Genomic DNA, 133,193 nt, shown 5'->3' with positions numbered 1-133,193 from the left:
CTCAATTTCCTCATTTTGTAAATGGGGGTGATAGAACTTGCTGCAAAAGTTTGGGGAGGCAAAAGTGGGTTCAGTGAATCCGAAGGGTTAAATAAGCACTGGTGTTTATTCATGTGACAGATAATGAGTACCTACAATGTACAGTTCAAAGTGCTGAAGATGGTCCTCACTCTGGGGGATCTTCCATTACAGGGTTGGAGGGACAGACAGCGAACAGATCAACTGTATAAAAGAGCATAGGTAGAGACACTGAGGAGAAAAAAGTAAAGAAGGTCAAGTAGAGACATTTACCTTGAATAAGACACAAGACTTGAGAAGCTTCAGGAGGTGAGGGACTGAGCCCTTTAGTCACCTGGGGAGAGTGTTCTGTCCAGGCAGAGGGAAGAACTAGGGCAAAGGCAGGAAGGAGCTCTGCTGTGCTGGGGTGAGAGGGGACCTGGATTGCCGAATGGAGTGGGAGGAGAGAGGGGTAGATGACGTCAGAGACTTAAAGAGAGGGGCGAGGGATCATGAGAATGGCCCTCCAAAAAAACCCCAAAAAACCAAAAGGGCACCTTCAAACCCCCAAGTCTCTTTTCCGTGTTGGACTCCAGGGTGCCCCCGGTTTGGACTCCAGGGTGCCCTTCCAGTATATTATTTGTAGCCCTACCCTGAACTCCGCCCCCATGTCCACTTGGGTCCCTCCATGGTGACCTGCAGGCCTGGATATCAGGGACCTCAGGGCCAGGTCACTTGGATGATCCAGCCACAATCCACTCGAACTCATGAGGATGACCTCCATCCATATTTTGGAGAGCCCGTCCGTTCCCCAAACTGCCCGCTAAGTCCTCTTGTGTGTCCGGAGGTGACCTTTCTCAGACTCGGAAGATGAGGGATCCCCAGAGTCGGGCGGGGTGGCAGACACACAGACCACCGTCCCCGCGCCCAGAAGCTTCGGTCCCTGCGCCACCAGAGAGGCCAGCGCAGCGGGCGCCTCCCGGGCCGCTGCGGCAAAGGCTGGGCGGCCGCGCCCTCCCCCCGCGGTGATTCATCCCGCCCCCTCCCTCTCCCTCCTCCCTCCCCGGGCCGCCGCCGCCGCCGCCGCCGCCGCCGTCGCCGCCGCTGCAGTGCGCAGGAGACCGCTGTCCGCGCCCCAGCGCGCCCGAGTCGGAGCCGGGCCGGGGTCGGTGCACCTGGCGGATGCGCCCGGCTGTGCGCGCCAGCGCAGCAGCCCGAGCAGCGGCCGCCGCTCGCGCGGCGGGGATGCCCGGACGCCGGGCTCCGGGGCTGGGCCCCCGGCGGTAACCGGAGCGGGGGGGCCGCGCCCCCCCTCCTCCCCCTCGCCGGTCCCAGAGCCGCAGCTGCTGCGCCCGCGCGCTCCCGGGGACATTCGAACCTCCGCCCGGGCCCGCCGCCGCTCGCCACGCTATTAATACCGGCGGCCCGGGAGGGGGGCGCAGCGTGCGCAGCGCAGCGATGGGGACGCTGCTGGCCTTCGTGGTCGGCGCGGCACTGGGTGAGTGCGCTGGGGGCGGGCGCGGCTAGGGGCGCTGCCGGGGCACTGGCGGGATTGCGGGATTCGCGCTCCGGACGCCGGGCGGACGCTCCAGGGCCGCCCCCTGCCCATCCCCCGGCCCCGCGAAGTCCGCTTCAGAAGTTGTGCGCGCGGGGAGCCGGGCCCCGGAGGGCGGTGGAAGCGCGGTGGGCGAGAGCCGGCGGGGACCCGGTTGGCACGGCCTCGCCGCTGCGGGCGCCCAGCCGGGGGCGAGGAAACGCGGAGTCAGCTGCTCCCAGAGCCCCGCAGGCTGCAATGTGACACCCACAGCCGCGGGAGGGAGGGGGGAAGGCGGTGCCCCGAGACTGGGACTAGAGACTGAGAGACTGGGAGAGATGGAGACGGGAGGGAGGAGGCCAGAGACATGGAAGGACATCGAGTGCTCCTCTGGGAGACTGGGGATGTGGGGCTAGAGTGGGAGACCGAAGGATGAGAGAGAGAGAGAGAGAGAGAGAGAGAGAGAGAGAGAGAGTGAGTTAAGTGTGTAAGCAAGGTAGAGAGAGAAACTTGAGAGAGGCAGAAGATGGGGAGATGAGGGAGGGAGATGGAGACAGACCAGGGAGAGAATGCGGGGTGGAATTTAAAAAGGGAGAAATATCCAAAGGTGGCCACAGAGACCTAACAGAGTGACTCTGAGCCTGCAAAGAGGAGAGGAAGTCACGAAGTCAGGACCTTCAGAGAGGCCCCAAAGAGGAGCTTGGGAAACAGAGACATCAGGGGAGCAGACGAGAATCCCTGAAGATACAGAGAGGAGGAGACTCAGGGACCAGGAAAAGACCCAGACCTGAAGCTGGAGACACAGCTTTAGCTGGAGAGCACTGGGAGGCAGGGAGGGGGTGGCAGGTAAGAGGGGAAGGAGGGACCCAAACGGCCTGGATACAGTGGAGGTGCAAGGCCCTAAGGGAGGAAAGAGCTTTTGAGAAACGAATTGATGGGGTGGAGGTCTGCAGGGGAGGAAGCCTGGGGCAGAGGGGACAGAGGGGGTGGCTCACACAGGGGCTTGTGGGAAGAGGGAGCAGAGCTGGAGTGCGGGTTCACCTCCTGAAGCCATCCCTTGTCTTAAACCATGGTTGGTTTTGCACAGCAGTCGAGTGGTGGAAATGGCTCTGCCGTCTTGAACTTGAAAAGCAGCCGGAATTCTAGTCCAGCCACCTGGATGCATTGGTGCTTTGGGCAAGGGACCTTCTGAGCGAGGGGTAGTTGGGTGGCACAGGCTGAGTTACTGACCACATTGACAGAACTGTTTTCTGGACCTCCTTAGGATTCTGCACAACTACTAGAAACAAAGATGATCAGTTCTTTTACTAAACAGAGAGGTGAACTGAGGCTCAGAGCTGAGTGATTGGCCAAGGTCACACAGAGAGGGAGAGGCAGAACCTGCTTGGCACATGGGTCCGTCGATCTGTAATCACTACTGAGGGGAACCAGATGGTTTCTGAAGGCCCTGGGAGTCAGCAGCCAGTGAGCCGGGCATCGCCTAGGGTGACCGGTGCCCCTGCTCGACTTGAGCCTGCTGTCCCCACAGTGTCCTCGGCCTGGGGGGGCTGTGTGGAGGTGGATTCAGAGACTGAGGCTGTGTATGGGATGACCTTCAAAATACTGTGCATCTCGTGCAAGCGTCGAAGTGAGACCACCGCAGAGACCTTCACCGAGTGGACCTTCCGCCAGAAGGGCACTGAGGAGTTTGTCAAGGTGTGTGGGTGCCTGGGGTGGGCACGGGAGGGCAAGTGACTGTGTGAGGAGTTGGTGGGGCTGGCTCTGGAGGCAGGGGTTGTCTTAATAATAACAATGTGGCTAGGAATTATGACCTGGATTCAAATACTGGCTCCACCACTGACCAGCTGGTGCCTTTGGGCAAGTCCCTGGGCCTCTCTGAGCCTCAGTTTCCCCCTCTGTAATGATGGGGTGGCAGGGGTCTCCTGCCCATAGAGCTGTGTGAGGAATAAATTGCACTTGGCATATGACTGGCATGAAATGAAGGTCCCTGGAATTATTTGGCATCAGCAAAAATGTTGTGAATAGTCATCAGTGAGAAAAAACAGAACTTTTTTTCTTTTTCTTCTTCTTTTTTTAACATCCTTTATCCTCTGTGTTTGGAATTGCCTGTGGTGGGGGCATGTGATACCACTAGAGAACTGGGGTCCACAGCAGCTGGGCTCAGGCTGCCCTGTCCCTGCCTGAAGCGTGTGTCCAGAGGCTGGGGAAGGATGGCAGACCGCGAGGGGCTTGGGAGGGTGACGGAGGGTGCATGTACCTCAGGACTAGAGGCAGAGTCAAGGTCTCAGTCAGGTGCAATCCCAGACCCTCTGCCTCCATCCGGCCCGAGATTAAGGTGACTGAGTCCATGTGTGTGCCGTCTGTGTCATGGCAGGGGACAGAATCAGGGGACGGGGCTGGGGGAGACGGGCCCAGGCAGTGACCCCCACCTCCCACCACCCCCAGATCCTGCGCTATGAGAACGAGGTGCTGCAGCTGGAGGAAGACGAGCGCTTTGAGGGCCGAGTGGTGTGGAATGGCAGCCGGGGTACCAAGGACCTGCAGGACCTGTCCATCTTCATCACCAATGTCACCTACAACCACTCAGGTGACTACGAATGCCATGTCTACCGCCTGCTGTTCTTTGAGAACTACGAGCACAACACCAGCGTTGTCAAAAAGATCCACCTTGAGGTGGTGGACAAAGGTGAGTGGGCCCTGCCTGCCCCTTCGCCCCGTTGCCCACCGTGAACCAGATGGAGGGACAGATGGCAGATAGGGGCCGGGCTGGCTCCATGCCTGGGCCAGCCAACCGCCCACAGCAATAGCGGGAGCGTCGTGTCCATGTCCGTGTCTGTCCCCCCCCCCCCGTCCCCCTGTGCGGGCCCCCCAGCTCTGGACTCCACTTCCCCTCACCCCACCGGAGAGGTCCCAGCAGGCTCCTCCCCACAGACATTGTAGGTACCAAACCCAGCTTGGTGGCCTGTGCTGTGTGACCTCCTGCAGGTACCTTCTTGTCTCTGGGCCACAGGGTTGTCTCTGAGATGATAGGAGTACCCTTGGGGGGTGTCCTTTGAGTCATTCCGATGTCTCGGGAGTTATGAGGGTTGAGCACGGGGCTGGAGACCGGCTGCTGTCCTGCGCCTGGCTCGCAGCGGGGCCTGGTGCTGGAGGACAAGGGTCGTGTTCTGATGGCCCCATAGCCTTGGTCCTGCCTGCGTCTGACCTGGCAGAGGACGTCACCCAGAGGAGAGCGCCTCACATGCCACCAGCGGCTTGTTCAGGTGTCTGGTCTGACCCAGCAGATCTGGGTGGGCCCACAGTCGTCTCTAGTGCGTTTTCGAAGGTGGGGGGTGGGTGCCATAGGGCCAGGGGCCCCAGTGTGGGCAGCAGGGTCTCTGGGGTTTGTCCACCGACTCAAGGGTTCCTCTTCAGCTGCCTGAGACCCCCGCTCTGCAGGAGCTCCACCCCTTCTCTGGCCCGTGCTCTGATTGGCATGAGTTGGAATTTTCCAGGGCCCTGTGGCTCACTGGCTTAGTCAGGAAGCTACTTTAGGCCTGGAGCCAGCAAAGAGCCATGGCAAGTCTGTCCCCTGGGACCGCAGCACACACAGCATCACGGACTGCACGCATTACGCTCCCTCTCCAGGAGACAGTGCTGGCCTGAGTGCCATCCAGGAAGTCCCTCCCTGAGCCCTCCCGCCCTCCCTCGGGGCCAGGGGTTCTTATGCCCCCATTTTGCAGATGAGAAAGCAGAGGCTCAGGGAGGGAAGATCTCAGGGCCAAGGTGACAGAGTCAGGACCTGGATCTGAACCCAGCCGCTCCTGGGTGACGGTCGTTTCCGTTCCTGGCATGAATCACCGCCCTCCCTCGTCAGCCGGAGCCTGCGGGACTCTTTATATAATTAGCGTTTTTACGTTTCCTATCCAAGTGGATCAGCAGAAGGCAATTCAGAAGATGTACGGGAGCCACTCGGTGGCCCACGTCACCGTGTTGGGTGGGTGGTCAGCCCTGGACACGGAAGATGGAGTCACCAGTGACATAGGGGATAGAGCTGAGTGACTCTAATAAAGACGCCCGGCCTCCCGGCCTCTACAAAACCTGGCTTATTCCACTACCAGGAATCAGTGCCCAGGAGAGGGGGAGGCAGGTGGGGAGGCTCCAGGAAATGTTGTCCCCTGGTTTTTCCCATCTTGGCCATGGAGCCTTGCTCAGAGAGCTGTCCTTACCTGCTTAGCACAGGCCCACCCGTGCCCTGGGAACAGTGCTCTTCCTCTCATAATCTACCCTATCATGCCGCCTCCCAGAGCCTACATTTTTAACAATATTTAACACAACACAGAGTCCTTTGTGCTGCCTTCTGGAAGTCCATGTTTTCAGCATTAACACCGTATTCTAGTGCTTCCTATCCACCCTATTAGAGTATGGCTTTTTACATCCACCACCCCCAGTATTTTATTTTGTACTCTCTATGATACTGTTTTTTGGGGGGATTTGTTTGCTTCTTTTTTTTCTTTTGGTACTGGGGGTCCAACCCAGGGGTGCTTTACTGCTGATCTACATCCCCAGTCCTTTTTTAAATTTTTATTTTATTTTTATTTCTTTATTTTGAGACAGCATCTCACTAAATTGCAGAAGGTCTTGCTCAGTTGCTGACTCTGACCTTGAACTTGCCATCTTCTTGCCTCAGCCTCTGAGTTGCTGAAACTGTAGGCACGCACCACCAGGCCCGGCTGGACCGCACATTTCTTGTCATTCTCGATCATGCCAGAGTCTGTGGGACATTTCCCACCGTGATCTCGTGTTGTCATCTTTGCCCACCATGCTGTGCTCCCGTGTTTAAAGGCATTTTTGGTGACCCTGTAGTACTGTTCAGTATCACCTGTGGTGCTGCCCTGCGCTCAGCACTACCCATGGCGCTACAGTCAACATGACTACCCCGCTGTAGTGTTTTTCCATTACTGATAATATCTCTGTATTGTTGGCATTCCCGGCCGTCCCATGTCTTAAAAATCATTCCTACTTTCTGTCTTGCTGCACTTTCAGGGTTAGCGATCAACCTGAATTGCCTCCTGGTAGTGGCCCCTGAGGAATGAACTGAGTCAGGTCCAAAGGAGGGGGCTGCGGGCTGGGCCTGTGATCCCAGCAGCTCAGGAGGCTGAGGCAGGAGGATCGCAAGTTCAAAGCCAGCCTCAGCAACTTAGCAAGGTGCTAAGCAACTCAGTGAGACCCTGTCTCTAAATAAAATATAAAAAGGGCTGGGGATGTGGCTCAGTGGTTAGGCACCCCTGGGTTCAATCCCTGGTACCAAATACAAAAGCAAACTGGGGACCCTCTGGCCTGCAGAATTGCACCAGGGTTTCAGATCTGGGACCCCCTGTGTAGGCAGGGCCAGCAAAGCTCTCGAGAAGTTTGGGGTGTTTTAAGAGATCAAAGGCCTCCCCAGAGAAGGTGCCTCTGGCCCTGTGTGTGACTCTTCTCCCTTGGCTCCTCATCTGTAAAGTGGGCCAGTGGCAGTCCCACCCCTTTCCTGAGATGTCCGCAGGGTTTCATGGAGACCGTGTTTGTGCACAGCAGCTGTGACCTCCTCTTTGGTCGCGGAAGGGTTACAGAGTGGAGCTCTAGCCCTGCGTTTGGTTGCATTTGAGGCTGGCTCCTGGCTTCGAGTCCCAGCTTAGCTGTGTGCCCTTGGCCTAGCACCTGTCCTTCTCTGGGCCTCAGTAGCCTGGTCTGGAAGCGGGCTACAGATTCATGCCTTTCCCCGACCCAGTCTGACTGGGAGAGGGAAGACTGGTTCCTTGTTAACCTAGATCTTTGTGGGCACAGAGCTCCAGGAACAGGGGGGAGATTCCAGGGACTGAGATGTATTCAGACAGTGAGGGGCTCAGGGTGGTTCCTGGCCATGGGGAGCCTGGGCAACCCCAGCCTGGGGGCCTTTCCCGGGGGCCAGGGAGACGCTCAGATGAAATCAATGCAGAGCCTGGCCAGGAGCGGGCCATCCTGCTGGACCTGGGTGAGTCCTGGAAGCTCCTCCAGGCTCCTCTGCAGGGGGTGGGGGAGGGGAGCGTCCAGCCCCACCCCCTCCCTCCTTCTGGCCCAGAAAGCTTTAGTGCCATCTGCACGGGGTGGAGCGGCAGCAGGGGCCGCGCTCTCAGGGAGGAAGACCCCATGAGGACAGCAGCCAGGGGAAGAGATCCCGGCCACCCAGGAGGGGACCAGGGATGTGCATGGCCACCTGTGATATCCGGCTGAGGACACCAAAGTGGCCTGTGACTCTGGTCCCCTGGCTGAATGTGTTCCCTTTGCAGTTTAAATTTAGGCTCAATGAAAGGAAGCTGGCAGAGGCAGGGCCAGCACTGCAGCAAGGATGTAGGGCTTCCGGAAAGTAGCCAACACTTCGCGGGGGTTTTGCAAGTCCTCCAAGCATGGCAAGGAGGGGTGTTAACTCATTTCCTCTTCCTGGCAACCCCCGGAGAGGGTATTAGTATCATCCTCATTCTACAGAGGGGGCATCAAGACTCAGAGAGGTGGAGTCATTGGCCTAAGGTTGCACAGCCAGGCAGGATTTGCACTCTAGCTGTCTGTGTCTGGACTCTCTGCTCCTAAGCATTACGCAGTACTGCCCCAATTGTAACAGTAATAATAATAATAATGGATTTTTTTGAGTGTTTTCGATAGGCCGAGGACTAGTCTAAACATCTCTAAAGCTTATTTAATTCTCACAGCACTTCCCTGGAGGTATTGTGGTTATGGACATTGTGCACACGGGGAAATGGAGGTCCGGGGAGGCTGAGTCACTTACCCAAGGTCACACAGCGGACAAGTGGCCAAACCAGGGTTTGAACCCAAGCCTTTCGAGTGGCGGACGCTCCCTGAAGTTCCACAGGGAGGCAGTTGAGGGTGATCCCCAGGCCCATCTGAGCCTGGTTGTTAGTCAGAGTGACAGCCAGGACACTGGGGAAGCAACATGATGGTCCTGTGTGTGGCCCAGGGAGGTCAAGCCACTTGCTCAAGCTCACACAGCAAGTGCGCCACACACTTGGGGGGTGTCCTGCCTCCTAAGGTGGAGACAGGTGCCTCAGCTGCCGCCTGAACCCCACCTGGTCCCCGCAGCCAACAGAGACATGGCGTCCATCGTGTCCGAGATCATGATGTACGTGCTCATCGTGGTACTGACCATATGGCTCGTGGCCGAGATGGTTTACTGCTATAAGAAGATCGCGGCTGCCACGGAGGCCGCTGCGCAAGAGAATGCGTGAGTGGGGTGGGAGGGGATGGCCAAGGCCACCGAGGCACCTCCAGACTTCCTGGAGTGGGTGTGAGCTGCATGGGAGGGGTGGGGGCAAGAGAGCCAGCGGGTGCCACCTGTCTGTGCTCCCCAGAGCCGGGGCAGGTGGTCAGGTTCCAGATCCTGCTTCCCTTAAACTCGGGAGTCCGGCCCACAGCCCCCTCCCCTCTAACTCTGGGGCAAAGGCCTCAACCTTCCTCATTCTCCTGGGAGGGGGGTCAACTGGTGATCGGGTCACGGTATACCTGGCCTTTCCCCCACAGCTCGGAATACCTGGCCATCACCTCTGAAAGCAAAGAGAACTGTACGGGCGTCCAGGTGGCCGAATAGCCCTGGTAAGGCGGGTGGACAGGGACTCGGGGGTCCCCCAGAGTTTTGGTCTGCTGGGTCCCTAATTCCCTATCTCTCCCTCCCCTCTAGGTCCTGGGCTCTGCCTCAAGGAAGAGCCAGCCCTGATGGGGGACAGCCTGCCCCCAGAGGGGGCTGGCCATTCCTGGGCCTCCAGGAGCCTCAGAGTCCTGCCAACAGAGCCGCCAGGGAGGGAGGGGGCAGGGGCACTGGCTCGGCTCACACCCCAACTCGGCCTTCTTTCTCCTGCCCCTTGCCCACCCACCGCCATGCATGATGGGTAAAGCAATACTGCCGCTGCCCCTCCCCCTGCTTCTGCTGCCTGTTTGGGGAGGGGTCGTCGGTGAGGCGGGGGCAGCAGCTCCGCACCCCTTCTTCTTGCTGATTTGCACACATCGGCCGCTTTGGACGTGCACTGCTGGGCTCAGCCTGTCCCTGCCCCGTCCCTGCCCGGCCCCGGGGGGGAGGGGTCGTGATGGGCTGGAACAGTTTGGGGCAGGTGGTTCTGGTACCCACTGCGACCCCAGCATCATTTCCCCTCCTGCTTCCTCCGGCTGGACCTGGGGTCCCCTGTCCCTGTGATGCACTCTTGCCCCGGCCCCACCCGCCCTCTCTCACCAGCCTTGGATCGTGGCCACTTAGAAAGGGGCCCATTCTGCCTCGTCTCTCTTTACAGAAGTAGTTTTGTTCATGAAATAAAGATTCTTGGACTTGATTCCCCGTCTGTCTCGTGAGTGAGCCCAGGCACCCGCTCTGCCGGGCCCCCAAGTCCGAAAGCCTTGGATTTTCCCGGGATCCTCCCTCCCAGGAGGCAGCGGGACCTCAGGGAGTTAGGGACTCGGTGGGGAGCCTATGGAGCCACTTAGAACTTGATTGAAGCCTGGTTGAGGGGAGTCATTAGCTCAGTGGGGGCCGGAGCCTCTGAGCCCTGGGGGTGCAGGTGTCCTGTGGGGTCTGCAGGAGGAGAGCCAGAGTCACACGGAGAGAGATTGGGGGCCGGCTCCAGGCAGGCGAAACCAGTGTCCGCTGGGCAGGTCCGAGGCTGGGGTCTGTGGGCTGGACTGGACAGGGGGCCTGTGAGGGTGAGCAGGTGGACCTAATTGTGCGGTGACGACCCATCTGGGGTCAGCCGTCCTGGTCTGACGGCAGGCAAGTGGCTGCAGGCGACCTGGCCCGTCGGGGTGTTGATCTGGCCTGGGGTCTGACGTGGATGGCTCTTGGTTGCTGGCGGGACAGCGTGTATCTGCTCTGGCCACTTCCGGCCACTTGGCCTGGGCCTCAGCACTCTGTGTAGCCTTTTCCGGGCCAAGCCCCCATCCCCCTACCTAGGACTTTCCCGGCTCCAGAGGTCACCACGGCAGGCGGCAGGGAGGCTGCCAAAGCAAACGAGCCCCCGTGACTTGTAGGAAAGCAGCTGGGGGAGGGGGCTGGCGGGAGGAGCAGGACCCTGCGGCAGAGGCCAGAGGCCGCGCTGGGCCGGGCCGGGGACAGGGTAGAGGCGACAGGTGTTAGGGGACGGAAAGGGGCTCTGAAAAGGGAGGGGGCTGAGGCTGGAACCCGGTGAGGGACAGGGGATGGGCCGGGCAGGAGAAGTGGCAATGGCAAAGTGGCTTGGGACAGCCAGGCCCTTCCACCTGGTTCCCTCGGATCGGGGTCCGTCACCCCCGGCCACCTCGCTCCCGCGCCCCTGCGCCCCTCTGCGGCTCCAGTCCGGGCGGGTTTGCTGGGGCTGCCGGGTCCAGCCCCTGTCCGCCCGGCCCCACCAGCCAGGTGGCCTCTGAGGCTGCCAATCCCCGGGCCCGGCCCCTCCCCGCCCCTTCCCCCGCCTCCCGCCCAGCCCCCTGCTCCTCAGGTGAGGCCGCCTGGCCTAGCAGGCCCCACGCCACCGCCGCCACCGCCTCTGCCTCCCGGCCGCCGCTGCGGGGCCACCATGCCGCTGCCCCGGCCTGGAGACTGACCCTCAACCGCACCATCTCGAGGCTCTTCCCCCACCTGCTGGACCCCAGGGTAAGGACCAGGGACCCCAGACTCAGTTCCAATCCTGAGGACAGGGGTCCCCTCGCCTCTACCCAATTCGATGCCCACGCCCAATCCAGGGGCTCCCAGGGACCCCAGACATGACTGTCCGACTTCTTCCCAAGGACCCAGGACTCCAGCACACTCTCCCATCAGACTTGGAGACGGGGCCCCCAGGTTTCTCCATGTTCAGACTCGGGAGTCCAGTCCCCAAATTCCTGCTTCCCCTATGCACTCTCCCCCCTCAGACCCCATGGGTTCCAATCCCGGTTCCCTCACACCCGGCCGCCTGGCTCCCGCACCCCTGAGCCTGGGGGTCCTCAGCCCTTCAATTCCAGGAGTCCCCGTGGCACTGGTCAGACACTGACCCCATCCTTGAACCCAGCCCAATCTGCCTCCGTGATCACGGCATGCTCTGGCCAGAGCCCAGTCCCTCCAGCTTCCCTGGATGGACGCCTGGGACTGGGGGCGCCAGTGCTGGGCTGGGCTGGGCTCCCCCAGGCCCTGCCTCCCTGTTCATCTCCCCACAGGTCCCACCCTGGCCCAGGAGGTCAGCCGGGGAATCATTAACAAGAGGCTGTGACATGGCCGAGAAGGAGGGTGAGTCTCCCCCTTTCCTGAGCCCCCCCTTGGGCTCTGCCTGGTGCCCTTCTGCTGTGCTCTCTCTTCAACCTTCCACTCCCATGGAGCCCCCATCTCTGGTCCCCCCTCCCAAGCCCATCCCCACCCCCTTCTGCAGCCTCGTCCACCTGATTAACCATTAACTCTGTGTTCTGTGCACTTGTGCCACCCCCTGGCTCCCTGCTACCCCGGATGACCTTCCTGGCACCTTGCCTCAGTTTCCCCTCACCCCCAGTGATTTCTCAGCTCACCCTGAGCCTGTCCTCTACTGGGGGGATGGTGACATGGGGACAGGACGCTGCTCTGCTGCCGTGGTTAAGGGCCCAGATGTTAAGGCCAAACACAGGGGCCTTGCACTTGAATTTGCTCCGGCCACTTTTTTGCTGTGTGGTCTTGTGCAACTGACAGCATTTCTCTGCACTTCAGTCCCTCTTTCCCCTGCCCCCGGGGTCAAGTGTGGGTCCAGTACTCCGTCCCTAAGGTAACAGGGAGCATGGAACACACAAGGCACCCGCATGGGTGCTCAGGATGTGAGACGGGTGCCATAAACAGCAGCTGTCAGGACAGAGGTTGGAAGACTCGGAGTCCCAGGGACTCAGGACCCCCAGTGCGTCCTCACGTTCCTCCTGCTGCCTGGCTCTGTGGGCAAAAGAGCAGAGGGAGGACTTTGGACTCAGCCCAGATGGATGGAGAGAGAAGAGGAGCTGAGAAGTCACCCTGGGGGTGCTGGAGAGAAGCCACCCGTGCAGTGGACGGCATTCAAGGGCTCCAGGCAGCCCGCCTCCCTCTCAGCCTCTTCCACACTTGGGGACCCAGCTGAAAGGGCAGTCTTTTCTTCCAGCCCTACCCCAGTTGGGATTGACTCCTCCTCTTCTTCCTGGGGCCAGGCTACCTGCATTCAGTCCCAGACAGCAGCGCTTTCTAGCTGTGTGGCCCTGGGCAAATAGCTTACCCTCTCTGGGTCTCAGTTTCCTCTGTAAAATGGAGATGGCATTCGCATACCTCACAGCATGGCGTGAGGGCACTGGCTGACATGACTAGCCCAGACTCCGGCCTCCTCAGGTCTCGGTCTCAGTGTAGATAGCCACTCAGACACTTAGACCGCAAACCATTCAGCTGCCGTTCAGAGTGAACCCAGGTTCTCTGTCACTCAGGAGGAAGTGCCGGGCACCCCGGCTGAGCAGGTGGGTGACAGAGCCTGGCTCCTTTGAGACAATTTCTTCTTTCTGGATCTGAAGGGTTCTGAGGCTGCACCTGCTTGCTGGGTCACTGGGGTGGGTGTCTGTGCCTCTCTGGGACTCCTCTCCTGGTCTGTAAACAGGATGACAGTAACGTGTGCCCAAGGCTCTCAGGCTTCTGGGGACTGGGGAATCTGAGGAGGTGACTCCTGAGTTCAGACTCAAAGGATGAAGAGGGGTAGGTAGCGTGTGCCAGGAGGGGGAGAACGCGGCTGAAGCCCGGGTGGCAGACCGCCCCGCGGCACAGCGAGTGCAGCTAGTGCTGGGGTTTCTGGAGGTGATGCAGGAAAGGAAGCTGTGGGGGAGATGAGTGCTGCCGCTGGACCAGGCTCTGTCCCCCTTGGGTCAGGAGCAGGGGATTCCTTGGCAGTGCTGGGTCTCTCCACAAGGTGGCGCTGGCGGCAACGCTTCGTGCCTCTAGTTGGTGGTTTAAGTTCTGTGCTCCCCTGGCTCTAGGAAGCTCTGGGAGGTGTCTGATAGGGAGCTGAGCGCTGTTTGGAATTTGGGGAAACACATCCAACCCTCGACTCTCAAAAAGCCACACTTATATCCTACAGGGCTGGACATGTCCGGCTGAGGGACTTAGCCTCCATTCTGGGGGGCACTAGGGAGTCATGGATGGTTCTAGGTTAAGAAGGGACAGGTTGGATTTGGCATTTTAGGAAGGTTCCCCAGGCTTCCTTGTGGAGGGAGACCGGAAGGGGAGACAGAGCTCGGTGGTTGGATGGGGCTGAACTGAGGCAGGACCAGGGGAAGGGAAGGAAGCGTGGACAGGAGGGTCACTTGGGAGGACTGGCCAGGCTGGAGGAACTGGCAGGCTTTAGGGAGAAGGAAGTGTCCTCCAGTTGAGGGCCAGGCCTGGGGAGGAGGGCCTCGGGACCTGGGAGGAAGAAGAGATCTGGGGAGACCTTGGGGCCAGATGGGACCTGGGGGGTGAGAAGAAACTAGGGGGTTTCAGGGGAAGGTGTCCAAGAGGCTGCAGGACCCCGACCCGGGGCTCAGAACACAGTCCAGGGCTGAGGACAGAGAGTGCAAACCGAGGCCACAGAGGCAGGTGAGACAGACGTCAGACCCAGGAGGAGAGAGAGGGAGGAGCTCACGGCCATCTTAGGAATCTGGATTCCGGGGAGTGGACAGAGAGCCTGGAGGCAGAGCCTTGGAGGGGGCATCTCAGGCAGGAAGTCCACGTCATGTAAGGGAAGGGTTTCGACAGATTCAGATTCAAAGATGTCACCTTTGGTGGAGGCAGAACCGTCCCGAGAGAAGCTGGGGGACACCCCGAGAAACAGAGCAGAGAGTCTCAGGGAACAGTGGGTCCAGGAGAGACCTGACCCGCGGAACTCAAAGCCCCATAGCTTCCAGAGATTGTGATGTTGAGGATGTCACCTCTCAATGGCAGGAGCAGAGAGCATCTTGTCCCAGCAAAGATACCCAGGAAGGGCGTCTCTTACACCAGGGGACCCCGGTGAGGACGCAGCCTGTCCCACCAGGGGGACCTATTTTGGAGGTGCTCAAAGTCCTAGCAGGGAAGGAGGTGCTCTCTTGACACCCTGGGAGACACGGGTGGCATTGCTTGCTGTCCCCCCAGTTACATCAGAGCCTCTAGGGTCTTGCGCAGACTGCACCCCTGGCAGGCACACCCCGAGACAGAGGGCCCGGAGCCTGTGGATGCAGGAAGCCAAGACACTCCCCTGGAACCAGGAAGATGTCCGAGGCCGAGCTGGGCGTGGGGACAGGCCTGAGAGCCCTCCCCGCCCGTCACCGGACAGGCAGGGGCTGAGCTGGGTCGCCCCTGCCCAGGGCCTCCTGGAGGGGTGCAGCGTTTCCTGATCTGGGTGGAGCCCCTGGGATCTCAGATTCTCTAGCCACCCAAACAGTGACTCTCCCCGGAGGGTCCTGGACCACTCCCGGCTCTGTTCCGGGTACCGGCCTGGCACTCTGCCCACCAAACATGCCACCCAGACACGGACGAGGGAGCTGGGAGCTCCTGAAGCCCTGAGGGAACCTTCTGGCAGCGGAGCCCAAGACAGGGCCAGGGCAAGGCCATTAGCGGTCTTTTTCCTTTGGTCCTCCCAGAATCCCTAGCGGGCGAGCTGGCGTTGGATCTCCAGGACCTCTGTGCACTGGAAATACAGTTCTTCCCTCCTCTGGGCCACCAGGCCTCCCTAGCTGGCCCAGGCCTTGGTTCCCACTGCCCTCCCTAAGCCTGTGCCCTTCTGGCCTCCTCCAGGGCCTCTCTAGCCCTCTAACACAGTGAGCTTGTTCTTGCCTCCTGGCTTTGCCCATGCTGTTCCCTCTGCCCACCATGCTGTTCCTTGATGTCCTTGCATGGCTGCCTTTGCATTCTGGTCTAGCTCCAAAGTCTTCTTTTCTTCTTCTACTTTTTTTTTTTTTTTTTTTTTTTGGTACTGGGGATTGAACTCAGGGGCACTCGGTCACCGAGCCACATCCCCAGCCCTATTTTGTATTTTATGTAGAGACAGGGTCTCACTGAGATGCTTAGGGCCTTGCTAAGTTGCTGAGGCTGGCTTTGAACTCATGATCCTCCTTTCTCAGCTTCCTGAGCCACTGGGATTACAGGCGTGTGCCACTGCGCCTGTCTCAAAGTCTCTTTTTCGGGAGCCTCATCCCCCTTGAGAAGCCCCCCACCTCCATTATTTTCCTCATAGCCTTTGCCACAATCTGGAAATTATCAGGTTCATGTTTAGTTGTGGGCATCCCCGCTCCCAACTCACACCCTGAGAGAGCCATCCTCTTGCCTGTCTGTCTTAACCTCTGCTCCCAGAGCCTAGAGTGGTGCTAGGGACACAGAGGATGCTCAGTAAGACAGAGAAAGGCTCAAGCTCCATTTTACCCACGCAAACAGAGGCTCAGAGGGGTGAAGGGCATGGCATGGACCACAAAACTCTAAGGAGGTCTCAAGCAAGTACTGAGCACTTGCTGTATGCCAGTGGCACAGTGAGAGGCTTCGTGATTATGTACTTTGGACCTGGCACCCAGTCTGCCCAGGATTCAGATCTCAGCTCTGCCTCTTGCAGGCTGAGTCACGGTGGGCATGTGATTCGACTTCTCTGAGCTGTAGGAAAAGTGGGCATCGCAATGCAGGGCTGATACGCAGACTGAATAGTTGATGTGTTGAGAACAGTGCACGGGGCACAGCATAAAATGAGTTGGGTCAGTATTATTTAAAAGGACTTTAAAGTGTCATTTTTAGAAGTGGGTGCTGGGTGGATGCCCACTGAACAGATGAGGAAACCGAGTCTCAAAGAAATGGTGCCGTTGCCCAAGATTCCAGCCAGAAGAGTGAGGCTGGCAACTTTCCAAACTTCGGTTCTCAACTTCCAGGGACCACATTGGGTTTGGGGGCTGGGGGTCTCCCAAGCAACAGGGGGAGGGGGAAATCAGCGCCATGAGCCCTGATGCTGCAGGAACCCCTGGAAAAGCCAGCCAAAGAGAGAGGTCAGGGGGCACAAAGTGATGACAGAAATGCTAAGGCTCAGTGTCACCTGTGCCAGAGGAGTGCCAGGGTAGTGGCAGGGGGCCCAGCCGTGGCCCCTCCCCAGCTGGAGCCCTTGGGGAGCTGCACACCTGGTTGTCCACCTGGCCGGGGAGGGACCGCCCTGCCCATTGCTCGGCCCCAGGAACCGGGCCCAGGGCCCAGCAGGCTCAGTGGTGACAAGTTAGCCCTGGGGGGCAGGGCAGCTGGCCCGGTGCCTGGACCCTGCAGCAACGGGGACAGGCCTGGCAGTGGCCCAGCATGGTGTCTGTTGCAGGTGGCCGGACTGTGCCATGCTGCTCCGGACCCAAGGTAGCAGCTCTCATTGTGGGGACCCTCCTCCTCCTGACGGGCATCGGCGCGGCGTCCTGGGCCATCGGTGAGAGTGCTCCCTGTGCCTCTGACCTCCCCTGGCCCTGCGGCCCCCGATGCCTGCCCTCACCTCCGCCTTCTCTGCAGTGACTCTTCTACTCAGGAGTGACCAGGAGCCGCTGTATCCGGGTGAGTCCAGCAGCCGGGACCCTCTGGGGGGCCCTGGAAGAACCTGCGGGGTCGGTGGCTCAATAAAAGTATTTTTGAGTGAACGTATCGGTGCACGCGGAAACGCTAATGGTAATAGTGCATTTGTATCGAGTGCCAGCTGTGGTCCCAGGCATGTTTTAATAAGTCCGTCCCTTGTCCAACCCAGTGTTTTTCAGGCTCCAAATGGCTTACCCCTGAGTGCACGAGGGATTTAAATTAGGGAGCTGGAAACTCCCACTTTTTAAAAGTGATTAGAAAATACCAGGGAGCATCTCTCCCAGTAGGAAAAAGTGTGGTTCCTTTTTTGTTTGGGTTTCGTGTATTCATCGACATGCCATCCCGTGGCCTCTTCCAGCAGCCCTGTGAGGGTGGGACTGTGACTCCCCCACTTTACAGATGGGGAAACTGAGGCTCCGTCATGTAGTTAGCCTCAGACCGAAGCGCTCCCGTGGGCCACGGTGCACCCCCGGGCCTGGTCAGCACATGTTCTGGAGGCGCAGTGGGAATTCAGGGATCCTCTAGCTCCCCTAGGAGGCAGGAGAGCGAGGTTTGCTCACGCTACTCTTTGCCCATTTTCCAGACGTGGGAAATGAGTACCGAGAGGACACAGCTGGTACTGATGGGCCCGGAGTGGCTCACCTTGGCCGGATGTAGCCATGGCTGCAGGCCCGCGGGGTGCCCGCCACAGCACTCAGGAGATGCAGAAACGAACTGTGGAATGAGGGAGTGAACCTGCCCTAGTGCCAACTTCAGGCCACCCTTGTGTGACCCCAGGGCAGCCGAAAGAAAGGGGGGCTTGCTTGGGAGGTGTGTTTTCACATCTTCAGGCCTCCTCAGGTTTCTTTAGGATTCAGTTCACACCAAGAGCCATAATGAAGTTCCAGACCCAAAAAGCCAGCATCAGTGTCCCCCCTGCTGGCGGGCAGTTAGGTGACGTTTGCCTGGGTCAGGCGAGCACCTTGGGATTTGACAGATCAGTTTTTCTTTTTTCTCTTTTGGTACCAGGGATTGAACTCGAGGGCACTCAACCCCTGAGCCAGGTCCCAGCCCTGTTTTGTATTTTATTTAGAGACAGGGTCTCGCTGAGTTGCTTAGCGCTTTAATAAGTTGCCGAGGCTGGCTTTGAACTCGTGATCCTCCTGCTTCAGCCTCCCAAGCTGGGATCACAGGCGTGCACTGCTGCACCCAGCTCGAATCTGTTCTTTCAGTCCTCCCAAGCGCCCCTGTTTGATGGGGGAACCAAGGCACATTTTGGCCAAGGGACTTACCCCAGGTCACAGAGCTAGTAGGTGGCAGGGCTGTGACTTGCACCCAGGCAGCCTGGGTGGCCACTGTGGGTGACTCCCACCCTCTATTGTGTATCAAGGAACTGCTGAATTCGTTGCCATGGTAAAGGGTAACCTATGCCAGGTCCCAACCACAACCTTTACCCAACAGGCCTACGGGCTGGGAGTTGTCATAGGTCCAGAGTTTTGGGTGGGGTGTGGGAACCTGGCACCCAGTGAGGTGAACCGACTTACCCGAGACCACTCCCTGGCAGAGACATGAGATCAGGCCCTTGCAGAAAGCCCCGGGGGTCTCAGGATAAAGTACCCACCTCACGGGCTCCTGGGCTCCCAGGATGTGGGACTCAGTCCACCCCACCTCCCCCTGACCTCCCGCACTCTCTGGGCTCCGGTCTGTGGGGGCTCCCCTGCTCCCCCCGATGTCCCATTCCCGCTGTCCTCGGGGACCCACCTCGTGCTCCCACTCCTGGTGTGTTTCAAGTGGGCAGGGGCATTTTGGTTACTGGTCAGGCAGTGCTTGGCGCACGGTAGGCACTCGGGACATCTTGGCTTGATAAATAGCACAAGGATAGATCACCGAGGTGAGCTAGGCTGTCCTGCGCCTTCAAACCTGGATCTGGACAGTTTCCAGAACCCTGGGGAATCGTGAATCAAAACGACCCCCCCCCCCAATCCCTGCCTTGTTTTGTGGATTTCCCACCTCTGTCAGTCGATGTAGGAGGCCCCCAGGTGACCCAGAACGCACTTTTGGCATTGCCTAAAATAATATAAACAAGAAGAAAACATTTCAAAGTGAGACGCGGCGCATAGACTGCGGTTTTAAAAATAACCGGAGGAGGCATTTGCTGTCCCCCTCCCCTCCCCCGCTCCCCACACCTCCCGCAACACCCATCCACGGACTCATTCCTTTTTCTCAAACCCCACACTTGCTGGAAATTTCTGGAACAGTTAGGCGTCATTTAAAACTAAGACTCCACCTCCACCCCACCGCCCCTGCCTTGCTGTCCCAAACTCTCTTCTGGTCTCAGAGCTCAGGGAGCACCCCCAGGAGAGGGCCACCACCCCCCGGCAAGAGGCCATCATTGCACCAGACCAGCCAGACAGCTTTTCAGTCAAGTGCAGCCAGGGAAGGGTCAGGCCCCGTCCACGTGGAGCAGGGACTGAAGGTCGGCACGTCTGGGGTTCAGATCCTGGTTCCCCCAGTTCTTCGCTGTGTATCCTTCCTAGGCTCAGCTCCCCCACCTGGGGGACGGGCATGGACGTGGTCACTCGGTGGGCCTGGTTTCCACCCTGTCCTTGCCTCTCTCGGGCTTGGTGGTGTTGGGTGCGCCAGCCCATCTCTCTGAGCCTCTCCGTCCGGAAAATGGCAGTGATTTGGTGGCTACGAGGCCTGGGTTGATGGCGGGGCAGGGAGAGTGTGGGCATAATGCCAGGCACACAGTAGGTCCTCAGCAGGGCAGGTGCTTGTTGGAAGTCCTCCTTCCCTGGCTCAGACCTGTGGGTACCCAAGAAGGCCCCGCCTGGGTGTGGCCTCACCAGGCTCCTCTTAGAAGAAGGCAAAGGCCAGTTATCACCAGACTCGTGTCCGGAAGGTGCCATCAGGCCACGCTGGAGGCTCCTGAGAGCACACAGAGGCTCACAGCTTTCACAAACCCGTCCCCTCCGCCCGCCCGTCCCCACCTCTGCTTACTGCAGCTCCATCCTCCTGGTGGCTCTGAGGCTTGTCCTTGACCCCTCTCCTGCCTTCACATTCACAAGTGGATCCCAAGCAGACTGTCAGTTCCACCTGAAAAGTGTATCCAGAATCGCACTCTTCTCCAGCCCCCTGCTCCCGCCTGGGCCCAGCCCCTGCCCCCTGCCTGGACTTCACCGCAGGCTCCTGCTCCCGCCTGGGCTCCCCCCTGCAGTCAGAGGAGCCTGCACCGGACCCTCCAGCTCTGAGCCCCCTGCTGCACCTGGCTCAAAGCCCAGTCTGGCTCCATCCGTCTCCCATTGTCCCCACCCCCACGCCCCCACCCTGCACCGGCCCTGGGCTTTCTGGCTTGCGATTCCCTTGGCCTAATTTGCTGTCCCCTCACGTATCTTTGCTGTCTTTCTCACCTCCCTCAGATCCTTAGATGCCACCTTCTCTGCAAAGCTGTCCCTGCCCACCTACTGAGATGTGCCACCTCACGCCCAGCTTCCTTTGTCTCCGTAACCCCTTCTTCTGTTGTGACATGTGACATATTTTACTGCTTTATCCTGTTTATTATCTCTCTCCCCGACTGACTGGGCTCTGGGCTGCACCAGGGCAAGGGTTTGTCTGATGTGTTCATTGCCTAAAATAGCTCCTGGCACCTCGGAGTGTTTGGTAAACAGAGGAAATGCACCTGAGGGCTGTGACCCGGCTCAGGTGCTATCAGGGATCCCCTGATGCATGGGCTGGATCGATGGGCCCCTGGGGACATCAGTGCTCCACCAGACTGCCCCCCCTCCCCCAGCCCAGAACGGAACCACCTCCCAAGAGCTTGCTCTGCTCCGGCCCTCCTGGGGAGCTCAGCCCTGCTTCATGTCACGGGCCACTTTTTCATTCCTGTCTCTCCAGACTTGGTGGCTTGGGGATGGCAGAGCCCAGAGCCGTCTCTTGGGTCATCCTTGTGTCCTAGCACCACTGGGCTTGGAGCATGGTCAATGTCTGATTCGTGAAAGAATGAATATTGCATCGCCTAAATGGGAAATGAGCATTCGAGGCTCTGACGAGTTCCCCAGAAAAGCCAGCCTTCTCCCTCCTCCGCCTCCTCCTCCTCCTCTTCTTAACCCTAGAATATTTATTTAAATGTTTCGGGAACCTGGTGTATTAGTCAAGGGTCTTCAGACTGCAAAAGACAAAACGAAGTAATCAATTGGCTAAGCAAATGGGAAATTATTAGCTCACCCAACTCTGGGCTTTCTTTGGGGACTTTAAAAATGTCCCCAGAATCCTCTCCGCTCTCCCCGACATGAGCTGCCCCTTTTACTCACGGGGGCAAAGAAGGCCCTTAACATCTGAGTGATGGGTGCAGCCATTTTGGAAAACTGGGGACCTTGGTGGAAAGGACTCCCTCTCCCGAATGCTCCAGTTTCAGTGGCCAGCTTCGGAGTCCGGGGCCCAGCGGCTGGTGTCCCCAGCTCCTTGCCCTTCAGCCTGCGCTTGCTCCTGGGCCCTGTGAGGCCTGGGGCTGGAGCCACCTGACCTAACAGGCCAGGGGGGCTGTGGCCAGGGAGGTGGGTCAGGAGCATGACCCCCAGGCGGCCGGCTCTGTCACCCTGCAGTGCAGGCCAGCCCTGTGGACGCCCGGCTCACGGTGTTTGACCAGACGGAGGGGACCTGGCGGCTGCTGTGCTCCTCGCGTTCCAACGCCAGGGTGGCAGGGCTCGGCTGCGAGGAGATGGGCTTCCTCAGGTACCAGGGAGCCCCAGGGGGTGGGGCTGGGGGCGGGAGGAGCAGGTCTGACCCCCGCCCTGCCCAGGGCCCTGGCCCACTCGGAGCTGGACGTGCGGACGGCAGGCGCCAACGGCACGTCGGGCTTCTTCTGCGTGGACGAGGGCAGGCTGCCCCACGCCCGGAGGCTGCTGGACGTCATCTCCGTGTGGTGAGGAGGGCAGCGGCGGGGTGGGGACAGTCCCTGGCCCTGGCTCCTCATTTTCCTCTTGTCTGGGCTAATTGGTGTTCTGTTTCTGTGTCCTCATCCCTCTCTCCATCACAGTGACTGTCCCCGGGGCCGGTTTTTGGCTACCATGTGCCAAGGTGAGACCCCAAAACTCAAGACTGTTTCCTTTAGCTTCTCCCCGGGGAACATGGCCCCTCAGACTCTCCCCAGGGCAGGGCTGTGGCCCTGCAGGTCCCCCAAGGGGCTGTGTCGAGTTCAGACCGCAGGGTGGGGCAGGGCCGGGCTCTGTCCCCTCAGCCCCCCAGGGCCGGTCTTCCTGTCCTCAGGGCTCTCAGAACCCAGGGCCAGACCTCTGTTGGGCTCCCACCTCACCCTGCCACCCCGATGCCTTCGCCCACAGACTGTGGCCGCAGGAAGCTGCCCGTGGACCGCATTGTGGGAGGCCAGGACACCAGCCTGGGCAGGTGGCCCTGGCAAGTCAGTCTGCGCTATGACGGTGCACACCTCTGCGGTGGGTCCCTGCTCTCCGGGGACTGGGTGTTGACAGCTGCCCACTGCTTCCCAGAGTGAGTGCCCCCACAGCACCCACCAGGGGGAGAGGCGGTGAGGCCGTGCCTGGCCGGCCACCACCCTTCCCTCGTGTCCCTTGGCAGGCGGAACCGGGTCCTGTCTCGATGGCGGGTCTTTGCCGGTGCAGTGGCCCAGGCCTCGCCCCAGGGCATGCAGCTGGGGGTGCAGGCCGTGGTCTACCACGGGGGCTACCTTCCTTTTCGAGACCCCAACAGTGAGGAGAACAGCAATGATATCGCCCTGGTCCACCTGTCCAGCCCCCTGCCCCTCACAGGTACATCTCGGGGGCAGGGCTGAGCCTTGACTCGGGGACTCCAGAGACAGACAGGACAAAGGAGGGGGACAAGAGCAGACTAGAATGCATTGATGATCCAGGTGTTCATGGTAATCAGAATGAGTGATCATTAGGTCTGGGCAGTGGGTACAGCCACTTGGGAATGTTCTGGCAGTTGACCATGTGACAGTTCCATACCTGGGATGCACAACCAGGAGGGACACCGTGTGTCTACACAACTGTGCACAAATGTTTACAACAGCATTACTTATAAAAGCCCAAAGATGAAAACAACCCACGTGCGTATCATCTGACAGATGGATAAAAACAACAGAGTGCGTCCCTACAGCGGACTCCTATACGGCCATGAAAAGGAAAAAAGATAGGGGTTCACCCGGCACCACGGGTGAACTGGGGAGTCCTTTTGCCCTGCCTGTCTTGCGTGATTCCATTCCTAAAAATGCCCCAGAACAGGCAAATCCATAGAGATCAAAAGTGGGTTCATGGTTGCCAGGGGCGGCGGCCGTGCTGTGGAGACTGGGAGGGTTGGTAAAGGATACAGGGTTTCTTTTGGGGGTGGTGACATGTTCTAAAGTCCAGAGTGGTCACCGTGTGTGTCTGGGAATACCCTGAAGCCGTGGACTTGCACGTTCCAAGCTGGTGAGGAGGACGGCCTGGGAGGTGTAGCTCACAAGCGCAGCTGCCCAAAATAATTAAATGAAATATAAAATCTAAACAGGGAGGGGACAGATCCGTGGAGAGGTCACCAGGAGTCCCTCCTTTCACAGTTCGCTGCATGGACCTTGGGTTCCAGCTCTCGCAGGCCCCAGTGTGATAATAATGAAAATCATGATACAGTGATGATGTAGTTATGGGCCACAGGAGATCCTTTTGGCCAATGATGGACTGTACAGGGGACAGTGGGCCCGTGAGCTTATGTGGCCTCAAGCATCTCAGGTCGCATCAGCTACGTTCTGGGTTATTTGCACAAAGTCACATCACAATCCATTTCTCAGATACGGACCCCACCCTTAAGTAATGCCTGGCTGTAAAACAATGAGGTGACACAGTAGTGGCTTTGCTGATGAGCCTCCACGCTGGCGCGGTGCCTGCCCCGTGCCAGGCTCTGTCCTCATCCCTTGCTCACTGTGGCCCCGAGGAGCATCTCACAGAGCCCGTGGCCCACCTGCACACGGTCCCCGCACAGGGAAGGGAGATGGCTCCAGGCTCCATGGCTGGCAAACGGCAGAGCGGAGCTGGGGCTGCCTGGCGCTGCCCGTGGTGCCAGGCCGGGGACCGGGGAGTTCGGTACTCCGCCGCGGTCCGCAGCCTGTTTATTGTGGTCATTTTCTCTTTTGTGATCTGAGATCCTAGTCTTTCACTTAAGGAAGGGATGTACGTCTTTTTCTTCCCTTCTCCTTAGCGAAGAGTGGAGGGTTACAATGTTGAAATGAGGACTGTCGGGGGCGGGGGGGAGCAGCCGGGTTTGAGACACATGACTGAGGGCTCTGGGGACAGATCCGGGTATTTGTCGACGGTGGGATCTGGGGCATGTGGTTTCACCGTGCTGTGCCTGTTCCTCAACTGTAAAACAACTTCCTGGGGTTGTTGAGGCGATCAAAAGGGTTCAAACGAGTAAGGACCCTTGAGATTTAGCAGCCCAGAGCAAATGCTCCATAACTGTTAGCAGTTACTGCTGTGACTGTCACTTATTACTGTGACTAGTCACCAAGTACTTGCTGTTTGATTCCAGGCATATGCTGCCTCACCAAATTTTCAGGGTGCTTCCGGTGGGACATGATCATTATTTTGATTTTACAGCTGAGGCCTCTGAGTCTCAGGCAGGAAAAATCAACTGTCAGGGCTGCCAGGACCGCTTGGGAAGGTTGTGCACTGCACAAGGGCGCCACATCTCAGAGGGGCATTCTTGGTGTAGAGCTTCGTATTTATCGTTATGACAGGTGGAAGTCAAGCATCTCAACATGGGATTCTTCACAAAGGTGCCCTTTGGGCTGGGGGTAGTGCCACAGCTGTGGTTAACAAAACAGGCTTAGAAATTGGGCCAACCTAGGTTCAGATTCTGACTTCACCATTGATGCGTTATGAAACTTTGGTCAAGTGACTTGGCCTGGTTTCCCTCCTCTGGGGTCATGGCTGCCCCTACCTCCCGGGGCTGATGGGAGATGAGATGAACAGGAGAGCACTCAGCACACGGTGGGTCACTGTGGGCATCACAGACGGTCAGAGGACAGGGTCTGGTGGGGGGACGTGGAGGCACCTGAACGGGCTTGTGCTGGGCGGGGCTGGGCAGGCCAGCAGAGGCTGGACCGACGGGGTCTCTGTCACAGAATACATCCAGCCCGTGTGTCTCCCGGCCGCTGACCAGGCCCTGGTGGACGGCAAGATCTGCACTGTGACGGGCTGGGGCAACACGCAGTACTATGGTGAGCCCCGTGCCCTGCCTGGACACCCTCATTAGGGAGACTGACCCGGGCAGGGGAGGGGCAGTCCGGTGGGCTGGACAGCCACAGGCCCTGGTGTGTCGAGACCCTGGGGGTCATGGGGTGGGCGCCTGGAGGGAGGGGGGTCGTGCATGCCCCTCGGCTCCGGCCAGCCTTGCCCCCGCACCCCCAGGCCAGCAGGCCCGGGTGCTCCAGGAGGCCCGAGTGCCCATCATCAGCACGGACGTCTGCAACGGCCCCGACTTCTACGGGAACCAGATCAAGCCCAAGATGTTCTGTGCCGGCTACCCCGAGGGTGGCATCGACGCCTGCCAGGTGAGGGCTGTGGGGGACAGCCGGGCCCCTGCCGCCCAGGGACGGAGACCAGGGCAGTGGGCGGTGGGGCTCCCTGCCTGAGCACAGAGGGCCCCCGGCCTCCAGCCGCCTTGCCCTTCCCTCACCAGGGTGACAGTGGTGGTCCCTTTGTGTGTGAGGACAGCATCTCTCGGACGCCACGTTGGCGGCTCTGTGGCATCGTGAGCTGGGGCACTGGCTGTGCCTTGGCCCAGAAGCCAGGTGTCTACACCAAAGTCAGTGACTTCCGGGAGTGGATCTTCCAGGCCATAAAGGTGGGGTGTCCCCTCCCCCCCGGGGGGGACTCTGGGGTGCTAAGGGGAGGCTGAAATTTTGGGCACCCTAGAAGAAGGCGCCGGGGGGACCGATGGGTCTCCATCTTCTGGGAAGGGAGATGGCGCGTGGGACTTTGGGGGAAGCCCCTCAGACCTCAGAAGCCCTAGCTGTCTGTCCCCAGACTCACTCCGGAGCCAGCGGCATGGTGACCCAGCTCTGACCTGAGGCGGCTCCTCGCAGCGCACCTGTCCAGGGCCCGAGGTTGGGTGGCTTCAGCTCCACGCGACAGGATCCACGCTGAGCCCAGGAGGGAACACTATTCCTCTTGGACCAGTCCACAGGCCCAGGGACGCCCTCCTCCAAGGTCCTGTCTTCCACAGTGGGGGGCCCACTCTGCCTCACCCTCCGACCCTTGTAAATATTGTTCTGCCCTCTGGGGGCTCCTGTCTGGAGGCCCCTGAGGACAGGATGCTGTTTAAATAATAAAGATGGTTTTGATTAATGCGGCCTCCGAGTTTGCAAGTGTGAGCAGCAACGAGGAAGGACATTTTGCGGGGAGGGAAGAGAGGAATTAGGGCCTGGGGTTTATCGGGTAGAACGTGTGATCCCCGACTCTCCACAAAATTAAGATTTTTTTTTTCAAACACAGCGACACCCACCTATAATCCCAGTGACTTGGGAGGCTGAGGCAGGAGGATTACAAATTCAAGGCCAGCCTCAACAATTTAGGAACACCCTGTGTCAAAATAAAATAAAACTAGGTCCTGGGATATAGCTCAGTGGTAGAGCACTTGCTGAGCATGCTTAGGACCCCCAATTCAAATCCCTAATAAAGCAAAAAAGAGAGAAGATTTTGACCAGTTTGCTTAAATGGAAATACCCTGGGGGCATACTGGCTTCAGGTACTGCTAGATCCAATTGCTCTCAAATCTACTTTAATTGTGTCAGCTTCATTTCCAAGCAGCCGCTCCTACCCACAGAGACAGAGACCTCCAACTAAACTCCAGGCTTAGACCCCTCACCCAGCTTTGCAGCTCTAGCTACAAATGTTTCTTCCCTAATAGCAAAACAAGTCCCAATGAGACCCAGGCCTCTTGAACAGATTTGATGGTATGTTCTCATTGGATCACTGAGCGCCTGATGCACGTGGGGGTGGGGGGTAGCGGGGATGCACAGGGGCTTGTCCTTCAAGAACCACATAAGCTGAAATGAAGACTTGTTTCCAGAAAAAGTGGACATCAATGCTCAGTGAGCAAAAAGCACATCTTCTTTGGACCAACACAGAAATCAGGGCCTTTTGATGGAGGTGGGGTATAGGCCTTGTGATTGCGGGCTGAAGCCCCCACCCCTACATCCATGTGGGCTGGGGTCAGGTCTCACCTTTTCTTGGAATGGGGCTCCCATTCTCTCTCTCTCTCTCTCTCTCTCTCTCTCTCTGTCACACACACACACACACACACACACACACACACACACACACACCCTCTGGAGCATCTGCAGATCTTTGTGATGGCCAAGAGGGCCACCAGAGGGCGCTGTTGCCCAGACACAGCGAGAACACGTTTCCAGCCTAGTGTTGTTAAAAACCAGCAGAAAGAATGTGTCCACTGGGTGTCCGTTTCTCAATATTTTAAAGGATAAAAATTATAAGGCATCAACCTCAAGCTCCCAAGAAATGTCCTAGAGTATAAATAGACCCCCTCCCCCCAAAAAGTCTCCTTTGAAGGACTAACAGAACATCCATTTGGGAAATGCTCCAGCTATGTGCCTGTCCCTGATCCCCAAGCCTTAGTGAGGCTGGGCTCCACCATTGTCGACCAGTGGAATCTCCCAACCCTGTTTCTCAACTTGCAGAACCTGTACACAGACTTTCCAAATGACTGCATGTGGCTGCACTGTCCTAACCACGGTATTTGGAGTGTGATTTACGACTTGACTTGCACATTAGTTTGTTAGAAATGCACAGAGTTAGAGGAGATGACTGAAAATTTTCAGCTGAACATGGTGCTGTACATGTGCTTTGTGCAGTTTGGGGACTCTGGGGGAATGTGACTCACCCTGGGGTGATGGTCTAGACAGATAGGTCTGTGCCCTGGTTGGGGGGTGGGTCTGAGCAGCAGGGGCACTTAAGAGGTCATGGACCTGCCCTGGTGGATCTGCGGGAATGTGGCCCTATTCTAGGGGATTTGAAGAAAGTTTGACATGTATTAGTCTGTTTTCCCTTGCTGTAACAAAATACCCAAAACTAGGTGCTTTATAAAGAAAAGAAGGTTATTTAGCTCACAGTTTCAGAGCTGGAAGTCCAAGATTGGGCAGCCGCATCCACGTAGGCTCTGGTGAGGGCCTCACAATGGATGTTTCACGATGACAGGGAAAGATCACACAGGAGATAGTGAGACCAGGTGGGGGCCAGTCTTGTTCTTGGGGTCTGCCAGCACCCTTGCTTTCTTGGAGTGGAGCAGGAAGGGGGGTGGGACTCCCTCAAACCCATTCACTAGTTTTCTTTGGATGCCAGGAGTCAGTGGGCTTCAGGTTTTCCTCTGACTCCCACCTACCTCGCCCCCCATCCCAAGGAGCCAAGGAAACCTAAAGGTCATTATAATGACAATCTCATCATTGCTTTAGGGTTCTGCTGGGATCTTGGGCTTCAGAAGGCTGGACGTTAAAAACCCTTTCTTCTATGTCATGCTGTGCCTCCCGAGTCAGATATCGATCCATCTACAGAACAAGTGTAGCCACATCAGGACCACAAGCAAGGCCTGGCAATCACATTTAGCATTTATATCTGACTATCCCCCTTTCAAATATAGAGAAGCCCTTCTGGGTGTTGCTTGGGGTAGAACGCTCTGTAGGGGGTTGGTTCAGTTGGTATTTTTGCAGTCAAGTCGAAGGAGAAATGTATAGTTACTCTTTCATAACAGTTATTTAACAGTGGAAACACTAAAAGATTAACAGTGGTTGTCAAGGCCGGTAATTTTATATTCAGAAATAACCGCTGTGAATGTTCAAATAGTGGTGTAAGTAGGGCAATGGATCTTGGTTTCTGCATGAGAGGTAATGCTATTTCAATTATTCAGTGATTAAGTGAGCTGTTGCTCTGGCTCTATTTCAGCAAAACAAACCACCCTAAACCTAGTGGTGCAAAGTAGCAACCATTGTATTAGACTCATGGACTCCACGGCTCAATGCTGGATAGACGTTGGAAGGGACAGCTTACCTCTGCTCCATGATGCTCAGGTCCTTAGTAGGAAACCTAAAGATAGTGACTTGGGGAACAGGGACTGGACCATGGAGGCTTCTTTACTCATAAATCTGGTGCCTGGGCTAGAATGGCTAAGAGGCAGGGATCCATTGAGACTTCCAGTTCATTGTCTGTCCAAGTGATTTGGGCTTCCTGCTATGATGGCTGCCTCTGGACCTTTGGACTTTTCACGAGGCAGCCCCGGGCTTCAGAGCAAACCTCGGCGTTTTACACCACGGCCTCACTGTCACAAAACTTCCCAGACTCTATGGTAGGGTCGAAGACCCCACTTTTCAGTGGAAGACACATCAAAAAATTCAGGGCCATTTCTTAGAACTGCCATTGGGACTTATAGACCAGAGGAGCAAGTTGATAGCTGACAAAACAGAAATGATCCCTCACTAAAAATTCGGCCTGAAAGGTTTGCCTGCTAAAGTTGCAGATAACAAAAATTATATTCTTTATAAAGTAAGCCATCTCAGGTATTTTGTTATAGCAAAGGAAAATAGACTAATACATGCCCAACTTAGCAATACACAGTCCCATTTGTTTGTTCGGTTCAGAGGTTCATTCTATGATGGGAATGTTCGGGCAAAGCTTGATTTTAGTACTTAGCATTTGGCCACAGTATCTATTTGTTGTACCATATATAATTTTTTTTTATATTAATAAACACTCTTATGAATATTTTTGAGCACTTCTTCTGTGCCAGGCACTGTACCAGGAGCTCTCTGTATGTTCCTTCAGTATTTCCTCAAATTCAGATGTTTGAAGGTGCTGATTTTAATTTTGCTATTCATTCATTCATCCATTCAATTAATATTTATGAAGCACCTATTATGCGCCAGGCACAGTTCTGAGTGATGTTGTTTTATTTATATTTCTCTTCCTTTTCATATTTCTTTTTCTTTTAACCTCGACTCTGACAGTAACAGGTGCAAAAGTGTGGATTTCGTGTGGTAATGGCAGATACATGTGTTTTCAATATAAATCAGAACAGAAAATGTAAGTGAAGGAACACTGAGAAGATAATAACAAACGTCTCCTGTACTCTCCGGGGTTCCTGCACCCAGGGTGCCACACCGCGGGGATCACTTGGTTCATCCCCTTACCATCCGGGAGGAAGGGGCGGTGGGGCTCAGCCTCCTTCAGGGGGCTTCGTCATCTGCCCCAGGTGCCAAGCTGAGCCTGGGACCCTGAGGAGAGCAACTCTGCAGGGGGCCACCCGGTCCCACCGGCTCTCAGCCACCGGGAAGGCTGACGTCCCGCACGTCTCCAGATGCAAAACTGTCACCCAAACGTACCCCTGGATGGGCAGGAAGCGAGGGCCCTGCTCAGTTACGATGGGGCCAGAGGGACCCTACAAATAACCTGGCCTAGGCGTGCCTCTGTCCCCCCTGGCGTGGCCATGAGAAAGGCCAGCTTAGGTTGGGGGAGCCAGATCCGTGCCCTTGGGACATCTGCTTTGAAGGTGGGTCCCCACTGCCTACCTGTGAGCCCCTTCTGGGGGGAGAACCTCTGCGAACCTCCGCAGGTGCGCAGTCCTGAGCCCCTTCCTGTTCACCCTCCAGGTGAATGTCCTTCTGCCACTGTGTCCCCTGCAATCGTCCTAAAGGCCCAAGATGAGGCTCAGCCCCCATCCTTCTCTGTGGAAGCCCAGCCCCGAGGCCCCAGGGGGCCTGGTCTTGGCTTCCCACAGGCTCCCCCTGTTCCCAGGAGTCTGGGAATTAATCCTGAACCTGCAGGAGAGGGAACTGGCAGGGCCCTGGGGAGCACAGGCGCTGGGCGACCTCAGCCTCCCGTCAACCCTTTCGCCAAGAGATGCCTCGATTCTTCCTTCTGCAGGTGGCTTGACTGGCCTTGGCCGCCGAGGAGTGTGGAGGCCGCTGGGGCCCCTGGGAACCTGTGGCAACCCTGCGGCTGGGGAGGCCCTGGACACCATCGGTCCCTCTTCCTGGCGGCACCTCTCACCCCCAGGCCTGCCCAGCCCCAGCCAGACAGGGTGGGCCCAGCATGGCCAGGAGCCTCCCAGGCCCCCGGAGGCACGAGCAGTGGACCACGGGGCAGAGCTCCCTTCCCACCCCAGTCTCCACCTGGGCCCCTCCTGGGCCCCACCTCAGCCCTGGGATATGCCAGTCTGGCCACCCAGTCCTGGGTCCACCCTGAGGCTGTGCTGTTGGGTATGCGGGAGTGCAGGCCCAAGGAGCGCACTGTGGTGGGTGGGCTTGGCTCTTAGCCGATCCCCTGGTCCCCCTGGAGTCCCTCAGGGGACTTGACCCTGTGCTGAGAACTAAGGGAACACAATTGACCCCTGAGGTCTGAAAGGACTGGAGGAGCCTCCATATCGCTGGTGACCCCAGCCTCACTCCTGATCCCTGTGGGGTGCAGCACGGGGGGAGGCCCTCTCTCCAGAGAATAGTGGCTTCTCTGAGCTGCTGCTGCCGGATCCCTTTGCTCTGAGGTCACACACAGAGCAGTCTATGTGAGTCCCTGGCCACGGTGCCCCTGGGCTCTCTTGTCCCCAGCCCCACTCCTGACCCTGTACCTATCCATGTCTTACTCCCTCCTGGGCTTCATCCTGGGCCCTCCTGGGTGGGACCTGTCCCTCCTCTGCCCCAACCTGAGGACACTCCCTGCCAGTCTCCCCCCTCCCCCAGGCCTGCACCAATGGGCTGGTGTCCCCTGGGGGGCCTGTGGCCCTGTTCACGCTGAGGCACTTCCCCTGGAGACAGGCCAGGCCTCTGCGGCCCTGATCAGGGCTGTGGGTCCACTCTGAGAGGGGGCCATATGTGGTCCCACAGAGCCTCCAGCCAGGGCAGCTGAAGACCTGGCCGTCCCTTCCTCAGCCCCTCAACCCCCCCCCCGCCCTCGAGCCTCGCTCGTGGCCACCTGGGACCAAATTCCTTTTTTAAGAAATTTTATCCTAATTAGTTACACGCGGCGGCAGAAGGCATTTCAGTTCATCGTACACAACTGCAGCACGACTCTTCGTTTCTCTGGTTGTTCACGATGTCCGTCCCACCATATGTGCAGTCACACATGTCCCTAGGGTACTGATGTCCATCCCACTCCACCCCCTTTCCTGCCCCCATGCCCCTCCCTTTCCCCAAGTGAAGTAAGACAAAGGCCCAAGCTTCCCTCTGAGAAGTGAATGCTGACCTGTGTGTGGGGGGGGGCGGGGGACGTGGGGAGAATGGAGGAACCAAATTCGTTTTTTTAACATTTTTTTAACTTTTGTTTTTTAGTTGTAGGTGGACACAATACCTTTATGTGGTGCTGAGGATGGAACCCAGGGCCTCACACATGCGAGGCCAGCACTCTACCGCGGAGCTCCAGCCCCAGCCCCCCACCCCCCAATTCCTTTTGATGGGTCCCTTGTCCCCAGGTGAGGAAGGAGGTGTCCGTGAAGGGCCAGGCTGAAGACTCAGGCCCAACCACGGAGGAAGAAGGCTCTGGGCTCTAGACTAGTGGGAGACATTGTGGAGGAGAGAAGTGGAGACCGAGGGAGTGAGGGAAAGAGAGAGAGAGAGGGAGAGAGAGAGAGAGAGAGAGGGAAGGAGGGAGGGAGGGAGAACGGGAGAGGGAACAGGCGAGGAGGAGGACTGGAGAGGGAACAGGCGTGGAGGAGTGGAGGAGGGCTGGAGAGCCAGGCACAGGGAGGCAGACAGGAGAAGTGCCACCCAGGAGACAGAGGCCAGTGGAGAGGGAGAGAAGAAGGGGCAGAGAAAGGGAAATAGAAAGATAGAGACAGGGACGGTGGTGGGAGGCCACCATGGTCTCTGGTGGAGGTGACCACAGAAGCAGTCAGCCCCAGGGCAGATGGGACCAGCTAAGAAACGGGGTGTCGTAGGTGCTCCTGGGCCAGCCCATAGTGCCCCAGCTCCCTGCACTGGGCCCCACAGATGAACACCTTCCGGGTGGTGCTGGCCACGGGCAACGGCGTCCCGGGGAACTGTCCTTCCACAGTGACATCCAGTGGATCCCTGGGGTGGCCAGTGGCAGGAGCCCCCACAATGGCTCAGGGCATGGCAGCCCAGGTAAGTGGCAAGGGGAACCCACAAAGGCTGCCGTCGAGTCTTGGAAGGGTGACCAGATGGCCTGGTTGGCTCCATCCTGAACCGTCTCCCCAGGTGGCCTCAACAGCGGCCAGCAGAGGGGCCACTGTGCCAGCCACGGCTCCAGGGCCTGGGACACAGGCAGGTGCAGCCAGCAGCAACGTGGGCACCTTTGTGGTCCCAGTGACTGTGCCTACGGTGGAAAGGAGGTGGGGACCTGCCCCAGGGCCACCCGCTCCCAGGCCCAGGTCCACAGAGACCCCAGCCTCTCCTCTGGGACCAGAGAGCTCCCCCCCAGCCTCAGACCATCCTCAGACCCACGTGATGGACCCCAGCCCTCTCCTTCCTCAAACCCTGGGCCTGGACACCCCACCCAGCCCCACTCTGCTGCCCAGTTCCTGCCCCTGGGAGCCTCTTTCTGGAACAGCAGTGCCGCAGTCTCAGGCACCGCTGTGGGCAGGAAGGCCGGGTCCGGTGCTGGCCAGAGGCTGCCCAGTGGGCCAGCAGGGTACATCTGCAGGCCCCTTCCCACGCTGCCCCTCCCAGAGCCTCCTGTCATCTGGGCCCCCAGGGCCATCTGCACAGGCTCTCAGCAGCAGCCCCAGCCCCGCCATTTCATCCTGGCCCTGCTTCCTGGGGTCCACCTGGAGGAGAGCCCTGGTGCCTGAGGCCCTGGGGCCAAGGGTGGTCACGGCAGGACGTGCTGGAGAGGTCCAAGGCCCAAGAAGGCATGGCTGGCGGGTGAGGCTGGGAGCAGGGCTAGAGGATGTACCTGTGGCAGGAGAGTGGACAGAGGGTCCAGTGACAGGTGGACAGACAACAGGCAGAGAGAGGGACATGGTGAGAGACTGTCAGGCAGGTGGACAGGAAGGTAGGCCGTGCAAATGGACAGAGAGAGAGTCAGGCTGCAGAAGCACCTGGGTGACCAGGATAGCTGCCGAGGCAGAAGGAAGGGAGGAGACAGAGGGACAGGTGGACAAATGGCGGGCAGACGGCAAGCCACTCGGAGGACTGGCCACACCAACAGATGGCCACAGGCAGGTGAAGCCACCCAGGGTCACATAAACGCAGCCCCCCAGGGCCTCTGCGTCACCTCTCCTTGTCCTTGCCCTCGTCATACACCCCTGCGCTGGTTCCTGCTCAAGTACCCAGACGCCGGTCATCGGGTGACCCGCGGGCTGAGGCCATTGCTCCCTCCCCATCCCGTGTCCCTCTGCAGTCCCTCCTTGCTCTCTCCTTCCAATGCGCAGCTGAGGACGCCGTTTGAGTAGCCCCAGCTTGTCCACTTAGGCGGCTGAACACCTGGCCAGCATCCCGCCCATGACCATGAACTTGACGAGCCATCTCGACCGCTCCTTGGTACCTTCATTGCCATCTCCTGGTGACCTGTTCACCCTCCCCGTCCTGTTCTCTGATGGAACGGTGCTCCTCCCTGGCCGTGGCCCGCCCCGGGATGGTCCCCAGGTCTCCGGGCAGTTCTTCCTGCTCCACCTTCCTCTACATCAGTGGTTCTCCACGTGGCCCGACCAGCAGCCCCAGCCAGGAGCCTGGTGAAGGTGCCTTCCAGGGTCCCGTCCCAGGCCAGAGAGGGTGGCCCCCACTGTGAGTTGAGGGGCCCTCCCGGGGTTCGGTGAGCTCTCGAGTTGGAGCATGTGGATCTGATGAGTCTCCACCACCTCTTGGCCCCTTTCTGTGGATTCTTCCCACCCATCCCACAGCTGAGTGTCCCATACCCTCAACCCCTCGGGCCATTATCGCCCATTTCTCAGACACCCAGTACCCCAAGAACCTACAAGAGAGTCATTATCTGCTCCCTCCCCCAACTTCTCTTTTCTCTCTTTCAAACCCTTTTCAGTCAAGGTGACGTCCTCCTTCAACCTCACGCCACCAAAACCTTTCTTCCTTTCTTCTTTTTATTGGGGGGTACTGGGGATTTGTGAGGATGGCCTAGGCCTGAGCCTAAGCAACTCCATTTTAAAAACTCCAGTTTGAAACCCGCAGTCTCCCCAGGCAACACCCACAGAGCCCTCCAGTGTGGCCTCTGACAGTCACTTCCCCCCACCCCGATACACAGTGAAGGCCCTGGCAGGCTGCCCCCGCTGGTAAGAGGGAAAGGCGGGAAGATCAGGTGGAGACCACAGAGCAGGTGCTTCTGACCCCAGGGTAAATGACGTCATGGAGAAATCTGGTGTAGCTGATGAGGATTGAAAGGGGGGTCAAAAGCCCCCAAATTTAGAATAATTTAATAGAGCTGATGAACAGGGATTCAGCCAGCAGAAACAAGGACGCACTCAGCTGGAGAGCCTGAGGAGGACCTGACATCCCATCACTTGTCATCTTCCCGAGCCTCTGCATGATCCTCGCTGCCTCGTCTGGACCCCGGTGAGAGAGAGCCCAGCTTCTCCCTACGGCCCTCTCCTCAACCAGCCTCCACTCCACCCAGGAGAAGCCTGCCTTGGTCCGGACCTGGTCACCGCTGTCTGAGTGAGTGTGCATCTGCTGGACGGAGAGCCTGAGGCTTGAGACTTTTGCACGGAGCACAGAGAAGGAATGTCTGTCATGAGCCTGCACAAAAATATCTAGCCCTACCTTGGGGTCTGACAGCCCTGGGGGAGGTGGGTTTTGGAATAAAACAGCTCTGGGGGACTGATAGGTCATTATCCTGCCCTGGGGGGTCTGGAATCATGGTTCTGACCCTGGGGGCATGGACAGAGGTCGGGATGCCCTCCCTCTCTCCCCCGCCTCTGTCTCCTTGCTCCAGATCCATTTTGCTCTAAAACAGCCACCGGGAGACAGTGCTGACCTCTGCAGGGCCAGCTGTCCACGTGAGGAGGCACCTCTGACCTGCCACTGCCCCTGACTGAGGGCTACTGCTCAGTGGTGGAGCCCTCTGGGGCTGCCCCTGGCTGCATCCTGACTCTGGGGTGCAGAGACTGAGCCCTGACCGCCACCAGCTGTGTGAGTCAAAGAAGCCGGGCAGCCACCACTGCTGTCCCCAGGCTTGTGCAGAGGGGACAGCATGCCCCCTGCGCGCTGGACCTGGCACTGTGGAGTCCTGAGAGGCAGCAGCTGGGTGTCAGGTGACCCCCATGACCACACCGGTGGTGGGGCAGCCCTCGCAGCCCAGGGAGCCTGCTGCGCCTGCGCCACGCCTGTCACGCTGGCCCAGGGACCTGGGCTTTATGGTGTGGGGGGACAAGGAGTGCTGAGCCCCACGACCAGCGGGGCACAGCGACAGAGGAGCATGTCATGAGTGACGATGATGATGGACGCCCTTGGGGGGTTCAGGTGAGCCTGCGGGGGCACTGAGACCCACTCCCAGAAGGGCAGGCTCAGTCTAAGGGGGACAGGGTCCCACCCCGAAGGTTCTGAGGGAGTCGCAGAGTCCACTGATGTCACGGTCCCATCTGTGCCCATCTGGCCCTTACACCTGGCTGGTGGCCTGGAGCAGGTCCACTTCCATGGTTCTGGGGCAGTGCTGCAGACGGTCACGGGCCTCGTGGTCTCCCAAGACAGGCGCCACCACACGTCCATCAAGGTACCTGAGACTTGCGCGGGCGCCCTCTGTGGCCTGCGTGGGGTCCCAGTGGCTCCCCACTGTCCCACACAGTGGCCTTCATGCTCAGCAGGAAGGACTTGCCCTCTTCAGCCAGCTGCTCGCTCATGGGCCCTGCCCCTCTGTGCCCACGTGACAGCGAGGGCCGGTACCAGCCACTGGCCTTCAGGGGCTGCTGGTGGCCCGGGATGAACCACGACAAGCCTGTGATGAGCCTGTGGAGGCATGGAGAGCCGTGTCTGCCACCTCTGTGCCGCAGGAGGTTGGTAGCAGACCTTGTGTGACGCCCTGGGAGCTCTGCCCAGCAGTGCCAGGCCCGGCCTCCCCTGCAGCCCTGGAGCGCCCGGCAGACTGCGGCCAGGGGCACCTGCTCCAGGTCCCATCATGCCCTTGGCCTTCCCCTCCCTGCCAGCCAGCGCCCTTCGGCTTGCTGGCTATAGGAAGCCACGTGGGCACATAAGCGAGTGGCTTGCATAATTCATGGTGGCGGAGTGGGCAGCAGGCCTGGCTCCTCCAGGCGCTCTCGGCTTTACCCCGCCCCGGTCTCTCGGTGACACCATGTTGGCGCCACATCCAGGAGGGCTCTCTCTCCCTGAGTACATCTGGCGGCCACTCAGGCTTCTGCCCAAGAGGAAGGACAGTCTGTGGGGCCCGGCAGCCGCAGTGTAAGTTCACTGCGTCTGGGCGGATTGGATGGGCTCCTTTGCAATCGGTCAGGAGGCCAGGGGAAGGAGGCCAGGGGAAGGAGGTCAGGGAACGATTCTCCAATCAGCTTCTGACGGCCCCCAGCCTCTGCCCCTGGGGAGATCACCTGGCAGAGGCTGGGATGAGGTTAGCAGAGGCCATGGGTACTGGCCGGTGCCCAAAGGACAAATGTCCACTCCCCACCTCCGTGCTTACCCTGCTGCCAAGTGATCTTTGTTAAGATCACGAGGCAGTTTTCCAAACGTTTTGGGGTGGAAACCCACAGTACCAAACACAGTCAGGGGTGAATTTTCTATTTCTTCTGTAACAAATTGCCACAAACTTGGCAGCTTAGAGCAACCCAAATGTACCATCTTGCAGTCTGTAGGTCAGAAATCCAACGCGGTGCTCATCAGGGCAAATCCAATGTCACAGGGCTGCGTCCCTCTCTGGAGGCTCTGGGGAGATCACTGCCTAGCTCCGCAGCTCCGTGGAATCCGTCTCCTGGCCGTTACAGAACCCGGGCCCCTGTTCCTTTGTGGACTGTAAACTGGGGGCCGTTCTGGGCAGGAGACCCCCTCCTGCTTTTTTAAAGCCGCCGTGGCGTCCAGTGTCTTCTTCCTCTTTGTGATACTCTTCTGCCTCCTCCTTCCACTTTTAAGAGCCCCTGGGACTGTAACTGGGCCCATCTGAACAATCCAGAATAATCTCTCCCCTTTCAAAGTCTATAACCTCAATCATGTTTACAAAGTTCTTTTTGCCCGTGTAGCACGACATAGCAGGACCGAGCAATCAGGCCGGGGACATCTCTGAGAGGTCATTATTCCACAGACCACACTAACATATAAAGTGTTCCCAGATAGGAAGGAGGGCTCGAACACTTTCCATCGCATTCTTTCTTATTCTATTTCTCAGTTAAAGCAAGGGATGCCCCACTGACGTTCAGCATCAAGGACGAGAACATAGACTGCCTTGGTGAGCCTCTTAGCATCAGCACTCTCTAGCTGTGTAGTCTTGGGCGAGTCGCTTAACCTCTCTGTGCTCGGTTTTCCTTTGAACAACAAGAGTGAGGTTAGTCGTACCTACCCTGTTGGGTGGTTGTGAGGACCTGATTTACAGCTCCTGGCAATATAGTGAAAGCTATGTAAGTATTAGATGTTATTATTAAGTTGATTTTTAAACATCTCATTAAAGAAAGGCCCCGTGTTAACATCACTCAGCCACCAGATCAGGACCACAGCGCTGTCTGTCATGGGAAGACCTGAGGACCCCAGCCCAGCCGCTGCCTGGTCCAGGAGGCAGAGGGCCACACAGCCAGCATGAGGCAGGGAGGGGTCACTTGGGGTCTGACCTCCCCCTGGGGGATGCTGTGGACATGGCAGTGACAGAGAAAGGCCCAGCCTGTCCTCCCGGGGTCCACGCGCTGTCCCCAGACAGGGACGGCCCAGGATGTGGGGGCTGTGGTGGGGAAGTCAGGGAGGAAAACTTGGGGGTACGTTGGAGCCCGGAAAAGGAGTTGGCCCTGCCTGAGGAGTCAGGAGGCGTCCAGAGGAGGGACATCTGAGACGAGGCCCGAGGGACAAGTCAAAGTCAGATGGTAAGTGAGAGGCAACTGTTCCGGGAAGAAGGGACGCGTCCTCAGAAGCCCAGAGCTGAGTGCCGTCAAGTCAGAGGGGGGCGGCTGGGGAGAGGCGAGGCCTGGTCCGGCCGGGGCTGGCCTGGGGCCTTGAACCGCAGGCCAGGAGTGAGGACTGTCTGGAGGCTTGTGGCCCCTGACCCCCAGGACTCCAGGCCAGTGCCTCCAGTCCCACGTGCCGCCCAGAACAGGAAGTGAGCTCAGCAGGCCACAGACAAAGCCTCCTGTCAGTAGGGAGCGGCCACCGCAGGCTCCCAAGGCCAGGGCAGGGGACCGGCGGTGGGCGTGCTGGGGGACAAGCCCTGGTAACAAGAGGATCATGAACTGATCACCGGCTCAGTGCCAGCCTGTGGTGTGGGCACTAGGGACACTGCAGTGACCAACACAGACAAAATCCCTGTCCCGCCGGAGCTGCGACCCAGGGGAGAAGACAGAAGGCTCCCAGGGAAACACAGAGACTAGACAGTATGTCTGCAGGGGAGGCAGGGTCGGGAGGGAGGGCCCTGGCCAGGCCACAGGTGGCAGGGGGCACTTCCCTGCCCGGGACTCCGGGGGCCCAGATTGAAATGAACTTGGAGATGAAAAACTCCGGGGTTCCTCCCCAGGTCATTTCTCCTCCCTGATGTCCCTTGTTCATCCCGGCCACACAACACCCACAGACTCACACTCCCTCCGCAGCCATCTCTCCCCGACCAGGCCTTTTCCCTAATCTGTGAAAACCCCAGAGCTGGGGGTGGGTTTGTCCTGGTCTCCATGGGGTCACTGGCACCTGGCACATGGCCTTCAAAACTATGAGACTGCACTAGACTCCTGTCCAAAGCCATCTGTGGGTGCCCACTGCTGCTGGAGTGAAACTTGACCTTCGTGCCTCCTCCTAGAGACCCCCACGGGATGCCCGCCCTCTGGCTCCCTCCCTCCAGCCACTCCAGCCTCTCCACGGCTCCTGGAACATTCTAGAACTCCACCCCCCACCTCTACATTTGCTCTTCCAGCTGCCTGGAGTGCCCTTGTCCAGAGATCGACCACAGGGCTGGCTCCATGCCTCATTCAGGACCTGCCACTTCTGAGAGGTGGTCTCCCTGTTCATGGTACCCAAAGAAGCCCCCTGAGCTCAGTCCCTCTTGATTACAGGACCCAGGTTCTCCATCTGAAGCGATCTTTTCTTTATTACTCATTCCTTACACACTCCCCCTCTAGGTCAAGGCCAGCTTGCTTTCATTCCAAAGGGCCAGGCCATGAATATTTCAGCTGCTCTGGGCTTCGCTGGGCTGTAACTACTCAACTCATCGAGACATCCCTGGGCTCAGGCAGAGCCGGTCCCCGTGCTCAACCAGTGCATCTGGAAGCTGTGTCTGTACCTGGGCTCCATTTTCTTTCAGTTTCAGCCATGGCCAGTCCACCTGGTGAGGACAAAGATGGCTGTCAGCTTAGCAAATGCCTCTGGAGAAAGACCATCTTTTCCTGAAGCAGCCATCGACCACGCAGGAACAAACACCCTGGATTAAGTCAAACTGTCATCTACGGGCACCAACATTTAAATTTTACATGACTTTCACACTTCACAAAATATCGTCCTTGTTTTACTTTGGTCCCCCAACCATTTAAACATTAGAACAATTATTCTCAGGTTGTGGACTGTGAATCACAGGTGCTGGGCCAGAGGGGGCCCCAGGGGAGTAGCTTGTCAGCCTTTGCTCCACAACAGCTGCCCCCTGAGGTCACAGATTTCTAACTGTCTGGGTCACTATGGCATCCCCAGTCTCTCGAGTGCCCCTGGCATGGAGGGGATGCCCAGTCAAAACCGAACAAACCAACGCTACAGAGAAGGGCTTCGGTACATGTATCAATTCTTTCAACAAATGTTCATCAAGGGTGCCATGGAGCTGGGCCCTGGGGAGATAGCAGGGACCAGAACTGGGTCCTGGGGGAGCGAGTTAATGTCCCTGTGGTACATCCAATTCTGTCCCTCCAGAACTACCCTGTGTTCCTCACAGTCACTGTGAGCTTGGTGGCTCCTCCTGTCCCAGCCCCTGTGCGTAGCCTGCTGCCCGACAGCTGCCCCATGCTGTGCCAGCAGGGCTGCCAGTGTGACTTGGCTTTGTGCTAGTGGCACTGACTGCTTGTCCCCCATCCAGTGAGTCTACTCCATGGAGGGCACTTACCACCTGGCTGGGGAGGCCTGAGCAGGGAGCACCGTGAGAAATTCTGCCCTCCTCCATGGGCCTGGGTGGAGCTGTGGGACCCTCAAGGGCACATTTGGGTGCTGCCCACTGTCCCCTGGCACCTGCCAAGCAAATGGGCCCTTGCACGTTATCACCTTTGACGGGAGTCCTGGGAAGCTCCCAGGCAGCTGTGTGCTTGTTCTGGCCGAGTCTGTGACTCTCTGGCCTGGCTCAACGCCCTTCTTCAGAGTAGAACTGGGCAAGGACAGGCCCAACCTCCCTGTCACACTCATCTCAGAAGCATGACCCAGGTCCACCTGCAGAGGGACAGCCCAGGCATGGCTCAGGTAAGTGATGGCTCTGGGGGTGGGGGACATAGGGTTCTTAGGAATCCAAGCCCCTCACCAAACCCAAAGCCCCAAAGGAAAAACTTCTGTTCTCTCCAGTATTTCCACATTACCCTCCATCCTCAATTACACACACTTTTCTGTCTGTATCCATCAGATGCATCTAGTTTAAAATAATAGAAATAACCTTTGGATCAGCTTAAAGAAAAAAACAAGGAATTTATTGGTTGACACAATTGAAAAACAATCAGGACATCCCTGGGTTCAGGCAGGGCTGGGTCCAAGGGCTCAACCAGTGCATCTGGAAGCTGTGTCTGTTTCTAGGCTCTACTTTCAGTCCACCTTGTGAGGACAAAGATGGCGGCCAGCTTAGCAAATGCCTCTGGAGAAAGAGCATCTTTTCCTGTAAAGTCCCAGGGCTGGCCCTCATTGGCTCAGCTTAGGTCATGTGACCATCTCACATGACTAAGTCTCTGTGGACTGATTGGCCGGGCCTGGGTTATGTGCTGGGAGTTAGGCTGGGGTTGACTTCCTTCTTGTGAGCCATAGGGATAGATGTTGCAGGGACAATTTCTAAAGAAAATCCAGAGAAAGACAAAAAGAATCCTGGGCAGGAAGAACAAGAAGTGGTTATTATTGTAGTTCTATCTTCGTCTCTTCATTTAAACATATTTTACATGCATTTGGGCACTTGAGTCATGTGACATTGACCCAGACCAACGGGGTCCAGCTCTCCTGAACCACAGTCTTTGACTGGGTCTGCTCCTTAGGTGAGTGGTGAGACAGTAGCCCACCTGTGAGCTCTAGCGGGGACAGCCTTGTCATGTCCTGGGATGGCCTCTTCTTCATGCTGTGGTTGGACTTCTGCTTGTGGCTACCACAAACCTCTTACAGCCTCACCTGCCCCAGCCCCAGAAGGGTCACACCTGTGGGCTCTGCAGCAACTTCCGTGGCAACCTAGCAACGATGCTGAATCCCCGGTCACCTTGGGGAAGCAGAGCAAGGCTTGTGGGGACGACTGTGGAGCTGCCTGTCCAGTCTGCAATGACCAGGAGCAGATTGTATCTATGAGGAGGTGTGGGCTCCTGCAGGACCCCCAGGGGCCCCTTGGTCCCTGCCACAGGAGATCAACCTGGATCCATGTAGATCCAGCTGTGTCGGTGATGTGTGTCTTGCTATGACCGCATCCTCTGCTTGGCCCTGCAGACATATGCTGCAGTCTGCCAGGGTACAAATGTCACCCTTGGGCACTGGAGAAATTCTTCCTTCTGTGAGCCGGACAGGACCTCATCTGCATATTCCATATGGTCATGCCAGTGGATCACACACTGAAATGCTTCTAGACCCCCGAGTTGCCCAGGTGCTACCAGCCACTTCCTGCATTCCAAAGCCTGGCAAGACAGGGGCTCCCAGATCTCTGGGTAAGCTCGAGATCTTCTAAGGGGATGGAGCCTATATTCTACTGATTGCTACATTTTTTTTTTTTGGTGGGGGCACCAGGGATTGAACCCAGGGTCCTTTTACCCCTGAGCCACATCCCCAGCCCTTTTTTAAATTTTATTTAGAGACAGGGTCTCACTGAATTGCTCAGGGCCTCACTAAGTTGCTGAAGCTGGCTTTGAACTTGTGATCCTTCTGGCTCAGCCTCCTGGTCCACTGGGATTATAGGTGTGTGCCACCAGGCCTGGCTGCTACATGTTTTTAATACCACCCTGGTCAGACCTGACAATTTGTGCCTGTCAAGGAAACTGGATGTCCTTTCTACCCTCAGAAAACCTGACCTGAGATGCCTACCTTTCACCTCCCAAAGATGACAAAATAATAATAGTGCCAACAACCACTAATACCTACTGCACACCTGCAGTGTCCCAGGCACGGGGCTAAGGGTTCTGTGTATTTATTGCTGTCAGCTTCTCCAGAACACCTTGCAAGTCAGAGCGGATGACTGCTATCATCCCCATTTTATAGCTGGGAAAGCTGAGGCTCACAGAGCTCAGCCAGTTGTCCATAGCTAATAAAACTGACATTTGAGCCCTATTTTCTCTAGGGATGGAAGAAATTTTATCATGGTCCTATCTTTCAATTCTTTCCTTCTTGTTTACTTGAGTTCCATATTATAGCTGTTTTCAACAGAGGAGTATAATGAATGCCCTGGACCCATCAGGCACCTTCAACAATGGTCAGGTTGGGACCAACTTTGGGTCCATCCCCACCTTATTTATTTACTTTTTTTTTTTTCTGGTACTGGGGATTGAACTCAGGGACACTCAACCACTAAGTCCCATCTCCAGCACTATTTTGTTTTTTATTTAGAGACAGGGTCTCACTGAGTTGCTTAGTGCCTCACCTTTGCTGAGGCTGGCTTTGAACTCCCGTTTCTCCTCTCTCAGCCTCCTAAACTTCCCGGATTACAGGTGTGCGCCGGTTTTATTTATTTACTTTTTATAAAACAAGCCTCAGACATCGGGTCAATCTGTAAATATTTATAAAATATCTTCTTTATAAAAAAAGAAGATCTCAAACATGATTCTCTAATGGATTGGACTTCAGAAAGAATAAAAATTATCATGATTTACTCACACCTAACAGAAGGAGCAATAATTTCCTGGCAGCATGTAAAATCTAGTCCGTATGCAAATCCTTCTGATCCTCCTTCAAAAGTCTTTCTTTCCTTCCTCCTGCCAGAGTTGTTGCTGGCTCCCCAGTGCAGATGCCCCCCCCCCCCCAGGTTCTAACATTATTGGGGCAATAGGGGCAGGGCAGGTTCTCTGGGGACGGCAGATCCTTCGCTCAACCAGGGCACCAAAAGCCTCCACAGAGCCATCCTGGGGGGTCAGGACACCCCTAAAGCCAGGCCCTGTCGTGATCAATGTGAGTGTCTGACACTCAGCCTTTGCCCCTCAGAGATGCTGGAGTTGGGGTAGCATGGGTTCATGCAGCGGGAGAGGTAGGCGGGGGCTCTTTGTGAAGTAACAAGTCAAGTTCACCTGGGCCCTCAGCGTGCAGCTCTGCCTCAGTCTCCTAATTTAACTTAACCCTCAACACAAGTATGAGGCCGGTATTCAAGAGCCGATTTGCCAGATGAGGGGACTAAACCCCAACACAGGAGCTGGTGGCAGACAGGTCAGGGACTGGCAGCCCCAGGGCAGGGAGCGGAGAGCTCCGGAGCCCAGAGCCCTGCCCTCCTCACCTGCATTTCCCCCTGCCTGCCCAGCCTCGAAGCTCCAAGAGCACAGCGGCTACCAGCTTTGTGTACCAGGGGCACCGCCTGCCCAGCTGAGCCAACCCCACGGCGGCCCTGCCTGCATGGAGGGCTGTTCTTGTGATGTGTGCGCTGTGGACAGTGCGCCTGCGCACACGGTGGCCACACCTGCCAAGTGACCCAAGGGCTGGGCCTTGCTCCAGTGAGTGGGACTGGCCATCCCCGGGGATCACAGAACCCCAGGACACGCTAGGTTGCCTGATCCAGGACGGAACGTTGGAAATTGATCATTGTCTCTGTGGTTGCTGGAATTATTGATCTACTGCTGGAATTATTGATCTACTGCTATTGATGTTTATTAAGCTCATTCTCAGTGCACAGCCTGAGATGCTGAGTGCTTAATATTATTACTATTGTTAGCATCATTGGTTTTTAAAAATTAACTAGTATTTAATGGGCTCCTACTAAATGGTTGGCCCCCAACTCAACAATGTGATGGTATAACAATATCAATAAAAAAAAAACAATAATCACAACAGTTAATATTATTTAGCATTAATACATACAAAACTGTATTAATAATACAGCTTTAATAATAGTGATTTACTATGTTGCTGTTATTGTTGTCATTATTTCATTTTATTTTATTATTGTTTTTTGGTACCAGGGATCGAACTCAGCGGTGCTCAACCCCTGAACCACATCCCCAGCTCTTTTTATTTTTTATTTTGAGACAGGGCCTTGCTAAGTTGCTGAGGCTGGCCTCAAACTTGCCATCCTCCTTCCTTAGCCTCCTGAATTGCTGGGATTACAGTGTACACCACCACACCTGGCTGTTTGTGTTATTTTAATCACTGAATTTGAGCCCTGACCCTATGTCATTTCCTATACTGCTACTACTAATTAAAATGTATTGGGCATTTAGTTGGTATCCATGTCCAGGCTAAGTATTTTAATAGTAGTTACAGTAATAATGATAATAAAAATAATAATAATGCATGGTGAGCAGTATTAAATGATAATGATAAGAATAATAATGCTCAGTATGTCCTGGGCATATATTATGATTCTGTAATAATCATTAAATACACACACACATATATTATATAATGATAATAGCAGCAAATATTCTTGGCCACTTACTACGTGTATGATCCTGTCACCATAGTAACAAGTCATATTTTCGGAGAGCTCATCCTGAGCCAGGCACTGGGCCAGCACATTTGTAACAGTATCAGCTGACGTAAGTCAAGGGCGTGCTCGCTGTGGGCTGGTGGCTGCTGAGCGCCTCCCACACGTTGATCACACTGGCCCTCCACACAGTGCTCATGGCGCGGATTGGAGAGAGAGAGAAACTGAGGCTACAGGATGCCCAGAGCCCTCCGGGGACAGAGCCAGGTCTGGACCCTTCACCACGGGGCTGTTTTCAGCTGAGGGAAAATGTTTTTCACAAGTTTCCTACCTTCTAGGCAAGGAGGTGCCACAGGGTCCAGCCCGCAGCCTCTGCTGTTTTGGACCCACCCCCAGGTCTGCCAGGTCACGTCTGTCTGCAGGCAGAAGATGCCAGTCTGAGTTGGGAGAGCGACCTGGCTGCACCCGTGCACCTGCAGCTGCAGCTGTGACAGACGTGGCCCCCGCCCCTGCAGCCCAGCCCACGGTCCTGTTGGGGAGATCTGTGGTCTGTGGGGTGGGTGAGTGGGCTGCCGGAGCCCCCGGGTACCTGCATGACCATCAGAGATCCTGGCTACTTCACCTTCGATGGGGCCATAGCCCACGTCCCAGGCAGCTGCACCTAGCACCTGGTCCATTCCTGAGGGCCACACACACCACTGGGGGCTTCTCCTCCAGAGTGGAGGCTGCCAATAGGAGCTTGCACGGTCAGTGTGTGTCCTTGTACCACGTGGAGGTGGAGCTCAGCAGCTGGGGACCGAAGACACATGTGATCCTTCAGGATCAAAGGCAGCAGGTGCAGGTGAGGGGCAGAAGGGCAAAGGTCCAGCTGCAGACCTGTGTTAGGGTCTGTGAACAAGTCAGGATGGCGCCTGGCATTTTGCCAGAGGGAGTGGTTTGTGAAGTAACGCCAGCGAGCCATCAAGTATGGAGATTCCTTATTGGTTGACTGCTGTATCTAGTTTATGTTAATTAAGATAAACTGTGTGGAATGTATATATACCCCTCCTGTCCTACAATAAACGGCTCCCACTCCTGCTGTATCAATGTACACAAGTTGCTCGACATCCCCCGGTTATTTTGCTGCAGCCGGACTGCGGCAGACCTGCTCAGGCCAAAGCCTTACACGTACCCATTATTGCCCAGGCGTCAGCCGCCCACTGCCCCATCCATCGTCCCTGCCTCCCCCATCCTTCCATGCTCCAGCTCCCATCGCGCACTGACCCAGCCGTCCCTCCCCTCCTGTCCCCATTCCTCAGATGGCCTACTTCCCTGTCGACCCATCTCTTCCTGGAGCCTCCCCTGCATCAAACCATCTCCCCAACACAACGCTTGGTATAGCCGTCAGCGCCCCCAGCCACCCCTCCCTCCATCCTTCCCCCATCCCTCTATCCCCTATCAGCTCACCCACCGTCCACCCATTCACCCATCTTTATGTCCATCCACCTGCCCCTCCACGCATCCATCTTTAAATTGGTCCAATGTCCGTCATCCATGCAGCCAACAAACCTCGACCAAACATCTGTCTTCTGTCCCGCCCTGTTCTAGGCCTCACAGCAAAGATCCAAGCAGAGGCTGCTTCCCTCCTGGAGCCCGCGGCATAACTGGGAGACAGACAGCCAAAAACAAGTGTCTGACATCTCAGATAATGAGACGGCCGTTACAGGGCCAGAAAAGTAAGCTGGAGAGGAGAATGCAGGGGGGGGGGAGCCTGGTGTAGAGGTGGGGTCATCCCTTGAACAGAGGTAGCCAGAAAAGTGACACTGGGTAGAGGACGCTAGGGGGCAGAGGAGCCTGAGGGTGCCTGAGGGAAGAGCCGCCCAGGCAGAGGGGGCTGTGGGTGCAAAGTCCAGGTGTGGAAATGCCCTTGATCTCCATGAGAAAGAACAGGCCAGGGGCTGCGTGGCTGGAGTGGAGTGGGCAGGAGGAGGGACAGGTGAGCTCAGGGAGTCGTGGGGGGACGGGGACAGGTCTTAAAGCCTTTGTGAGTCTCTGTAAAGGTCCGGGTTTTGTGGGGAAGGGCAGGGCACACCTGTAATCCCAGCGGCTTGGGAGGCTGAGGCAGGAAGATGGTGTTCAAAGCCAGCCTCAGCTACTTAGGCGCTAAGCAACTCAGTGAGACTCTGAGTCTAAATAAAATACAAAAAAGGGCTGGGGATGTGGCTCAGTGGTTAAGTAAGTGCCCCTGAGTTCAATCCCCAGTATATAAAAGAAAAAAAGATCAGAGCTTTTACCCAGAATGAGGTGGGATTTGGGAGGCTGAGGGGTCGTGTGGTCTGACTTGGGTGTTACCAAGAGCCCTCTGGCTTCCTGAAGGGGACACTCTTGGTGACTGGGGAGCAGGAAGGATGGAGAGGAGGCCGAATGGGTGGTTGGGGCAGGAAGTGGCAGTGGTCAGAATCGGGGAGGAAATAGAGGAGGGGAGAAAGGGTCAGACTGGGGAACCTTCTCAAGGGCCCAGGTGGGGGGTGAGAGGCAGGGTGGGGTGGCTCGCTGTGTGGCCTCAGCAAGCTGAAGGTAGGAGCTGCCCCCGCTGGGGGTGGGGAGGGGGAGAGGGCTTGGGGTAAGACCCAGTGCTCAGATATGGACGGTGGAGTTTGAGAGGCCTCTTTGTCCTCCTGTCCCTTCCCCAGGAGCTAGGGCACAGTGGCGGCATGTAGGAGCCTGCAGGGGAGGTGGTGAGAGGGGACAGACCCTGACCTCCCCCTGCCCCCAGGTGGACAGCCAGGTGGGGACACTCCCGCTGCAGCTGGGCCCCAAGCCCTCGTGTGGCGGGAGCGGGGCCTGGTGCTGCTGCAGGTGGCCCCTGGCTAGGGGCTCAAGAGCCATGACACTCTCTTTGTGTGGATGGGACCTGCACACAGGGGCCACCTCTGTGACCTCTGTGGCAACTTCAGGGGTGACCCCAGCCATGACAAGGTGTTCCTCAGCGGGGTTCCCGCCCTCAGTGCCACTGACTTTGACAACTCCTGGCAGACCTGGGACAGCCGGCCTGGGTGAGTGGTCACCCAGGGCCACAGAGGGCTGAGTCAAGACATGCTGGTTGGGGACAGACAGGCAGTGAATCAGGGTGAGACAGGCTGAAGCGGAGGCCACCAACCCCACACGTGGCTCTCTTCAGAACCAGCAGCAATTTCCCTACCCACTGACGGACACGGAGACCAGGAAGGATAAGAATTTGTTGCTACACAAGGAACGGTGGGCTGGCGCTGGGAGACCAGCAGCCCCATTAAGTATTCCCCTCCAGAAGGGGTACAGGACACCCCACACCAGGACCTCGGCCCTCCAACGTCCAGTGCTAACCAGGTCCTACTTAAAATGAAACGAAAATAGTTTCCATTACCCACCTGGTTTCTCAGTCCCATTAGCCACATTTGAAGGGCTCCATGGCCACCAGTGGCAGTGACCAGGGTATGGGACAACACACATTTGGAGACTTGGTCAAGCAGTGGAGCTGGGGTTTTAAGTCACTCATGTTGATTCCAGAATCCATGATCTACTTAGTGCCCACCCTGTGCTGAGGGGCAGGACGAGAATCATCCGGGACTCTGGCTGGAGGTTTTCTTTATGGGGGAAGGGGTGGTACCTGGGATTGAACTCAGGGGCACTTGACCACTGAGCCCCATCCCCAGCCCTATTTTGTAGTTTATTTAGAGACAGGGTCTCACTGAGTTGCTTAGCACCTCATTTTTGCTGAGGCTGGTTTTGAATTCCTGATCCTCCTGCCTCAGCCTCCCGAGTCGCTGGGATTAGAGGGGTGCACCACTGAGCCAGGCTTGAGGTTCTGAAATATTTGTAACTCTGCCCCAGGGGCTGTTGAGGCTGGCAGGGAGGGGCAGGAGGTGAGGCCTGGAGGTGGTCGTGCGGACTCTCTGTGATCCCCCAGCTGCTGGCAGGACACTGGACACCTGGAGCCCTGCCAGGACATGCCAGGGGTGGCACACCTCTGCGGAGTTCTCGTGTACGGCTCTGGGTTGTTTGCCAGGTGCCCCTGGCATGAGGACCCTGTGCCCTGCACCCAGCTCTGCACGCTGCCCGGCGTCTCTCTGCCTGGGTGGTGAGCCAGCATGTGCCCCTGCGCCTTGCCCGCCCCAGCTCCAACCAGGGCCTCGCCCCTGTGCCAGCCAGGATGCCACCTTCCCTGGCTGGTTGAAACCCCTCACCCGCAGGGACACCCGGAGTCCTGCTTGGGATGGTGACCCAAGCCTCAGAACAGAATGAAGGCTCCTCTTAACCCCTGTCCCCACCTCGCTGCCCATCTCCCCGCACTTGACCCTCGGTTGGCCACGTGCACCCATTACAGTGTCCTGCAGACGGGACGCGAACAGCCAAGTGCACGGCAAGGAAGTATTAGTGGAAGGTCTTCCTGGGGACCGTCGCTGCCCCCGCCCGCCCTTCACCACCCTGGCTTTGCCTCCCTCTGGTTTCACCCTCAGGCCTCTCTCCGTCCCCCAGGTGTGGCGTGTCTGGCCAACAGCTACTATGACAAACCCAGGGACACTCGACCACTGAGCCCCATCCCCAGCCCTATTCTGTACTTAATTTAGAGATGGGGTCTCACTGAGTTGCTTAGCACCCCGCTAAAATTGCTGAGGCTGGTTTGACCTCAGGATCCTCCTGCCTGAGCCTCCCGAGCCGTTGGAATTACTAGCCACCTTGCCCGGCTAGCTACTCTGACTTCTGTGGGCCACCTTGCCCGTCACCTGTCCCAGGTGTCACCCTGGAGGTGGTGGCTGTGAGCCCTGTGCTTGCTGTGGCTGCCACCTACAGGGCTGCTATGTCCCTCTGGATGCAGCCACCTATGACCAGAAGTGCGTGCGCCGAGTGGCTGGACACTGGCCGGGTGCCACCCTCATGCTGTAGGGACCATGAGTGCTGCCAGCACGGGGGTTAGGGGCCGCCCATCATGATGGGACTCTCTGGCTCTGTGGAGACCCCACCTGCACACCTGCAATGGGACCTGCCACCAGCTTCAAGAGCCTGGTGAGAACGATGGCCAGAGCACGCCACGCCCACCCCCTTGGCCATCTGAGCACAGGTCGGGGGCCTGAGCCCTGGGGTATGGGGCCCAGCAGGTAGACGTGGACGTGGCAGGAGGGCGGCTGTCATTGCTGGCAGGGCAGTGTGGGATGGTCCCGGCTCTAGTCCTCTGTCCCAGAGAACCCTGGTGATGGGCTCAGAGGCGGAGCCCGCGGCGGGCACAGTGGGGACCTTGGTTCAATCCCCAGCACCACAAAAGGCAGGGGCTGAAGAGATGGTCCCCCAGAGCGTCCCCCGTGCCGAGGGAAGAAGTGGGGGCTGTGCTGCGCTTAGAAGGGGACCGAGGGCCCCGCCCACCCTGCAGCCTCCTGGGACCAGGGTTCACTCCATGAGCTGCAGCCCCAGGGGCCTCTGGGCGGCCCTGCAGAACTGGCGGCCCCTCTGCCCTGGTCCTCTGGACCAGGCGCCAGGACAGGGAATGCTCTGTCTAAAGGGCTCAGAGCCACGTCCAGGTCCCACCCTGGCCTCACGCCCAGCTCCATCCTACCCATGAGACCAGCTAGGCCCTATGGCAGGACAAGGGCGGGGTCCTCCCTGGGCGGAGCCAGCACAGGCTGTGAGAGGGCAGCCGGCCGCTGGGAAGAGACAAGGGGGGGACCCGGCGACAAACCCACTTCTGGCCTCAGGGACATTAGGAAGGCCTAGGATCCCGGCAGCAGGATGGAGCGTATTCCTCAGCAGCTTGGCCTGGGCCCTGTTCAGGGCCCTGTGTTGGGGGTCCACCTGGCGCTCTAGCAGGCAAAGTGGGGCTGGGCCCCTGGGTCCTGGGTTCAAATCCCAGGGTGCCATTTACTAGCTGCCGACCTTGGTCCGGAGGCTTTCTACCTCCGTGCCTCAGTTTCCCTCTATACGATGGGGCTGATGGTATCTCACGGTATGTGAGGATTAAGGGGTGAAATCGCCCAGGACAAGACATTTAGTAAGGGGGTGAAGGTGTTTGATCAGTAAACACAACATTAATGGCAAAGCTGAGTCACTTTTGTTAGCCTCACTCTCACCCCAGCAGGTAAAGATGCAATTTCTTTAGTGACATCAAGTCACGTCACATTCTCTCCTACCTCAGAGTACCGCCATGGCCTCATCCCACTCAGAGTGGGTCGATGTGACCCGGCAGAACTGATCTCTCCTCTTGCTGCCCTCCTGTCCTCTCTCTAGTCCCCACTGCTTTAATCACATGACCTCCCTGAGGGTCCTCCAGCACCCCAGGCCGGCTTTCACCTCAGGGCCTTTGCACTGGCTAGTCCCGCTCCCTTGGGGTCCTCACCATTCCTATGAAAGGAGTCACCCTTCCGTCCTTCTCATACCCCCACTTTCTTTCCTTCCAAGTACTCACATTTATCAATGTCTTAGTCATCTTTCTATGGTCGTTTCTCTCTCTTTCTCTCTCTCTCTCTCTTTCTTTCTTTCTTTCTCCTCTCCTCCTCCTCCTCCTCTCCTCCTTCTTCTTCCTCCTTCTCCTTCTCCTTCTTCTTCTTTTTGGTACCAGGGATTGAACTCAGGGGCCCTTGACCACTGAGCCGCATCCCCAGCCCTTTTTTGTATTTCATTTAGAGACAGGGTCTCACTGAGCTGCTGAGGCTGGCTTTGAACTCTCCATCCTCCTGCCTCAGCCTCCTGAGACGCTGGGTGTTTCCTGATTTTGTTGAAAAATAAAATAGACGGGAATCCCTGGGAGAAAGACAACCAACCGAGAGAAAAACAAAGCAGGGGAGTGGCCCAGAGGGGAGGGTGGGGGCTGCACCCTGAGGCGGGGCCGGCAGGGCAGCCCTGGGACCTGGGACCTGGCTGAGAGGTCTGGAGAAGAGTGGGGGAGGGTCCAGGCAAAGCACACCGCCAGGGACAGGTCCAGAGGTGATGATGGTCCCTGGCATTTGGGAAATAGTAGGGAGTGACACGGCCAGGGGCCGTGAGAGGACATGAGCGCAGAGTGGCACTGGAGCCCAGTTTCACGGGACAACATGGTCACAGTGAGGAGTTTAGATTATCCACGGGGGAAGTAGGGAGCCACAGAAGGTTAAAGCAAGGGAGCAACGGTGTCTGATTTGTGACTTTAAAAGACCCACTGGAGACGGTTGCTGTGGTGCAGGCCCGTGATCCCAGTGCTCTGGAGGCTGAGGCAAGAGGATCGCAAGTTCAAAGCCAGCCTCAGCAACTGAGTGAGACCCTGGCTCAAAATATTCAAAAAGGGCTGGGGATGGGGCTTAGTGGTCAAGTGCCCCTGGGTTCACGCCTCTGTACCAGGAAAAAAAAAAGAAAAGAAAGAAAGACCCTCTGGGTGCTCCGTGGAGAGTGGAGGACGGCGTCCAGGGAGAGCTGGCGTCTGGGCGGGGGTCCTGACACTGCCGGGTGTCTGTGTTCCAGGTGAACAGGTCCCAGGCAGCTGCCCCTGCCCCCGGCTGGAGGCACACTCAGGGCTTTCTCCACGTCCTGGGGGGTCCCAGCTGCCTCTGGCCTCTCTCTGGCCGTCCAGGAACCCCGGGCCCTAGGGTGACTGTGCCTGAGAGCTACATGAACGCTCTCTGTGGCCTGGGTGGGGACTTTAGCATGGGTCTTCAAGATGACTTGGGTGTCTCTGACGCACGTGGCGCTCTGTGCCCATGGGCCTAGCCCCTCTGTGCCCACTGGACAGGGCAGCCCTGGAGACCTCTTGTGGCCTGTGGTGAGCAGGTGTTCCTGGGGGAGGGTCCTTCCCAGCCTGATAGCACCAGCTGGCCCAAAGCCACCTCCTGATGTCCTCCTAGGTCAAGGACACCCAAGTGAAGTCACTGTGCACCCTGCTAGATAACTGTCCCTCAGAAAATCCCACCTGCTTCAAACCCTTCAACAGTGACGACTGAGCACTGTTGAAGCAGTCAGGATAGGCTGGGTTGTGCTGCAGTAACAACTCGGCTGTGCGGGACCAGGGGTGGTTTCCTCAACTGCGGATCTCACAGTACTCTCCTGGGCACCCGTCAAGTTCACTTCCACCCTGTGATGCCACCCTAGCAACATGGGCACCTCGGCTCTCCAACTCCTCACCTTCAAAGTCCCCCATGTCATTTCTGCTCATAGCCATCATCCCAGCCAGGGTGGGTGAGGGATCGGGAAGTGAGGAGGCTCACGGGCACTGTGAGGGTGCTAAGTGACCGTGCCAGGGGCGTCATGCAGTCCCCACGTCCTCCTGCCCAGAGGAGTGCTGTTAGTATTCTTGTTTTACGGATGAGGAAACTGAGGCAAGGCAGGCTCAGTAGCTTGTGCAAGGTCGCCCAGGGTCAGTGGGAAACACGCCGCTGTGCCTCCTGCTGTCTTTGGGAGGCGGCTGAGCAGCAGAGTCGCGCTTCCACCGATGCCTTCTTACACTTCAGGAGCTCGAGGGGTGGAGTCCCGGCTCTGTAAGGGCTCAGGAGCCCACATGGCAGGGGGACCAGGCAGGCAGAGGGGTGGAGTGGGCCAGGGGCGGGCAGCGACGTGGGACTGTGTCCTGCTCATGGGGTTGGCACTGTACCAAGGGGAATGCAGCCTCAGGGAGCCCACAGGCTTGTTCTTTTTTAAAAATTTTTTATTTTTTCTATTGGTTGTTCAAAACATTACAAAGCTCTTGACATATCATATTTCATACATTAGATTCAAGTGGGTTATGAACTCCCATTTTTTACCCCGTATACAGATTGCAGAATCACATGGGTTACACATCCACGTTTTTACATATTGCCATACTAGTGTCTGTTGTATTCTGCTGCCTTTCCTATCCTCTACTATCCCCCCTCCCCTCCCCTCCCATCTTCTCTGTCTACCCCCTCTACTGTAATTCATTTCTCTCCTTGTTTTTTATCCCATTCCCCTCACAACCTCTTATATGTAATTTTGTATAACATTGAGGGTCTCCTTCCATTTCCATGCAATTTCCCTTTTCTCTCCCTTTCCCTCCCACCTCATGTCTCTGTTTAATGTTAATCTTTTCAGGGAAAAGTCCGAGAAGGGCAATAGCTGGGTCAAATGGTGGTTCCATTCCCTGCTTTCCCAGGAATCTCCATACTGCTTTCCAAATTGGCCGCACCAATTTGCAGTCCCACCAGCAATGAACAAGTGTACCCTTTTCCCCACATCCTTGCCAGCACTTGTTGTTGTTTGACTTCATAATGGCTGCCAATCTTACTGGAGTGAGATGGTATCTTAGGGTGGTTTTGATTTGCATTTCTCTGACTGCTAGAGATGGTGAGCATTTTTTCATGTACTTGTTGATTGATTGTATGTCCTCCTCTGAGAAGTGTCTGTTCAGGTCCTTGGGCCCATTTGTTGATTGGGTTATTTGTTATCTTATTGTTTAATTTTTTGAGTTCTTTGTATATTCTGGAAATTAGGGCTCTATCTGAAGTGTGAGGAGTAAAAAATTGTTCCCAGGATGTAGGCTCCCTATTTACCTCTCTTATTGTTTCTCTTGCTGAGAAAAAACTTTTTAGTTTAAGTAAGTCCCATTTGTTGATTCTTGTTATTAACTCTTGTGCTATGGGTGTCCTATTGAGGAATTTGGAGCCCCACCCCACAATATATAGATTGGAGCCAACTTTTTCTTCTATCAGATGCAGAGTCTCTGATTTGATATCAAGCTCCTTGATCCATTTTGAGTTAACTTTTGTGCATGGCGAGAGAAAGGGATTCAGATTCATTTTGTTGCATATGGATTTCCAGTTTTCCCAGCACCATTTGTTGAAGATGCTATCCTTCCTCCATTGCATGCTTTTAGCCCCTTTATCAAATATAAGATTGTTGTAACTTTGTGGATTAGTCTCTGTGTCCTCTATTTTGTACCATTGGTCTACCCGCATGTTTTGGTACCAGTACCATGCTGTTTTTGTTACTATTGCTCTGTAATATAGTTTGAAATCTGGTATCGCTATGCCTCCTGATTCACACTTCCTGCTTAGAGTTGCTTTTGCTATTCTGGGTCTTTTATTTTTCCATATGAATTTCATGATTGCTTTATCTATTTCTATAAAAAATGCCATTGGGATTTTGATTGGCATTGCATTAAACCTATAGAGAACTTTTGGTAATATCGCCATTTTGATGATGTTAGTTCTGCCTATCCATGAACAGGGTATATTTTTCCATCTTCTAAGATCTTCTTCTATTTCTCTCTTTAGGGTTCTGTAGTTTTCATTGTATAAATCTTTCACCTCTTTTGTTAGGTTGATTCCCAAGTATTTTATTTTTTTTTGAGGATATTGTGAATGGGGTGTTTTTCCTCATTTCCGTTTCAGAAGTTTTGTCGCTGATATACAGGAATGCCTTTGATTTATGTATGTTGATTTTATATCCTGCCACTTTGCTGAATTCATTTATTAGTTCTAGTAGTTTTTTTGTAGACCCTTTTGGGTCTTCTAGGTATAGAATCATGTCGTCCACAAATAGTGATAATTTAAGTTCTTCTTTTCCTATTTTTATGCCTTTAATTTCTTTCGTCTGTCTAATTGCTCTGGCCAGTGTTTCAAGAACTATATTGAATAGAAGTGGTGATAGAGGGCATCCCTGTCTTGTTCCAGATTTTAGAGAGAATGCCTTCAGTTTTTCTCCAACACAGGCTTGTTCTTAAGCCCAGCCCATCACTTTTTGGCTCTGTTACCTCGGGCAAGTCACTTGACCTCTCTGGGTCTCTGTTTTCTCATCTGAGCAGGCGCCCAGTGACTGCTCAGCTGTAGGTCGTTCTTTCCATTGACTAGATGACAATGATCGTTCATGGTTTCTAGCTGACTCAGGGAATTCAGGAAGGAAATACTGAGATTTAAAGAGAGAATACCTAGCAGGGTATGGAGCGGAGCCTGGCATGCAGTTGGTGCTCAAGCAGTGTTATCTCACACCCATTATTAACTCCATTGCCACCAGCAGCAGCATCACACCGCCACTGTCATTACCATCACCACCTCACCCCATCTCTATCCCCACTACCATCACCACCACCAACATCATCATCACCACCATCACCAACGTCATCACCACCATTAGTATCACGACCACCACCATCAATATCATGACCACCATCACCACCAGCACCGTCATCACCATAAACATCGTCACCACCACCATCACCAACATCATCACCACCAACATCATCACCACCAACATCATCACCACCAACATCATCACCACCACCAACATCATCACCACCAACATCATCACCACCAACATCACCACCATCACCAACGTCATCACCACCAACATCATCACCACCAACATCATCACCACCAACATCATCACCACCAACATCACCACCATCACCAACGTCATCACCACCATTAGTATCACGACGACCACCATCAATATCATGACCACCATCACCACCAGCACCGTCATCACCATAAACATCATCACCACCAACATCATCACCATCAACATCGTCACCACTACCATCACCATCACCACCATCACCACCACCGCCAACGTCATCGCCACCGTCACCATCACCACCAACATCATCACCACCAACATCATCATCACCACCACCATCACCACCACCACCAACATCATCACCACCAACATCATCACCACCAACATCACCACCATCACCAACATCATCACCACCAACATCATCACCACCAACATCATCACCACCAACATCATCACCACCATCACCAACGTCATCACCACCATTGGTATCACGACCACCACCATCAATATCATGACCACCATCACCACCAGCACCGTCATCACCATAAACATCGTCACCACTACCATCACCATCACCATCATCACCACCACCGCCAACGTCATCGCCACCGTCACCATCACCACCAACATCATCACCACCAACATCATCATCACCACCACCATCACCACCACCACCAACATCATCACCACCAACATCATCACCACCAACATTACCACCATCACCAACATCATCACCACCAACATCATCACCACCAACATCATCACCACCAACATCACCACCATCACCAACGTCATCACCACCATTAGTATCACGGCCACCACCATCAATATCATGATCACCATCACCACCAGCACCGTCATCACCATAAACATCGTCACCACTACCACCACCACCAACATCATCACCACCAACATCATCACCACCAACATCACCACCATCACCAACATCATCACCACCAACATCATCACCACCAACATCATCACCACCAACATCATCACCACCATCACCAACGTAATCACCACCATTAGTATCACGACCACCACCATCAATATCATGACCACCATCACCACCAGCACCGTCATCACCATAAACATCGTCACCACTACCATCACCATCACCACCATCACCACCACCGCCAACGTCATCGCCACCGTCACCATCACCACCACCATCATCACCACCAACATCATCATCACCACCACCATCACCACCACCACCAACATCATCACCACCAACATCATCACCACCAACATCACCACCATCACCAACATCATCACCACCAACATCATCACCACCAACATCATCACCACCAACATCACCACCATCACCAACGTCATCACCACCATTAGTATCACGACCACCACCATCAATATCATGATCACCATCACCACCAGCACCGTCATCACCATAAACATCGTCACCACTACCATCACCATCACCATCATCACCACCACCACCACCAACATCATCACCACCAACATCATCACAACACTACCAATGTCATCACTACCACCAACAATGTCATCACCATCATCACCACCAACACCATCAACATCGTCACCACTATCAACACCGCCGCCAACGTCATCGCCACCGTCACCATCACTACCACCATCAATAGCATCATCTCTACCATCACCATCACCATCATCACCAACGTCATCACCACCACCCCCACGAACATCACCACCACACCGCCAACATCATCACCACCACCAGGGCTGCCACCGCCACATCACCACGCTACCTCCCTGATGGCCCTTCCCCTGGCCCCGAGGCCTGCCCTGGCCCTCTCAACCCCCACCTCCGCCATTTCCTCGTCCTCCTGTGCAGGGAAAGGTCCTGGAAGAGTAGCGCTTCCCACTTATGTGCCCTGTCCTCCTCCCTCCAGAGCTGCCCGCATTCCCCACAGTCACCTGGGCTTGGTGGCTCCTGCGCCCCAGCTCCTGCGCCCAGCCTGCTGCCTGATGCCGTGCCCGCAGGGCTGCCCTTGGGATCGGGCTTGGTACCTGGCGGGACCGGCTGCCTGTCCTCCATCCCGTGTGGCTGCTCCATGGGCAGCAGGTGCCTTGGCTGGGGAGGCCTGGGCCGGGGGGCACAGTGAGAAAGTCTGCCGGGCAGGCCCGGCCACGCTGCCCACGCTGCCCTTCTCCCTGAGCCCTGGGCAGAGCTGCGGGACCTCCAGGGCATGCTCGGGCCGCCGCTCTCCCCTGGCACCTCCAGGCAAGGGGCACTTGCTTATCGCCACCTTCAACAAGAGGACAGTGACGTTCCCAGGCACCTTGCCCCTGTTTGGGCCAAGCCCTGGGCTCCCCAGCTCACTGCCCTTCCCCAGGTTGGAATTTGGGAAGGGGAACTGGTGCAGCAGCCCCATTGCGCTCATCTCAAGGACATCTATCCACGTCCACAGGACCCAGGTTTCTGTGCGCAGAGAGCCCTGGCCTGGTTGAGCTGAGCGCTCACCAACATCTAGAGACTCCCAACCTGATTTAAGCTAAAAGAAAAAAAGCATCTGGCCTGGCACATGGCACATGTCTGTAATCCCACCTGCTAGGGAGGCTGAGGCAGGAGGATCACAAGTTCAAAGCCAGCCTCAGCAAAGTGTGGCACTAAGCAACTCAGTGAGACCCTGTCTCTAAATAAAATACAAAAAAGGGCTGGGGATGTGGCTCAGTGGTTGAGTGCCCCTGAGTTCAAACCCTGGTACCACCACTACCACCACCAACAACAAAGCATCTGCTCAAACTAAGTAAAAATCATGATCTATCCTAGTGAAAATGCAGTGATTCTGGGTCCACAAACTTCCTCTAAATATAATCTTAATTGTTTGGGTTGCAAGTAACAGAAAATCTCATTTAAACTAAGTTAAACTTTTAGATTACATAACTAAAAATTCCAGAAGGATTATGAGATCAGGTATGGTTTGATCAAGGTATTAACTTGATTTCTCAGACTCTTTTTTGGGGGGGTTGGTGGTCTTTTATAGTAGTAGCTTTGGCTGTAGGATGGCTTTTCATATGGTGGAAAAACAACTGGCCTCAAACATATAGTCTTCGCTGTCCAAAATCCAAATCTTTTCTGAAACCAAGTGTTGAACAAGATTCTTATGTTTCACTTTCATGGGACTCCCCTGAACCCATCTCTGTGGCCCAGAGGTCACCTTAAGCCTGTCCCAGTCTATTCTCAGGAGCTGCAGGTGGTAGAGATCCCCCACCAACACTCACAGATGCCCTTTGCCAGTGGGCAAAACGGGAGCCCTCTATGGTGTCCTCTGTCCCCAAACCAGTCCTGCTTGTTGTAACAATCTTCCCAGAACATAAAGGCCCTGGTAAACCTTCCCTCTGAGACCTGACACTTTGTCTGGACCCACGGGGTGGCTGTGTTTTCCACGCCCGAGGGCCCCTGCCTACAAGCGTCCCTTTGTTGGCTGTTGGAAAACACACAGCCGCACCCCTCCCACTCCACCCGCTTCCAGGAAGGGCACCAGCTTTCAGAATTAGTCACACTGTCAGCCTCCCACACAACAATCCCATTGAATCCAAAGGGCAGCTCTGCAGGGGGACTGCTATTATTATCTCAATTGTGCAGGTGGGGAAACCAAGGCCCAGGAAGGGAGCCCGGCCTTGTGAGAAAATACCAAAGCGAGCATGTGTACTCAGGTTGTCTGGCTCTGAGTTCCTTTCCTCTCCACCTGAGGGCCTACTGTGTGCTCCCAAACCTGTGCCAGACTTAAGGAGGATGGGGAATCTGAGTCGTGTATCATTATGGGGCCTGGGATACAGTAACTTCCAAATATGGTTTTCACTGGAGCTCAGTAAATGTTTTCTGAGCACCTACTATGTGCCAGGCCCTATGCTCTGGTGCTGGGGAAACCGCAGGGAATGAGACAGTCCAGGTCCCTTCTGCAAGGAGCTACACTCCAGAGGAGGGAGAGACAGTAACACAAGCAGTGCATGTTTATTAGTCAGTGCAAGGGGACCTGGGATTTTAGTGCTATAGAAAAAATACATTTAAAACCCATGTATAATTTTAAAAATAAATTTAAAATTTTATTTAAAAAATAAATTTAAAAAGGCCAGAATGAGAGCAGGCGCTGGGGTTCCAGAGAGAAAAACGGTCCCAAGTTTCGTGGAGAAGGGGACGTTTGAGCAAAGCCAGGAGGAGATGAGGGACCCCTGCCCCCCGGGGCGGTGAACCCCGTGGTGTGGACAGCGAGGGCCAGGAGCTGGGTGGGCAGCGTGAAGGGCCCAGCAGGTGGCCGTGCAGCCGCCCCCCCTGCCCCCCAGCGAGCGGGTGAGTGAGGGGAGGACGGCAGCAGGTGACCAGGTCGGAGAGCGGCTGGGGAGTCACTGCTGTGCCCAGGGCTTTTGCCTTCACTGGGAGTGAGGAGCAGCCAGGGCGGGGCCCCCACCTGGGAGGGCGCAGGCCCCCTGGGAACAGGCTGGGGGCAGGGACAGGAGCAGGGCCCAGGGAGGAGGGATGGCAGCTGGTCGGGTGGAGGCAGTGGCTGGTTCTGGAAATCCTCTCGGAGGTCCTATCTGCTCTTTGAACCCTGCTGTCTGTTCCAGGGACCCTCCTTGTCCCTTTATCGCCCCCCCCCCACACACACCCCGCACGGGGATCCTGGTGGGAATCCTCACTCTGACCTTTCCTGAAGGGTGTGATCTGCCCCCAAGTGACAGAGCCTAAGGGTCACAGTCTCCTCTGCAGGGAGAATAGTGCTGGCCCAGCTGGCCGCGTGTGCCAGGATCTAGTGTCCCAGTTGGCACCCCCAAATGTTAAGAATGGGCGAGTCTAAGAAGGGTCTCTAAGGGCACGGTAGGGCTCCTGGCTCTCTGGGTGCAGCCCCTGCACGCCAAGGCAGCAGCAGGGGACAGGGGCCGCTGAGCTGGACGCCCCCAGGATGCCAGCGGCCCAGGAGCCAGCGCCTCCCCTGGCGGAGGGTGCCAGGCAGCTCCCGGAACTGCAGACTCACGGCCCGGCCTCTGCAGCCAGCGGAGCCTGCCAGCCTCAGCCTGAGCGCAGAAACCTTTTCCTGCCCTTCTGACTTGCTCAGGCCTCAGAGCCTCAGGGACCCCGGGAGAACAATGCTGGGCAGCCCAGAGCGGGGTTGTCACCTCCAGCGAGGAAGGGGTGGACCCGGGCACTGAGGGGTCACGGCCTGTGAACTGATCCAGGAGGAAATAAGACATTATGTTGGGGAGGCGGGGACTTTTATCCACAAGGAAAACAACCCCTGTGTAATATTTGGTAGGTGTATAACATGCATAAATGCGTAATTTCTGACATTCAATTAAATTCTGTTTAACTTTTAGGTTACCAGATTCTAAATTTCCTTTTTCCTCCATTCTCTCGGAATTATTTTTTATCTTGTGGTTTTATTACTTTATATTTTTATTGATTTTTTTTTCTCAGTGCTGAGTTTGAATATTTTTGACTACAGAAAAGTTACATAAGCCACATAACGAACTTAGAGGCCCTTCATAGATTCACCAATTCTTAATATCTTGCCTCCTTGGCTTTATTTCTATTTATATATAAGGTGTTTTGTTTTGTTTGCTTGTTTGTTTCTAGATTCTTCTATGTCAGAAATCTTTTCCTGCCCACTTACCTGGCCATTTACAAGAGATTCAGCCAGGCACAGTGGTGCCTGCCTGTAATCCAGGCAGCTTGGGAGGCTGAGACAGGAGGATCAAGTGTTCAAAGCCAGCCTCAGCAATGGCAAGGTGCTAAACCACTCAGTGAGACCCTGTGTCTAAGTAAAGTTCAAAATAAGGCTGGGGATGTGGCTCAGTGATCGAGTGCCCGAGTTCAATCCCTGGTACCAAAAAAAAAAAAAAAAAAAAAAAAGAGAGATTCAGTTTTTTCTTATAGTCAGTTGACAAACAGAGCTTTTTTCAGAAGGGAATCATAAAACATGAGCAGGCATGTCCTCAGTGGTACCATTTCACCTCAAGTGGGCAGATATACCCTCTCTTCCTGGACACAGGATGCCAGCCCTGGGGTCTTTGCTGTGCCAACCATCCCCAGTTGCCTCCCCGAGGCTGGATCTGTCATGGCGGCCATCCAGGTGCAAGATGGGATTAAGATAGGAGATGACAGGCGCAGTCCTGGGGCCAGAAGGACCCTTGAGTCTCCTTCTTCCCTACTCTCTCTTGTGAAGTCTCAAATTAAGGAAAGATGGGGTCAGGGTCACTAGGGAGACAGACACGACCCTTCAATTACTGCCACCAAATGGGAATGTTTATAATTTACAATGAACAGAAATGGATTCAGCCTACAGTTCTGGAGGCTGGGAAGTCCAAGAGCATGGTACTGGCATCTGGTGAGGGCTTCTTGTTGCATCATCCCATGGCAGAAGGTGGAAGGGCAGGAGAGGGTGAGAAAAAGTGAACAGGGGTACGACCTTGCTTTTAGAATAACCGGTTCTCACAATAACTAACCCACTCCCATAAGGCAAAACGCATCTCTCTCTCATGACCTCATCAGCTCTTAAGATTCTCTTCCCTCAGCACAGCTGCCCCCGGGAATAAATCCCAACTCTATGAACTTCAGGGTACACAGTCAAACCATAGCAATTTGTGAATTAAAAGAAGCTTAATAACTGGATTCAGTTATGGGGCCCGGTGGAGGTGGGGGCTGTACGTGGGGTGGTCAGAGCAGGCGGCAGGAGAAGGTGGCATCGGTGCCTGGAACGGAAGAAGTGAAGCAATGAACCAAGCAGACCCCAGGGGAAATCCCAGGCAGAGGGAGCTAAAGCTGCCAATCTCTGGGGCAGAAGCACCACAGACATTCTGTGGAATGTTCTAGAACTCGCAGGGAGGCCGAGGTGTCTGGAGCAGGATGAATGACAACAGGGGTGGGGGACGCTGAGCCTCTCCCCAGTTGGCCTACCTCTTCAGCTGGGGAGCGCAAAGCAGTGGCCCCAGGGCCTTTTCCGACCAGAGGACACATTTCATTTGTCCTACAAAGTGTCAAGAAAATTCAAAGTCAGCCACCAATATTTAAAAATCCAGAGATTTTCATCATAAAAATCTACGTATCTCGCTTGTTTTGTCAGGTTCTGATCTCCGTGCAACATGGTGGGGGGGTGTCTCAGGGAGGCCCATAGATGCTCAGTCACCCCGTGGGGCGCCTCGTGCATGGCTCTGGAAGCCAGGCTGGAGTAGCCATTGCCATACCAGCCCCAGGTGGCAGGACAGCGCCTCCTTTGGCTCCTGCTCTTCTCCCAGAGATGCTGACCCCTGAGACCACAGGGGACAGCTGCATAGAGCCTGACTAGCCACATTCACCTGTCCCTCTGTCTCTGTGACCCCTTCTGGCCCAGGAAGTGGGACATCCTGGGTGGGGGCATCTCTGGCTCCACCCCTGAGGCTGGCCCATCCAGGATCAAGAGCCCACATAAGCAATCAGCCGTAAAAAGTACCCACCAAATTATTGAATGAAAATTAGTAAAATTTTGAAATCCATGACTGCCTAACACCAGATGACTTTGATTCTCTGCTTTAGTCTCTAGTCCCTGAAAACTTTGCAATATTCAAAAACTGCCTGAAGGTTTGTTTTTTCTCATTTTTGCAAGAATTTCCAGGATTCTGAGTAATTATAAGTTAGCCGAGTCTCCATAGGTCCTTCGGGAACCAAATGATTTCAAAAGCAAAATGGAGGGAAACACTTGAAGTCATTTTATAATCTACATAATATACATCCATATATAAAATATGTTATATGTACAGTCAGCCCTTCGTGTCTGCCGTGCTACATCCACGGATTCAACCATCCACAGAGTGAAAGTGTTCAGGGAAAAAATTGCATTTGTATCGAACAGGTACAGACTTTTTTCTGGTCATTTATTCCCTAAACAAAACAGTACAACAACCATTCACATAGCATTTACATTGTATTAGATATTGTAAGGAATCTAGAGATGATTTAAAGCATGTGGGAAGAATCTCATGGGTTCTGTGCAAATACTACTGGATTTTATATTTAGGAACTTGAGCATCTGTGCATTCTGGTCCCCAAGGGGCTTCTGGCTTGTTAGGCACAGATGCTCAGGGATGCCTGTGTGCTCATTAAATATGTCTGAAGTCAAATCAGCCCGGAAGACTCTCTCCCAAAGAGACCCAACCCCGACAGGAGGGAAATGACCACACCTAACTCCACTCCCTGGGAGCTTTGCCAGGGACCTGGATGTCTGTGTACACAGGGTCTCAGCATCCTCCTGGCCACAATCCCAGCTCTGGCCCAATGCCCAGAGGCTGTGGCATGTTCAGGTCCAGCCTAGGAAGAGTTTTATGATTGGCCTAGGTTGAGCAAAAAACCCTATAACATCTGCCCAACAGAACCTAAGGCCACGGCAACGAAAGATTCAGAATATGAGCTTGACAGAGGTCGCTGATGGGTAGGGTCCCCCAGACGGAAACCTGCTCTTAACTGTGTCTTGTTTGACCTTCATAATTTAACATAAATCTTAGCTCGCTTTTAATATTGAGAATTCACCCACAAGATTCAAATTGATTCCCTCCTTCCCTCCCTCCCTTCCTTCCTCTTTTGTACCAGGGATTGAACCAGGGGAGCTTAACCACCGAACCATGGTTAACTCAGCCCTTCTTCTTCTTCTTCTTTTTTTTTTTTTTTTTTTTAGTTTTATTTTATTTAGAGACAGGGTCTCACTCAGTTGCTTAGGGCCTTGCTAAGTTGCTGAGACTGGTCTCAAACTTGTGATCTTCTGCCTCAGCTTCCTGAGTCACTGGGATTACAGATGCGCAACCCAGCACCTGGCCAAATTTCTGACATCTATGGAAAATACGGTGGTCATTGGGTCATTGGCTGGAACTGTAGATGCCATCTTTTAATGGTTTTAATTAACCTTTTTTTTTTTTTTTAAGATGCACATTTCCAAACATAAAATTCTAAAGGTACAAGGAGCATATGATGAGGAGTCTCTTCCATGATGTCCTCCTGCCTCCCATGTCCCCTCCCCCGAAAAGCCATGGGGGCAGATTTCCAAAGACGCCTTACAAGTGTATGCATGAAAACGGTTTTCTCCTTACAATGATGGCACACTCTGCAGTTTCCCTGTAGGAGCTTTGTTCCCTTAGCAAGGTCCCTGAGAGACACTCCTCCATCCACCGGGACTTGCTCCGACCTTTTTGGATATGACAGTGGTCTCCAGTTTGCCCAGTGGCCGTGGTGCTTTACGGTTTCACACCTGTCCTGCTTCACTCCTTCGGGATTCTTGCCTGGCCTCTGCCATCTGAGCGCGCAGACGGGTAGAGATGAAGGACGGAGTAGAGCGTCCTTCCTGTCCCCACCCACTTGCCGCCACTCTCTGATGCCTGCAGTTCCTACACTTTCCAGCAGAGGGCGTCACCACCTTGCTCCCAAGCCCACCTAGGGGTTTTCTCAGGGAGGTCCAGCCTCCAGGAGGTCCAGACTCGACGTCCAGGGAAGAGATGCTCTCTCACTGGACACAAAGCCTCCCTTAGCTGGACTCAGATCCTCCCGCCACCACCCCTGTCCTGCCCCTGGCCTTGTTCCTCTGCTTCTCTCTCCCCGCACTCCTCTGTTTTGAGCTGCGCCCTGACTGTCCCTCCCTCCTGTGCGGACGGGCCCCTCCCTCTCGGGGGTGGCGGGAGCTTGGTTTAGTCTGGGCCCCGGAATTGAGAAAGTGCTGGAGGGAAAATCCTAACAGAAGGCTTGTATCTGGAACAGCAAGGCTTGCCCCTCCCTGATGAGAAGCTGGGGTTCCTCTCCCTGCCCCCACTTCCCTGAGTCGACCCCAAATACCCTTTTCCTGCCCTGCTTTGCACACTCCCAAGAACACTGGCTCCCTGGCCTGGGGCCTGCGGCCTCCTCCCCTCCCCCACGGGGGTGTTGGGGGTCGCCTGGAGTCCAGCTGGTGGCCAGTGCAGAGCCACCCTTTCCTGGCCCTGCCCCTCCCCGTGACCCCAATCCTCTGCCAGCCGCTCAATAGTGCCTTGTTCTCTCTCCAGCCCCCAGACAAAAGTCCCTCTGTCTAAGAAGGCGGAATTAGGGGGAGGGGGCACCCCCAACAGGGACCATGTGGGGGCCTCTACAGACCCCAGCCGGAAGGAATGCTGTGAGGCGGGGTGACCGGAGAGAGAAGGACAGGGCCTTGCACAGGGCAGGCGACCTTCTGGAGTGGGAGGCAGCCCCCACCTAGCACCGGGCCATGGACCCAGGAACCTTGCTCCCAGCACCTTGGGAGGAGCAAGGGCCAGGGAGCTTCTCTCCCAGGGCAGGCTGGGGGTGGTGGCCTGGTCCAGGCACCCTTATTTGGTGTCCCTGTGTCTCCTTCACATCACGACCTTGGTCATATCAGCATCTTCTACTGACCCTCAAATGGTGTCAACAAAGACATGTGGCCTGGAAGGGACTTTAAACCCCCCATAGTGGCCAGTAATCCCTCCCCCAAGCAAAACACACCGTCCAAGCCAAAGAAGTTTGGTTGTTAGGTGGATGGGTCACCTCTCTCCCCAGCTTTGCCAGACAGGGGCTCTGCCATCAGAGACCCCAGAACCTTCCCCCTCCAAGATCTCTTTCTGGTTTCAGGAGATTAGAGAAAGTCCCACCCCTAATTCAAGGGACCAAGTCCCAGCCCATCCTGCTCTCCCTGCACCTCACCTGAGGCTGCTGAACCCTTGGTGACCTGTGGCCGTGACTGGGGAGGGGGTGGAGCTGTCTCTTTAAGAGCAGGAATGGGGTGGGGGGAGCCCCCAGCCTTAGGGAGACCGGCTTGTTCTCTACCTGCCCAGGTTTGCTCAGGGCGTGGCAGCTGCAGATAGAGGCAGAACTAGGACTCCACTGGCAACTGGCTTTCTCCCAGAACCTCAGCTCTGCCAGAGGAGCCAGCACCAGGTGAGCACCAGGGCCCTCTCCCGCAAGACCCCTGAGGACCTTCCCTCTCCAAGGTCCTTTTCTGATGGATTGGAGGAAGTCCCCTCCCTTTCTGTGACCGTCCCCCTTCATTCTCCTCACAGGGACTGAGCCAGGCAGCTAGGGCAGGGTGAGACCTGTAGGTGGGGTCTGGAAAGACTGGCAGCATCTGTGGGACCTGGGGACGTCTGAGCGGAACAGAAGTGTCAGGATTGGGGTGTCGGGGTGGCCGGGGTAGTTAAGTAGATGGGGGGTATTTCGGGGCATGGCGGGAGGCGTGTGGATCTACAGACCTCCAGGAAAAGGAGAGGATGCCACCAGGGGAAGCCGGAAAACAGGGAGTGAGTTAGACTTCAGGGACACGGAGAGGAGGGGTCTTTCTGCACACCCCTGAAGTCGTGGTCGTTGGCCACCAGTTTGGAAGAACAGAGGGGACAACAGCGGGCAGGTGGCAGATGCAGCCCTCTGGCTGGTGTGAGACCCCCATGGCCCGGAGGGTGCAGCTGAGGGATCCGTCAGTTCCTCCCTCCCCAGTCTTGGGTGCAGGGTGATTTCATGGGTGTGGGGGGACCGTGGAGCCTGGCAGGCCAGGGGGTGCTTGGAGAGAGGTCCGTGGTGAGAGGAAGAGGAGAGACCCAGCAGTCCCAGGATGCAAAGCATATGGTATCAAGTGGAATTCTCAGGGGTGACAGGGTTTGTGACAGCAGTGTGGGATCATGATAGTGCCAGCTCCATCAAGCTGTGAAGGTGATCTAAATGAACCATATCAAGAGCCGAGGACAGCGCCACGTGGGGCGGGCTCTCAGCAAGCACCAGCTATTATTGCCAGTGTTTGTGTCAACAAGGAGTGACAGAACCTCATGAGGTAGCCTTAGACAACACACAGGCCTCTGCAGATTGGCTCCCCAGCCATCTGAAGTCCTGCCACTCCAGCTCCCCGCAGATGCTTTCTGGGGTCTAGATGTCTGAACAGCGTTCCCCAAAGCTACAGTCTCTTCCGGAGAGCAATGAATGCTCCTGCTAAAATGACTGTGAGCCAGTGTCACAGGGGAGCTGTGACATTCCCAGGCCAGGGAGGTGGAGAGGGAGATGGAAGAGCCGTGAACATGCAGGACAGACCTGCACCCCCAGCCGCCCAGCGCGTCCTCTCTGAGCATGTGTGCTGTCATCAGTGAGATGGCGGTTGGCCTCAGGGGTTGCTGAGGGTTGAGAGCACAGTGAGGCCTCTGGGCAGTGTCCAGCGCAGGGTGGTCGGGGGTTCAGCTCCTGCCATCAGGATTCCCATGACACGTGAGGGGGTAGAGCGGGCAGGGCTTACTGCAGGTACCCACGGTGGGCACAAGATTGACACTGGGCCAGGGAGGGAGGGGAAGTGTCCCAGGTGCTGGGCAGCCCTACCTGGGGAAGAGGGGCCCGCTGCCAGGGACGGGGAGGAAGGTATGGGCCAGGAGCAGGGCTGGGAAGGGCCAGGAGGCCAAGGCTGGGGAGGACAAGGGTCGAGGATGGGCTAAGTGGGGGCCCAGGCGGGCAGGGTACCGTGGGGACAGAAGGTGGAGCTGGGCTGCCCCCAGTGCCAGCCCAGTCTGTCCTCCCCAGCCCCCTGCCCCAGCCTGGCTTCTCTCCTCCCTCCACCCTGCCCTGCAGCCCGAGGGGAAGCTCAGCCCCCGTCTGAGGCCTGCAAAGTCTGGGCAGAGCCGGGCAGGCTCTGAGCTGTCTACGGGAGACACTCCCCAGCACCCGGGCCTGCTGCCACCTGGCTCCTGACACCCGCTTTCCCAAACACCCCGAGGCCCTGACAGCCCGGAGTTAGGAACAGCCACCAGGGAGCCAGGCCTGGTTGCAATCCTGCTTCCTGGCCAAGTGACCTTGGGCACCAACGGTCACCTCTCAGAGCCTCAGTTTCCCCACCTGGAAGGTGGAGAGAACAGGCGGGCTCCCTTGCTCGGCTGCCAGAGTGACTACTGAGGCCTTCGGTCCCTGCCCGGTGGGTTGAGGAAGCTGTTTCCTCATCGGGCCTGAGACCTTCCCCACCCCCACCTGACTTTGGGCCTCCTTCCTGTCTCAGCCGGGTCAGTCTCAGGGCCAGGCTTCTCTGGGCGGAAGGCCGGGGAGGAGGGCGCAGGGAGCCAGAGGCAGGGACGCACACCCCCCGGGGCCCTGCTAACGCTGCGCCTGCTTCCTGGCCTCCTGTAGGTCCATCCTCAACATGCGAGAGGTGGCTCTCGGGCTGTTCGTCCTCCTGGCAGGTGAGTCCCAGGCCCTGAGCCGTCTTTTCCCCTGGACCCCAGCCAGGTGGTGCCAAGCCTGTGGGTGTGCGCGGGTCTGCATTTTTCTACTTCCCCTGGGGAGCCGGTCACTATTAGGGACGTAGGGTCCTATTCATGATTTCCAGGGACACACAAGGAGAGTCAAGGCCTCTCTTAGCAGCGGCCCACACAGCTAGAAAGCCACCGTCTTTCCCATCCCCCTGTCAACTGTCAACCTTCTGAGGAGACAGGGCCTAGGGCTGTGTCGCTAAGGCACCCCTAAACTATTCCAAGAGGCTGCTGGCAGCCGAGCCGAGCAGTAGAAATGACCAGAACACCCCGCGCCTCAGTCTCCCCATCTGTCAAAATGAGGAGAGTGGGAGCACCCGCTGGCAGAGTCATTTCAAGGATTAAGCGAGTTAATATTTGAAAAGCACTTAGAACCGTGCTCGGTACAGCCCGCACGGGGCGTGTGCTTCAAATATGATTAAAAATAATTCATCTCCCTTCAGCAGCGAGTTTGAGGTCCAGAGCTGGGGCAGTCGGCTGCTTGGAACAGAATTTAATCTTAGCCCTTTGCTTTCTTTTGCATTTTTCTTTCTCTGTTGCTTTGGGCAGGGCTGGCATTCCGTTCAGGGTAGGCATGGAAAGTGGGGGGGATGTGGCAGAATCAGGAAGGGAGGTGATGGATATGGCTGGCTTGGGGGGAACCCAGCCTTGGAACCAAAGCCATATGTCGCCTTGATAAGAAAAGTCCCCCCACCTCTGCAGGAGGTGTGGATCAGCCATGTGTCTGGAAACAGGCAACTGAACGGTGGCCCAAAGCCACCCAGAGTAGAACCCATTTAAGGTGACAAGTGGCTGGTGTGACTCAGAGGTGTGGGGGTGAGTGGGCGAGTCCATGTCTCCATGATGGGACGCCAAGGCAGTGAGACTGGGTTGGGACTCCCTGTGCCCCAGGGACCCTCTCCCAAGGCTCCCTGGACCTTCCACACATCACCATCTCCCTCCTTCCCTCTGGTCCCCGCCAGGTCTGCCTGCACTGGACGCCAACGACCCGGAAGGTGAGTCAGAGGTCCCCCACCCACCCCTGGGACCACTGCGAACTGCTGTTGTCTTTGATTCATGTTCTTTTTTTCTTTCCTTGCAGATAAAAACAGTCCTTTCTACTATGGTGAGAGCTCGTGCCCCGCTTCTTGGTCTCCCCCAATCCCCCATGCCATTTTGTGTCCAAGTCCCCACACAGGGTGGGTGGAGGGTCAGATGTGGGACACGGGAACAAGAGGCGGCAGCATGGCCTGGGGGAAGATTCTCATCCAGCAAGGTAGTTACATACACTCAGAAAGCGAGGGCAGACCACAAGAAGCCATTAGGTTCAAACCAACTGTTAGGAGAAGGGCTTACATGAAAGACTTCCTGGAAGAGGTGAGGGACTCTACCCACGTCAGCATTCTCCCACCAGGTTCCACTGTTCTGCTCCCCCTTGTCCTTCTGCCCTCACCTCCTCCACTGTCCCTCATTCCTGCTCCAGCCACACCGTCCTCCTGCTGGTCCTCAGACACAGAAGACAACTGCCAGCCACAGGACCTTTGCACCTGCTGATCCCCCTGCCTGGAGCACTTCCTATCATATGTCCACAAGCTCTTTTCTTCACCTCCTGCAGATGGCTGCTTCTCAGCCCTTCCCTAACCACTCTCTCTAAAACAGCTGTCTTCTGACTCACAGTTCCCAGCCCTGGCTATTTTCCTTCAGATGGCTTTATCTCCACCTGACCTGACAAGAAATATCTTGTTTGCCTGGGTGTAAACTGGAAGGTGTGCACCGTCAGGCTTGGGTTCTGTTCTGTTCTCTATCCCCAGTGCCCTGCACACGGTGGGTGATCAGTACCTATTTGTCAAGTGGATAGGGCGATGGATAGAAAGGACCGGGTTGGTCTTGAAGTCCCCTCTGATTTTCTCCCAGATTGGTACAGCCTTCGGGTCGGAGGACTCATCTGTGCAGGCGTCCTGTGCGCCATCGGCATCATTGTCCTCATGAGTGAGCGCAGGGGCTGACGGGGCAGTGGGCGGGGCGAAGCCTGGAGTCCCCTCCCTTGACTGCTCACTCTCCCAACAGGTGGAAAGTGCAAATGCAGATTCAGCCCAAAGCCCAGGTAAGGCGGTTCCTGCCTGCTCGCCTCTTGCAGAATAAACACTCTTCAGGGGGAAAGAGCCTCTCAAGTCTCCCCCAAGAGGATAAGACTCAGGGTTCTGCCACGCCTATCTCTAAGGTTCATGGTTCATAGCTAATAATTCCCCAAAGGTCCCAAATTCTGAAATGCTTTGGTTCCTGGAAAATAGCCAGGAAGCCAGGTCTGGCTGAGCAGACTCCTCTCACCTGAGGGAGAGGACAAACGGGTGGAGGTGAATCTCACCACCTTTTTTCTCCCCTAGTCACCGGCCAGGGGATGCCCCACCTCTCATCACTCCGGGTAAGACAGGATCAGCGTGGACTGAGGGGGACAGGGGTCAAGGAGGGGGTGGGGACAAAGAACTCCATCCACCCTCCAGGCTAATCCCATCCCCTCTCCTAGGCTCTGCCCACAACTGCTGAGGTTGGACCAGCTGAAGGAACACGAGGGCCTGTCTTTGTCCCCAAATCCTGGCTGTCCACAGGAGCCTGAACTCCAGGGTAACATCCTCCCGCCCCTCCCCAGGCTGCCTTGCTGGGGCCTCGCCTCAAGGCTACCGGGAGGGAGCTCTTTGTTCAATGTTTTAATACAAAACCATCCGGCCTGCCGCCCGGGTAGCCTGCAGACTCACCGTGTGTGCCTGGGCGAGGGCGGGGCCTGGAGAGGGCGGGGCGAGGGCGGGCCCTGGGCGGGCCTGGGAGAGGGCGGGGCCTGGACGAGGGCGTGGCCGGACGAGGGCGGGGCCGGCCGGGGCGGGGCGGGGCCTGGGGGAGGTGGCTGCGGGTTGGCAGGCAGCTGGCGGGCGGGTCTTAGCTGGGAAAAGCCTGTCCTCTGCTCTTTCTCATAGCCTGCTAGAGGGCACGGGGCCTGCTCTTTGCCTCCAGGCCGTGGGAGCCTTGTGTGCACTTTAAGATGTTCCAGTGTTAATGGGGGACACTTTGTGATGCAAGAGAGCCCTAACCCCTGGATGCTGGGCGCTCAGGTGAACACTGGGACCATCCCAGGAAAACAAGGATAAGGAATTATCCCACCACCAGGGAGTGCTCAATTTTATGATTGTAACAGTAAGACCCCTAGGGTCTCCTCACTGGAGAACTTTCCAAATGTCCCAATGAGACCTTTAAATGATTCCCTATAACACCCTTAATAGTATCTAATGGCCACAGGATGTGAGAATCTTCTCTGAGCCTTAAACTCCCAGGAGTCTCCCCAGTATCCAACCTAAATGTTCCCACAAAATGCCCCAAACCCTTCAAAACATCCAATAATATCTCCTACAAAGCCCTGGGACATGACCTCTAAATAGAGACCGCAATAAACTAGCGACCTGCCCTCTGATCACACCCTTCTATCTCTTGAACATCCCATGACCCACTCTCCTTAGAGACCCCGTGAAGAGCCAAAATGCCTTCCCCCTGGCCATGACAGGACTCTAGGGTCAACCCCAGCCCCCATGCCATTCACAAGACCCCCTCTCCCAATGACCCCACAACAACGGGCAGCGTAGTTAGTGCCCAGCGCATTTATTGAACTCGTACCTTCTGTCCTTTCCCCTGTCGCCCTTCGGGGAGGGGTACCCGCGCTTCAAGTGCACCTCTCCAATCCCAACTTCTCCCCCCTCCCCACACCGCTCCCGCCTGCGCACGCACGCGCAAGAGGAACGAAACGCGAGGCCACCGCCTCTGGCAGCAGACGTGCGCCTCAGCAGCTGAGAGAAGGAACGGGTCTGGCAGGAAAAACTGCCCAGCAACTGTGACGTCACGGGGCCGGGCAGGACTCCATGAAAGCGATTGGCAGGATTGAATTTGGAAGGGAAAGGAATTCTGTCTTTGGAGCTTTCGCAGGGAGCAGGTTGGGTGGGAGTCGTTGATGGGGGAACTTCCAGACCTCTCTGGCTCTGCGCATCCCCCCTTGACTTCGGTGTTTGGGCTCCAAGCGGTGCCCCAGCCTGAGCTTCCAAGTCACCGAGAGCAGGGCTCAGAGCTCACAACTCTGACTTAGCAGCCTGAGTAGATATTGTTTCCGACTGGGAGGGCAGTTCAGGCTGGGACTTCCATGTCTCCCAGTGGCAGTTCCTCCAAGAGGTGGGCTAGGGTTTGGACCTGGAGCTGATGAACTTGGCCTGTGGTCAGCATCTCACAGGACTGGTCATTACCCCCAAGTGGGGCCGGAAGGCCAGCCAACAGGTCATCCAGATGCCAAGGCCCCCCACGCCAGCCCTCGGCCATGTCTAGAGTCCTGCCCAGTCTCAGGCACTCAGGTCCAGCTCATGATGCTGGTAGATCTGCGTGGGGCCCTTGAAGCAAGCCGCGAATAGGAAGCGTCTGCCCGCTAAGGTGACATGGGCAAAGGCACGGGGGGCCACCAAGGCAGGAGGCCCCAGCTCCTGCAGTGGCTCCAGGAGCCCCTTGTCGGGATCAAAGCGAAGCACCTGGCTGAAGGCAAAGTCGCTGCCTAGGATGGCCAGCTGGTCCCTGGCGATGAGCAGAGGCTGGAAGACGTGGGCGCCCCGTGAAGGGAGCTGGTGCAGCAGGCGAAACATGGAGCCGTCCCAGCGCATGACCTGGGGAGAAGGTGGCCAGTTAGGGCCTGGGGCCTTGGGAGGGACAGGTCTTCCTGTCATCCTGAGGGTCTAGAGAACTTGGAACGCTTGGAAACAGGCCTGTACTTCCTGAAACTCCCACAGCTGCTTAATCCTATCAGTGTGCATCCAGCTGCTCAGGCTGCTAAGTCAGTTGTGAGCTGTAAGCCAACCCTGCGCTTTCCCTCGGCCCCACACTACACGGATCAGCAAGGCTACCTGTGAGTTTTACCTACAATAGCTGTATATGCTGCCCACTCCTGTTAATGCACTTTGGCCCAGCCTCCACCCTCTCCAGCCTCCACCCTCTCCAGCCTCCTTCCTGGGCCTTAGTTCCTGTTCTTGTCCCAGTCTGTTCCCCACCAGAGACCCTTGCTCTGGAAAAACAGTGCTAGAGAGGGAGGGCAGGACCCAACATCTGCATCAGGCTCAGAGGAGCCTTGTCAGGATGCGGGGCACAGGGGCTGGGGCTAAAGTCAGTCCTGGAGGGTGTCTAGGATGCAGAGCCAAATTTAGGGGGTAGAATCAGAATCTTGGGGAGTGATTTAGACACAGATAGCCCTGAGGGGCCACAGTCTTGCAGTCACCGTTGGGATGGGATCAGAGTTCAAAGGTCAGCATGTGAGGCCACATCAGTTTACAGCCCCCACCCACCCACCCACACGCACACACACACTGGGCCCAGCCTCACCATAGAGTCCCCGATGTATCGCGTCAGGCACAGGAACACATCCCCCCCAGCCTGGAAGTGACGTGTGGCATAGACATCCTCAGCCTCTGGGATGTCCGTGCGCCTCTCGAAGCGGCCACCGAACCAGTGGAAGAGCACCGGCCTCTGTGAGGCCGAGGCCAGCAGCAGGTGGGGCCGGCCGTCTAGCTCCAGGGCCTCGGCGTCCGTGTCCCGGTGCCAGGCGTGCAGGCTCTGGCGTGGGTAGAAGCCGGGCCCGTCCCGACACAGCAGTGTGGTGCTGCCCGCTTTGGAGGCATCGGCCACCACGAAGCAGGGCTGCCCGTCCAGCCAGAGGAGCTCTGCGTCGTTGGGCCTCAGCAGCCGCCGGGGGGCCAGTGCCTGCATCGGGGCCAGGCGCAGGTCGGGGCCCGGCCGTGCCCACAGCTGGGATCCTCCCCACAGTCGGGCAGCCAGCACGAAGAGGCGCGGGCCCAGCACCAGGGGCTTGCAGGACACCACGGAGGGCGCTGAGGGGGAGCAAGCAGGCTGTCAGGTCCAGGGGCAGAGGGCAGACAGGGGACAGGGACAGGGCGAGCACTCACCCGGCAGCTCATCCTCCGTCCGGAAGCGCTGCAGGCCATAGTCCCAGGAGAGGATCAGGCAGCGGCCAGCGAAGGGCTGGGCCAGGATGATGTGGGGCTCCCCCTGGTAGGAGAAGGACTCCACCCCCAGCGCCGACTCCCCCACCATCTGGAACCAGGACAGCTCTGGGGGCGGCAGGAGAGAGTCAGGTAGGCCCGGGGACCCCAGGGTCCTCATTGCTGAGCCTGGATTTGCACAGCTCTGAAAGGAGGGCCCCATTCATGGCGTTCACCCCACAGGGACATGGAGTGGAGTCCTCTTGTCTATGGCAGGGTTAACTCGGTGATTTTCTAAGCTGAGTGGCCTCATCAAATGATCCCTCCGAAACGGCTACTTAGTCATTCACTGGCCTTCACGACATTCCAGTGAGGTGCGCTCTGTCATGATCTCTAAAGATGAAGCGACAGAGGTTCAGTGGTCCAGGCAGCCGGCAGGCTGCTCAGCTGGAAGCCACATTATCCTGGCACCCCCAGGAGCACTCTCCCTGGAGGTTAGGTGTGGTCATGTCAGGACCAAGTCCCGATGGACAGGAGCAGAAGCGTGAATGTACGCTTCACTTGCTGGTGCAAACCTCATTCCCCTCCTTCCATGTGTTTGATGCACATGGAAGCATCAAACCTGAGTTCAACCATGGAAACAAGGACAGTACCCAGGAGCTGCTGCACCCACCTGGGCAGCTCACCTCTGCTCACCTCTTCAATTTGTGGTATTTCGGGCTTTTTGTTACAACCACTTAGCTTTATGGTATCTGGCCTAGCAAGGTACTGGTCGTTAGTGGATGCCATGCTGTGACTCCAGCATATACTACGTCACCCTGCACGTCCAGATCCCAGGTGCCAAGGTGGAAGCAGTGATGGCCAGCCAAAGAGGGTTCTTTTAAAAATGCCCATCAAATCATGTCCATGCCTGGGCCACATCCTCCATGGCTCCCCCTCGATCGTGCTGTCTGTGCCTGTCAAAGTCCTCCATGGTGGGGCCCCTGCCAACTTAGACCTCGTCTCTAGTCTCTCCCTTCAGGCATCACCTGAGCCACACTGGCCTTTTGATCCTCAAACGGCTCTAGGCTGCCTCGGGGCCACCGTTTACGCTGTCCCCTCTCCACGCAGTGCCCTTCCCTCTCCTTTTCCAGTAGCTAACTTCAGATCTAATGCTGTCTTCAGAGAAGGCTTCTCTGACTCCACGCTATAAGACAGAAAGAGCTCGCCTCCCTCACGACTCCCTGTGTGCTCAGAATGTGTCGTCTGTTTGTTTGCAGCATACTTTAGTGGATAAAGTATTCGTCGAATAACTGAATCAAGAGTGAATGATGGGCTGGGGATGGGGCTCAGTGGTACAGCGCTTGCCTAGCAGGTGGGAAGCCCTGGGTTGCATCTGAGGCACCCCCTTCCCCTTCAAAAAAACATAAACTAAATCGCTGTGCTCAGTCCCCTTTCTCCGTGAGTCCCACTCACCACAAACATGTCTCACAGTAGATAATGTTACAATCACTGTTGTTATATTAATGGCATCTGTGTAAGGACACTTCAAATGTCCACTCCTTGAGGAAGCCCTTCCTGACTCCCGCTCAGCTCTGTGTGACCCCGGCCCTGGCTCTGGACTCCTCAGTTCCCACGGCCTCGGTCCTGGCCTTATTTCTCTGACTGTGCTCCCCCATCCCACCCCGGGCCCCTCTGCCTCCGACTGCCCGTCCTGGCCCTGATCATCCTGGGCGGTCACTGTGTGGGGCTGGGCGTGGGCTCTGGGAAGCCAAGACCTGGGCTGTCTTTGTCCCTGCTGTGCTTTCTGCCTTGGCCGATACCCACAGAGTCACCAAAATGTATTTATGGAAAAGCAAAAGAAAATAGAAGTGAGGGGATTGGCATATGCAGTTTTTAGCACAATAGAAAGAAAATGTTGGGCTGGGGTGTAGCTCAGGTGGTAGAGCGCTTGCCTCGCATGACAGGCCCTGGGTTCAAGCCCCAGCACCACCACCAAAAAAAGAAAAAAGAAAAAAAGAAAGAAAGTGTTTTACAAGTAAGTGACTTTATATTAAGGACGATGAGAGTGAACATTTGAGAGCTTCTGCCCCAGGCCTTGGGTCCAGTGCTGGGCAGGCGGAGACATATCATGGAATCCTTGTAGCAATCCTATGTCACTGTTTATTATCCCCATTCTACAGACAAGGAGACTGAGGCTCAGGGTGGTGATGCCATGTGCAGCCAGGAAATGGCAGGGCAGGGAGGGAGGTCAGCTCCTCAGGCCTGGCAGCCAGTCCCCCCATCTCCTGCCTTCTCCTGGGAACCCTGCAGTCCCTCCCTCCCCACTGGGAAAGCCCCCACCTATGGCTCTGCACTTGAAGGTCTTTGGGTCGAGGTGGTGGAGCTGCATGTGAGTCAGGGCAGCGGGGCCTGCACAGGTCCCCGTCCCCACGCTGGCGTTCACGGTTGGCATCCACTGAAGCAGCCAAAGGATGCGACAGTCGCACTGGAACGGGTTCCCGCGGAGGTCCCTGGTGCAAGAGGCCAGGAAGGGGCTGCGACCCTCGGAGGCCACGTACCCTGCCCCCTCCCCTGGGGTCCCCAGATGGCATGGAAAATACGTCAGAACCATTGCAACCATTGCCAACCCAGCCCCGCCTCCACAACGCCAGGCCCCGCCCCCAGCCACCCCCCCCACACCCCGCACCCCCGGAGCCTCACACATGAGTCAGGGTTTCCAGGCCCCGGAACAGGAATCTGGGCAGGACTTCGAGGTGATTGTTGGCCAGGCTTCTGGAGGGGACAGAAGAAGGAGCCATCCGCAGCTGCCAGGAGGCGCTGTGTCCGGGGTGGGGGTGCCGGGGTGGGGGTGCCGTGGAGGAGGGCGGAGGGCGTGCAGGAGCGGGGTGCCATGGAGGAGGAGGGGTGCCATAGAGGAGGAGGGGTGCCATGGAGGGGGGTGTCGTAGAGGAGGGTGGGGTGCGGTGGAGGAGGGGGTTCCCGTGGAGGGGGGTGCCATGGAGGGGATGCCCGGGAGGAGGCAGGACAGGCACGCACAGGTGTGTGAGCGAGCGGAGTCCGCGGAGCGCGTTCTTGGAGATGGAGCCGATCTCATTGTCCTCAATGAAGCTGTGGAGGGGAGGCCGGGTGAGGGGAGGCCCACGGGGCAGGGGACTCAGAGGCCACGCGGTCCTGCATTCTCCCCAGCACCTCGGGCAGTCCCAGGGAAAGCCTCCCCAGAAACCTGTCCCCCCTGAAGGCCTGATCCACGGTCACCGGAGCCAGCCTCACATGGACGCTGTGGCCATTGTCACCGTCATCAGCACTGGTCCCACTATCATCCCTTATGACCAGTACCAGTGCCTGCATCTCAACACCCATGCCACCATCACCATCACCTACCCTACCACCAATAACTGCCATCGTCCCCAGCACCACACAGGCCACCAATATCGGCACACACGTCCATTGTCAACGTCCATCATGGAACCCCAGGCGGATGACACCGATGAACCTCACCAGCAACCAGGCTTCATGACCAACACCCCACATCCAGCCACCACCCTCACCAACGCCGCCTCCATGATCCAGCATCAGCACCAGCGTCGCCACTATCCCCAACACTCTGGTCACCCACCGCCAGTGCCATCGTTGTCACAGCTTGTATACGTAAGACACCTCTGTCATCGGTGAAAACCCCAGTACCAACAACACTGTCATGAACACTGACGCCGGCGTCCTGCTCCAAGCCACCACTGACACCAACATCAGTGCATACTGACCAGTGCCCACAGGCCTGGTGACCGTCTCTAGCACCGCCCGCAGGCTTTGATCATCAGTTCCACCAACAGAACTGTCACCGCGAGGTTTGCCATGTTTTGTCAGCAGCACTGACAAGGCCACCACTTCCACTGGCGTCAGCAACGGCATCCCTCCCTTCACCACTGCCATCACCAATCAGTACGGACATCACGCTGCCGCCAACTCCTTACTGGGAGCTGTTTCCTGCTCATTCCAAACATTTCCTCCCGCTGGTATCCTCCCCGAGTGCTCGCGAGTCGGGAGGGGCCAGAAACCGAGCCTGGCTATCTGGGTGCTTTGCGGATCTGAAGCACAGAGAGGCAGGTGAGCAGCCCCGGACGACACAGCTGATCTGGGGCCCTCACATGGCCCCAGGAGCAGGTCTGAGGGCCTTGTCCAGACACCTCCACTGCAGACCCACCGTCCCTACCGTCTCCGACTCTGGGCGCCACCAGAAGCCCCTTCTCCTCCTCCCAGCCCACCTGCCCCCAGCCCGGCCTCACTCACAGGTACTGCAGGTGGGACAACCCGGCAAATGCGTCGTCCTCAATCACAGAGAAGGAATTGGACGTGAAGAGGCTGCAGGGGGCGAGAAGGCGGTTGCTGGGGTTCAGGACCCCTCGCTGACGAGGACCCCTCTCTGACATTTTGGCCTTGCCCCCCTCCATTAGCCCCATCAGGCACAGGAACACTCACATGCATGTGGGGGGACTACGTGCAGGGACAGAGGGACTCTGACAGGGACACACGTGTGCGCACACCCTCTCCTGTGCATGGACACCCCCGTGGCCACATGTGCCCATACCCCACAAGCACGTGCAAGACACCCACTCCCTCCCTGCCGCTCGGCCGGGCCCACTCACAGCAGGTGCAGGGACGGCACCTTCAGGAAGCTGCCGGCCTTCAGCTGGGTGACTCCAGTCCTCACGAGTGAGCTGGGAACGTGGCAGTGGCCGTGAGGAGAAAACCACTCGGGCGCTCTGGTCCCCAACCCAGAGCCCACCGCGGCCCCACGCCCTGGCCTGCACCTGAACCCGCGTGCGCTTCCCCTTTGGGTGGTGAGGGTCTGGCAAGCGCTCAGCCCAGTCCCTGGCCATCCCTCCTTCCAGGTCCCCATACACCTCCTGCCCCATCCCAGGTCCCAGCAGCCCCTGGGCAGGCATCCCGACAGCCTCTGCTGCCCAGGATCAGGTGGGCCCCCGCCTACCCCGCCCTGCCCCCGGAGGCCCAGGATCCTGCGCCCACCTTGAGGCCCAGGAGGGCCCACACTCACAGTGACAGCAGCGTCGGGGAGAAGCTCTCTGGCAGGTCCTGGGAGCCCTCACACAGGGCGCTGTCTTTGGAGCAGGAGCAGCGTGGAGGACACTTGCCCTTTGGGGGCCTCCAGGCCACCCCCACCCCTGGCCCAGCCAGCAGCAGCAGCAGCAGCAGCAGCAGCAGCAGCAGGATGCCCGAGCGTCCCATGCCCCCTGCCCCCGGCCGAGGCACCACTTGTCTCGCAGCCAGCCTGGCCCAGGCCACTACATCTCCTCTGCCAGAGGCCCCTGCAGCTGCCTGCTGGGCTCCGCACCCTGACCTTGCTCTGCGCCCTCGTCCCGGTCCCTCAGCCGGCCCTTCTCCCTGTGTCCTGCGGTCTCTGACTTTCTGTGACTCTCTCTGCCTCTCCCTGTCTTTGTCTGTATCAGTCCATTGCCCACTTCCGTCCCTCCTTATGTCTTTTGTGTCTGTCTGTCTGTCTCTGCAGGGCCCTGTCTTGGTGGCCTGTTGTCCCTCTGCCTGCTCCCTGCTTCTCCCTGAAGGTTTGGGGAAGGGACGTGCCGAGCAGGGTAGGGAGAAGGAGGGGGTCAGAGGCCATAGGAAGAGCTGCCTGGGGAAGGGACTGAAAGGCCTTTGGGAGGGGGTGGGGCCACCAAGGATGGAGCTGCCCTGGCCACTCCCAGCCAGCCCCCTCCCCAGAATCCCCCACTCAACCTCACCCAGGGACTGTGAGGAGGATGTCACCCGGGTGGGGACTGAATGACCCGGCAGACTGGAGGGGGAGTGGAGGACAGGCCACTCCTGAGAGCTGGGGGAGGTCCTGGCCACTCCCAGCCAGCCCCCTTCTGGCCCCAGGAGGGCGTGGTGGTCCCTGTCACTGAGGCCCAGGGGCAGCTCAGGTCCAGCTGCGCCCTCTGGTGGCCACGCTTGGTAGGACAGTTGCCTTATCCCAAACCCAAGACCTCCCTGCCTCCCCACCCCCCACCCCCGGGAAATTAACCCCTTAGATACCCACCACCATTCCAGGCAGAGACTGGACCCATGTCATAACGAGGACAATGCCACCTCCTTTTAATATTTACTCTGCAACCAGCCTCAACCTAAGAGTTCATCGACTACTTTCAACTCGCCCCAGCCCTCTGGGGTTAGCGCACAGCTAGAGGAACTGAGGACAGCGCTCAAGCACCTGAGCTCTGGGGGTCCAAGCCAGAGGCCGGGCCAGGAGTCCAGCCCAGCTGGCAGCTGGCTCCATGCTGGATTCTGTCTTCAGAGATCCAAATTCATAGGTATGAGGATAATGGACTGTTTAAATTTGGACTAAGCTTTTAGTGATATGGATAGAGTCTGTCCACTGATAAAGATTCATAAAGGATACCTCAGGGGACCCAGCGACGGTGTTCACTGAGCACTTACTAGGTGCCGTTCCTTCCATGGTTTGACTCAGCTCTCCCCGTAACCCTGCGAGGTGGGCAGTTTTGCGATCCCCACTTTACAGACAGGAAGACTGACCAACAGGGAGGGTGAGAGATGAGTGTCATGGTGCCGTTCGGCTCTAAGCCTGACCGCCAGTCTGGACCACCGCCTTGCCTAGACCAGGAGACTCACCCTCCTCACGGAGGGGCAGACTTCCTCTCTTGCCCCTGAGGGACCACCCAGCAGTCTTGTTGAAGGACAGGGGCCTCGACAGCACCAGCCCAAGGTCACACCCTGTGGCCTCGGGGCCAGTCAATCCACCTCCCGGCTCCTCATTTCTCCCATCTGTCAAATGGGAACATTCAGGACACCCACTTCCAACATGAGGAGAGGACTCAGTGAGAAGACGGAGGCCACTCACCCTCCAGGGCTCAGCTCAAGGTGGGCGCCCCACAGTGGTTGCAGGCTTGGAGAGGAGCTCTGGCTCCGTCTTGGTCCTGCACTCGGTTTCCTATGCTGAAAAGAAAATATGCTAGCCCTCTGGACTGGGACTTGGAAAGTGCAGATAAAGAGCTTGGTGCCAGGGACACACAGGGGACAAAGGCAGGCCTGCGCCCACAGACAGTGTGCCAGCCCAGCTGGGCTCTCGCTCCGCTTTAAGACGAGAAGAAGTGACATTGGCAACAATAACAACAGCTAACTAGGTTTTTGTTGATCACTTACTGTGTGCCCGGCTTTTTCTCGTTGTTCTACAGGGTTATCCCAACTTCCCTCTGACGTGAATATTGTTATAGCCACAGAGAGGTTAAGTCATTTGCCCAATATCACACACCTAGAAAGTGTCAAGGGAAGGGAGGAGGGAGGGAAGCTGGGCTGGCCAGGAGTGGGCCAGGTACCCGTTCCTATTGCCCCTTGCTCGCCTGTCCCTCCTCCTCAGTGCTGCATAAACACCAGAGTTATCATTAACCAGGGCCGGCTCATGACCTGGGATGCAGGGCCACGGGGGCAGAGGCTAAGAGGGCTCAGCAGACAGGGCCGGGGGAGCCTATTGAAGTCTCCTGGCTCCTCTGAAGCCAGGGGTGTGTGTATGTGTGTGTGAACACTCACGTGCGTGTGTCAGGGCTACACCTGAGCTGGGTGCGTGCGAGCACATGCTCCTGTCCTGCGGAGCCTGGTGGGGTCCCCGCTGGTGTCCGACTGCTTGAGGGTAGGGGCATTTCTGTCCTCAGCCGCCAGCGGTCCTCAGGAGAATTAGCTCCACCGCCTTGGTTTTCTTAATCTGTAAAGTGGAGTCGAAGAGGAGACATGTCAGGTCCAGAAACCTCTGAGCCTGCAGAGAAGGTGACGTGGACGACCTTATTGATTTCACCATATTATATGTGGGAAATGGAGGCACAGAGAGGTCATGAGGGAGACCCAAAGTCACACAGCTAGGAGTGCAGCCTAGACCTGACTCCAGGTTTCTCTGTCCCCAGGGTCTGTGAACCTGGCCTGCCAGTGAGGACACCAGAGGACATGCTCTCAGGGAAAGGACAGTTCAGGATGATGCACATGGCTGTGGTTTTGGAGTATGTGAGCACAGCGTGTCTGCAAACACACAGAGCCAGCAGTCCACCCTACAGCCCCTGCGTGGGCTGTGCACACTGTGTCATCTGTGCTGGTGGCGTGGAGGAGTGGCTGGCCGTATGGCAGGTCCTTGGCCATCTGCTTCCCTGTGTGCCCATGGAAATGAGGCATGTGTGGACCCAAGTCCATGGGCCTTCAGGTCTTGGTTACGTGTGCTGTGTGTGTGCGCTGTAAGGCCATTTGGGAGAGTGTCCTCACAAGGTGCGGATCTCTGTTTCCCTTTGTGCCAGCGGACAGAGATGTGGCTGTGTCTCGACTCTGTCTCTTGGCGGGTGTCACGTGGATGGTGTGCGTCTGCGCCCGTGTTTGTCGGGGTGTTCAGGGGCGGCTGTAGGAGGTGCTGGCTGGGTGTGTGTCTGTGGGTTTTTCCGTGGCTGTGTGTTGTGTGGGGTGTGCGTCCTGGAGCAGCTCACAGTTGCCAGCACACAGCACCCACACACGCACTCACAAACATGCAAGCAAAGCTCCCCCTCCACCGTCCTGTGGCACTGTCAGGGACAATACAGGCGTTGGGTCAGGGGGCACAGGCTCCTAAGCACTGGGACTGAGTGACCCTAGTCCCTGCTGAGCCCGATTCCCAGGAAGCAGCACAGAGATCCCTCTCCCGCCCCAGCTCTGTGCCAGAAGCTCCATGCCACATGTGAATGTGTGTGCGCATGTGAGTGTGCACATGTGTCTGTGTCTGTGAACCCGTGCAGTCCCCACGCCGGCCGCCTGCTGCTCCCTACTCTGAGTTGAGAGAGTTAACCTAGCGGCCAGCGCGGTCTGGGCTGGGGGCCGCCCCCTGGCCCCCCTCCAGCCCCGGCTCCAGTTACAGCGGCTGGCTGAGGAGGGGAGGGCGGGGTGGGGCCAGGAGGGGAGCCTGCAGGGGGCGGAGCGTCCAGCTCTGGGCCCGGGGGTCCAAAGTGCTCAGCCCCCAGGGCACAGCCGGACATTTGGGGGCCTTCTTTCAGCAGGGGACAGCCTGATTGGGGTGAGCGCCCCCCCCCTCCCCTCCAGACGTCTTCACACCCCTGCCGGGCGGCCTATTTTGGAAACAGGAATGGCCAGCCGGATGGCTTCCCAGGCAGGCCTGACCCCAGAGGGAGGAGAGTGTGGGGACAGTGGGGTTCCACCGGCTGGGAGTCAGGGTGCGACTCCTCCCCCTGCCGTATGAGCCCCCTGGCTGGGTGTGGCCTCTGCTTGGAACACTGTCGGGGGCCCTGGGGGCCTGGAGAAGGAGGGGGGGTGCGTGAGGTTGTCTACACCCCACATTCTTCCCACCAGCAGCTGGGAGGGTGTTGTCCATCTCCAGGGCAGCGCCACCCACCGTGTGTGTGTGCCTGGGTGTGTGTCCCTGCCCCTGGCCGCTGTCTTCTCTCAGGCCCACTAGCTTGGGCCTCATGTCACTTGTCTGGTGTTGTCTGGTTATGAAAGATGTCACCCAGGGGCGGGTGGAACGGGTGTTTCTCCCTCTTCTGCTGGTTTCCAGGAGAGGACAAGGGGTGGCCTTACTCTGTGGCGATGTGGCCGCCAGGCCTCGCCCCACCAGGACTGTGCATGACCCCCAAGTGGGGGGGTGGAAGGCGGTTTCCATGGTGGCCTTGTGAGGCGGATTCTTCCAGGGTGAAGTGGGAGATATTTATACCCAGGGTCAGGCTGAGAGCGGACAGAGCCGGCGGGCGGGCAGGCGCAGAGGGCAGGGACGCTGGCTGGGCTTGTTCTGGAGGCCGTGGTGTCCAGGCAGGTGGGACTGGGGTGTGTCCTGCTGTCTGTCTCTCCACCGGGGTGAGGCCGCATCCTGCCTCCCCTGTGAGGGTAGAGTTGAGGAATCTGGGGCCAGCTGCGGGGAGGCAGAGGCCCGTGGGAGACCTGTGGCTCTGCCCTGGCTGGGTTGGGCTCTGTTTGTGTGAGCCGCTTTGGTGGCGGTGAAGCAGGGCGTGCCACTAAGCTAGCCGACTGACACTTTTGTGATGAAGTCCCTGACGGTCTCTGACTTAACCCTGAGGGTCCAGGCCCCGTACGGGGAGGATGAGGGTACACGTTTCCTGGCCCTTTTGTGCCCCCAGGACAATGGCATCTGTCGGCCACATCTTGGTTCTCTGCGTGGGTCTTCTTGCCAGAGCCAATGCAGGTGAGTCATGGGGGCAGTCCACTGCTCACCCCAGCCTCTCGAATGACCCGGGTGGCAGAAACCTAGAGAGAAACAAGCGGGAGACCCCTACTGAAATGGACTCAGCTAGAGTTCCAGGAAACTGGGGATCTCCTGCATGGGGCCCAGTCACAGGCTGGTATTGGAGGAAGGGAGAGGATGGATACCCCAGGTCAGGCAAAGGTGGGGAGGGATGGAGGTTGGCTCCCCCCCAGATTGACAGGCTGTAGTACAGGGGGTGCTGGGGCAGCGACAGAAACCCGCTGTCCAGTACAGAACAGAGGGGGTGGGTGTCTAGGGCCCAGAGTGGGTGGGCAGTCTGCCCAGGTCCCACAGCCCCCCAACTCTCAGCCCAGGAAGGTGGAGCCCCCACAGGGTCTTTTGACGCCTCTCCCTGTTCAGAGTCCTGGGAAGCATCCAAACCCGGATCTGTCTCTCTCTCTTTCCAGAAGCGCCACAGGAACACGACCCATTCACCTATGGTGAGGGGCGGCATCTATTCCGGGAGTCAGAGGGCTGCCCGGGCGTCCCTGCTCCTCTCCCTGGCTCTGTGGGATCCCTCTCCGGGTCTCAGGCCCCTCCGCTGCTGCCTCCTGCCCTTTCTCCCCTCGCTGCCCCACTCCTCTTCCCCTTCCTCCTCCCTGCCCTGCCCCCTGCTCTCCTTCTCTCTCCCCGCTCTTCTCCCCCGGCCCTCACCCTGCTCCCTGCCGCCCTCAGACTACCAATCCCTGCGGATCGGAGGCCTCACCATCGCCGGAATCCTCTTCATCCTGGGCATCCTCATCATTCTCAGTGAGTGCTGCGCCTCGCCCCGCCCACGCCCCGCCCATGCCCCGCCCACGCCCCGCCCCGGCCTGCGCGGCCCCGCCCCTCACCCGGGCGAGCAGCAGCCAGAACGCGGCTGGGCTGGGCGCCCGCGTCGGGGGACGCAATCTCAGTCTCTGCGACCCTCTCCCCACCCCCACAGGCAAGAGATGCCGATGCAAGTTCAACCAGCAACAGAGGTAAGAAGGCCCTCCCCGCCCCCATTCGCCCCTCGCCTGCTCTTAGAGGGGCGCTGGGGGTGAGACGGCAAGTCCTGCCAACCCGAAGCCAGGAACCCCTCAAAGAATGTGTGTGAAGCACCTCCCATGGGCCAAGCCCCAAACCTGGGACCCAGCGATGAGTGAACGTCCCGACTTGCTTGGTCAAGCTCCCGGCCCAGGGAAGGTGGTGGCGGTGGTTCCAAGAGCCCCACCGATTAAAATCACAAGCACGATATCCAAAGTGAAATGAGATCATCTCACATGGCGACCCAGTTTAGCTCAGAGTCTTATTCCTTGCGCTTTGATTCATCTTTAAATAAAAAGTTTAAAGCACAACCATCATAGGAATACCATGGAGCCAACACCTTCGTGTTAACACAGTGATCGATGTCACTGTAAGTAGCGACGAATGCGCGTTGACTGTTACACCACGTGCCAGACGCTCTTTCCTTGCATTTTATTTTATTTGGGCCTCATACCACCTCTTCAGGTAGGCGCTGTTACCAGCCCCCATGGTGCAGATGAATAAACCGAGGTGTGGTGAGATAAAGTCACTTATTCAAGCTCCCTCACTGGAGATGAGGATTCTGGGTTTCCCGACTCAGATCACCTCCTGGCAGTTCCTCTGACCACCCCTCCCCCGCAACTTCAAGTCCCCTCCCCAGCATCCCCGTGGTACCCACTGTTACCTGTTTGGACCGCCTTCTGCCATACAAACTGCTCCTGGGTGCTCCTCCTTTCGGGGGCGTACCCCGAGCGCGCTCGTTGGGGTACGTGGGACTCCGTGCACCAGTCTGGGAGATGAGGCCTTCATTGGGGGTTTTCTGGAAGCCACTGCCTCCCCTTTTCCATCCCTTGTCCCCCCTACCCCTTGCTCTCCCTTCCCAGAACTGGGGAACCGGATGAAGAGGAGGGAACTTTCCGCAGCTCCATCCGCCGTGAGTTTGGGGAGACTTCGGGTGTCTGGGGGTAAAAGCTGGTTCCTAGAGCCGTTTTCCTGGCCCTCCCTGGCGGCGTAAAGGGAGAAACTTGAACTGAGGCCAGAGGGCAGGGAGTTGCCCTTCCTCCGCAGGGACGCCCCTCCTGACACCCCAACTTTCTGTGTCCCCGTCAGGTCTGTCCACCCGCCGGCGGTAGAAACACCTGGTGCCATGGAACTCGGCCAGGTCCTGCAGCGCCGCCTGGGCTTGGGGAGTGGGCACGGGAGGGAGGAAGAGGGGGTGATGTACCAGCCTGGGCAGGTGGCTGAGAGGGGGAGGAGGAGGAGGGCTTGAGGTCCTTCCCCGCCTCTCACCCTCTTCACCCCACAGGATTCCCCTGGCACCTGATGCGTCCCACCTGCCTCCTGCTCACCTGCCACCTAGACTGCCCCCTTTCCCAGCCCGGCCCCACTGAGTCCCCGAGCCTCTCAGATTTCCAATAAAACGTGCTTTTCTCTCTTGACGGCGCTTTGTTGATCTGTCAGTCCCTCTGCGCCGAAGCCTGGGAGCCCCCTTGGCCCCGGCAGGGGGCGCCCCCACCCTTGGGGAAGGGGCGGGGACGACGGCAGTGGGCGGGGGCGGGGGCGGGGGTGGCCTGGACGGGGGCGGGCTCCCCGGGCCCCCATTGGCTACAGGCCCCCCCAACACCAGGGCTCCCCCCATCTCCCCCCCACATCAGCCTGTCCTGCTTCCAGCTGCTGCAGCCGTGTCCTCGCTGCCTCAGCATCCAGCAGCCCCCTGCTCTGGCTCGGCATGGCGACCCCAACCCAGACCCCCACAAACGGTGAGCGTCGCCCCAGGGAGTGGGCGCCGGGGAGGCTCCGGGATCTGAGAGCTTAGGAGAGAGGATGTGGGAAGATTCCGGCGCTGAAAGGGAAAGGAGCGAAGAGGGGATGGGCGGAGGCCCCTGTCCGCACCCCTTGGCCCTCCTTGTGGTGTCGGACACCTGCTCCCCTGCGCTATCGTCCCTGTGCGGGACCTAGGAGGAGAGAGTGCCAATCCCCGGAGAAAGGATGCTCGGACCGGTTGCTATGGCAACTGGGTGACTGGTCCAGCACAGTGGTGGAAGCAGACGGGAAGAGATGGGCCTTGAGGGTGGGAAGCAGCAGGTCTGTGGCCAGGGAGGTTCTGGAAGATTTCAGGACCCTGGATTGGCAGGGAGAAAGGGTCCATGTCCCTTTTCTTTCCAGCACCTCTCTTACCGTAGGTGTTTTCTGAAATTCCTGACAGGCAGGTTCAGAGGGAAGGAGGGTCAGCTGAAAAAGAGAGAAGGGAAGGGGGGAATCGATCTGAGATTGAACCTAAAACAGATAGAAGAGACACAGAGTCAGAGACATGGGGGGACCGGCAGATAGGTTCGAGGCTCTGAGAGACTCAGGGAGAATGCAGGAAAAAGAGAGGGACAGGAAGTCAGAGAGACACAGAGATAGACGGATGGAGACAGCCATGCACAGGGACTCGAGACACCGAGCCACAGGCAGAGGAATAGAAAGGGGGACAGCATAGGGTGGGGCTGCAACCACTGCAGTGAACCCCAAGGGTGGGACTAGGGTGAGGGGACCCTCCTTCCCAGCGCGCACCTACTTGTGGTTTCCATCCTCGGAGGTGCACATCGCTGTCCCCCCACACCCATGTCCCCCCACACCATGCAGCCGCGCACAGTTACATTTCACACCCGTTAACCCAGATATGCTCCCACTTAAAGGCGTCCTCACTCCAGCCCCCAGCAAACCCCTGCTGAGCCGGGTCTGCAGAAGAGCAAGGGGGGGGGGGCTTTAGTGGGGGAGGGGACAGGGGAAGTGTTTCCAGTACGGAAGGCAGGGCGGAGGCGGAGGAGCCCCTGGCGGTGAAGGGAACCCCAATTCCATCCGGTTCTCTCCTTCCCTTCCCCCTTTCCCATCAGGCAGGGGCTGCTGCGCTGAGCCATATCTGCAGAATCTGAAGCAGGGCGGGGGTGGGGGGGCTGCAGAGGCTGGAGCCACCCTAGGGAGAGGGGGCGGGGCTGAGCCAGCAAGTCTGGCGGGAGCCCAGGGTTTCTTTTTGCAGAGGTGGCGGTTAGCAGGATCGATGGCAGCAGACGGGCAGAGGTGGGAGGGCAGACACCTCAACACCCTCCCCCTTCCCCGCCTCCCCCGCCCGCGGGTCACAGCATGAGAGGGGACCACAGGTCTCCGGAATTCCCTGGGGAGGACAAACCCCCGCGGTGTATTGCAAACTGCTTGAGGAAATGAATTAATGAATTGCTGGGGAGAGCAGGGGGAGGGAGAGGAGTCTCTTCCTACCGAGTCAGAGAAAAGGAAGGAGAATTAGGGGCATCAGAAAAGGGGGATGTGTGAGCACAACTGAGAGGGACCCTCAACTTGGCCAGCCAGCCCTGCAGGGGCATTAAAAGGAGATGCAAAGGAGGAGAGGGAGTTAAAATTTGGCCCAGCCTCCAAGCTTCACACAGGACCTCAGCCAGCCTGGAGGACCCGGACCCATCACCTCTCAAGATGCCCCGTTGCCATAGCAACCACCTCCTTCCTGATCTCTCCTTGGCAACTGGCCAGGAGTAGTGCACATTCCTTCTCTGTCTCCTGGCTCCACCCTGAGCCCAGCCACACCCTGGGGAACCAGATTGCTGGGCCAGCAGGATCCAGCCCAGGATCTTCTGCATGAAGCACTGTGCACTCAGGTGCAAAGCAAAGAGGATTTGGGGACAGATGCTCACCCAAAGGGTCCCTGAGCACTTTGGAGGAGGAAGATTGGAAAATTGGGAGACAAAAGCAAGATAATCCAACTGTTCCACCTTGATGCAGACTCCTGCAGCCTAGGAGGGCCAAACATTCCTTCATTTGTTCCAGAAAACTTCTTTGAGAGCCTTTCCTAAGTGCCAGGATTAAAGCAGAGATGAGGGAAACAAATCGACTCCCTCTGGTCCAGGAGCTAAAGTGACTAAAAGGGACTAAAACACTGTGTCCTGAAGGGGACACTTTGAAGTACCACCTTCCAGATTTTTGACTTATTCAAATGTTCCCCACGGTGCTATTTATTTAATATTTTTTTCCTTGGAAGGATTCACTTTTAAAAAAAAATTAATTAGCATCATTTTATATCATCACCACGAATGGAAAATGAGGTTTTTTTTTTTTTTGTTGTTTTTGTTCTAAATGGAGAGTAAACATACAAACAATCTAAAGCAAGTGACATCGCTTTTCTGGGTCCAGTGTCTCCTTTTGGTGAAATGGAGACGAAGATAGTACCGTATGGGAAAGGTCCTGCCAAGATCAAATGTGTCAACATCTGTAAAGGGCTTAGAAGTGGCTCTGGCATGGAGTCAGTGCTATCCACTTCTGACTAGATCGCTAAATAAAAGGAGAAAACTTGATAAGGTCACAAAATTCTACTAGATATTATTATTACCTGCCAAAGACTCTGAGCACAGTTTTGCTTTCTCTTGGGTAGAGGGGGATCAACAAGATTTGGTAGGCAATTAAAGCCACATCAGCACCAACGAAGATCCCCTCTTGGAGACTAGAGGAGACACCCTGAGTCAGGGTCTTGCCTCTGTTTCCTGTACCCGTCACGTCACTTTAAGCAAGAGCTTGCTTTGATAAAAAGCAGTCCCCAAAGTGTCAGCAGATGGTGACAGTGATGATCATCTGCTGAGATTTTTGTTTCTCACTCATGCTCCATGTCCATCACAGGCTGACGGGGGTGGGGGGCATTTTGTACTCACCAAAGAAAACTAGAGCAGCCACCATCTTGAACATTCAGGTCCTCAGGCCACAGGCAAACCCGAGCTCCTGACAGTGGTCATTGAAATGTCCCAGCCTACAAGTGACACTTCCGCTCACAGTGCCTGGGCCAGAACTCATCCCAGGGCTCCAACCAGCCTCAAGGGAGACACCCTTCCCTGTCCTTACTCCTGACATTACCGGACGTATCCCTGGCCCCCTTCCCTAGTGGCACACATGCTGCAGAATTCTGCTCCAGGAGGGGCCATCAGGAAGGGCTTCTGGGATGGAAAGATGTTCTGAGCTCCCCCCAGAGGAACATGGTCTGGGACAGGGAGACGGAGAGGGAAAGGCATCTCTGAAGTCAGGGCAAGTCTTCTAACCCAGGCGCACGCTTCCTGTGGTGGAGATCCGTAGGCATACGCGTCCTGGGACACTATCACAAAATCGACTTTGGATTGTAAACTGGCTGGTGTCATAAGTCATATAGAATAACAACGACATGGCTCCCTGGAATGGATTTGGTGTCAGGAGCCAGGAGATGAGGACCGTGCTCGAATGACTGGGAAGTTGTAGGCAGTGTGCAGGGGAAGCTGATAGCTCGGTGGTCCGCCAGTGGCATGGTTGACCCTTGGCGTTATATTTAAATGAGAGTGTGTGTATTTTGGGGGGAGTGAGTCCACAGCTTGCCCCAGACCTCCATAGGGATCTAGGACAGCGACAGCCATGTACAGTTGGGTGGATGGTACACTGCACAGGGGATGGTACCAAACGATGGAATGAGTCGGGGTTGGAATCTATCCTATGCCCCATTCTTCAGGCCTGTGTCCTGCCCTGGAGCTACATAATCCAGGACAAGGGACCTTTTCATCTAATTTCCACTCAGACACCATTAGACCAATGGCCCCAACGAGGTCCTGGAAAATGTTGAGGAACAAGCATTGAAATACTTTCCCCCTCTTCCTTCCCACAGTTCCTGAGGAACCCGACCCATTTTATTATGGTGAGTGCCGGATTTTTTAATAGTGGTACCCCAGGGCTGGATGGAGGGGTGGCTGTGTGTTCCCACAGCCAGTTGGCTTCAGCCATGGCTCCGTGGTTCATGGACCACCAATCCACGTGACCACGCGGGTACAGTTCACATCAGCTGGATTTGTGGAGAGCAGAACCAGATTAGGGTGGTTCTGAGTCTCCTTCAGGCTTTGGCAGGACTCTGGGCTGCTGCCTCGACAGGGCAGCAGACACGGGAAGTCTTCACAGTAACGACTCAGTCCAGGTCCCCTGGGTCAGACTCTCCTCTCCCTACTGTGTGGCTTTGCCTCCCTGAGCCCTTCTGTAAACAGGAGATAGCAATAACTCCCACCTGCGTGGGCTATGGGAAGGATTCACCTGGACAGTCATCCCGATGGCACTGGGGCACAAAGAAGTCACCCCCAGGTCTGGCTGGCAGGCCTGGCTCCAATTTCCTTCCTGTGTACCCTCCTGATCCCCCCCCCCCACCCCCGCCATTTTTGCTCTGCCTCCAATATGTCAATTTCCTTCTCACCACAGGGCCTTTGCATGTACTGGTCCTTCTGCCAGGAGTACTCGTCCCCTAGCTCTCCACATAGCTGGCCAAGTCCCCTTCCCTTTTTCTGGCCTCAGATCAAATAATGACTGCTCCGTAGGACAGGCCTCCTCTGACTCCCTGGCAGAATGAGCCACACCAACCCAGGCCATGACTTGGATTTTTACTGGATGGTTTTGTTTGGTTGGTTCATTGATGAGTGCTTAATCAAGCATTAGCGTCCCCTGCTGGAGGGCAGAGGCCTGGCCGCTGCGGGGATGGACCAGGGGCCCCACAAATTCACACTTCAGCCAATACTTGCTGGTTACTGGCTCTGTGTGGGCAATGTTCCAGGCCCTTAGAGGACTGCAGTGAGCAATACAGCCAAGGTTTCCTGCCCTCCTTGACCCTGCCCTCCGTGGGAGGGAGGCGGACACTCAAAAATCAAAGTTATTTTTTAGACAAGAATATAAAGCCAGAGTGCTTCTTACAGAGGGAAACCAGAGTTCTGTCGTTTACTAGAAAGGGTCGAGGAGAGGCTGGGAAAATTCTAAACAGGACAAGCAGAGGTTTCACTGACATTCCTGAAGCTTGGAGGGAAGAAGCCCTGTGGATATTCAGAGGGAGGGTTTTCCAAGTAGGGGAACAGCAAGTGTAAAGGCCCTGAGGCAGGACAACTGGATCTACTCCAGGAGCTGCAGGGAAGCCAGCAGGGCAGGGTGAAGAACTGCTGGGGAAAGTTGGGGGAGGTGAGCCCTGAGGCGGGGCAAGGATGGGATCATACAGGTCTCCAGGGCTGTGGTGAGAGCCTTGGCTTTTACCTGGAGAGCCCTGGGGGCCAGGGGAAGGCTGAGGAGAGCTAGGATCTGACTCTGTGCCTGTGGGGGGGTGGGGGCAGAGAGAAGGCGACACAGAGGGTGAGGGCAGGAGGGGAGAGGAGGGGAGGGAGGCCCAGGGGAGCTCCCCAAGACCGTGCTCTGTGTCCCCCAACCTCCTGGAGGAGCGTCCAGCACCCTCGGGTTCCAGGCCCCTGGCTGGGCGGCCTAAAGCCAGGCCCGAGGCCCCGGGGCTGGGGTGCGGCCCCTGCCCTGACGTCCCGCGTCTCCCCTAGACTACGCCACCGTGCAGACCGTGGGCATGACTCTGGCCACCATCATGTTCGTGCTGGGCATCATCATCATCCTCAGTAAGTCTGTCCTCCGTGGGCTGCCTGCTGCCCCGGGTTGGCCTTTGTCCCCATCCTTATGTCCTGTGTCCTGTCTGTGGCTCCCTCTCCTAACAGGCAAGAAGGTGAAGTGCCGGAAGGCGGACTCCAGGTCGGAGAGGTCTGGCCCCCGGCGGGTGGGCGTGGCGTGGCGGTCGGGGGCGTGGCAGGCTGGTGGGCGGGGCGGTCGGGGGCGTGGCAGGCTGGTGGGCGTGGCCGAGGCCGGGGCTGCAGGTCCTCCTCATGCTCCTCCCTCTCCTTTTGCCTCCACAGCCCAACATGCAAATCCTGTAAGTCGGAGCTCCCCTCCTCAGGTGAGGCCGCGGGAGGCTGTTGGGTGACTGCAGCCAGAGAAGTCCTTGCCAGGTCCCGGGGGTGGGGCCTGGTGGTTGCCTCTGGGACAGTCCCATAGGAGACTGGGTCTCTGAGATGGCAGATGCTAAACCACAGGGGTCCGTGGGACTCCCTGTGTCCTAAAGGGGCCACAGAAAACTGCCAGAAACAAATGCATACGTCCCCCAAAGCCAGGAGGAGCTCATTTCCCAGGGAAGAAAGCCACAAAGAGAGGAACCCAGGTGGAGGAGGATTTCAGGCCCTAGACATGAAGGAAGTCAGAGCTCAGGGAAGAGAATAGAATGCGTTCCAGACTTTCTTGTTCACTGGGCAGACCTAGGATGAAATGACTCGGGAAAAAATGGGAAAGGAAGGAAAGAGAAGGAGGGAGGAGAGAGGAGGGGTTTGGGAATAATTGTATCAAAATGACAAAAAGAGCTGTGGAGGTGGGTGGCACTAGCCTGCAATCCCAGCAGCTCAGGAGGCCCAGGCAGGAAGATCGAAAGTTAGAGGCCAGCCTCAGCAGTTTAGAAAGGCCCTGAGCAACTTAGTGAGACATGTCTCAAAATGAAAAAAAAAAAAAAAGAAGAAGAAGGGCTGAGGAGGTGGCTCAGTGGTTAAGCACCCGTTGGTTCAATTCCCAGTACAAAAAAAAGAAAAAAGAAAAGAAAAATTCACTGGGGAAAAAAAAAAAAGACCTGTGGGATTGGGCACATGAGGCTGAAGGAGAAAGACAGTCGGATGGAAGAGGGGTAAATCATGAAGAGGATGGAGGCATCCGAGGGTGTGGGGAGTCAGGAAGGGGGAGTATAGGAAAGAGTAGAAGATGAGGGGGAGGCTCCAGAGGAAGAGAGAGAGAAATGGAGGCTGGAGGCTGGAGGCTGGAGGCTGGAGGAGGGGTGCGGTGAGTGGAGGTGGATGGAAGGTGGAAGGGGAGATGGGGAGGGGTGGAGGATGCCGAGGGAGATAAACATGCAGATGGAAGAGTGTGACCCCTTGGGGGTGTTAATTTTAATTATGTAAAAATATCTTGACCTGCTTTTAGTGGAATCCGTCCTTTCCAGGGACTGTTAAAAAAAACCAGAGCTGGGAATCTCTGCCTCTTAGAAAATTCTTAGAACTAAAAGAAGGGGAAGGGCTTGGAAGATCCCGTGTTGGGGGGAATTCTTGCGGGTAGGATTTCATGTCTGTTTCATGTTCTGTGAATGATACTTAAGAGCATCGGTAGCCTGCTCTATGGACACCGGGTGGGCGCAGGGTGTCTGGCCCTGGTGCCTGGGGAATACTGTAAGAATCCTGCGGGTCACTGATCCGAGTAGGTGGGAACTGGGGACATTCCTGTTGCATTCAAATGTTGGGGATGCGGGGTACAGGAGCGGAGCGAGCGTGTAGGAGGAGAATGGGGGTGTAGAAGGGGTGGGACTCCCTGCTGGCAGGGGGACTCCCCCCAAAAGCCCAGGTTAGCTCTGACAGCCACGAAGGTGTCCCCATAGGGATCAGATATTAGGGTGTGTGGGGTGGGGAGGGGCGGGGGTGCCAGGTCGTGGGGAGAATCCTGGGGGTCTGACTTCCATGGTGACGGTCGATGGGGGCCCCCTGGCTCTGGCTGTGGGAAGGGTGACCGCCTCCCCCACCCCGCCCCGTCACTCGCTGCGACCCCCTGTCCCCCTGCCCGCCCCCTGCTAACGCGGCCCCTCCTCTCCCCCAGCCCCTGGCGGCGGCGGCGTGTAAGAGCAGCTCCGGGAGCCTCCACAGCTGTCCCTGCCTGCGCGCGGGCGCCTGAGGACCGGGTGAAGGCGGTGGGGACCCCAGCCTCACGCCGGGGAGCGCTCCCCCGAATGAGCCGCCCCACCCACCCCAAGGCTGGAGCCGCTGCACCCCGCTGTCCCTCCCCAGGCCTTGGCAATGACGATCCCCCAAAGAGCCCGTCTGCATCCCAGCCCCAGGGACTCAGGCCTCCAGCTCCTGGGATCCGGGAGTCCACCCCAGCGCCCCCAAACCCCCGTGTGCCGCCCCCTTGCGCCTCCTCGTCTCCTCCCCGGGGATCCGCTCCCCGGGACCCCTCGACGTCCACGTCTCGAGCTTAATAAATGTGCACTTGGTGTCCCCTGTTCTGTCTGCGTGTCCTCATCTGTGGGCGCACGAGGTGGGGCTGAGCGCACCTGGGCCAGCTGTCCCCTGCGCGCCTACAGGGGTCCCCCTGCGCCCCACCCCCGGCCCCAGACACCTCCTCCTCCTCCGCCTCGCACCCTCCCTCACACCCCGGGAGGGGCCGTCCTGGTCCTCCCGCCTCTGCCAGGCGCCCCACCCACCCGCGCGACCTGCCAGCCCCTGTTCCGCAGCTGGTCCCGCAGCTGGTCCCGCATCCGTCCCCGAGCAAGGCCAGCGCGGGTGGGCGGAGACCCGGCCCCGCCGCCCACCCAGCCCCACGTCGCCCTGAGCCTGCCCCTCCTGCTCCCACCGGCTCTGAAGTCAGGAAACCCAAGAGGAAATGACTGGGCCTCTCGATCCCCGCCCGCCCGCGCTCCCCTGGCCACACCCTCCGCCCGGACGCCTCTCCCGCCGCGGTCCTCGTCCTCCAGGCTGCGGGCTCCCGACCCCCGACGCTGACGTAAGTCCCTTCTTCGATCCACCTCCAGCCGCTGCCCCTCTGCCCAGCGCCGGGCTCAGGTGGGTAGCAGACTGGCCTGGCGGTGCCTCCCCGCGTCCCATTCACGCCCTCGCCTCTCACCTCCTCTCCTAGCGAGACGCCCGCTCCCTCCTCTCCTCCGGCCTCAGTCTCCCCAGCTCGCCTCCATCCCTCAGACCGGTCCCTCTCAGATCCCCCCAGCACTCGGTCGCCCGGGCCGCAGCGCAGCCCAACACCAACTCACTTTTTCCCCTGCGATCAGGAGGCATTACTCACTCTTCCTCTTTCCACTACTTGCGGGCTCCTGGGCCTCAGAGAGTGGCCCCATCACCCTGCCCAGACCCCGGCCCGCCCTGCGCCTTTGCCATCCATTCCTGTGAGGATCGCTGCCGGCCTGGAGGCGCACGGAGGGGCTTCTCTGCTCTGGGGGTGTCCCTGTGCCCTGTGTGCTGCTGGGACACCAGGTTGGCCCGGTGCTTCTTGTTTTCTTTGGAGGGTGTCGCTTGGCACTTCCACGTTCCAGATCCTCCCAGTTCTCCCGGTGGCTGCTGGCAGGGGTCCTGGAAGCCAGGGGTCCTGATCCAGGGAGAGAACGGGGCTGCCCCGCAGGGCGCGCTTCTCTGACCCCGGTTCCCACTCACCCCGTAGATGTCGCCCTCTGGCCGCCTGTGTCTCCTCACCGTCCTCGGCCTCTTTCTCCCCACCAGAGGTAAGACCCTGCCCTGGAGCCCCTAGTGTGCTGCGGGGTGGGTGGGTGGGTGGCCCCGGAGTGTGGCTGCTCTCTCCTGTCACCTCATGGTGCCCCCTCCCCTGAGTTGGCATCGGGAAGTAGAGATCCCTGGGCACTCTGGGGTTACACCTTCTTTGGGCACCTCAGACCTGGGTGGTTGCTTCCAGAGAGTCTGGCCAGAGCCGGTCCTGCTGAGCATCCTCCACCTCACCTCCAAGAAGAACTCGCTGAGTTTGATTTGGCCTGGAGACTGGTGTCCGTTTTCTGTTTGGCAGCCAGAAAACCTGGGCTCCCAGTAAAGCAGATCCCTGGGTCCCCTAACAATGAGCTGCCAGGCAAAGGGGGTCACGCTGGGGCCAGGAGAACCCCCAGCCTCGCCTGAGAAGGGTCTCCAGGGCGGTAGCCATGGCCGATGCTTCCTGAGTGGCAGGTGCTTGCACCTGGGCCGACGGAGGCCTTACTTCTACTCTACTTATACATGTTGCTGTGCCCCGTTTATGGATGGGGAAACTGAGGCACAGTGGGCAGAAGTGCCTTGTGCCAGAGTCTAGTGGGTAGACGACCTGGGGTTGCCACAGCCCCGCGTCTGCCAGAATCCAGATCATTTGCTTCACCAAAGGAGCCCCGCTTCTCCTGGATGTTCATGTATTCTTCCAACCACACCACAGCCATTTGTTGAGCCCCTACTGTGTGCCAGGTCTTCTATGCGTGGAGGGAACGGCTGTGAGTGCAACAGGAATCGCAGGCTTCTGGGGGCAAGACAGACAATAACTGGCCAATCAATAAATTGTATGGTATGCTGGGGGGTGGTCAGTGCCCTGGGGAAAAGAGAGGAGGGTGCTAAGGCGTTAAAAAGTGGATGGACAGGAGGCTGAGGCAGGAGGATGGCGAGTTCAAAGCCAACCTCAGCCTCAGGTTGAGGTTGGAGAGAGGAGAGGGGAGGTCGGGTGCTGGAAGAGCAGGGGGAGCCGTGCAGGTTTCTGGGGATGAACGTTCTCTGGGGAGTTTGGGGAGAAGCAGGAAGAGCCAGTGGCCGAGTTGGGGTGAGCAGAGGCAGAGTTGCTAGAAGAAGAGCTCGGGGGGTGCTGGGGGCCGGAGGGAGTGGAGAATGACGGGCCAGGTGAGGGCTTTGGCTTTTACCCAGAGTGAGGTGCAGGGCTCAGGCCAGGAGCGTCGTGATGTGACCCAGGAGGTCCCCGGCTCCCCCGACTGTGGGTGGGAACAGACCGTAGGAGCAGGAGCCAGGGAGAGCCTCCTGTGACATCTAGGTCACAGGAGGAGGGGATGTTGGATAATAGAGGTCACCCAGGGAGGGGCAGAGGCTGGAGCCGGGCAAGGGCAGCGGACACGTGTAGTGCCAACTACGTGCAGGCGGTGGGGGCACCTTCCGGGCGCCGTCTCATTCCTCGAAGCCCCATGAGGCAGATCTTGCCATTATCCCCGCCCTGCAGACTAGACCCCTGAGGGTTCGCTGGTTCCAAGTCACACAGCGACGAGGCGTTGGGAGTCCTGAATCCAGGGCCTGTGCCTCTAGCTCCTGGCTCACTAGAGGGTCCCACAAGCCTGGGTGAGGAGTCAGCATGGAGGGAGGGTCCTGGGACATTGGCACGGCTTGAAAACGTCCAGGAGCCACAGCTGGATGGCTCTTCCAGCACCCAGGACCTCTGGAGTCGCCCCCAAGGTCTGGGAAGGTCGGGCAGGGTGGAAGTGAAGACAAGAGAAGGGGGGCCTGAGGTTCCCTTCTGACCTCTCCTTGGTTCCCCAGGACAGACGTTGGAAGAGACCACATCCATTTCTACAGTGGACCCAGCTATTTTGGGCACCCATGGCCCGACGCAAGTCCCAGGTGAGGAAAGAGGGACAGATGGGTCAACACCCCATCAGTGCCAATAACCCCAGCAACACAAATCTCAAACTTAGACCAGGTAGGAATTTATGGATTCATGTGACTCAAAAGACTAAGGATAGACCTTCAGGCATGGCTTGGTCTAGGTGCTCAAATGTTGCCATCGAGAACTTACCTCTTGGTTCTGTTTTCTCTGGATTGGCTCCATTCTCCGTCGGCTTATCTTCTTACCGGCCAACATGGCCCCGAGAGGACTGCTAAGAATCCAAAGACAAGAGAATTTCCACCTCCCCAATCTACCAGATGTCCCAGAACTGTCATTGGTCAGACTCAGGTCATGTGCCCAACTATGAGCTGATCATTACGGCTGCAGGCACAGGAAGCTGACTGGTGGGCCTGGGTCCCCTGGTCAACGGTCACCATGACTGGTGCCAGCACCTCTGAAAAAAAGTGGTCCAAAAGTCCGGGAAGGATGGTCCCCAAAGAAAGTTCCAGGAGGCTTTGATCAGGGCAGCTGGGTGCTGGCTGGCGGTCAGAGGTTTGGGAAATTTCTTAAGACAGGATCTCCGAGTCCCAATGAAGCCAACTAGCAGCATTCGTCCTCTGAAGAACCACTCGGGTGGCTGGTGCAGGAGGAGGGCTGCTGGGGTCCGGGGAGACCCGGGCACCTCCAAAGCACTGCAGGAGGCTCAGGCCGTTCCCTGACATCGAGATGCAGTTGCTGCGGGAACCGGATCTGGCTCCTGGCCTCCTCCACTCTCCTCCTCTTCTGCCCTGACTCCTGCTTTCCTAACTCCAGGTTCAGTCCACCCGGAAGTCCAGTCCACCCCTCAGACCTGGACCCAGCCTACTGAAGGTGAGTGACGGGAGACAGGGGCCCTTAACCACACAGCCACGTCCCCAGCCCCCCCTTTTTATTTTCCCTGAGCCGGTCTCGCTCTGTGGCTGAGGTTGGCTTTGAACTTGCCATCCTCCTGCCTCAGCCTCCCGTCCATCCACTTTTTAAAGACAAAACAAAGGGAACTTTGGACAGTGTGAAGTCTTACGTGTACCAAGCAAAGCACCCACCCAGAGAGGTCTGCCGTGGCCACTTACCCCAGCTGAACCCCTGCATGGCTTCCCAGGCAGACCAAAGAACAGAGCCCCACCAGGGCCCCACAGACGCTTCCTGTGCGCCAATCCGACTCATTTCTTCTATTCCTCTCTTTATCTATTTTTTTTTTAATTTTCAAATACTATTTGAACTTTTTCTTGGAGTGTAACATAATTCAAAGAGGGCCCCCTGAATTTTCTCAGTGAATGATTATTGACACGAAGTACCTAAACACATTATCCTTGGAAAGAATAAAAATAGAGGACATGAAATCCCTTTGCCAACTTGCCCCAACCCATCCCAACCCGTCCTTGATCTTTTTCCATCTCTGGGAGGCCCCACAGCTAACGTTAGGGGTGATTCCCCGATCCTAGGATATCACATGGATATTACTGCAGAAAATATACTGTTGGTGTATTTCTATGAGTTAAAGGATATCGCAAGAATGTCCTGCAACTTGTTTTGTCTTTTTTGTGGGGTGGGGGGAGTATTGGGGATTGAACTCAGGGGCACTGAGCCACACCCCAGCCCTATTTTGTATTTTATTTAGAGACAGGGTCTCACTGAGTTGCTTAGCGCCTCACCATTGCTGAGACTGGCTTTGAACTCGCCATCCTCCTTCTCAGCCTCCTGAGCTGCTGGGATTACAGGCATGCACCATCGAACCCAGCCTTGCTTTCTCTTTTTTAAGCAATAGTATGTATGGAAGTTGTTCTCACATCATAAAAACTCATGCTGCCCTTCTTCTCTGCTGTCTAGTATTCCAGTGTGCCAGGGCTGCAGTGAATATAGGCACACACCTCCCGATGCTCATTGCTTGCTCCTGTTTTTTCTGCTACACGTGGTGCCACAATGAGCAGCCTTGTCTCTTACCTTTGAGCAAACACAGCACTTACATGCACCATCCTCACTGAACCCTGATATAGAAACTACCATTATCTGTACCTTACAGATAATGAAACAGAGGCTCAAAGCAACTTGCTCAAGGTCTCACAGCAAGACCGACCCACAGCGGAGATTGGAGTCCAGAAATCTGGCTCCAGAGCCAGGGCTTTGATCCAGGATGCTATGGAGTGAAGGTCATGAACATTTAAATTTGTTTTAAAAGTTGCATCCTCAAATGGCCACACCATTGGCTGCATGCAGAGACAGTCCCCCTTGCCTGGCCCCACAGTGACGCCTACAGTATACTGACACCTTTGATTTATGCCAAATTGATGGAGGCTGGGAGATAGCGTTCTACAGACCTGCACGTCACGGGCTCACTGAGGTCTTTCTCCCTTTCTCTCCCTCCCTCCCTCCCTCCCTCCCTCTCTCTTTCCTTTCTTTCTTTCATACTGGGGATTGAACCCAGGGGTGCTTAACCACTGAGCCACATAGGCATTGCTAAGTTGCTGAGGCTGGCCTCAAACTTGTGATCCTCCTGCCTCAGCCTCCTGAGCTGCTGGGATTAGAGGCGTGGGCCACCACACCCGGCTCACTCAGTTCTTATCCTCCCCTCTGTGTTCTTCTGACCTGAGTAGAAACAACACAAAGCCAGAACAGGACGGAGACCCAGAAGCCGACAGGAATGGTCGTGACAGACCCAGGGACAGGAATGGACGTGACAGACCGAGGGACGCTCACGAGCAGCAAGGAAGGTAGAGCCCGGGACTGGGAGCAGCAACTTCCAGCTCTTGCTTAATTCTCTATCTAGGTCAGCGTCTCCCTGGGTACGAGTCTCAAGCACCTGTTTGGGGAATTGCTAATTCATTTTAAGGAAAAAAAAATTTTTTTTTTTTTTTTTTGGTGTGTAGTCAAAAGATATTTAGGGAACTCTGAGTTAAATTTAAACACGGATCTTGATGGCAAGACTTCTCAGCACCTCCATAAAAGCTCATTTGCACCAAACGTCCCATGAGGCAGCCTCTGGAAGGCAGCATTTCCCCAAAGCAGTGGAGTTGGTGACCCTCCTTTGTGCACCCCGTCACAGGCTGGTGCTGGGAAATGACTGTCTGTTGATGCTCCCTTTGTGTGCACTCTCCCCCTGTGAGGGAAGGAACTTTTCAGTTGCAAAGTATAGAACACCAATTAAAACAAAGAGGTTTATTAGCTATGTAAGTTCTATGAAATCTGGAGGTCAACAGTTTCAGGCATAGCTGGATCAAGGGGCTTAAGCACTGTCATTAAGACTGAATCGCTCCTGCTCTTGACTGTGTTGTCTTCCCTCTTTTTTTCCTTTTGGTCTCATAATTCGGTATCTACAGAGAATTTCTTTCTCCTTAACTCCAGCCCAAAGCCCAGAATTGACCCTCATTAAGGTTAGGGTTAGGGTTAGGGTTAGCTTAGGCCACTTGGGCTGAGAGGCATGCACAGTGCACAGATTGAGCACCGCACAAGAGCACCACCTCCCGGGCCACATCATTTCCCTTGTCCATCTTCATAAATATTCTGATTTTCTAGTGGTGACAGTAGAACATCTCATTCCTACAGAATCTATGGAAACACTTTCACAACCGATGAAAATAAAGTCTCTTGGGAAATGAAGCTTTTCCATTTTGCACCAAAAGGCCCCTCTGGGAGACCGCAGCTGCGCCTGCATTTCCCAGCTGATAATTCAATTTACTCTGGAGTCTTTGCTGGCCTGGGTTGCTCTGTGTATCAGTCCTCCACCCTGGGACATGGGACAGAGATCAGCAGCAACGATGGGGTCTTCAAGTCCAGGGGTAAAAGGCGCTGCTGAGCCTCAGGGTTGCCCAGGGCCTCTCCCTCCTCCATCCTGCTGGGCACCTTGTGGGGACATGGCTTCTGCCCACGTCCAGCCCCCAGCTTCCTAGCTCCCCTTGTGACGTAGTCTGCTTTGGTGGCCGTGACAAAGGATGACAGGCTGGGGGCCTGAGCCGCAGGAATTTCTCTCTCATGGTCCTGGAGGCGGGAGTCCCAGATGGAGGTGGCAGCAGGGTCCCTGTGTGGGTCACAGATGGCCACCTTCTTGCCATGTCTTTCCCAGGTCTGTGCAGGTGGAAGCCAGCGGCCTCCGGTCCCAGCCTCATGACCTCATCAAACCCTAATTACCTCCCGGAGGCCGCACTGCCTCGACCTTGGGGGTCAGGGGCTTGCTGTCCCTCAGAGTCATCACTCCCAGGGAGGAACCAGATGGGGTCCCCTAGTCATAACCCAGGTCACAAGCGGGCACGGGTCATGACCATGGGATTAGATGGACGGGGAGGGGGCTCTCTATTGCTCATATCTTCCCCTGGACCAGGCTTTCCCCAGGATCCCCTCATCATCTGTCAGGCCATGTTCAAGGGGCGAGGTGCTGAAAAGCTGGGGGAACCGTGGGGTGGTGGGTGCTTCCTAGAGCCAGGGTGGGGGCTGGGGTCGTGGCTCAGCGGTAGAGCACTTGCCTGGCACGTGGGAGGCCCTGGGTACGAGTCTCAGCACCACGTAAAAATAATGCACAAAGTAAAGGTGCTGGGTCCATATTTAACGAGGGTGGGGACGCAGAGCTTTTCTTTGGGGGATTGACTTCTTGTGTCTGGGAACCCACTGGACTCTGGGGGATGTTGGAGATGTTGGGCATGCAGGGTGGCTGAGCCAGTGCCTCGCGGGGGGCCCTTTATCCTGCCCAGGAGGGTGTGACCCACCTGAGAAGATAAGTCAGAAATGACCGGGGAAGAAATAAGACGCAGCGTCAGAAAAGTCGTTTTGAAGCAGAGCACCTGACAGGTCCAGCCCCTCAGAAGCTGGAGCCACACAGTTGGAAAGTGGCTCCGTTCACTCACTTAAAGGGAACATCAAAGGCAGGGCCAGGGCTTCAGGGGCGGGTCTTGCAGGCGACCAGCAGGTGCAGACCGCTGCTCTGGTCCCTGCAGGTGGAGGGTGGGACAGCTGTGCCCCTCCACCGGGGGCAGAGACTGGGGGAGAGCTTTCTCCCCATCTGGGGCCTGCAATGATGTCCATCTGTCTGTCTCCCACCAAAGGCACCGCAGAGCTCACTGGGAGGCCATCCCCAAGCAAAGACGTCATGATGGACCCCCTGACCCCCAGCTCACCAGGTCAGTAACTCCCTTCCCAGACTAGAGAGGGGTCATTTCCCAGTTACCATGCATTTCCTGCACGAGCTCAGGACAGAGGCGTCCTCAGTGCACGCCCGTGGGGGTAGTGAATGACTCCCAGCCTGGGCAGGGGGTGGGGACACGGTCATGTCTGAACCAAGGGATGAAGGCGTGTGCGTCCAAACTACGCCAAAACGCAGTGGCTGGAAAGGCGATCGCTTATTTAGCTCCCAATTATGTGAGAGACGGGCTGGGCTCAGCCGGGTGGTTCTTCTGGTCTCCGCCGAGCTTGCTCACGTGACTGAGATCAGTTGCAGGTCCGCCAGGAGCCCTGGTTCTTGGCAATCTTGTCCTCCACTTCCTGCCCGCTCAACCCCACGTGGAAAGGCTGGGCCCACTCAGCCCATTCCTCTGTTAATTCAGCAGAGGTTCGTTGAGAAACTTGTGTATGGCAGGCACCGTTCTGGGAGCCCGGGTGTTCAGCAGCGAACAAGACAGACAGTCAGAATCTCCGCCTCAGGGGCTGACATTCCGGGGGCGGGGAAGACAGCAAATAATAATCGTGATAATACACAGCAGGTGGTTTTACTTTGCTATCCAGAAAAATAAAGCAGGTTCAGGGGAAAACTGAGGGCACTCAGAGAGGTGGTGGGAGCCAGATCGTGGGCCTGGTGAGGACTGTGGGTCTCACTGTGAGGACAGACAGGCAGAGGGAGAGACCCAGGTGGATCTGCTCCCTGACTCTGCCATTCATCCTTCACTCCACAAGCCTCCGCCAGACTCTGACGTGTGCCTTGTCCGTCTCTTCCAGGTTCGGATGAGGACGACCCCTTCTACTACGGTAAGTTGATCCTGGGAAGATGTGGGAGAAGGAAAGCCAGAGGCCCCTCTGGTCGTCCACCTCCACTTCTCTCTCTCTGTAGATGAGGCCACTCTCCGGAGGCGGGGACTCCTGGTGGCAGCTGTGCTGTTCATCACGGGCATTGTCATCCTCACCAGTGAGCACGGGGCGTGGGCAGGAGGGCACCAGGACGGGCTGGGGGAGGCTTTGACCCGCACTGCGTCTGAAGGTCAGGTTCCTGAAGGTCCCTGGGAAAGGCTGCTCCGGACCAGGCAGCTCTCTGAGCCTCCCTGAGAGCAAGGCGTAGAGATGAGCGTCTGTCTGGCCCCCATGGCTGCCACTGGGCAATGTGGGCTGGGCTCAGCTGGGCGGCTCTTCTGGCTGTGGCTGGATTGACCCATGCGTGTGGCCCGTTTACTGTGAGCTGGGAGCGGTGTTTCTAGGGGCCCCTTGATCCTCCACCTCGCGTTCCCAGCCTCCGTGAGGTGACGGCTTGCAGGCTCGGAACTGGCCACTATCACTTCTGCCACCTTCTGTGGATCAAAGCATGTCACAAGGGCTGGCTTCATCGAGAAGTCAGGAAATAGAGATGGCAGGGAACAGGGATGTGGGGAGGGAGGGTTAGGAAACCCGTGCACAGACCTGGTAGGGGACAAGGGGTCAACAAGATGGGGTAGGGAGAAGGTGGAGGAGGGCCAGATGACCCCCAAAGCCACCACAGCCACCCAGTGGAACTAGAATAGGGGCCTGGAGCTGCAGAGTAGTGACCCTTTCAAGAGTTTATTGTTTCCGTAAAATCTTCCCATGCTTACCCGTTGGCAGCTGTGACAGTCAGGGTCATGACAGGTGACAGATGGACCCTCACAAGGTTGACTGAAGGTCTAAAAGAAGAGATATTCATCTCTTTTCCTTTGCTATAACAAAATACCTGAGTGGGGGTACTTACAAAGAAAAGGGGTTTGTTTATATTACAGTTTTAGAGGCTGAGTCCCAGATCAGGCAGCCCCATGGGTTTGGCCTCTGGTGAGGGCCACTTGGCCGCATCCCATCATGGTGGACAGTATCATGATGGGAGTGGGGGTGAGAGGAGAGATCACATGATAGAACAGGAAGTGAGGGTGGGAGGGGCCCGTCCCGTCTCTTTATTACAACCCACCCTCTGGAGAACTGCTGACCCCGAGAGATCAGTGTCACTTCACCCCTTCTGAAGGTGACACCCCCAGGGACCTCATTACCCCCCACTAGGCCCCACCTCTTAAAGGTCCCGCGGCCTCTCAATACCGGCTCACCGAGGACCGCGCTTCTGACACATGAACCTTTCCAGGGACACCTCAGAACATGTCCAAAGCACAGCAAGGGACTCTGGCAGGAGCAGTGGCCCCAGGAGAGGGCCCAGCCACGGCTTCCCTGTAACAGGTGGAGGGATGCGGCAACCAACCCCCCCCATCCTAGTGCTGAGGTCGAGGGTGCTGGGCCCCGGGGAGGTGGCCTGTCACATGTGCCTCTTGGGGCCCCAGGCTGGGTGAGTAAGGGGGGCAAAGGGGGGCTAATAAGGAGAGAGGCTGATTTAAATATATATATATTTAAATTCTGTGTGTGCAATAAAACACAAGGGCTGCTCCTTTTATAGTCTCTCTAGGACCCATACCAAAGGCCTCTCGCATCCACCTTGCTCATCAGGAAGATGGGCACAGACACACCGTTTTTGCCTGAAGATGGGCAGCAGAACGCTAATAAGAATAAGCAAGCCAGGCGCGGTGGCACACGCCTGTCATCCCGGCGGCTCAGGAGGCTGAGGCAGGAGGCTCAGGAATCCAAAGCCGGCCTCAGCAACTTAGCAAGGCCCTAAGCAACTCAGTGAGACCCTGTCTCTAAATAAAATCCAAAAAATGGGCTGGGGATGTGGCTCAGTGGTTAAGTGCCCCAGTTTCCATCCCAGGTACCAAAAAGAAAAAGAAAAGGCAGGATTGGCCTCTGTCGGAGGTGCACAGCACAGGGGAATCAGGGAAGGCCTGGACCCAGGTAGCGAGGGCAGAGACTGGGTGTTGGATTTGGGGCCACATATTTTTCCACTGACAAATATTTTGGGGTATCTTCTCTATGCCCGACCTGTGCTGGATGATGTTGGGGGCAGAGTGGTGACAAGCAGCCCTGACCCCTGTCCTTGGGAGCTCATGGCTGATGGGGAGATGATAAGCAAGTAGATTCTGGAATGAGCAGAGTGCAAAGAGAAAAAGGATGTCTGTCAAGCGCCAAGACGGAGGGCCAGGGCGGAGCACCTCTGAGGAGGAGGAATTGGAACTGAGTCAAACAACCCAGGTAGAGGGAGCATCAGGTGTGAAGTCCCGGGGCAGGACTGAGGGAGCCTGTTGCAGTAATAGCAGGAGGAGGTCAGTGGCACTGGGGCAGAGTGAGCCAGGGAGAGGAAAGGAGGCAAGCAAGGATTGGGGGAGGCAAAGTGGCAGCTGGGAGCAGGTTAGCTTTTTTCAAGTCATCCTTGGCTGCTAAGATTCCCCCTTGCTCACTCTGACCTCCTTCCTGTTCCTTGAGCCTATCCAAGTGGTCCTACCACAGGGCCTTTGCGCTGACTGTTCTCTCTGCCTGGAACACTGTCCACATATCCAACTGGCTCCCCTTCACCTCCTTCAAGTCTTTGCCCAGATGTCACCTCCTCGGTGGCCATGCCATCTTCCAGGGAGGTCCATGTGGATGTACCCAACTCCTGGGCCTCACTGAGTCCTTTTTTTTTTTTTTTTTTTTTTTTTTTTTTTACTTTATAGCACCATCTATACATTTGACTTAGTGATTTTTTCTTTGCTGGTCTCCCCTACTAGAAAAGCCAGCTCTATATGGTCAGGGCTTATTTTTTCCTTCCTTTCTTGTTCCTCACTGTATTTCCGGCACCCCATCAGTACCTGGACACAGTAGGTAAATGAATCAGTAATGCACAAAATAGTCTGCATTTTCCAAGGGCCTGTCCATTTGGGGGCTGGGGGAGCTCCTCCCTGGGTTGTTCCCATGCCTGTCTCTGTCGCTTATTTATGGAGCTACCTGGGTGCTTCCTGCCAGGAGGATCGCCAGCCTCTCCCGTCCCCAGAGCACACACGAGGGTCCATGCGGCGCGTTTCCTCTGTCTCCACAGGTGGCAAGTGCAGGCAGCTGTCCCGACTGTGCCGGCATCAACGCAGGTGAGTCCATAAGAAGTGGGGGCCACCAACCCCACGGGGACTCCAAGAGCGAGCCCCGACCCGTGCCGGGCACCCAGCCTCCTCCCTCCCTCCCTCCAAGAGCCTACAGAGTGGTCAGTAGAAGCAGCCCCGCCTGAGAGGGAAGACCCCGTGGACGGAGCCAGACCTGGGCCGACACCCGAGTCCCTCCTGCCCGCTGCCGCCGGGGGCTGCCGGCTCCCTGGGCACCGCCCCTTGAGTGACCCGCTCTGTTGGGACAAAATAAAGCACGTGGTCCATCCCCGCGGCCTCGATCGTGCGACGGGGCTGGCCTTGGGGACCCTGGAGGGAAAGTCAAAGCGGGGCGGGGGGCTCCGGGCTCCGGAGTGGAGGCTGGGAAGGAAGGGAGGGGCGTGGCGGGGGGGGGAGATGGCAGGTGGTGGGCGACCGCGGCAGTGAGTCCGACTGGAGTCTGTCTGCGGTCCATGCGACACCCCTGTCCTGGTCCAGGTGTCCAGGGCCAGCTCCCCCCAACACAAATGCAGACCCCCTCGCCTGGCGACCCCCCGCGCCGTGCATCCCTCTTGCACCTCGAGGAGGCTCACACGCGAGTGCCCCTGCGCGCTGTCCACCCTCCCCCGGGCGCAATGACCTCTGCACGCAGGGCTGTGTCTGCCCCGAGTGCCCTGCAGGCCTGGAGGGGCTCCCCTGGGGACCCGGAGCGGTGGACCAGGCACGCAGTCTGCAGCAGGATTTCCTGAAGGCTCGCGGCCTCCAAAGCCTGGGGAGGGGCTCAGCCGTCAGGCCAGGGCGGGCCTCGGAGGTGCGGCCGGCAGGCAGGCGCCTCCACCCGGCTCCGGATCCGGCCCAGGCCAAAGCCAAGAGAGGAGAGAGATCCAGGTCCCAGACGGCTCAGCCACCACGTCGGTTTACTGAGCCACGAGCTGCAGACGGGAGAGAAGGAAGGCACAGAAAAGAAAATATCCGACTTTTCTTTTCATGATCTTCCTCAAAAATATAGTGTGGCTACTATTTACACAGCATTTATATTGCATCAGGTATTATGAATAGTGCAGAGATGATTTAGGGTGGGAGTAGTCCATAGATCATATGCAAATAATATGTTTGCAAAATATATTTATATGCAAATAATATATATAATTAATAAATAATATATATATATTTGCACACCATTTTATGGAAGGAATCTGAACATCCACAGATTTTAATATCCTCAGAGGGTCCTTTGAATACCAAGGGAAGACTACACAGCTAGTATGAGAGATACTAAAAATATTTTATAATTGACATCCACCACCTACTAATCAGAATAGATGCCTACCCAGTCAGTACAAATGTCATCTATCTATCTATCATCTATCTGGATCTATTTATAGTCATATATGCATATTAAATGGAACCATTTGAAAATGTCACCATTCAAATATTTTTGATATGCAGAAAGAGTGATTTCACATGACTTACCCTAACAATATACATCATGGTGATGATATAAAGTGTATTTCTAATCACAGGTTGCTTTTTAAAAACATTGAAAAGCAGCACCAGGTACAATGGCTCACACCTGTAATCTCAGCAGCTTCGGAGGCTGAGGCAGGAGGATCAGGAGTCCAAAGCCAGCCTCAGCGACTTAGTGAGGCCCTAAGCAACTCAGAGAGACCTTGTCTCAAAATACAATATAAAAAGAGCTGGGGATGTGGCTCAGTGGGAAAGCACCCCTGGGTTCAATCCATGGTACAAATAATAATAATAATAATAATAATAAATAAATGCAAATCACCAGAGAAGGGCTTGCTGAAGGTTGTGGTGGGGAAGGGAAAACCGCTTCTGACCCCAGGAATTGCTGGCAGCGCAGGTGCCCCCGGCTGGGCGGCCACACCAGCATGCGGGATGTTTGTGGGGTATTATTTCCCAATCTTCAGTTGTTGCATGTTCTTTTGCCAATTTTCACACACACCCTGTATTATTCATCACTTTTTTAAAAAAGACCAATTCCCTTTTTAACTTAAGTAAATTTATTTTAAAAGGCACAGTCATATATAGAAAGTCAATAGTGCTTGATATAAATAGAAGACACCCATAAAGATGAATCTCATGAAAACTAATGAAGTCAGAGTCTTGCTGTGTCCTAGCTGGACAAGAAGATGCTGACCGAGGGTTCCGAGCCAGAGGCCCGTCTAGCTGGGCCAGGGAGACCATCTGATCTCAGGGTGTGGTCAGTACCCACTACCCAGACACTGCAGAGGTTGGGAGGCCTGAGACTGCCCTCACCTCTGGTACCCACTGTGGGTCTGAGGACCTCCAAGATCATCCTTGGGTTTGATGATTTGCCAGAAGGGCTCAGAGTACACTGAATGCCGTTAGGTTCATGGTCATGGTTAACAACGGGGAAAAGAAGCGCATTCAAATCAACCAGGGAGAGAGACACATGGGGAAGGGCCTGGGCGAGTGCCCAGCACACAGCTTCCCTGTCCCTGCCCAGAGGGGAGCGTTGTGGACGATGCTAACTTCCCCAGGGATATTGCCCACTCACTCAAGCCTTGGGTCCAGAGTTTGTACCTGGGCTCGGTCACATAGACATGATTGACTTCCCATCTGGCTGACCTTAGCGTCCAGCCCTTCAGAGGTGTTGCTGATCCTTGTGACCCAAAGCCCCCACCATAAATTGCCTTGTTAGGAACCAGCTGATGTGAACCAAGGCCCCCATATAAAGAAGGCCACACACCCAGACAGAGGTTTTCAAGGGCCTAGCAATCACCTTCCAGCAGCCAAGGGCAAAGCCAGGGTGTGGTTAATTCAAAGTCAGGGTACAGTGGGCTCTTTTCTCTATAGACACTTTCTCCTTTGTATCATTTGGTGGATGAAATCAGTAAAGTGGATCATGAACTGCATACAAACTAGTTTCTGGTGATGCAATGTGACGGATTCTCTGGTGACACAATGCAATGTGATTTAATATCGTCTGGGACCTGAAATCAGCTCACTGCTACCACCTCAGCTCAGGAGAATGCCCGGCAGTGTGGGAGACGCCAGCTCACCTGTGGACAACTGGAAGCGGGGCTCAGGGACCAGACCTCCCTCATCCCAGCTCCCCAGGGGATGGAGATGACAAAGCTATGTTTCCCAGAGGGATCCTGAGTTGGGGTTCAGAACATGGATCCAGCTCTTCTAAACAGAGTCCCTCCTGGAAGATTTGAAAGACCAAGAGAGAACCTTTCTCCATAATTGGCTGTTTTCTGCAGTCTAGCATGATTGGAAAGGGACTGAGTTTTTTGTTTTGGGTTTTTTTTTTTTTTGTTGTTGTTGTTTTTGTTTTGTTTTTGACTACACCACTCCAGCATCCAGTCATTTGCCTTGTGGTCATAAAAAGGCAATCGTTTCCTGTGTTCATATGTGAATACCACGACCAGTGTGATTCGACATCATGTGCAACCCCCAGAATGGGAAGTTAGCCGACTACAGTGGTGTATGCCTGTAATTCCAGGGGCTCAGGAGGCTGAGGCAGGAGGATTGCAAGTTCAAAGCCAGCCTCAACAACTTATCAAGGCCCTAAGCAACTTGGTGAGAACTTGTCTCTAAATGAAATACAAAAAAGGCCTGGGGATGTGGCTCAGTGGTTCACTGTCCCTGGGTTTAATCCCCAGTACCAAAAAAACAAAAAAAAGAAGTTACACTCCACGTATGTATGTCAAAAGACACTCTCCTATCCGGAACATCTAAAAAGATCAAATTAAAAAATGGAAAAAGGCAATTATGCCCACAAAAAGAATATCTAAATGGCCAATATAAATGTGAAAGATATTCAATATCGTTAACCATCAGTAAAAGACAAATGACAATCACAATGAACCAGCACCACATACCCCTACAATTAAAGAGACTGACGATTCTAAGTGCTGAAGAGGATATGGAGCAACTGGAATTTTCGCACTGGATTTTTTCCCAGGAGAATAAATTGATTATAATTATTTCAGAAAACTGGTATTTTATTTATTTATTTATTTATTTATTTATTTATTTATTTATGACAGTGGGAGGCATTATAATTCTTATTACACATATAGAGCACAATTTTTCATGTCTCTGGGTACCGAGTGTGAAAGGAAAAAACACGGATCCACACGATCACATGGATGCATCTCAGAAACATTCATCTGCAGGAAGGAAGCCCCATAGAAAAGAGCACAGACCGTTTCAACCCATGGACCTGAAGTTCTGGAATCAGCAGAACTAACTGATAGACTGAAGCTGGGCACCGTGGCAACCACTCAGGATTGCTCAGGAATTCAAGGGCAGCCTGGATAAAAAGCAAGACCATTAAAAAAAAAAAAAAAAAAGGTCAAAACGAATCAATGGTGACAAAAGCCAGAGTAGTGGTTGCCTCTACTGTTATGATGTTGGCTCTCTTATGTCCACAGCAACGGAACGGGGTGACTGCCAAGAGGCAGTCATTGAAGGATTGAGATGTCCTGTACCCTCACAGTGCTGCGGGTTACCCCTCCTTATCCACCCGTCAGAGTGGATCCAACTGTCCAATTGAGATCTGCACCACGTGGAAGTTAGACACAAAGAAATCAAAACCCAAAAGGCAGTTCTGTTCTGGGTGGTGGTGACTTCCTGACCCCTGACCTCAGGCAGAGCAACAGGATCCTGAAGGCGACGTGTCCAGCGGCGGCTCCTGATTAGGATTCAGGGAGAAACGCCCCTGGTGAGTCAGTTGGGTCATATCTTGGGGATCATTTCCAGGATCTCAGTCTCGTGCCCACTCCATTAGCCTTTCCAGAGATGTCATGGACTCTAATCCCCGGATCCGACCAGATCGTTTTTTGCTTAAATCTGACAGTCACCAAATCTCTGGCTTCCAACAAGGGCTTGTTTTCCTCTCCCACTGCACCAGTGGAACTTGCGGGGGGACTCAAGATGATGCAGAAGCCACTAACTGAAATGTAAGAGGACAAGAAGAGGCACACACTGGCCCTTGTAGCCTCTGTAGGAAGGAAAACACATCACTTTGGCTCACCTGTTCATTGGCCACAAAACAGCTGCAGGGTTCTCAGCCATCATGCCAACTCCAGGGGAAAACATTGTGGGGCAGCAAAGGTAACACGAGGTGGTTCCGCTCCTCTTAAAAAGATGTCCTCCCCCAAACTGCCACTTACTTCTGATTGGTCACCTTTATCTGCAAAGGAAACTAAGAAATGTCCTTTGGCTGAGTCCAGGACAACCTGGCTGACATCAGAGAAAACCACAGGCTCTAGGAATTTGTTGAGGAGGGCACTGAGCTTCCCCCAAGTTAGGAGATGGGGGCTCAAGCCATTGTTAACCCAATCTAAAAGGAAAAGACTTAAGACTGGGAGGTTTTCAGACTTGCAGGGCACAGCAACCCTGAATCTCCCACTTGGTAGAAATCTCTCCAGCAGGACCTTCTGTGCTTCCCAAGGCCTGCTTCTCGGCTGCCCAAACCCTTCCTGGCCCAGGACACTTTCTGTTGCATCATGTTCTGCAATGAAGCCTTCTCCTCCTCCACTCTGACATCAGGGGAGAAATTTCTTGCCAAGAGTTAATGGAGAGGCTCTTATAATTCAGCCAGGCTCCTGAGTATAATTCTGTCTTGTTGTTTTGGATGAATCGAGGCCAAATCACATTAGCTGGAAGGAACCTGATTTTTCATACGAAACTCGACTGTGCACGGTGTTGGGAGGGACCTCCAAAGCTGCGAGGTATATTTGCTTTTAAGGGGGTTGGGGAATTGCTGACTCCAGCTCCTGATGGTGGGAGATTGATTAAACACGGTCTGAGATGGCTCTGTATTGTGTTAATTTAGCTTTGTTAAACTACATTTCCCAGAATTCCCTTCCCTCTATGGCTACCAGTCTCTGGTTATGGTAGGATGTCTCCTGTGGCCCAGGAAATGGCAGCCACTTCACCTCTCATTTTGTAGATGACACCCACTTGCCAATTTTCTGCCAGCTCATCTTGTAGATGGAAGGCAGCAACCAAGACTCAATTGTTCCACCTTTTCATTCCTTCTTCAGCTTATCCAACTCCTGGGCCATGTGGGTATGATTAGGCCTGTGAAAAAGGGCCCTGTTTCTGGTAGGACACTGTACCACCAAGGACAGAGGCCACAAAAACCAACATGGGATTGTTTATCCTGGTGGGCTCCAGCTGGTTCCTTCCTCTCCCGGAACTTACCTCCATTTTCTGTTCTTGATTTCCTTCCCTGTGGGCTTTAGCATCACGCATAGCAACAGCAGCTTTATAGGGACAGATTCCCACAGTTGCTAAAGCTTGGATTGTAACTTCAGCGAAAGTTCTTGGGGTCCAGTGATCTGAGGCAGGTGGAGAGCCCTTCCTAAGTGAAGGAAATGTTGCTGATGCTAAGAGAGAAGCCCAGTGTCTGAGGGGCCCTTTTGGGTTCCGCAGTCAACATACAGCTACTCTGGGAGCCCTGCTGGGGCTCATTTACCAAGTGACCCCAAAGGCAGTCAGTTTGGGATGGGACCCGGAATAAGAGAAAGCCCCATGTCAGCTGGGGACCGAGACAATAGAGCTTGTACTGTGGCGGATGGGGAGGCTGTTTGCGTATCCTGGAAGGCCTTGCAGGTGAACCCCACTCTGGACCTCTAGATCGTGGGGGGCCGTACCCTTCTTTGAAAATACTCTGCTGTTGAGAAAGAGCATTTGGCTTTCTCCTGGGCCTTAGCAGAGACCGAAGGCTGGACTCTGGGCAACCAAGATACCATGTGGCCTGAGCTACCCATCATGCCCTGGTATTGTCTCACCCAACCAGCCATGAACTGGGTGAGCAGCAAGTACGACAGCACTCCAGGGTCAAATGGAGCTGGGGTCGCCTAGACTGGGAGCCGGCAGGTCCTGAAGGTAAGTTGCAGGAGAAGTGGTTCATGCTCATGCCTTTGCACGGCCTCTGTCTCAAATGGCACGCTCTCATATGGCCTCGCCAGCAGTTCCCTAGGACCAGCTGTCACAGGAAGAAAATCTCAGGATGGTTCCCACAGAGTTCTGTGTGATCTGCAGGCATCACACACGGGTGGGCAGCTGCAGCCCGATGGCCTTGCATGGGACACCCCCGAAGGAAGGAGTGTTTCCTGATCAGCCGTGCACCTGGTGGCACTATGACTTGGAGGAAAGATGTCCACAAGTGTGGGTCTGCCTCCGTCATGTGCTGGCCGGGTGCTCAGGTGCCCGAAGGAACTGACTGACAACTGGTCACTGGAGAGCCTGGGACAGAGGAATGCAGACGGACTGCCCCACGGGAAAAGGAAATCTGCGTCCTGTGAACGCACACCAGAGAGCGCCTTCAGGATCTTCACGGTCAGGTGGACGGGATGACCATCCCCTGGGTCTCCTTCAGCCTCTTTCCCCCGCCGTCGTCCTCGCCCAGTGGGATCATGAGCATCATAGCTGTGGGGACCACTAAGAGGACCCTGTGTGGCTCACAGCAAGGACGGAAGCTGATCTGACTGGCGTGACTGCCGCATGCCCAGACTTCCAACAGAAGTGACCCGCGCTGAGTCCTGATACGGCTCCATTGCTCAGGACCATCCCCAAGTGTCCTGATGGCAGGTGAGTTGCACTGGACAGCTTCTATCACGGAAAGGACAAAACCTTTATTTTGTCAGCTTTATTGTAATGTAATTCACACGCCGTACAATTCACACACTTAAAGTCAATGGCCTTCACAATGTGTGCAACATAATCCATTTTAAAACATTCCATCATTCCCATGCCCTGAAATTAGCCATCTCCCTGTTCCCTCATTTCCCTCTAAGCACTAAGCAATCATCAATCTCCTCCCTGTGTCTAGAGTTGCCTATTCTGGACATTTCATATAATCTGTGACCTTTTTTGACTGGCTCCTTTCACTGAGTATAATGTTTTGAAGGTGCATCTCTGAGGTCGAATGTATTGGTACTAGATTCCTTTTTTTTTTTTTCTTCTTCTTTGTGGTGCTGGGGATTGAACCCAGGGCCTTGTGCATGTGAGGCAAGCTCTCTACCAACTGAGCTATATCCCCGGCCCCACATTCCTTTTTTACGATTTAATAATATTCCACTGTAAGGTTTTAGTGTATTTCATTTATGCATTCTTCAGTTGATGGATATTTGGGGTACTTTGGCCTCTTGGCTATTATGAATAATAATGCAATAAATATTCAGGCACAAGTTTTTGGGTGAACATGTGTTTTCATTTCTCTTAGGAAATAGAATCATTGGGTCAACTCTATTTTTAGCAGTGTGAGAAACTGCTAGACTGATTTCCAAATTGGCTGCACCATTTTACCCGCCAGCGATGGATGTGCACGAGGGCTCCAATTTCTCCACACCCTCACCAAGGCTTGTCGTTATCTGACTTTTTATTCCAGTCCTCCTTGTGGGTGAGAAGAGCTCTCTTATTGTGGTTTGGGATTGCATTTCTCTAAAGACAAACACTGTTGAGCATCTTTTCATGTGTGATTCACCATAGATATATTTTCTTTGGAAAAATGTCTACTCAGAATCTTTCCTCACTTTTTAAAAATCATTGTCTTTTTATTATTGAGTTGTAAGAATTCTTTATATATTCAGGACACAAGACCCTTATCAGATATATGATCTATAAATATTTTCTTCCAATTGGTGAGTTGGTTTTTTTTTTTTTTTTTTGCTTTCTTGATGGTATCTTTGAAGCACAAAATGTTTTTATTTTTAATTTTGGTGAAGCTAGATTTATTTTTATTGTTGTTTCTTTTGTATTGGTGTTCTATCTAAATGTCCGTTTGGGGCTGGGGTTGTAGCTCAGCCTAGTGCATTGCCTAGTGTGCACAAGGCCCTGGGTTTGATCCACAGCATTCAGGGGGAAAGGAATCTATTGCCATAAACGAGGTCATGAAGATTTACCCTGTGTTTTCTCTTTGGAGTTTTATAGTTTTAGCCCTTATGTCTTGCTCCATTTTGGATCAATTCTTGCAGAGCATCCAACTTCATTCTTTTGCATGTGACTATCTGGTTGTCAAACCACCATTTGTTGAAAATACTATTTTTTTTCCCTGCCTTTAATAGTCCCCAAATCCTTGTTGAAAGTCAGGCTACAGATACCGGGACTGACTTTAGATTCTCAATTCTGCCTATCTCTATGACTAGCCTTGTTCTTTGTTACTATTGTTTTGGAGTAAGTTTTGAAATCCTGAACTTTGAATCTTCCAGCTTTTTTTTTTTTTTTCCAAGATTGTTTTGGGTCCTTTGGAATTGCATAGGAATTTTAGAATCAGCCGATCCATTTCTACAAAGAAATTAGCTGGGATTCTGATAGGTATTGCATTAAATCTGTAGATCCACTTGGGGAGTTTTATCATCTTAACACTATTAAGTCTTCCAATCCATGAACATGGGATGTTTTCCCGTTTATTTGTATCTGCTTTCATTTCTTTTTATTTCTGTTACATATATTTCTAAGTGTTTTATTCTTTTGGGTGTTATTTTGGATGTAATTGTTTTCTTAATTTTATTCTTGGATTGTTCTTTGCAAGTATATAAAAATACAATTGATTTTCATATTTAATCTTGCATCATGAAATCTTGCTGATCTTGTTATTATATTCAGTACTTTTTTTTTAGTAGAATCTTTAGGATTTTCTATATACAAGATAAAATCCTTTGTGCATACAGGCAGTTTTACATCTTTTCCATCCTGGGTACCTTTTACTTCTTTTACTTGCCTAACTGCCCTGGCTGGAGCCCTTATTATCATGTTGAGTAGAAGTGGTGTGAGTGGACACAGTGAATTCTGTCTTTCACTATTAAATACCATGTGAAATGTGGGTGACTTGGGGGTTTTGTCTGTGTCCCCTCTTATACTCCTGGGGATAGAGCCTGGCTCATGCCAGGCAAGCACGTACCACTGGGCTAACCCCATCCCAAGCTGGGTTTTTGAGAGGTGCCCGTGACCATGTTGAGGAAGTTCTCCTCTGTTCCTAGTTTACTGAAGGCTTTCTTTTTATCACGGAAGGCTGTTGGATTTTGTCACAGGCCTTCTCTGTATCAAAATGATCATGTGGCTTTTGTTTTTTTTTAAATTCTATTAATATGATATATTATTGATAAACCCAGTCTAATTCCCTCTTAAGATTGGGAGTCATCTTGCCACAAAGTCATGAAAAGTTAATTTCGGTTTTACTACAAATTTCTGTGATTTCTGAACTTGCTTGGAATGCCTGCCCGTGCCTTGAATTACCCATGCCTGGCTTTCCCTGACCAGATAGCAGCCCTCTCTGAAACTTTAGTGGTGCCTCATAAATTCTGGCTTTCCCTGGCCAGATAAGGACCCTCTCTGAAGTCTTCTGTTCCCACGGTTTTTGGGAGAGGCAGCCCAGCCGGTCGAAATTACAAGCTTGCTTTAATTTGATTTCAATTGGAGTCGGTGGTCCTTTCTTTGCATCATGGTCTAACAATTATACTAATTGATCTTCAAATTCCTCTTGTGTTCCTGGAATAACTTCCATTTGGCCATGGTGTGTAACTCTTTATTTTGCTAGGTTTGGTTTGCTGTTATGTAGAGGATTTTGGGCATCTCTGTTCTTAGGAGATATGCGTCTGTAGTTTTCTTGTGATCTCTTTTGTCTGATTTTGGTAAAAAGGTAACCTTGGCCCTGTAGAATGAACTGGAAGTGTTGCCTCCTTTTCTAATCTCTGCAAGAGTTTGAGAAGAATGGGTATTAATTCTTCAAATATTGGAAGAATTTTCCAGTGAAACTGAAGCAGGCCAGAGACCCCCCACCCACCCCAAAGACTCTTGCCATGATTAAGCTTCTCTTCTTGTCAGATCCGCAGGATGTCTGCAGAGGTTACTGTGGTTGGTAGTTTCCCTTTTCTTGTAAATGCCAGGTTTGCACACGAAAAGTGTGAGTTAGTCTGCAAGGCTGTTGTACAAAACGATGTTATCTCTGTTTTCTTCATAAAGACTTATAAGCTCCCTGTCTGGCCTTAAGAAAAGCACTTTCTGAGAATTAAAAAAAAAAAAAAAAAAAGGAAAACTATTTTTAGGTGCATCTCCAAACCCCTCCTGGCACTGGGTATAAAGTTCAAAGAATTTCCCAAATCTTTGTTCCAAGGAAGAATTCTAAGGCGAGAGCCACCTCTGAACCCTGCGGTCAATAAACCTGCCTCCTCTGTCTGATTGCTAGGCACCCAACCTCTTCTGTCCTCCCTCAAAACCTTCTGTCTCTGGATGTCACTGTGGGGAGGGATACGTTTCTGATTATCTCTTCAACTTCTGCACTTATGGGCAGTCTGTTCAGATTATCTATTGTGTTTCCTTAGAGTCAATTTCAATCATTCATTTATGTCTTTCAAAGAATTTATACATGTGCTATGATTTGAATGTGTTCCTAAAATTCACGTGTTGGACCCTTAACCCGCAGGGCAGCAGGGTTGGTGGGTGGGGTCTAAGGAGAGCTGAGGCCCTGAGAACTGTTTCAGGTCGCTCCCTAGGAGTGGTTCACCTGCATCCTGTCACCTGAGCTCAGCGCCCTTCACTTTTCCATCAGGGGATACCGAGTCAGGAGGCCCTCACCAGGTGCAGCCCCTTGATCTTGGCCTTCCCAGCCTCCAGAACCGTGAAAAATAAATTTCTTTTCTTTATAACTTACCCAGTGTCAGGTATTCTGTGGTGGCAACACAAAGCAGACCAAGACACCATCTAAATCCCATAATTCATCAGCTCACAATTATTTCTAGTATTCCTTCCTAATGATTTTCATTTTTGTGAGGTCGGTAGTAAAGTCCCCAATTCCATTTCTGATTCTAGTAAGTTGAGTTTTTTTCTTTTTTTTTTTTTCTTTGTCGATCCCGCTAAAATTTTGTCAATTTTAAAAAAATAATCCTGGAGCTGGGCTGTGGCTCAGCGGTAGAGCGCTCGCCTCTCACGTGGGAGGCCCTGGGTTCGATCCTCGGCACCACATAAAAATAAACAAAATAAAAATATTAAAAATAATAATAATAATCCGTGCTCCGTTTCCTTGATTTCTCTCTGGTATGTTTAAGTCTCCGTTCCATTCATTTCCACTGTGAAGTTTATTATTTCCTTCCTTCTTCACAGTTTTGGATTTGCTCTTATTTTTCCAGTGCTTAAGGTGTGCTATGGACGGAATGCCTGTGTCCCCACCTCCGTTCCTATGCTGAAGCTCTAACCCCTCCTGTGACATGGGACACCAGTTGGAGCAGGGGCCTTGGGAGCTAAGGAGGGAGGTCGGTTAGACAAGGTCCTGAGGGTGTGGGCTTCGTGGAGTCAGTGTCTGTCTGAGACTAGGAGGAGGGACCAGCTTGCTGTTCCCCAGCAGCCCACGAAGACAGCAAGAAGCAGGCCCTCTCTAAGCCAGGAACCAAGTCACCCAGCTCCTGGATCTTTTGGACTTACCCGCCTCCAAAGAGCGAGAAAACAAATTCCTGTTGTTAAAGACACTGAGCCTCAGGCATTTTGTTATAGCACTCCATGCCCACTAGATGGGAGGTTAGAGTATTGATTTGAGGTCTCTATGTATTTGCAAGTATAAATGTCCCTCTAAGCCCCGTGAAGCTGCATCCTGTGTTAACATGCTGCATATTGACTCCTGTTTCTCTCAGTGTATTTTGTATTTCCCTTGGCTTTCCCCTTTGACTCACCAATTATTTAAAAGTGTGTTGTTTAATTTCCACCTATTTTCTACATACCACCTGGGAATAAGGACAGTTTTCCCCTTTCTAATATGAATGCCTTTTACTTATTACCTTGTTACACTGGCTAAGATTTCCAATAAGATATTGAAAGAAATGTAGACCGTTTTTTTACTTTTTTCAGTCTTAAAGGGGAAAGCATTTATTTTTCACTATTAAGTAAGATGTTAGGTGGAAGATTTTTGGAGATGCTCTTTATCAGTTTGGTGAAGTTCATTTCTATGCATAGTTTGCTACTGTTTTTCTTTTTCTATTGTTATGATCATTTTTTTAATCTTCAGATTATTAATATAGTGGATAACATTGGTTTTCTTTCTTTCTTTTTCTTTTTTTTCTTTTCTTTTCTTTTTTTTTTTTTTTTTTGCACCAGGGATTAAACCCAGGGGCACTTAACCACTGAACCACATCCCCAGCCATTTTTATTTTTTATTTTGAAACAGAGTCTCATTCAGTTGCTTAGGACCTCACTAAGTTGTTGGGGCTGAATTTGAACTCACCATCCTCCTGCCTCAGTTTTCTAAGCTGCTGAGATTATAGGTGTCTGCCACCATACCCAGCTCCATTGATTGAGTTTTAAAAATTGAAACTACTTAGTATGAATCCCACTAAGCCATAATTTATTATTCTTTATATGCGAAGGTCAATTCTTTGTTAATATTGTGTTGTGTGTGTGTGTGTATATATATGTATATATATATTTTAATCTGGTGCTGAGGATCAAACCCAGAGCCTCAGGCATGCCAGGCAAGCGTGTTACCACTTGAGCCACATCCTCAGCCCTTGTGTTGAATATTTTTGCATGTACATTCATGAGGAATCTTTTAGTTTTCTTATTATTTGTACTTTTTTTTTTTCCTCAGGATAATTCTGCCTTCATAAAGCAAGCTGGGAAATATTCTTCTTCTTGTATTTTCTGAAAGAAGTTAAAAAGTTGGTGATTTTTCATCTTTAAATTGTTTATGGAGTTCTTTGATGAAACCACGTGGGCCTGGAGATTTTAAAATTTGTATTATTAACTACATATGAAGTTTATTTAATAATTACTCACATTGCCTAAGGCATTGATGGTAAGTTTTGCTAACTAGTGGTTTTTAAGAAATTGGCTCATTTTATCCAAATTTTAAATTTTATGTGTATAGAGTTATTCCTAATATTTCCCTATTACCCTTTTAATAATTGTAAGGTCTGTACTGAGATCTTTTTTCCCAACCTTATATTAAGAATTTTTATCTTTCTTCTTGGCCATAATAAAGATTTCTAAACGTTACTCATCATTTCAAAGAACCAGCTTTTGTTTTCATAGATTGTTGTCTGTTTCTTTTCTGTTTTCTATGATTTTTGATTCATCATAATTTTTTCCTTGTGTTTGATTCTGGTTTATTTTCTTCTTTATGTTCTAGTTTCTTAAGATAGACACTTACATTATTGACCTGAGATCCTTATTCTTTTCTAATATAAGAATTTAATGCTATAAATTTCCAACCCAAAACTTCTTTAACTGCATTCCACAAATTTTGGTATTGATTTTCATTTTCCTTCTGTTAAAATATTTCTCAATTTCTCTTGAGACATCTTCTTTGACCCATGGATGCTTCTGGAACGTCCTGTTTTTCAGGTGACTGAAGATTTATTTTCCTGCTAACTTTCGGTTATTAACTTCTGGTGTAGTTTTATGTGGTCAAAGAATGTCATTTTGTATGATTTCCCACCTTTTCAATTTCTTGTTTTATGATGCGTGAGACAGTGTATCCTGGTGACTAGTCCACGGGGATGTAAAAAGGATTGTTTTTTCACAGTTGGGTGAAATGTTACAGAACTGTTGATTAGATCCATTCAGCTGGTGATCTCATTAAGCTCTTCTATATCCATGATATAGACCTTCTACATCCTTGATTTTCTCTTCCTAGTTCTATTTGTTACTGAGAGGGAAGAGCTGGTCTCTACCTGCAGTTGTGGAATTATTTCTTCTCCTTCCTTTCTGTCAGTTCAGGTCACGTGTTTACCATTCTGTTGAATACACTTAGAACTGTGACGTTTTCTTTGTCATCAACCCTTTCATCAATATGAATTCTGAAGTTTGTTTTATCTGATGCTAATGAAGTCATTCCAGGGTTCTTTTTATTAATGTTTACATAGTATATCTTTTTCATTCTTTTACTTTTAACATATGAATTTCCTTATATTTAAAGAGAGTTTCTTGTAGAGAGTGCACAGTTGGGTAATTTTTTAAAACTAGCTTGATAATCTCTGTCTTTTAATTGGTGTACTTAGATAATTTAAATCTAATTTAATTAATAATTTGATGTAATGAAATTAATGATGTGTTTGGGTTTGGCCTACCAACTTATTGTTTGTTTTCTTTTTATTTTGTTTCTTTTTTTTTACTTTCCTGACTTCTTTTGACTTCTTTAAGCATGTTTAGCATTCCATTTTTGAGTTATCTATTGATTTTTTTACATCTCTTTGCATAGTTTTTTAATGGTAACTTTAAGGATTACAAAATGCATACTGTACTTTTCACAGTGTACATGGAAACAATATTTTAAAAAATATTTTTTAGTTGTAGATGGACACAATATCTTTATTTATTTATCTTTATGTGGTGCTGAGGATCCAACCCTGGGCCTCACACGTGCTGGGCCAGTGCTCTACCACCGAGCCCCAGCCCCAGCCCTGGAAATGATATTTTACCCCTGGAAAACTTACCACTAATAGGTTCCTTTATTCTCCCCCACACAGTGTTATAGATGCCACATGTTACATACACATTCATTGAAAATCCTTTAAACAATATTATTTTTCTTCTTTCAAAAAATATTATTTTTCTTTTTCTCTTAAAGAAGAGAATAGTTGATTTTATGTGCCTAGATAGTTAACCTTTCTGTTGTTTCTCTTTGTTCCTGACATTCTAAGTTTCGTGGTATCATTTCTCCATCTCAGGCACTTGAGTTAGCCCTGGTTTTCAGATAACCGGCATGAACTTTCTTAGTTTGGCTAAATCTGAGAATGTTTTTATTTCATTTTCATTCCTGAAAGATATTTATTCTGCATTCAGAATTCCAGGTTGACAATCCTCTTGTGTCAGAACCTTTAAAATACCAGGCTACTTCCTTGTGACCTCCATGGTCTCTGATGAGAAATCTGTCACCGTCTCTCACCGTCTGAATTGTTCCCATGTCTGTTTTCTTCTTTCAAGATCTTTTGTTGGTATTTCGTTTTTAGCAGTTTGATTTTTATTTGTGTGTGCATGGATTTCTGGGGGCTTCTCTGACTTGGGGTTCACTCTGTTCCTGGAGGCTGGAGGTGTCTGTCTGTGTGGGGAGAGCAGACTGTTTCTCCTCTCCAACACTCACACACGATACTCAGTGTTTCACTTCTGACACTAGACGTCTGAGTTTTTCCCCTCGAAGCAATCCTGCTTCAGCTGGGTGGGCACAATTTGATTCCCTTTGGACACTGTCTCCTAGCGAGAGTGTCACTTCCCACAGGTGAGGGCTCTGTCCCACAAAGATGCCCCCCATTTCAGATGCCAGCCACAAGTGGTATGTTTGCAGGTTACCCACGGCTCTTGTCTTGGCCACAGATCCGTTTTTCTTGACCCTCTCCTTGGGCTCGCAGACCTGGGGAAGCCCTTGACTAGTGTTGTCCCTGGTTCTTACAAAGGATCCAGCTCAGAATCAGCCAGCGGGAGGGGGCACAGGGCAAGAAGGTCTGCGAAGGCGTTCAGAGCCTCTTGCCCTCTCAGCCATCACCCTCCCACCCCCTGCACGTGTTCAGTAACCCAGAAGCTCTGCGCCCTTTGGGGTTTCCTTGGCAGCTTGGTTAAGTGGCACTGTCCCACGGGTCACACCTTCAGCCCCTCCCAGAGATGTGGTTGGTTCCCCTGGCAACCACCCTTCATCCTGATCCCTCCCCCATTGTCATCTCATGAGCATACAGAGTCAGGAGCTGTTGGGGAGCCGGAGGAGGGCGGGTGGGGGTCGGGGGAGGAGGATGTGCTTCAAAGGCGTGTCTCTTTTTGAGTTATTTTTTGGGGGAGGAGGGGTACAAGGGATTGAACTCAGGGGCACTCGACCACTGAGCCACATCCCCAGCCCTATTTTGTATTTCACTTGGAGACAGGGTCTCACTGAGCTGCTTAGCGCCTCCCTTTTTCTGAGGCTGGCTTTGATCCTCCTTCCTCAGTCTCCCAAGCCACTGGGATGCCAGGCGTGTGCCACCGTGCCTTGCAGTTTTTGAGTTTTTGATGGGGCAAAAGCAATATGGACTCAGTAGAAACCATACTTTGAATTTTGATCTTTTCCCAGGCCAGCAATGTGGACTACTAGGTAGGTAGTAGGCATGTTCCTGGAGTTCTAGGCTAGGGGCCCGGCTCCCGGGGTCCCAAGGAACCAGGCGTGGTTACTCCAAACACCAAAGAGAGAAGATCAGGGTGAAAGGAAACTGGGATCAGTGTACCCACATCAGGAAGGCAAAGGGGCCTCTGTACTTGGCCTCATCTTCCAGATGCCCCCAGAGCTTTGGGTTTAAATAGAGGAAGAAGCCGGGCAGGGGCGAGAGGAAGTGTGTCCTCAGGCCCAAGTTGAGGCTGAGCATCAAGGCAGAAGAGTATGGTCGGGGGAAGCAGCTCTCATGGTGATCAGGAAGCAGAGACTCCAGCTCAGCAGATTCAAAATATAGACCCACAGCCATGTCCCCAGGGACCCTCCTCCTCCAGCCACCCCCCACCCCCACCCGCCCTCCGTCACCACCCAGTTAATCCCATCAGGGGACTGATTCACTGATCGTTGAGGCTCTCCTAACCCAACCATTTCACCCCTGAGCCTTCTTGGGTTGTCTCACACATGAGCTTTTGGGGAACACTTCACCCCCAAATCATAGCAGTTCCCATGAGACCGTTGCTCCTGTTTAAAGGGGCAGTCAAATGTTGGGGGTGATTGGCCGGCAAGTCTCCCGCCGTTCCTGAAAGGTAGAGGACAGTGACCCCAGGCTTTAGGTGTCACTCCAGGGGTCAGAAGCTGGATGTTGTAAAAGCCGACGGTCATACATCCCTGCAAGTCTGCTTGCAGGGGGTGAGACAGATTAGGTAGACTGGGGGCCTCTAAACCTTGTGTTACTAGTTCTCTCTCTCTCTCTCTCTCTCTCTCTCTCTCTCTCTCTCTCTCTCTCTCCTTTTTAGTTATACGTGACAGATGTATTTTGACAGATCATACATACGTGGGGCATGACTTCCCATTCTTGTGGTTGTGGAGTTTCACTGGCCATGTTCATATATGAACGTGGGAAAGTTATGTCCGATTCATTCTACTCTTTCCTATTCCCTTCCTCCTCCCTCCTTTCATTCCCCTGTGTCTAATCCAATGAGCTTCTATCCTCCTCCTCCTTTTATTGTGTGTGAGTATCCACATATCAGACAGAATGTTCAGCCTTTGGTTTGGGGGGATTGGCTTATTTCACTTAACATGAGAGTGTCCAGTTCTATCCATTTACCAACAAGTGCCATAATTCCTTTCTTCTTTATGGCTGAGTGATATTCCATTGTGTATATACACCACATTTTCTTTATTCATTCATCTGTTGAAGGGCACCTAGTTGGTTCCACAGTTTAGCTATTGTGAATTGAGCTGCTATAAACATGGATGTGGCTGTGTTGCTGTAGTATGCTGATTTTAACTCATTTGGGCATATACCAAGGAGTGGAATAACTTGGTTAAATGGTGGTTCCATTCCAAGTGTTCTAAGGAATCTCCACACTGCTTTCCAGAGTGGTTGCACCCATTTGCAGTCCCACCAGCAGTGTATGAGTGTACCTTTTCCCCACCTCCTCACCAACATTTGTTATTACTTGTATTCTTAATCGTTGCCATTCTGACTGGAGTGAGATGGAATCTCACTATGGTTTTAATTTTAATTTTTCTAGTTGCTCGAGATGATGAAATTTTTTCAGATATTTGTTGACCATTTGCATTTCTTCCTCTGTGAAGTGCCTGTCCAGTTCCTTTGTCCATTTACTGACTGGGTTATTATTATGATTTTGGTGCTAAGGTTTTTGAGTTCTTCTATAGCCTAGAGATTGATGCTCTGTCTGGGGAGCAGGTGGCCAAGATGTTCTCCCGGTCTGTGGGCCCTCTCTTCACAAGATTGGTTCCTTTGCTGTGAAGCTTTCGTTTGACACCATCCCACTTATTGATTCTTGGTTTGATTTCTTGTGCTTGTTAAGTTTGATCTGAATGTGCTGCATGCAGAGCTGAGCAAAGTTCAAGGTCATCAAGGAGGCAGGCACCAAGGGAATGCAGAGATGCCCAGTTTATCTTGCTTTTAGCAAAGGCAGCCTCGTGAGCTGCTGGCAGCCGTTGTGTCCCCAGCAGGGAGAGGTGAGCCTGAGAATGAGGACAAAATAGAGCCACAGGGAGCCGACAGGATGGGCATTCTTTCTGCCACCCTCTGAGCACCTTAGATCCAGCCACACCTGAAGCTACATATATCTGGACTTTTAAATGACACGTACCAACAAGTTCCATCTTTGTCATTTAAGTCTATTTAAAATTGGGATTCTGGCTGCTGCAATAGAGTCAAAACAAATAAACGGACCCTTCCATAAAATAATTTGTTTACATCTGAAACACGTTTGTTAGGGGAGGTCAGAGGCACCATTCATAATAATAGCTGACTTTATCGAACACCTATTACGTGCCAAGTGCTCTTTATTTTTTTGCAGCTTGGAGGAAGGAAGCCGGGGCCTCACGCCTGCCCGGCAAGCTCTACCACTGAGCTGCCTCCCCCCCAGCAGCAGCTGCTGTTTAAACACCACCTGTGTGATCTCTTACAATCCTCACAACAGCTACTAAAACTGACCTCGGTTCTCGATGCAGTCCAGAGAGCTTGGGCAGCTGCCTCAAGGCCACACAGGAGCAGGAAGCACCTGCAGGAGAGCAGCGTTGACCACCCCCTGACCACAGAGGCTCTGAGCACTCTCCAAGTGTCGGGGAGAAAGAGAGGTCTGCTCCCCGGGTTTCTGCAAGTCCAGTTACCAAGAACCCCCTCCTGGCCCCGCCTCGGCCAGTCAGGGAAGGGCCTTCTTCATTGTGGACTATAGGTGGCCCACTTCTAAGCGCCCCCTCCTGGTCCTCATCCTGTCCTCTGTGGTCACAGTTAGGTAGGCTCTGTCCCCGACACCAAGACCAGAGATGCTGGAAGCGGCTGTCTGGCTCCAACACTGACCCCCTGATATCACTGCAGAGATCATCTTGGACTAAAGGGAAGCCATGAAACAGATCTCATTACCAGTGCCGTGCTGCTGTGTCCAGCTCAGCTTTCTACTTATCCTGGTCTCATCGGAACTTCCAGAGGCTGATTTTTGAAATGCAAGTGTTTTTATTTGGGGGTGGGTGGGCAGGTACCAGGGATTGAACCCAGGGGCACTCGACCACTGAGCCACATTCCCAGCCCTATTTTGTATTTTTTAAATTTAGAGACAGGGTCTCACTGTTGCTGAGGCTGGCTTTGAACTCCCAATCCTCCTGCCTCAGCCTCCCGAGCTGTTGGATTACAGGCGTGCGCCACAGTGCCCGGCTTGAAATGCAAGTCTTCTTCATCAGCAAAAGCCATGTCAGGAAGAGATGGAGCGGTCTCCTGCCTCCTCAGCTGTAAAGGAGATAGAAAAATTTGTACCATAAATTGAGTTCATAGAATCTTCTGGTGTGATGCAGTACAAAAGAAGGAACGGACAAGATCATCCCCAGTGCAACCTGAGGAGAGCCTTGCTCAAATTGTTCTCAGCATAAAAATCAAAGTCCTCATGTTGCCTCAAGCCGCACTTGGCCTTGATGCTCACCCCGCCAAACTGGTCCCTTCATTCCTACTCTGTTGCCACCTCCTCCAGCAACATCGCTCAGATTTCCCTTCTCTCTCGGCAAAGGGCTTTGCACATGCTGTTCTTCTCCCTGAAACACAGTTCCCTGCATCCTTTGTCTACCTAAATCTCCTCGTCCTTCAAGTTTCACGTCCCTAGGGAAGCCCTTCTTGGGATGGTTTATATCTATGCTCTTGTGGTTCCATGCTTTTCTGTCGTAGCATTTATCCTATTCCCGTGAGTTTGTGGTGATGTGAGTAAAGCTTGCCCCTCTCCTTAGGACAGAGCTCTGCCAGGGCAGGCACCGAGTCTTGGTCACTGCTGACCGGTAACGTGCTCACGGGATAGCATTTGCTCTTTTCTGTGATGTAATGTCTGGCCATGGCTGATGTCAAGCTGTGAATGTGATTTCAAGGCAACATTCCTGGAAAAGGTCGCGACTGGATCTTCTGAGCTGCTGTGAACAGGCTCCAGCACAGCCCTGCGCCTGGCGGAGATGCGCTAAAGGAGTGAGTGAGTGAATGAGTGAATAAATGCCGTTAGTCCAGCAGAAGAGGCCCCTTGGCCATCGCCTGGGCTCAGCGCACTGTCCACCCGACTGCAGCTGGATTTGAAAAAACAAAAAAAAAAAGCACAGCATTTTACATCAAGTAAAATCTATTCAGTTTGAGTGTCTTCAAGTGTCACCTGGGATGAGATTTAATCCTCTCTGTGAAGGGTTAAGACGTGGGACCAGGTAAGACAGTTAAGAGGCAAGTGGCTCACAAGTGCGTTAATCCTTTCCTGGGTTATAGAGTCGGGGATCATCCAGGAATTAGGTGCCTGTAATTCAAGCAGCTCGGGAGGCTACGGCAGGAGGATTGCAAATTCAGGGCCCACCTGGGCAGCTTAGCAAAACCCAGCCTCAAAACAAAAAAAATAAAAGGGGCTGGGGTGGGGGAGCTCAGTGGTTAAGCGCCACTAGGTTCAGTCCCTGAATAAAAAATAAATCAATCAAAAGAAGAAGGAGAAGAAGAAGACTGAGGGCAGGAAGGGCCACGGCCGTGAGGTCTCCCAGGGACATTGGAAATCTCACTGGGAACTGAAGCAAGGGGTGCTCGTCCCACTGTGGCAAAGGCCCTGGCTGCAGTTGTGTCCACACTGGAGGAAAGGAGGACGTGAGGACGGGGAGGGAATGTCTGGTAGAGGAGACATGCACCCAGCAGGCGTCAGGCCCCTGGTGACTCTCCCCATTACCTGGATCTGAGAGGAGAAAGCAGACTTAAAGGTGGGACGTGTAGACAGAGAGGGCGGCCCAGCAGAGCGGCTGGGAGACCCGGTCTGGCCACGTGGCACAAAGTAAAGCAGCAAGTTTTAGGAGAAAATACCAACAGTGTGGCCAGCGCTGCCACTTGTGAAGGGGACTCGTGGGGCCAAAAGGCAGCCGGGTGCCGGCATCAGCACCTGGGCCAAGGCCTGAGGGCCTCGGGGACTTCTGAGGCTGCGCTGCCCATCACAGGCCCCGGGGCCCAGGAAGACAGCGGGGACCTGGGCGCTCTCCAGGGGCTCTCTGCCCAGGTGGCCTTGACACTGCTCCCCCCCCCCAGGGGACACAGCCCGGGGTCACCCCGACGTGGCCCAGCTCAGGTTGTGCGGACACTCTGGAGAGCGCGAGCTATAAAGCTTGGCAGATGTGCTGTAGATCAGGGGGACCGAGTGTGACTCAGGCCACCTCCACCCTGGACGGCACAAGCCGTGAGTCTCGGTGGCCACGTGGTGCTCATTATGCAGGCGCACGGAGAACAGAAACTGCCACTTGGGTCTCAAAGGATGCGTCAAACAGCTTTCCCACTCAGGCAAAAACTGGCACCGGGATGGACCCACGAGAGTGCCCACGGAGGCGATGCTCAGTGCAGCCACTGGAGGGCAGCATGCCACTCCTCCCCGGGTGCCACTGCGCGACCCATGCGAGCTGAAGCACGCGCCACACCCAGCAGAGCCAATGGAGGGGGCTCCCCAAGGCCTTGGTGACCCCTCCTGCCCCACCCCTATCCTGCTCCAGCTGCCAGACCTAGAGTTTTAAGGTTTAACATCTGCCCTGCTGGGTCTCAGACTTGCCTAGAGCCTGGGACACCTTTCCTACTGCCTCCATCTCCCCTTTGGAATGTGTAATAGTCTGTTTTTGTTACTATAACCAAATGCCCAAGACTGAGTGCTTTATGAAGAAAAGAGGTTTAGTTAGCACACATTCCAGGAGGCTCCACAGCGTGGTGCTACCTTCTGTTCAGCCCTGGTGGAGGCCTCAGGGCGGGAGTGTGTGCAAGAGAGAGAGTGAGAGAGATCACATGGTGAGACGGGAAGCCAGAGCGAGGGGAGGGACCAGCAGTCACTGTCACAGAGCCAACTGGGATCCCCCAGAACTGCTCCATCCCTCCCGCGACCCACTCTGCTCCTCCTCTCAGGCTCCCACCACCTCAGTGTGACCCACAGAGGCCAAGCCTGAGCCTTGGAGGTCAAGCTCGAGCCACATCCAGGTCACAGCAGGATGGGGGTGACCCTTCGCCTGTCCACCGTGGTGCCTTGGAAGCAGATAACTCGTTTTAGGTTGACACACTCACAGGGGCGGGCGAGGGTCTCAGGTGGGCCTGTGGCCTTTAATGCTGAGGTGACTTGGGACTCTGGGGCGTGGGGGTGGGAGGAGAGCATTTTACATGTGAGAAAGACCCGCGTTTCGGAAGCTAAGCCCCGTGCAGCGGTTGGAGGTCTCCCCGATGTTCCTGTTGGAGGGTACCCCACTGTGGGGCCAGGGGGCTGTTAGGAGCTAATTGGGTCCTGGGGACGCTGACTTCAGCGAGCACATTAACGGGTGGTTGGAGGAGTGGTTTTGCTAGGAAAGCAAGTCCTCTCTGCTGGCTTGCTCTGTCACACCTTGTGATGGCCTCTGCCATGTCATGACCCCCTGGAGGGCCTTCACCCAGAGCCCG

At 55.0% G+C, this 133,193-nt stretch overlaps 7 protein-coding genes across 19 annotated transcripts; 6 read left to right on the top strand and 1 right to left on the bottom strand.

The window, feature by feature from the left end:
* Window positions 1-1,143: 1,143 nt before the first annotated feature.
* On the top strand, window positions 1,144-9,861 carry Scn1b (sodium voltage-gated channel beta subunit 1). Of its 2 annotated transcripts, none has more exons than XM_076838236.2 (6): window positions 1,144-1,495; window positions 3,060-3,226; window positions 3,977-4,217; window positions 8,624-8,765; window positions 9,062-9,133; window positions 9,219-9,861. In XM_076838236.2, the coding sequence occupies exons 1-5, from the start codon at window positions 1,456-1,458 to the stop codon at window positions 9,126-9,128; spliced, it is 657 nt and encodes a 218-aa protein (XP_076694351.1). In that variant the 5' UTR covers window positions 1,144-1,455; the 3' UTR covers window positions 9,129-9,133; window positions 9,219-9,861. The 2 variants fall into 2 exon arrangements, with proteins under 2 accessions (XP_076694351.1, XP_076694352.1); XM_076838237.2 differs by lacking the exon at window positions 1,144-1,495 and adding an exon at window positions 1,860-2,377.
* A 790-nt stretch (window positions 9,862-10,651) lies between these two features.
* On the top strand, window positions 10,652-26,334 carry Hpn (hepsin). Of its 2 annotated transcripts, XM_076838340.2 has the most exons (13): window positions 10,652-11,153; window positions 11,693-11,762; window positions 16,795-16,896; window positions 16,977-17,018; window positions 21,617-21,746; window positions 21,814-21,936; window positions 22,051-22,091; window positions 22,355-22,520; window positions 22,608-22,798; window positions 25,147-25,242; window positions 25,433-25,575; window positions 25,704-25,868; window positions 26,051-26,334. In XM_076838340.2, exons 2-13 carry the CDS (start codon window positions 11,747-11,749, stop codon window positions 26,087-26,089), a joined length of 1,254 nt encoding a protein of 417 aa, XP_076694455.2. In that variant the 5' UTR covers window positions 10,652-11,153; window positions 11,693-11,746; the 3' UTR covers window positions 26,090-26,334. The 2 variants fall into 2 exon arrangements, with proteins under 2 accessions (XP_076694455.2, XP_076961902.1); XM_077105787.1 differs by having other exon boundaries at window positions 10,652-11,762.
* Window positions 26,335-62,855: 36,521 nt separating this feature from the next.
* Lgi4 (leucine rich repeat LGI family member 4) lies at window positions 62,856-82,243 on the bottom strand. 3 transcript variants are annotated; one of them, XR_013089238.2, is made up of 11 exons: window positions 81,347-82,243; window positions 80,937-81,008; window positions 80,581-80,652; window positions 79,330-79,401; window positions 78,994-79,065; window positions 78,634-78,803; window positions 76,276-76,440; window positions 75,695-76,200; window positions 73,961-74,985; window positions 64,002-64,071; window positions 62,856-62,925 (listed from the first exon to the last, which is right to left on the bottom strand). XR_013089238.2 is itself a non-coding variant. In XM_076839058.2 (9 exons), the coding sequence occupies exons 1-9, from the start codon at window positions 81,535-81,537 to the stop codon at window positions 74,671-74,673; spliced, it is 1,635 nt and encodes a 544-aa protein (XP_076695173.2). In that variant the 5' UTR covers window positions 81,538-82,243; the 3' UTR covers window positions 73,929-74,670. The 3 variants fall into 3 exon arrangements, 1 of the variants encoding a protein (XP_076695173.2); XR_013089239.2 differs by lacking the exon at window positions 62,856-62,925 and adding an exon at window positions 63,301-63,796; XM_076839058.2 differs by lacking the exons at window positions 62,856-62,925; window positions 64,002-64,071 and having other exon boundaries at window positions 73,929-74,985.
* On the top strand, window positions 69,796-73,046 carry Fxyd3 (FXYD domain containing ion transport regulator 3). Of its 3 annotated transcripts, none has more exons than XM_076838117.2 (8): window positions 69,796-69,990; window positions 70,200-70,252; window positions 71,284-71,316; window positions 71,403-71,426; window positions 72,215-72,289; window positions 72,368-72,404; window positions 72,685-72,722; window positions 72,825-73,046. In XM_076838117.2, exons 2-8 carry the CDS (start codon window positions 70,213-70,215, stop codon window positions 72,842-72,844), a joined length of 267 nt encoding a protein of 88 aa, XP_076694232.1. In that variant the 5' UTR covers window positions 69,796-69,990; window positions 70,200-70,212; the 3' UTR covers window positions 72,845-73,046. The 3 variants fall into 3 exon arrangements, with proteins under 3 accessions (XP_076694232.1, XP_076694231.1, XP_076961850.1); XM_076838116.2 differs by having other exon boundaries at window positions 69,796-70,075; XM_077105735.1 differs by lacking the exon at window positions 69,796-69,990 and having other exon boundaries at window positions 70,082-70,252.
* A 2,982-nt stretch (window positions 82,244-85,225) lies between the features above and the next one.
* Window positions 85,226-88,968, top strand: Fxyd1 (FXYD domain containing ion transport regulator 1). 3 transcript variants are annotated; one of them, XM_077105796.1, is made up of 8 exons: window positions 85,226-85,342; window positions 86,418-86,482; window positions 86,950-86,982; window positions 87,218-87,292; window positions 87,468-87,504; window positions 88,414-88,463; window positions 88,640-88,691; window positions 88,836-88,968. In XM_077105796.1, exons 2-7 carry the CDS (start codon window positions 86,422-86,424, stop codon window positions 88,660-88,662), a joined length of 279 nt encoding a protein of 92 aa, XP_076961911.1. In that variant the 5' UTR covers window positions 85,226-85,342; window positions 86,418-86,421; the 3' UTR covers window positions 88,663-88,691; window positions 88,836-88,968. The 3 variants fall into 3 exon arrangements, with proteins under 3 accessions (XP_076961911.1, XP_076961912.1, XP_076694655.1); XM_077105797.1 differs by lacking the exon at window positions 85,226-85,342 and adding an exon at window positions 85,994-86,095; XM_076838540.2 differs by lacking the exon at window positions 85,226-85,342 and adding an exon at window positions 86,006-86,091.
* A 290-nt stretch (window positions 88,969-89,258) lies between these two features.
* Window positions 89,259-97,035, top strand: Fxyd7 (FXYD domain containing ion transport regulator 7). The gene is made up of 6 exons (XM_076839435.1): window positions 89,259-89,289; window positions 93,195-93,224; window positions 94,879-94,953; window positions 95,050-95,092; window positions 95,245-95,285; window positions 97,013-97,035. The coding sequence occupies exons 1-6, from the start codon at window positions 89,259-89,261 to the stop codon at window positions 97,033-97,035; spliced, it is 243 nt and encodes an 80-aa protein (XP_076695550.1).
* A 619-nt stretch (window positions 97,036-97,654) lies between these two features.
* On the top strand, window positions 97,655-123,354 carry Fxyd5 (FXYD domain containing ion transport regulator 5). Of its 5 annotated transcripts, none has more exons than XM_076838526.2 (10): window positions 97,655-97,915; window positions 98,582-98,642; window positions 100,429-100,509; window positions 101,309-101,365; window positions 103,123-103,242; window positions 105,565-105,639; window positions 106,451-106,480; window positions 106,563-106,637; window positions 109,623-109,668; window positions 123,239-123,354. In XM_076838526.2, exons 1-10 carry the CDS (start codon window positions 97,796-97,798, stop codon window positions 123,255-123,257), a joined length of 684 nt encoding a protein of 227 aa, XP_076694641.1. In that variant the 5' UTR covers window positions 97,655-97,795; the 3' UTR covers window positions 123,258-123,354. The 5 variants fall into 5 exon arrangements, with proteins under 5 accessions (XP_076694641.1, XP_076694639.1, XP_076694642.1 ...); XM_076838524.2 differs by lacking the exon at window positions 123,239-123,354 and adding an exon at window positions 109,769-109,948; XM_076838525.2 differs by lacking the exon at window positions 123,239-123,354 and adding an exon at window positions 109,769-109,948 and having other exon boundaries at window positions 97,658-97,915; window positions 103,126-103,242.
* The last annotated feature ends 9,839 nt before the right edge of the window (window positions 123,355-133,193 follow it).

Source organism: Callospermophilus lateralis, chromosome 18, assembly GCF_048772815.1.
Source record: "Callospermophilus lateralis isolate mCalLat2 chromosome 18, mCalLat2.hap1, whole genome shotgun sequence".
In the NCBI taxonomy this organism is placed as follows: Eukaryota; Metazoa; Chordata; class Mammalia; order Rodentia; family Sciuridae; genus Callospermophilus; species Callospermophilus lateralis.
This window is presented reverse-complemented; position numbering and strand designations above follow the sequence as displayed.

Bases quoted from the DNA above. Each gene is read 5' to 3' on its own strand.
- Lgi4 (XM_076839058.2), bottom strand. From the start codon at position 81,537: ATGGGACGCTCGGGCATCCTGCTGCTGCTGCTGCTGCTGCTGCTGCTG. The intron at 81,009-81,346 runs GTGAGTGTGGGC...CCACGTTCCCAG, and splicing joins TCCCCGACGCTGCTGTCACT to CTCACTCGTGAGGACTGGAG. The intron at 76,201-76,275 runs GTGAGTGCTCGC...GCTCCCCCTCAG, and splicing joins GACGGAGGATGAGCTGCCGG to CGCCCTCCGTGGTGTCCTGC.
- Fxyd1 (XM_077105796.1), top strand. From the start codon at position 86,422: ATGGCATCTGTCGGCCACATCTTGGTTCTCTGCGTGGGTCTTCTTGCC. The intron at 86,483-86,949 runs GTGAGTCATGGG...CTCTCTTTCCAG, and splicing joins TCTTGCCAGAGCCAATGCAG to AAGCGCCACAGGAACACGAC. The intron at 88,464-88,639 runs GTGAGTTTGGGG...TGTCCCCGTCAG, and splicing joins TTTCCGCAGCTCCATCCGCC to GTCTGTCCACCCGCCGGCGG.
- Fxyd5 (XM_076838524.2), top strand. From the start codon at position 97,796: ATGACTGGGCCTCTCGATCCCCGCCCGCCCGCGCTCCCCTGGCCACAC. The intron at 97,916-98,581 runs GTAAGTCCCTTC...CTCACCCCGTAG, and splicing joins TCCCGACCCCCGACGCTGAC to ATGTCGCCCTCTGGCCGCCT. The intron at 100,510-101,308 runs GTGAGGAAAGAG...TCCTAACTCCAG, and splicing joins TGGCCCGACGCAAGTCCCAG to GTTCAGTCCACCCGGAAGTC.
- Scn1b (XM_076838236.2), top strand. From the start codon at position 1,456: ATGGGGACGCTGCTGGCCTTCGTGGTCGGCGCGGCACTGG. The intron at 1,496-3,059 runs GTGAGTGCGCTG...CTGTCCCCACAG, and splicing joins CGTGGTCGGCGCGGCACTGG to TGTCCTCGGCCTGGGGGGGC. The intron at 3,227-3,976 runs GTGTGTGGGTGC...CACCACCCCCAG, and splicing joins GCACTGAGGAGTTTGTCAAG to ATCCTGCGCTATGAGAACGA.
- Fxyd3 (XM_076838117.2), top strand. From the start codon at position 70,213: ATGCGAGAGGTGGCTCTCGGGCTGTTCGTCCTCCTGGCAG. The intron at 70,253-71,283 runs GTGAGTCCCAGG...GGTCCCCGCCAG, and splicing joins GCTGTTCGTCCTCCTGGCAG to GTCTGCCTGCACTGGACGCC. The intron at 72,405-72,684 runs GTAAGGCGGTTC...TTTCTCCCCTAG, and splicing joins AGATTCAGCCCAAAGCCCAG to TCACCGGCCAGGGGATGCCC.
- Hpn (XM_077105787.1), top strand. From the start codon at position 11,573: ATGCTCTGGCCAGAGCCCAGTCCCTCCAGCTTCCCTGGATGGACGCCT. The intron at 16,897-16,976 runs GTGAGAGTGCTC...CCTTCTCTGCAG, and splicing joins CGCGGCGTCCTGGGCCATCG to TGACTCTTCTACTCAGGAGT. The intron at 25,576-25,703 runs GTGAGGGCTGTG...TTCCCTCACCAG, and splicing joins GTGGCATCGACGCCTGCCAG to GGTGACAGTGGTGGTCCCTT.
- Fxyd7 (XM_076839435.1), top strand. From the start codon at position 89,259: ATGGCGACCCCAACCCAGACCCCCACAAACG. The intron at 93,225-94,878 runs GTGAGTGCCGGA...CGTCTCCCCTAG, and splicing joins ACCCGACCCATTTTATTATG to ACTACGCCACCGTGCAGACC. The intron at 95,093-95,244 runs GTCTGGCCCCCG...TTGCCTCCACAG, and splicing joins GCGGACTCCAGGTCGGAGAG to CCCAACATGCAAATCCTGTA.